The sequence below is a fragment of the Trichomycterus rosablanca genome, chromosome 13 (assembly GCF_030014385.1).
Source record: "Trichomycterus rosablanca isolate fTriRos1 chromosome 13, fTriRos1.hap1, whole genome shotgun sequence".
Lineage (NCBI taxonomy): Eukaryota > Metazoa > Chordata > Actinopteri > Siluriformes > Trichomycteridae > Trichomycterus > Trichomycterus rosablanca.
Genome location: NC_086000.1, coordinates 22,725,742 through 22,869,920, shown reverse-complemented (window position 1 = coordinate 22,869,920; position 144,179 = coordinate 22,725,742). Strand labels below are relative to the sequence as shown.

The following is a 144,179-nucleotide window of genomic DNA, read 5'->3' as shown; positions in this document are numbered from 1 at the left end:
ATTGAAAACCTTTCCAAAGCTTTGTAAGCTTTGGAAAAGCATTGCTTGGTTTTAGGTGTTAAGTTGACATTGCAGCAACTCTGATAGCCCAGACGTGCTGTAAATCAACAGATTCAAAACAAGTAGTAGAAATAAATTAGCGTAACACTGCACTGGAACAGAACATTTAATTTCAGCCTAGACTGGTTAAAAAAAAGACAATGTTTAACACACAATGCTTGAGAGTAAGATGGAAAGTTAACATAGCATCCATAGAGAAATGCTATATATATCAAGTCGACTTGGCGCAGAACAAAAATATCCTTACCAAAGCAAACAATGGTGAATGCCATCTCATACACCCTCAGCACGAATACATCAAATTTTCCACCATAATACGTGGAACCGCCTGGATCCTTTCATGGGTTTCAGCGGACAGCGCTGAAGATTAAATCGGGATCTGACCGATCTATACCCACAATTACCCTGCTGTTTGAAACAGGGACGAACTGAAACATTTGGTATTGTTTAGTGTGTAGGCAATGTCAGTGATGCACAACCATTCCTCAGTAACAAATCCAACAAGATCTCAGAAGATATTACAGTGCTGCACAGTTTAAATCCAGCTCTGTATTAACCTATAATTATATAACTAAAGCAAGAGCTTGTTTTTGAAAACCTTAACTGAAATGCAGGTTCGCTCGATTGAGGACTGACTCGACTGTCCTGAAAGCCTCTGATGTTAAGGGCTTGAGCTTGCTTGTGGTGAGCTAGCATGCCTCGTGCAAGGCCTTTTGGCTCTAGCTGTGGCTTGAGCTCTGCTTTACATTACCATGCATGTGGAATGGGTTTAAAGCTATGAAAACGTAATTGCCACTTCAGTATAAGTTAAATCATGTGGGAAGTGTGAACTGCAAGTCAATGGACTTTTTTTCACACCATTTTTACACCATTCGCATTGGGCAAGAGTTAAACAATGAATGCAGATGTACAGTAGATTGTATCTACTGCACATATAATAATGCACACCAGTATGTTCAGAATACACTACAGTTAGCATGTTTTAGTGTGGACTAGTGGCAGTTGTAGCCTAGTGGTTAAAGGTACTGGACTAGTAATTGAAAGGTTGCTGGTTCAAACCCCACCACTGCCAGGCTGCCACTATTAGGTCCTTAAGCAAGGCCCTTAACATTCAGATGCTTAGATTGTATGCTGTCCCAGTTCTATAAGTCGCTTTGGATAAAAGCATCCGCTAAATGCTGAAAATGTAAATGTACAATGTAGACTTGTGCAATTAATGTTCTTTCAACTGGAAAACACATAATGGAAACCCATTGGAAGTTACTGCATTTTACATTTCTACATATTCTAAAGCCAAAATTATATTATAAAATGCACAGCATCACTGACATTATAAAACACCAGATTCACTTAAACATGCTGTGGCACTAAGTCGTAACACTGGTTTGTAATATGAAGGAAAAAAAGACAACTACAACACAGTACTTATATGTGATTTTGATCAGAGGTGAGTATGAAATGTGTACGGTTCATTTCCTTTGTGGTTTCAGGATAATATTGGAGCTGAAGGACTTGCTCACCGAGGCCCCATGGTTTCCCCATCAGCCATAAAGCACAGAAATCTGTACTGTAGTACTGTGTTTTTTTTCTTGTTTTTGGAGAGGTATGTGCTCAATAATATGTCCAGGTAACATTTGTGGAAGCATATACAATGGCATACAAAGTTTCCACACTCTATTTATTAAGAATTCAAAAAACAAATGACATCACTTTTATACATAGTCACCTACCATGCATTTGTTCCAGCGTCGTACCAACTTTTTAATGCCATCAGCAAAAGATGTTTTTGGTAGAGCGCGTAGCCCCTGATGCACCACTGCTTTCACATCATCATCACTTGAAAATCTTCTTCCCCTTAAAGCTTCTTTGAGCGTCCAAAAAGGTGGAAATCAGATGGCACTAAATCCGGACTATAAGCTCTTTCTCAGTCTCTCAGACACGACCAATTACTACACCGTTTCCGACAAAAATATAAAAGTGCCTTTTGAAGATCCCTAGTATATTTTAATTCCTCTGCTGCTTACTGAGAAAGAGTACTAAAAGGAATGCTGTGCCCACTCAGCTCCAGTTAGACTCCAAATCAGGTGCTTGATCTCTCCAAGGTGGTGGGCTTACATATTAGACCTTTGGGCCAACAAACACTTTGCACTGAGAATAATGACTGTTAAGGTAGACTGGTAGACTCAATATTTATCTATTATTATTGCAAAACAACAGAAAAAGGGTTATCACATGCTTGAACGATAAAGGAAAAAAACTAAAAGAACACAGTTTAATGCCTTGGCTGTATAGTCATGGTATTTACTAAAATCTAAATGGCTGGGGAGTCTCTTAATTAAATCCCAGTGCAAAGCATTTAATACTTTAAACTGCATAGCTTTGCACTGTTGCATTATGTTTTTTTTCATTCAGACTAGTTCAAGACCGAGGAAGGAATGAGGTGCATGTTTGACAGCCTCCTACACCACCAGTGGTAAAAAGAAAAGACTGCAGACATCTATGCAGATGGTTTGAATTTTTGGTAAAAGAAAAATGCTAGCCGGGTCTGAGCTGGTGAAAGGGCTTCCTCCACAGGAAGTTCAGTAATTAAAGCCCAGGAGGCAAAGCAGTCTTGGGTCTGTTCGACTGCAGATGAAGAACATTTCTCCAGTTTCATCCAGAGCTCCACCGGTCTAATCTCCATACACACATTACAAACACATATTCCACTGAAGCTATGTTATTCTGCTGTCAACTCAACCAGACACACAGACTGAATGAGGATTTTTAAACAGGCAGCTTCACTGTGGAGACCTCCTCACTGTCGCTCCCTTTATTTTTCTAATTACACTTTTTTCCACATCTAACTTTTTAACTAAATAGTAAATGGTTCCAGAAGTTAAAATCAATTCCATGTGAATGTTAACATTAATCTAGAAAAAGAAAATATGACAAACTGCTTAATTCCTTAAACTCTTTTCATTATGCTAACTTAAAACTAAATAAACAAATTATTGACAGGTATTAAAAGTATTGTACATGTATGTTTTTTTTGTTTTGTATTTGTGTTAATCACGTCAACTTAGAAACACTGGGCAAAGGGCAACGGCACACCCTGTATAGGTCATTTGTCCATCACTTCAGTTTATCCTATTTACAGTGGACCCTTGACTTACAGATTTAATTGGTTCTGAAGGGCTGTTCTTAAGTCAAAATGTTCGTTAGTTAAACCTATTTTTTCCATAAGAAATAATGTAAATACAATTAATCTGTGCCAGACCTCCCATCCACCCCCTTACCTAACCTTTCTAATGTCTTAAATGGTCTTTTTTGTTATAAATACAAGTATATTTTCCCTTAAATCTTAAATTATAGAATAGACATTACTGTAATGAACAATAATAAACAACAATACACAGTAGTACTGTAAATAAGAAAACACACATCTCAGTACAGTACATGTTCTTTACTATACACCATAATACATTTCCTTCTTTTTTATATAAAATGTATCTACCAGAAACAACAACTCTCATATTTCTCTATTATTTCCTTAGTGTTTCAATAGTGTTGTATTTTGTAGGTGTAATTGCACGAAAGAAAGAATACTTTACCGAGCTAATTCCTTATTCTCTCTTACTCACTGGTACGGTGCTGGGAAAAATGCATCGGAAGGTGACTGTAGAAAAGTGATGTAATTTGTTTTTGAAATTCTTAATAAATAGAGTTTTAAAGAAGTGTGGAAATTTTTTGAAGAACTCGCGTATAAACATATATATCCTGATTAGGATAGTAGCCGGTCCAGTTTCACCAGGAAACATTGGCAAAGCAGGAATACCCTGGGCAGGGTGCCAATCCATTGCAAGGCTTTAGGGTTGAAAAACTCCAGTAGCCCGTAGAGAGCTCTGACCTTAACCCCACTAAACACCTTGCAAATAAATTAGAATCATAATTGCAAGCCAGGCCTTCTTATGCAACATCACTGCCTCACCTCAGAAATGCTCTTTTGACCTAATGAGACAACTTACAACAGACACACTTTAGGACAGCAACTTTATATTAATGCCCACAATTTTGAATGGGATGTCCAACAGGCCCAGTTTAGGTGTCCACATAATTTAGTTTCATTTGATGTACATACCAGATTTTTTTCTACTAATGGAAATTTAAGATGGGCCACTTTTTTAAGTGAATTTTTTATTAAACAATACATGAAAACCTCTGTGCAAAATGATATGTAAATTGACAATAAGTTTAATGAGCTAAGTTAACTGTTATTGCTAAATATTTAAACATTCAGGCAACATATTTTTTGTAAATTTGAGTTCATTACTATTATTACTTGAATGGTAAACCCATGTTTTACATGGACCCAGAACCTGTTCTTCCAAAGCACTCACCACCTAAACCTTTCATTTTTAGGGTATACATTGTATACAAATCTGTAATGGCAATATGTGCACTTGTATGTTCTTGTATATGGGCAAATGCATGTGTATAGGTAGAGCAAGTGGGTAGTTAGCAGAAGGGTTTATTGACAAAGGGTACAGAAATGTAAATAGTTTGGGAACTGCTACACTGATATGTACAGTGGGCAACAACTTGCCACCAGAACACAGATTTTAAGGTGCAAACTTGGAATACTAACCTGAACATGGCACAAATCCATGCGGAACATTACACATTCACATATTTATTTACATCTAGGGGAAATGTATTAATTTATTTATTTTTATGCATTTTTTCCCTTTTTCTCCCGATTTCTTAGTGCATCCAATTTTTTACCCAATTGCGTTATGCTTCCTCTCTACTGGTGCTTACTTCCGCCCCGATTGAGGAGAGCGAACTGACACATGCCCCCTCTGACACGTGAGCAGTAGCTGACCGCATCTTTTCACCTGCACGAGGCGAGTTCATATGCAGATCAGCCTTGTGCACAGGGAGCCACCCCCAGATCAGCATTATTCCTCAACTCTGTGCAGGCACCATCAATCAGCCAGCAGAGGTCGTAATTGCATCAGTTATAAGGTCCCTATCCAGCTTCCTCCCTGTATGAACAACAGCCAATTGCTGTTCATATAGCCGCCCAGCCGCTAGGGGAAATTTATAGCACATGTGGCCTGCTACAAGTAGGCCATCTAAGTGGGTTTTTTTTTTCTTCCACCTAAATTCTAAAGTCAATTTTCTTTATCCTTGCAAGGTGATGCTCAAACACCTTAGAGATAGTGACCACATGTCAGGTTTAAACCCAGTTCCCCATGATTGCGGTGCAGTGTGGCACCCACTTTATCTGCCTTCATGAGGTTTAAATTCAATTGGAAAATAAATAAAACCTTAGTTAAGAAAAGACAGCACACACGGTTACACACAGTTTCAAGTATCTTTAGGAACAAAAATATATTCTCATGTATGAGATACTGTTTACATAAACCTGCAAGAATATGCACGGAAATGCAGGACATGACATGACAATAATTATTACCATTAAATTAATTTTAATTTATTTAATACTGGTAATTGGACTGATAAATTAGAATAATAACATTAGGACATACAGCACAATCTCAAACAAATCTGCATTAAAGAAAAGAACAGCTGCTAAGACAAGAAATACTGAGTGGCACAGTGTTTTCTCAAGCCCATTACAGAGTTGCTGATTAGACAGATTTGTGCCAGTTGCATCCAGGCAGCAAAATGGCAACAACATGCAAAATGTACACAGGCAGCAGCAGACCAGGCAACGGTCTATCTAGGGCATTAAAAGGACAAATCCAATATGGTGTCCTGTAGGCAACACACACTTCAAAGCTCCAAAATTTCATCTGAAAATGCATTCGTTTGACAAAGCAGTCACCTATTATTCCAGTTTGTCTGTGAAAATACAAACCCTATTTTCAGAAAAGCTGGTACATTGTGTAAAATGCAATAAAAAGAAGAATTTGTGATTTGCTGATTTCTTTAAACTGTTTAAATGACAAAAGTAGAAAGAAAAGATTGCTAATGTTTTACTGATTACTGTAGTTCAAATAGTTGGGACAGATGCCAAATAAGAGTGAAAAGTTGATAGAATATTGAAGGTACAGTGTTTTCAAACATTTTACAATAAGCAGGTGAACTGGTAACAACTGAGGGAATCATGATTGAGTATAAAAGAAGGATCAATGGTATACAAGCAATGCTGTACAAGCATCAGTGGGTCATGGCTCACCACTGTTGCCTAGACTTCATGAGAGAATTGTCAGTCAGTTCAAAAAGAACTCTCAATGCAAGACTGCAAATCTACGGTACATAATATTGTGAAAAGATTTAGGAAATCTAGATAAATCTTAGTACATGTACGGCAAGAGCCACTAAGAAACCACTACTGACTTCCAAGCAAAGCAAAAGAAACCATCATGCTACTGTTATAACTACAGCAACATGGGATTGGGAGTACCTCGGAAAACTGTTGTCACTTAACACAGTCCACCACCGCATCAAGAAATGCAACCTTAAATTCTGTTACACAAAGAGAAAGCTGTGCATCAATTCTATTCAGAAATACCATTACAAATTGGAAATCTTTTCTTTCTGCTTTTGTTAGTTAAATACAGATTCAAGAAATTGAAAAATCACAGATTCTTCTTTTTTACTGCATTTTACAACATGTCCCAACTTGTCTAGAAATGGGGTTTGTAAATACATGGGTTTCTGAGTCCTGTTCTCTTTTGCTTTAGGCTTTACTTGCCCAGTCTTCTGGCTACATCCTGGTAGGCCAGCTCAACCTCTTTATCAGCTGCACATGTGTTGATGAACTCATCCCGTGCATAAGCGTTCCGAAGATATCGCCACACTCCAGTGAAATCAGATGGTATTTCAAAGTTACGGTATTTCTTGGAAACAACCTAAAAGCAGATATTTGTTTAGCAGAAACTGCAGGAAATTTCTATATTAAATAATTCCACCTTTCTTACCTTGACCACATGAAGTTTGGGGAGGAGGTTGCAGTCGGCAAGTGTTAGTTCATTGCCGTCGAGATATTTACGAGTAGAGCACTTTTCTTCTTCCATGCTATTTGCATCGATTTCCTCAGGTAAAGGGGAGTTTAGAAAGTCATCTAGTTTCTTTAAAGCCTTCAGTAACCCTTTCTTCAGATCTGCATGTCAAAAAGATTAATAAGTATAGTATGTTCAGCCATCCTGGCGAAAATGTTGAGTCCAAGGATTGCTGTGTGTATGGTTATAATAAACAATACAATTAAACAGGTCTAGGTGCATCCTATAATACAAACATTATAAATGTATTCATGCATGCTTCTAAAATTATTCAATAGCAGTCTTGGATTAAATAAATCCCCTGATCATTGCCCTCCAAATCAGCACCATTATGCTCAAACATTTCATGACAAATTATTTAAGACTTGAGAGCATTCCAAAAACAATTTTAAATGAAGGTTGGCAGTATCCTGGATGAGGGCAGCAGCAGGCTAGCACATGCCTTCGTTGACATGATTCTTTTCCCCGGCCAACAGCTGATTCCTATCAAGACCCCTGCGCATACTGAGAATACACCAGGCTCTCTATATTCATCTGTTGTTTATGCTGGCACATTGACCGACCAGTAGGCTACGTGGCTGCAGTGGCAAAATTCCCAGTCTCTCAATTCGGCCATCCATCACTTAAAAACATTCAACTGCAGAGCATATTCTGGTGATATTGCAGTTCCCTGCTGTGCTACATGACTGCAACAGTATTAAAGCATTGTTGCAGGCTTCTCCTGTCCAACTCCAGTACATTATAATGTCTTCTTAGGTTGATATTTAACAAAAGTGTAGTCGCCTAATTCTAGACAATAATTAAGGTTTAACAATATGAAATTAGATTTGCTGCAGATCTTTTGTAAAATTGTCTTTTAAGACATGCAGTTCTATAGCTTTCCCGACAGATGTCGCCCTTTACATTGTTATGGTACTTCATTGGTCAAAAAACCAAACGTTAGCCAATTAGTGCAAATACATGTTTGCCGTGAAATTCAGCTTTTACTTTCAGTACATTAAAACATACATTTCAATACATTGTTATAAAATACCAGACTGTAATTGTGTAAATGTGTAAGAAAACATTTTGCGTGCAATTCATACGAAAATGTAGCATTGCACTTCGCTATGAGAATAACCCGTTCTAATTTACCTTTATAGCTTTTTAGCTAAACACAGCTATGTAAACATAGACATTGGCAGTAAAATGAGTACAAAAGAGCTTACTGACACTGAACATGGCATTGTCATGGGGTACAATTAATGCAACTATTAATTAATCAGTGTCAAGAAGAAGTGCCAAGAAGTGATAGGCCACACATTAGCTCACAAAACTGTACTGAACATAAACATTTGCAACACAAAAGAAAACATATTTTCTTAATATCAAACTGTCCTTGAATGTAAAATCTGCACAATAATTTTGTTGAAAGCTTTATTGATTGTGTAACCAAGGTAAGCAGTGACAAACAAGCAGTGACTTACAAACTTAACCCTTGTGTGGTGTTTAGGTCTGTGGGACCCGTTTTCAATGTTTACCAAAAGAAAAATGATGCTATTTATTATTATTTTAACCTCAGACTTCTGCCTTTGGCTTGTTGTGTGTGAAGAACATATAAAAGAACACGTTTTTAATGAGTTCACACTGTACACCCCCCCTACACATGTATATTACACATGTGGTGTTCGGGTCCACTGGACCCACAGGTATAAAAGTGTGTTCCTTTACTCTGTCCTACTACAACATGTCCTCCTGTGAGTGTGTTTGAGAGACAGAGTGCCAGACAGAGAGAGAGAGAGAGTCAGACAGACAGACAGACAGAGAGAGAGAGAGAGAGAGAGAGAGAGAGAGAGAGAGAGAGAGAGAGAGAAGACAGACAGACAGAGAGAAACAAAGAGACAGGCAGAGAGACAGTGAGAGAAACAGACAAACAGACAGATAGATAAAAACAGACAGACAAAGACAGATAGAGAGAAAAACAGAAAGACAAAATAAAACAGACAGGCAGAGACAGACAAACATACAGAGAGACATACTGATACAGACAGAGACACAGACAGAGACACAGACAGAGAGACAGACAGACTGAAAAAACTGAGGAAGGTTTTGACGACTCAGTGAGCACAGCCTGGTCATCGAAACCGGGCGGCGCAGACAGAGCTGGACACCCAGAGAGGCCAGGCTGTGCTCTCACTGTGAGCTTGCAGTGGTGGAGACAGAGCTGCACTTCCTAACAGAGTGCCCGAAGTACAACTCTATCAGGAGTCTATACTATGGGAAGATCAGCAGCATCTCCCCTGAATTCCAGCCATATTTTGATAGTGATTTTTCCTTTTTTATATTTTATCAAAACAAACGGATGGCACTGTTATTTATAAATATGATCTAACATAGGTAAATAGTAAATGTTAACCAAATATGCTGTCTTTATTGCCTGTAAACATCTTAAACATCAGATATTTTGTATGTTAAATAAGTTATGGCTGTATTGATTTAAAAAAAACACAATAATGCGGTGGGTCCACCAGACCCGCAAACATTGGCTGAGTAACAAAACTATGAACACCACACAAGGGTTAAATATTCTATGAAATTAAAATGATGTAAAACACATCTCAGTTGGACTCAAGAGAAGTGGAAACACATTTCCTAAAGCGCCACTTTAGCATCTGACAAACTAATTGACAATTTGGATAGGTAAGAATGCCATAAGAATGCTACCTGCCAATGCAAAGTGCCAATTATAAATTTAGTGTAGCGGGGAATAACAGTAATATAAATTTTATATATTTCTTAATTTTATTTTATTTTATTTTTATATGTTAATTTAATGTGGGTAAATCTGCTTGTTCTCCAAACACACATCTTTTTACACCATGCATCAAAAACACTAAAGTTACTCACCTGAATTAGCCTCAGACTTTGTGTTCTTTATATATGCAGAAAACTTAGCAAATATGTCATTGCCAGCTGTGTTTGACTCTCTGTTTTTTGTAGCTAATTTAGGGTACCTTAAATGTAAAAAAATCATACAAAAATAAGCCACCACTGAACTTTCACATGTGCAAAAATACAACATTTCAGCAACAAAGTACATACTTTGGAGGAGCTAACTTCTCCTCTAGGTACTCCTCAATCTTGTTGACATCGGTCTGTACTTCTCCATTGAAGGTAAGGAAAGGCGGATGTGTTCCAGGAGCCAGATTGTGAAGATCTGGTGGTTTTCTTAAAAAAAGCAATGCCAAAAAACATCAGATTTTATACATATGGGTTTTAATCATACTGCAACATGATATGACACAATCTTTTTATGAAACACTCGAATGTCGATTCATTTTAATTCATTTTTACTATCCAATTTCCTAGTTAAAGACACAGTGGGTCCAGCACCCCCTGGAAACACTGGGTACAAGACACCCTACACAGGTTGCCTACATGTTACATTGCAACACACACTACCAAATAACTCAAATGAATCACACCTAGAAGAAAATTCTAACAAAAAGGACCAGTAGTACTAAAATGTACCCCCAAAATGTAAACTTTAAGTTACTTTTGTGTAAATCATGAAATCCATGTGCTAATTTACACATTGATTTAGTCACCAATTTCTTCATTCATTTAATTTCTACAGTAACAACTATATTCCAATCAAGTATGCAGTGGATTAGGAAAGACTGGTCCATTATGATGGCATCACTTATTTTATTTGTCTTTCACATATAGGGGCAGTCAGTTCACCTTCTGCATGCCTGTGTGAGGTGGCAGAAAACCAGAATATCTCGATGAAAACCAACACATGCCTAAAACCCTACAGACCATGACTGGAGGTGAGGTTTGAGCACAAATCCCCAAGACTTCCCAGTGCCAGATTTAAAGAGATTTTAATTTGTTTGTTTGTTCTGTAATTTAATTTCAAATAATGAAATGTATATTGCATTAATATAGAAGTATGAAGTATGGTTATTAGAATGACTATAGACCACAGACAGTATAGCACACCATTTTGTCAATGTTTCTACATTTGCCAATGTCCTTTCTAGCATCCTAGCTTAAAGGAATAAAAAAGCATAAAATTTACAAATATATTATTGAAAAAATATACAATAAGTATTTCAGTGAGTAACATTACAGACTAAAGCAAAGTGTAATGTGTTAGATCTTCTCAATTTTAAAATGAAGCGACATACACAGCAGATGCTTTTATAAATGTACATTTATTGAACAGTACAGCTTTTTACTCCTTGTACATGGGAAGGAGGGACTTGTCTATTGCCCAAATCCCAATTTATTTAAAATAGTAAATTAAAACAAGTAAAACATAAATATCACAGTCCCTCTACCTTTTCAGATCAACTGTTGTGACATTGAATACCACTCCTTTCAGCCAGAGGATCATGAAGAGTCTTTGGGAGAAAGGACAGTTCCCAATGCTCTCTCCATCACTACCTGCCTTGAAAACACCACAGATAGGGATCAATCGTAATTGTAATCAGGTTCACTACTTCATACTATACAACTGTAAACTTATTCATTAACTCTACTCATCAATAAGTGGAAAGGGAACATAAGAGGACCACTGACTAGTTAATATTGGCTGGTGGACTATTCTTTGGACATTCGTGATGATAACTAATTGCATTTGTACCATCAGAACACACACTATTCCAATATCATACCAGATACTTCTGTACTTGGTCTACCATTGGTCTACCTCTCATTCACTGATCGACAGGTTAGAGGAGCCTTAAAAATAACTGATATATTGGCCAGTGGGTGTAAGTACAAAATAGGTGGCCAAACAAACTGACCACTAGATGTAAATATGCTTGCTTGGTTGCTACATTCCATTATAGTGTACAGGACAGAATGTATAATGACATTCCTATATTAGATAAATTATTCATCACATTTGCAAATTCTCATTAAGGTAACAAAAGCCCTGACATTTGTAAAACCTTATGGAAAAAGCCATGAGACTGCATCCCATAAACAAAATTACTTACAGTAGCATATGAGTCAGTGTCACAAGTATTCCACTCATAAATGGTACGTTTCCATGAACCAGACAGAGTCACTTGTTCTAGTACTTTAAGAGTCAATCAAACAAACCAAACAAAGCAGCAATCACAACCCAATTTCCATATCTGAAATTAAGAGATCACACTATCCAATAGCCGAATTAAACTGGGCTGGTAAGCTGAGCCAGTCATTGGATCTCTAGTGGAGCTGAATTATTGATGGAAATTCCATTACCTGCCTCATTAGCCCTCAGCCCAAAGGGTCCAGGTCGAACTTGTCAGCAGAAACTTGACTTCATCCTAACCCCCTTTAGACTAAAGCTGGATTATCACTTTTGAACAGGTCTTATTTCAGGGGTCGTAATGAATTCAAATATGTACTGCAGGGGATTAGAAAACTGGGATAGAAACTGGACTGGAAGTGGTGCATTAAATGAACACTAGAAAACATTACCTATAGTCAGACATTAGTGAAAGATCTCTAATTATACCATTCATTCAATTTATTAACTTTATTGAAAAAACAACCCATACAAAACAACCTTTTTCCAAAGTCTTTTTAAAAGACCTTTGATTGTGGACATAGAGATGATGTCAAACAATTATGGTTGTCATGAGATATGTCATGGTATTTACAGTTATTACACGACCCAATAATTTGAACACATACATACATAAATACATACATACATAAAAGCCCTTGTGAAGTTTTACTTTTGGCTGTTTAGATTATTACTATTTAGATTGTTGTGTCATTTTAACAGTGGCAGGGCCTCCTAATCCCTCATGAGTTATTATGACTGACTACAGCTGGTGACTTCTCTGTGCCCAAATAAATAGGGAATCATAAAAATGGAAAGTCTAGGAAACTCAATACAGACCTAGTAAGTAGATCACATATTTTTTGTTTCATTAAAACTTGCTTCAGTTGGCTGTATTAGGTTTTCAAGTCCTGAATTCAACCCTAGCAAGAATATGTGAAATGTACTTTTGCAACTAATATTTAGCTTTTTGCAGCATTGTGGTTTAATTTTGACCCATTTCTTTTGGCAAAACTCAATATTCTCTATATATATTAAATAGGAAATTGCTTTTGAAAAATTCTTATCCAGTAAAGTACAAACCCAATTTCTAAAATAGCTGGGAGAGTAGGAAAAATTTAAATAAAAACTGTAAACAGTTCAAACGTATTTAAATGAAAACAACAAATATTTCATTTTTTGTAACTCTTCTACTTTGTTTTTTGTACATTTCAAATTTAAAGCCTGCAGCATGTCACTGTGGCAGAGAGAAAGGACAACAATCTAAAGTCATTGTGCCCGTAAAGAGAACAAAGTCTGGAATTTGGTTGTACTTTGATATTATTGTTGTTTTTAATGCATTCAGGTGAACAGATACAAAATGATTAACCAATCTGCAAAATTAGCAGAAAGAAAGCTTCACTTCCTTGTTCTTACCTCCCTGTTTACTGTTTACCTACTTTACTTTGGAAAAAATTACATAGTATGTGTCACCCTGCTATTATTAGCTATGCAGCTAATTAGGAAGTATAAAAGTACATAAGTGAAGTGTAAAAATACATAAAAGATGAATTCCTCACAACATGCTCTCAAACTAATGATAAAGAAGGTAAGAAAGAAACCATCAGTCACTTGCAAAGTTGCAAAACAACAGATTTTGCCATCAGCAAACAATAAGCAATGAGCTGTACAGCAATCATCTCTCTTCTTACACTCAATGCAAAACTCTTTGCACAGACGCACAGAAATAATGCTTAGTGTTTTATGCAATATTTTAGCTTGTCATGTTTGGAGTAAGAATGGTTGATTGGCCTATGGGACCTCATAATTTGAACTGTCAAGCCATAAAGTCCAAGAAACTGTCTGTGGTTCTCCACCATCAAATTGTGGCAAGGCATAGATAAGGACAATGATATAAAACAAAATTAAACGTACTAAGTTGTCCCAGAACGACCGTGGCCTCAATACATTTTAAATGGAGGAAATTTGGACCTTGGGTATTTGGCCAAGAAAGTCCTTTGTGTGTGGTCATGTGGCGTAGCTGTAAAAGATGCTAGCCCACCAGTCTGGAGGTTTTGAGATCTTGAGTTCAAATCTCAGCTCTGCAATCAGTAGATGCCTACACAGACTCACAACTGGCTGTGAGTCTGTAGGGGGGACTATGGCTGAAACAGGGACACTTGTTGCTGGTGCAGGTGCTGCCTCTGCTGTCCAGTTGAGGCGCCTGGCCAAGGGGTGGCTCATCACAGATGGCAGTGTGTGGCTCTCTGCACATTATATTGTGCTTTGTGAGACCCCGCCCCCAATTAGCAATTAGCTGCTTGTGTGTCAAAGGGGCATGTGTCTCAGTTCTCTTGATCGGAGGTGAGGTGGTGGTGGCAGCTCCAATTGGCCTCGACTTAATTAAAGTGCAAAAGGAAGAAAAAGAATGTTCTTTTTAGGAAGGTAAAAAATAACCCAATGGTCGATCTAAATACGCTCCAAAAGTCCTGTGCAGAGATTGAAGAACTTGCTGGATAGACAAGCATCTCTTGTGAGTAAAAGACATACAGTATGACAGTGCTTAAACGGCATGTAAATGACTCATGTAAAGACAATGAGGAAAAAGATTCTTTAATTCAATGAGATGAAAACTGCACTCTTTGGGCATAACAACAAGCACTGTTTCTAACTAAAACAGGCATTGCACATTACCTGGCTAACACTATCCTTACAGTAAAACATGGTGGTGGAGGCATTATGTTATGGGGTTCTTTACCTGGGGCAGGGACAACAGGACTGGTAAGAATTGAAGGAGAGATGTATGCAGCCAATTACATGACTATTACTAAAGAAACGCAAACTTACACTGGGGTGATAGTTCAAATTTAACAGTGAGCCAGCCAAAGCTTAGACTAAGACTTCATCAAACTGTGAAGAAACCTAAAGACACATGCCATCTAATCTGATGAAGAATGAATGTCATTAAGAATGAGATCAAATGCTTGATTACAGCTGTGCAAACCTCCCTCCCTCCCTTGTGCAAAAAACCCCTCAAAAAAAAGCCAAGATAACTCAGGTCATTTAGAAAAAAGAACTTGCATGGTGCTTGCATGGTCTAGTCAATACTTTATTTATTTAATTTTGTATTATTATTTATTAGTAAAAAGTACTATTTACTATTTAATACTTAATTATGTAGACCTGATTTTTAATTGTGCTAATCGCAAGTCTATCAGACAAAAACCCTTGTAACCTTGGTAAATTTAGACAATTTAGACAAAAAGTGAATGATTTCTTACGATCTTGATTGTGGATTGGCAACATAGTGCCAAACCAACATCAATATTATAACATATTTTTGTTATAATTCTGTCCACTCACAAGTGCAAGTTAACTCATGAGAATTACAGCATTTTAGCGGATGTGGATTTTATTTTACTCTTTTTTTTCTATATTATTTTAATTATTATAGTAACCATTACAGAACTATTACATTTGAGAAAGCAAGACACGAAAGTGCAGATCTGATTTAGCTTAGTGTAGCAGTGTAGCACTGGGGAATTAGAGCATGCATTGTTGATAGACAGGCAGAAATAATTCAGGAGGGAGTGTGCCTCCTGGGCAGCAAGACTGCCACTAAGTCACCTGCCCAATTTAAATTAGCACTTCAGCTGCTGAACAAATTCAAACCACAGACCTACAGAACATGGTAAACAGTAATAAATCTGAACCCAAGCACTGCAATGGGCTTTCATATGTCATAATAGCTAACATTAGTGGCTAAGTGGTTAAGGTACTGGGCAAGTAATCAAAAGGTCACAAATTTAAGCCCTATCACAAGCAAGTCCCTAGTGGTGGGCCCTCGATCAATCTCTTGCATTGTATTCAGTCACAATTGTAAATCACTTTTAATAAAATTGCCATAAATATGAATATAAAATTGTACTGTGTACTGTGATTATGCTTACCCTTACAAAAAGCTCAAGGTCAGGATCCTTGTCCTCTTCGTTTCCCGAGACCAAGTCGGTCATTTTTGTTCAGGCTCTCCCACCCCAATCTGGCTTTGAAGATGAGATGTCAGGTTTAGGTTGTAATGAATCCTAAACAGGAGAAAGCTCGAGTGCCAGAGAAGCTCTGTCGCACCTTTCTATACCTTTCCGTACTGTACTGTAGTGATAATCTCTGTCTCTAAACAAGTGCATTAGATGCAGGCGTGTTTTGATTTGGCCCCAGGGGCCAGCTGTCAGGGCTACAGCATGCTCTCAGTCTTACACTCAGGACAAAAATAAACAGTCCAGCAAGGAGGGAGGAGCTTCGAGTGACTGCTCCTTTGTCACCTACTCACTCTACACTCTCCCGGGCCTTTATGTACTGCCAGCTAGCTTTCCTCACCTACTGTAAAAATAATGATTAAAGGAACATTTTCTGTCAGAAAAAGTTAAACAGTACTGAAACTGTTGTGGCAGAAATCAGCAAAAACAGGTGCTTTGCTTAGCTGTCATAGTTTACATGCAGTTTTCCTCCTAATATAGTCGTATCAAAATAGTCAAGTCAAGTCAAATTTATTTGTATAGCTCTTTTTACAATAGACATAGTCTCAAAGCAACTTTAAAGAATCCAGGACCGACAGAGCAAAAACCCCTGTTGATCAAGCCGAGGGCGACAGTGACAAGAAAAATCTCCCTTAAAATTACAGGTAGAAACCCTGAGAGAAACCAGACTCAGCAGGGACCGCCATCCTCCTTGGACGGCCTGGAGATTATTTTGAATCAATACGATTTACACAAATCATACATACACAAAATTAAATTGAACTAAAAGTTATAACTAGCAAAATAAATAAATAAATAATAATGTAAGCAACTGCATTTACAACAATTGCATTTACAATACTAACTTACATTTTGCTTTCTCTACTCCACTCCTGATCAAGGAGGGCCACGACTAACACACAACTCCTCCACTACATGTGCAATAGCCGGCCGCTTCTCTTTACCTGCACAAGGCGAGTTTATGTGAAGTTTGTTTGTTCGTTCGTTTATTAAAGCAATAAGCCACGAGAGGCCATGCATTACTGTGATTTTAGCACGGGGATGACGTTTTTGGCACGACGCGAAGCGGAGTGCCTAAAACTTCTTTCCCCGTGCTAAAATCATAACAGTAATGCACGGTCTCGAGTGGCTTATTGCTTTTATAAAACGGCGGTCAACATAAAATATAATAAATACAACAATGTTTAATTCATAAATGTATTTATTGTGTATAAACTTACAATAAAGCATTCTTCCGCGACGCAAAATAGGTCGATTAACAGTGTTGCTAGGCAACATGAGGGCAAAAATAACATTAACTTTTTCTTTTCAGTGGCGTATTGATATGGAATGATGTGAGGTGGTCCTAGGTGTGAGTTTATCGGGGATTTTACAACGGCTTCGATCGCGGCTCAGCCAATCAGATTTTAGGACCGGAACTATCCGTTTTATCATAGGATTTTAACGTCATGTTTTTCACTTTGGTTACATTCATGACAGAAACGGTAGTTACTCATTACACAAGGTTCATCAGTTCTCAAGGTTATATCAAACACAGTCATGGACAATTTTGTATCACCAATTCACCTCACTTGCATGTCTTTGGACTGTGGGAGGAAACCAGAGCACCCGGAGTAAACCCACGCAGACACGGGGAGAACATGCAAATTCCACACAGAAAGGACGCGGACCGCCCCACCTGGGAATCGAATCCAGACCTTCTTGCTGTGAGGCGACAGTGCTACCCACTTAGTCACCGTGCCGCCCTTGTACGGAGTTACGTATCGCATACAGAGAGTCCCGCACCGATCTCTGTTATACCTGGTCTCTGTGCAGGCGCTATTGATCAGTAGTTGTAGGTCCCAAGGAGCATGGTGCTGTGCAGCACCCACAATTCTTGCTGCAACACTGTGCAATAATGTTTGCATACAGTCTTACATAAGTTGCAAATAACAAAAACATTAAACACAAGAAACACATGGAATAATACAGGTCATACAATAATTTAAACAGGATAAATAATGTCGCCTTTCGTCTTGCATTTCTAGGTGGCACTGGAACTTCTGATCTTGACCAGGGTAAAGTGGTAAATAATGTATTTATTTATTTATTTGGGTTTTTATGTCATGTTTAACACAAGTGGTAAAGAAAAGTCATAGTTATTTTAATGCCATTTTTGAAGCTCTGGTATTATACAACTATTACAATGGGTAGTGTTAATCATGCAGTCCTATTAATATACAGTGTATCACAAAAGTGAGTACACCCCTCACATTTCTGCAGATATTTAAGTATATCTTTTCATGGGACAACACTGACAAAATGACACTTTGACACAATGAAAAGTAGTCTGTGTGCAGCTTATATAACAGTGTAAATTTATTCTTCCCTCAAAATAACTCAAAATACAGCCATTAATGTCTAAACCATCGGCAACAAAAGTGAGTACACCCCTAAGAGACTACACCCCTAAATGTCCAAATTGAGCACTGCTTGTCATTTTCCCTCCAAAATGTCATGTGATTTGTTAGTGTTACTAGGTCTCAGGTGTGCATAGGGAGCAGGTGTGTTCAATTTAGTAGTACAGCTCTCACACTCTCTGATACTGGTCACTGAAAGTTCCAACATGGCACCTCATGGCAAAGAACTCTCTGAGGATCTTAAAAGACGAATTGTTGCGCTACATGAAGATGGCCAAGGCTACAAGAAGATTGCCAACACCCTGAAACTGAGCTGCAGCACAGTGGCCAAGATTATACAGCGTTTTAAAAGAGCAGGGTCCACTCAGAACAGACATCACGTTGGTCGTCCAAAGAAGCTGAGTGCACGTGCTCAGCGTCACATCCAGCTGCTGTCTTTGAAAGATAGGCGCAGGAGTGCTGTCAGCATTGCTGCAGAGATTGAAAAGGTGGGGGGTCAGCCTGTCAGTGCTCAGACCATACGCCGCACACTACATCAAATTGGTCTGCATGGCTGTCACCCCAGAAGGAAGCCTCTTCTGAAGTCTCTACACAAGAAAGCCCGCAAACAGTTTGCTGAAGACATGTAAACAAAGGACATGGATTACTGGAACCATGTCCTATGGTTTGATGAGACCAAGATTAATTTGTTTGGTTCAGATGGTCTCAAGCATGTGTGGCGGCAATCAGGTGAGGAGTACAAAGATAAGTGTGTCATGCCTACAGTCAAGCATGGTGGTGGGAATGCCATGATCTGGGGCTGCATGAGTGCAGCAGGTGTTGGGGAGTTACATTTCATTGAGGGACACATGAACTCCAATATGTACTGTGAAATACTGAAGCAGAGCATGATCCCCTCCCTCCGGAAACTGGTTCGCAGGGCAGTGTTCCAGCATGATAATGACCCCAAACACACCTCTAAGACGACCACTGCTTTATTGAAGAGGCTGAGGGTAAAGGTGATGGACTGGCCAAGCATGTTTCCAGACCTAAACCCAATAGAACATCTTTGGGGCATCCTCAAGCGGAAGGTAGAGGAACGCAAAGTCTCGAATATCCGCCGGCTCCGTGATGTCGTCATGGAGGAGTGGAAAAGCATTCCAGTGGCAACCTGTGAAGCTCTGGTAAACTCCATGCCCAGCAGAGTTAAGGCAGTTCTGGGAAATAATGGTGGCCACACAAAATATTGACACTTCAGGAACTTTCACTAAGGGGTGTACTCACTTTTGTTGCCAGTGGTTTAGACATTAATGGCTGTATATTGAGTTATTTTGAGGGAAGAATAAATTTACACTGTTATATAAGCTGCACACAGACTACTTTTCATTGTGTCAAAGTGTCATTTTGTCAGTGTTGTCCCATGAAAAGATATACTTAAATATCTGCAGAAATGTGAGGGGTGTACTCACTTTTGTGATACACTGTACATATAATTTAGGAGTAAGGACAGTGTAGTTATGCATGTCAGTTAAGCATAGTAGAACTTGTGATTTTCTCAGAATGTGTTACAAGTTCTCACAGTTATCACTTCCCTGTTATACAAGACATAGCAGCCAGTTGGGATCTATACAGCATAGGCTATACATAGTGAGTCAGTGGTGGGCTGGGGCTCGGGTGGAATAGGAACAGGGACATTCCATTTTCTAAATATAGAGACCAAGTCAACTCCAAACTCTCTGCTTCACACCACACACAGTGCTGCTACCAAGAAAAGAAAATGAAAATATTTACTGGTCTAGAAAAACACTACTCTACTGTAAAAAAGATCAGGACCTAAATGTTTTTATTTCATTTTAAGTAATATTGCACAGCATGATGGAGCTATTTTGGCCTATTTCTCTTTCCAAAATTCTTCAATTTTTGGCGGGTTAGCTGGATAATAGTGTTATACAGCGATTTAAGGTTTTGCCACAGATGATTAATGGGGTTGAGATCAGTGCCTCTCAAAAAGCTCAACTTGTGTTACCTTAAACCATTCCAGTGTTGCTTTGCCAGTTTGCTTTGAGTCAAGACAAATATCCTTCCCCATTTGAGGTTTATGGAAGAAAATAGCCAGATGTTCAGCTTTTATCACGGTTAAGGTGGGCTTGAGTTACCCAAAAACACTGAGCACAGGTCAGGATTGGCTCTTCTATGTATTTATTTCAGGCACACACTCCTAACTAATTTGTTGCAGAAGAGCAAGCACTGTAAGTAGAGAAAAGCAGGCACTGCATGTTACCTGGCTAATAGTATGCTTATGGTGAATATGATGGTGGCAGCATCATGCTATGAGAGTGATTTTCAGTGACAGGGACAGGAGGACTCTTTCAGATGAGCCGCATAAATAGACTGGTGCAGAGTTTGAGAGGATCTGCCATTAAGAAAGGGATTAACTACCCAAATTCAGGTGAGAAAAGCTTGTAGAGATTTATTAAAAGGACTTGCAGCTATATAATTAGTGGCAAAAGGTCTGAATCTCTTAAGATATTTTTTTTATATTTAATAAATTGAAAACACCAAAAAGCCAAAATCCACAAATATTGTGGATGATTAAATGTAGATTGTTTGGTAAAAATAGCTAAATCTATATTAAAAAACATATCCACAACACTAAGGGTCTGAATACTTTCTAAACCCACTGTAGTAAAGAAATGAATAAAAATAACTCTCTAGAACCAATTCTAAAGGAAAAAATAACTTAAACATAAAGCCACTTTTTAGCGTGGCTAAACATTTAGCATGCTGAGAGATACTAGATTTCATCCAAGGAGAGCATGTCGCTGTACACACCTCTTCCGACACGTGTACAGCCCTCCTTCTCACCCCAGCATTCTGCACAGATGTCTCTTCCGCCAATCAGGGTCCTTACATAGCGTATGAAGACCCACACACCTACACATAGTCCGGCCCCCACCCTGCAGATAAGGTGGCCAATTAGTATCTGCCGCAGGCACTGCCACCGGTGGCAACACCGAGTTTCGAACTGTGGAGTTCAGAAACTCGGTGCTGGTGTGCTAGCAGAATATCCCAACGTGCCACCTGGACACCCGGCTTGACGATATTTTGACCAATTAATAAATAACAGTTTCAATGATTTTTAAATGCTACCTCATGTCCTTTTTTAATATGACAAAAAACCTTTATACACTCTAAAAAGTAATTCAGATGGCCTTTAACCAGTACTTAAATATATGCACTGCTATATGACAAAAAAATCAAGTTACATTATATTACACAATTTTTTACTTGCAGTTGTTATTTTATTGAGTTCTGATAACGCACAAATTATAAGTGTTGTTTCAACACACTATAATGAATCACCTGAACTTAAGATATTGGGTTGAACAATAAAGAACAAAATTTAGCTTCTAGCAACTTAAAATACATACACTGTAGGACTTAATTTTCTCATTAGTTTGAATTCGCCCCGCCCACACGGACAGAAACGGTCTGTGTTTTCAAGGCGCCCTTTCTTCACTGTGGAGTGAGTCTTTCACAAGCAAGGTGAGCATTCTAACTGTTACAAACATTTTTTTGACCTATGTATCTACAGATTTCACTTTTGTGATTTGAATAATTTGCCCGCTTTGCAGTTGAAGGTCGGCAGGCACAAACTACAAGAGCGAGAGCGGGAAAGAGAGAGTTTGAGTGCTATACAAATTAGCTAGCTAGCTTTTCTTCAGAGTGGCATGGACCAACACACCATTTGGTGATATATACTGAGTAAAACTTGACTTTTTCATGGATTAAAATATTTCCAGTGACATAAAATTTCCCTGGTGAGCTATTAAAAACTTATTTTTTGTCTAGTCTATTTTACGATGTTTGTGTAGCAAAAGTAGCCAACAACTATGCTAAGGTTGGCTAGCTAATTATTACGTGTTTGCATTCTAGGTAAAAATAAACTAAACAATAAACATTACTCATTTGTTTAATGCATATAATTTTTAAAATACTGATTTTACAGACTGATATGTGGAATTTGTTTTTTCATAGTTTTTATTGTTGTCCACTAATGGGATTTGTTAAAAGTAGATGTGTTCTGTAATAAATGATTTTTGGTAATAATTCATGTTCCCTTGTTCTTGTATCATTGTTTAAATTGTTTTACATTCAGCAAATTCAGTGCAATGCTAACAAACATTCAAATTAATGTTTAGAGATATTAGGCTACAGGATGTTGGATCAACGTAATTCTACGAGCAGTTGGCATAACTCAAAAAGACTAATGCAAAATGTTGCCTTGATTTTTTCTGTTGACCCAATGTTATATTTAGTATTAAAACTTTTAAGTTAAATGAATATTAAATAAAACATTGGGTCAACAAAAAAAATCAAGCCAACATTTTGCATTAGTCTTTTTGAGTTATGCCAACTGCTTGTAGAATTACGTTGATCCAACACAATATTTTAGGTTTTCATAATTCAGTAAAAAGCATTTTTAAATAACACTAACTTAAAAATATGTGTTCATGTTGACAGTTATTAAGTTTGTGTAATTTAAAATATTGTGTTGGGTCAACGTAATTCTAGGAGAAGTTGGCATAACTCAAAAAGACTAATGCAAAACGTTGCCTTAATTTTTTTTGTTGACCCAATGTTTTATTTTTTAGAGTGTAGATCAACTAGGAAAAAATTCTACATTTCCTGTATTTGAAACTTGCTATGATTATTAATTGTTCCTAACAGCTCATTATTTCATCTTGGTTATGGTGGATTCTGGGCTACCCATTAACACTGGGTACCACATATGCATACATTCCCTCACTCATACACAATGTGGCCACAAGCCTTTCCACAAGATTTTTAGGAGGATAAAAGAAATCCCTACCATCACATGGGAAGAACATGCAATACTGCTTACATATCATGACTGAATGCAAGGATCCAACCCCGGTCACTAGAACAATGCTACTGTGCGACACCGACCCTTGCAGCTGCACCACCATGTTGCCTTACACGCTAAAATAGAACACAGTTTAGTGCAGTAGTTAAATTTTTTTTAAATCTGGGCCAATAGTAATAATAGAACTACAGTCTAATAATAGAACTACAATCCACTTCACAATTATTGGCACCCTTAATGGCGTAATCTTAGACTGAAAACTGTAGAAAAATCCAACTGTAATTTAAGTACATTTATTCAGAGAAAAAAAAACCATCAAGAAATAACGATTTTTACCAAAACCAAACGTTACAATTATTGGCAATCATAGAAATTCTTAAAAATAAAACTGAACTAAAGCATTTTTCCATTTATATGTTAGTTTGATGTTAAGTTGATCAGATTGTCTAGGAATTTTTAAGCAGTAATCCATGACTTCCTGTTTCACTGTGTTATGTAGAGTGACATATTCTCTTAGACATTTCTTAACATGGGAAAGACAAAAGAACTCACAATTCAAATAAAGGAAGGGTATGTGGACCGTCATGAGTCAGGGAATGGCTATAAAAAATAAAAACAGCTGCAAACCAAAAATGTAAGCACCTGGGACTTGGACTTAAACCATGTTTTATAGTCAAATGAAGCAAAAATATAGTTTTTGGCAACACTTAAAGTGGATTTTGCTTAGAAATCATTGTTTAATCAAAATCTGTTTGACTCTGTCAAAAAACTAAACATAGGTAAACACAGATCTTCCAGTAGGACACTGATCCATATAAGCACATTCATATTAAAACAAAAATGGTTTGAAGGAAGGTTGAACAAAATAAATGACAGTGGGGCAAAACTTTTTTTAACCAAGGGTTCAAGTTGTGGACAGAACAGTTCAGTATAGAGAAATTCAAGCCACACTTCCACGTGTTTACCAGTAGTTTATTACAAGAGATCTCCTTAAAGCTAAAAGAAAACACACCTTAAAATCATATTCAGTAGAGCGACCTCTAGTGGTGAAGTTAAAACATTACAAAACTGTACAGTAATCAGTACACACAGACCTGCCGGTTTAAAAGGAACATCTGCAAAACAGGTGGATTTTATCACATCTGTCTAATGGCCCACCACGGGACATTTACTGAGCAGATATTATCAGGATAGTGGATTACTCTTAGAACAGCAGTGACAGATGTGATGTTGTCTTTGGTTTTAAATGTTCATGTCTTTAGTTGTAATTGTAATGAAACCTATAAGTACCTATATTATGAGTGTACATGATACATTGATTGATAAAATGTTTGCATACCTAATAAACTGGCAGATCAAGATATAATGGTCTTGTCTAGAAACCATATTAAACAAATGAAAAACAAAGCATTTATTCATTCATTGATAAACTGTAGCACTTATTTTAAGAACACCTGTTTGTACGTACATTCATTGGCCATGAGCTACACCAAGCATATACATGTACTTTGTGGGTATAAAATTAATGACTGTAGCCAATCTGTTGCTTTGTATACTTAGGCAACCCTCTCTTGACCATGTAATGGTAATGACAAGGCAGTGTGTGCCTCTTTAGTAGGAAAACATACCCTAGTTTGTATAGGTTAGTTATTGGTATAGTTCTAGGTAACATTAGTTATAGGTTTACAGTTAGAGACAATGGTATTATTTTTAATTGCACAATGAGTGTTAATCTTCCTTTAGTCTTTTGATCACAGGACGTGTTGGAAAGTTGTAGCCTAGCAATTAAGGTACTGGACTAGTGATCAAAAGGTCACTGGTTCAAGCCCCACCACTGCCAGGTTGTCACTGTTGGGCCTGTGAGCAAGGCCCTTAACCCTAAATTGCTTAGACAGTATACTGTCACTGTGCTGTAAGTTACTTTGTATAAAATGTCTGATTAATGATGAAAAATGAAAATGAAATGAAAAAATGTTGGCTTTATATTCGGTTGGACCACTATTTTTCTCCCAGCTTTGACAAAAAAGTGTTCAGGTGTTTATCTCCAAAACACTGCTGCACCTGATACACTCATTTCAGGACAAAGCACACTACCATATTAACACCATGTTAGGCTGAAATTGGTCCATTATCCAAATAACATCTGAAATTTGGGTAAGGGGGTGGCTTCCAATTGATAAATCAGATACAGAGAAGCGACAAAGTGCAAAGATTTAAGGATGGGCTACAGTCAAATTGCATCTACAGTATATGGTAGGTGTAGTTTCTAATCAGTGAGTATGTAGCAGATAGGGGTTCCTAATAAAAAGCTCAGTAACAAACACAAACTAACAATAAATAAAAACATCATTTAAGACTCTTCCCTAGAGAAATAAAAGTATCATATTTACAAATGTACGTGTAACAAGCTTTTCCTTTGCATAGATTCATTTACAAGTATTTTAAAATAAATGAATACATCTCTATTGGAAGACTGAAAGGTAGCCCAGTCCCGAAATCATTGTTTACATTTACAATACAAAACATTACCACATTCCGAGTGTTTGTCTTTGTTATCTGTGCCAGATCAGTCAAGAGTACAGTACAGGACAGTCAGTACTGTAGTCAAGACTGTACTCAAGATCAAATCAAACCGTCCCTACTAAAAAGAATGAAGGTCAATTCTTTTATAAAATTCATTCAAATTGTGTATGTATAAATTTTAAAAGTATAAAAATATAATTTTATTATTTAAATATAATTTTCATATTCTACATTATTATTCACAAATGAAATAAAGCACATCTGACCTACAGTATACAAAACAAAAACTAAAAGAAATGCATAAAATCTGCTTTACTAAAAGCTTGTAGCAGTGCATTGCTTTTGTTTAATGCTAATGATTTAGCAAGCCATAGTATTTCTCGCAAACATCTGGAACAATGCAAAATATAAAAATATTAATGCATTACAAATAGTCAATTTTGTTAAATAATTATGGTAGGGATTACTCTAATGTACCCAGAATAATGCAGTATTATGGTCAAATTTCCCTTTTTCAGTGATAAGTTCTAGAACACAATCCTCTTTTCTACACACTTAAGAAGCCTAACATACAGGTAATAAACCTTAAATGTGCCAAACTTTTACATTTGGTAATTTATAATAAATCCAACAAATAAACAGTAATTGTGCATTAAAATGTGCTGAAGTTTGTTCTCTGTGGAGGATGGAATTAAAACATGGAATTAGGCATATGTATAGTAGTATTGCACCTGGTCATTGCTTAAAGTATAATGCATTTAGTTCAGGGTTTGTGCAATTAACAAGCTGCTCGGAAATGCTAAATTGTTCACTGCCATATTTCTAAATGTTTGTCCTACCATTCAAAATATTTTTATGAATGCTTATTTTCTATTTATTTATGCATTTTCTCCCCTCTTTCTCCCGATTTAGCATAGTTAATTTGTCTTCTGCTGCTGGGGATCCCTGATTGCAGTCGAGGAGGGTATATTGCTGCTCATGCCTCCTCCGACCCGTGCGCAGTCCTAGCAGACCCCTTTTTTCGCCTCTATCTGCTAACCAGGGTTCTTACACAGCATTTGAAGACCCCACCCACATAGTCCGGTCATACCACCCTAGCAGACACAGTGGCCAATTAGTTCTGCTGCAGGCACTACTAATAATGCCTGCTAGATGGCACCCAGCCAAGCGGTGGCAACGGCAACTTTTGAACTGAGTAGTTCAGAATCTCAGCACTGGTGTGCTAGCGGAATATCCCGCTTGCGCCACCTAGGCATCATAAATGTTTTTTAAACTATAAAAGTGTACATTAACACAGTACATTAAGTCAATCTAGAGCTGCATAATAGCCTAACTGGTTTCCTGTTAAAGAAACTCTAGGGCAGAAAGGATTGTGACTAGGCATAACAATATTCACCTGGTAATGCTCCCTTATGTTAAACAAACTCCAGTAAGTGCTAGGTACTTATTCTGGGTAACAAGATGGTAAGTACCAGAACAGTCTAACTTAATTACTCTGAAATGTCTCTCAGGTTTCAGGTATTAACAGGTAAGTAAGAGGTACAATCTTGGGTAACATGATGGTTTTTGTGTTTGTACCTCACACTTACCTGGTTAGAAATTAGAAAGTACTGTAAAAAAAGTTACCATTTACCTTTAGTATCTGGTCTAGCCTGGTCATAAAAAATTACCCATCACTGTTAAAACACCTGCCGCTTTGTGTGAATAAATATAAGTAGGTCATTTTATTTAACATTTGATTAGTTTTGCATGGAACAGCTCAGCACCAATCACTTTTGGTTAGACTATAATGCAACTTTGTAAATAAGCATTTTTCTTAACAAAACAAAATATTTGGCTGAAGAGATTACCACGGTGTAAAGGTTCTTCTTTCTTGTCATTCATTTAAAGCATCAATCTCACTAATGTGTTAAATGCTCTTACATGTGGACAAAAAAAAGTTGCACACCTGCTAATGTTTAGTGAATTAATGAGTAGATGAATACATTTTAAGCCAGGTCTTTAAATCTAAAGACATACAGGGAAGTCACATGGTAACATAAGGGTAACATAGCATTGGTGAAGGAGTGGGCCTTAAGCCTAGTGAGAAAGTGAATCAGTGGGTAAGGTGTGTGTTAGTGTAATGTATTGATACCCTGTTCAGGGTGTATTCCTGCTTTGCTTTGGGTGTTTAAGAGACTCTGAATCTATCTTAACCCTAAACTGGATAAAGTGGTCACAGCTGTGCAGGTGAATAATGCAGGGCAATCTGACAAGTAGTTTTACAATATGGCCAAAAGTATGTGAACACCTGACCATAATGGCCTTATTAGATATCCCATTCTAAATCCATGGGTGTTGATATGGATCTGCCCACCCACCATTTAGAGATATAACAACCCCCAATCTTCTGGGAAAGCTTTTCACAAGACTTCGGAGTGTATCAGAGTCAAATGAGCATTTGTACTTGATGTCAGCCTGCTCAGGGCTGTGGTAGGTTCTGTTTTGGCTGGTTTCAACCAATCAAGTCTGTGTAGATGTCCAGCCCCTTTTATAGCACCGCTGAGATTCAAATCTGGGTCTCAATGGTGAGCTAGCATAATAGACTGCTGCACCACCCAAGCACTTTATTAAATATTATTGATTTCATACACTGGTTAGCAATGGGTGTGGCTGAAACACCTAAACTAATAACTAATAAAATATTTAGCAGGCGTGTCGGCATACTTTTAACAATGAAGCGTATGTATGATTTGGTTTGTCTTTGGGAAGTATGCAATGTGCTTAGAGGAAGTCCTTTAGGAAGTTTACTCAAGCAAAGGATCATCATCATCATCCTCGTCCTGCAGCTCTAACCGGGCAAACGGCCGTGACGCAGAGAACTCTTTGTTCTTAATCAGTCTGAAGAGTAAAGTGATGACACTAAGCACTAGGAGTGCACCGATGACGATGCCTACCACCATTGCTAACTGTGAACAGTTCTCTCTCTGCAGCACACAGCGCACACTGGAAAAGGTACCATTATTTGGCATCTCATGAATGCCCAGGAGATGGCACATCAGTGGATAGAGATCCACATTCTTGATGCTGTTCATGCGATAGCCTTTGCGAAAGGCAGGACCGTTGGCTGCCAGAAAAGGATGCATGCTGCGCAGGGAGTTATCATATCCATGATCGCCCACTGTAACAGTGCAGGATTAGTTAGAATAAGGCATGGTTTCAGAAAACAATGTGGATTGCAAGAATCTGCAAGTTAACAGTCAACAAGTAGCTCAATCAATTTTAGAATACTTACAACGTGGAAGTGTGCCATTCTGGACAATTGTCCAGCCTTCATCAGCCACTAGGACGATGGGCTGAATCCTCCTATTGTTTTTGTAGTGCAGTCGATCAGGGATCTCAGCCTTCCGGTAAGCTTTCATGTGAGCATGGCATTTGCTCAGGTTTTTGAACAAATCTGGGGATTCTGTAAATCAAAAAATAAACAACATGAACAATAATTATTTAATTATACTGGAGGGCAGCACGGTGGCTCGGTGGGTAGCACAGTCGCCTCACAGCAAAAAAGCCCTGGGTTCGATTCACAGATGGAGTGATCCTGGTCCTTTCTGTGTGGAGTTTGCATGTTCTCTCCGTGTCTGCGTGGGTTTCCTCCAGGAGCTCCGGTTTCCTCCCACAGTCCAAAGACATGCAGGTGAGGTGAATTGGAGATACAAAATTGTCCATGACTGTGTTTGACAGTAAAAACTTGAACTAATGAATCTTGTGTAACCAGTGATTACCTGTCCTGTCATGAATGTAACCAAAGTGTGTAAAAACATGACCTTAAAATCCTAATAAATAAATTAAATTGGAAGAACAAATTTCCTATAAAACTGGTTATACACTGGAATAACTAAACAGTAAATACAGATATTTATGTAGCTAGTAAGCGAATACACACGAATTATTTCAACAGCACAAAGAGCTTACAAAGCTTTATCAAGCATATACACATGCATATGGACAGCAAAAATAATTGGAAAAACTGGCCTCATATAACCAACTCCAGTCCAATAAAATATGCCCAGATTGGATCATGGTACATAAAACATTGTATATGCAATGCATCACCGAAACAAAGCAAACAATAAAACATTAATCTTCTGCTAATCTAAGCGTCTTGAGCTATCAACTCTTCGGTATGCTCAGCAAGAAACATTGATATACACGTGCTCTTCAATTTCCAACTAAATCACAAAAGTTTTCTTCTTCCTTTCTATATTAAAAAAACTTGAATAAATTGCAAACAAACACTTTGTTTTTATATCTCCTTTCAACCAGGGCTAGATCATGGGCAGGACAGAACAGGTAATTGCCTCGGGCACCGATGTGCTTACAAAATAGTTCTGAGCAACAGTGCATGACCTTACAACAGCCATGTGCTTTAAAAAAAAAAAAAGCTGGTTTTTTTTACTGGTTCTACAGCCGGGCGGCACAGTGGGTAAGACTGTCGCCTCACAGCAAGAAGGTCCTGGGTTCGATCCCCAGGCGGGGCGGTCTGGGTCCTTTCTGTGTGGTGTTTGCATGTTCTCCCCGTGTCTGTGTGGGTTTCCTCCGGGAGCTCTGGTTTCCTCCCACAGTCCAAAAACATGCAGTCAGGTTAATTGGAGACACTGAATTGTCCTATAGGTGAATGGGTGTGTGTATGTGCGTCTGCCCTGCGATGCACTGGCGCCCCGTCCAGGGTGTTACTGTGTGCCTTGCGCCCATTGAAAAGCTGGGATAGGCTCCAGCACTCCCCCACAACCCTAATTGGATAAACGGTTAAGAAAGTGGGTGGGTGAGTGGTTCTACAACCGAATTTCAGCATTGCTCTGCAGTTACTGTTGTCTCAGTGACCAAGTGTCTCTAGAAGAGGTTCTTCCACTTGTAACATATTAACACCTATTTGTGACCTACATTGTCACACAACAATCTTAATGGGCTGGTCAAAATTGCTACAAAGAATAGCAAAAGGGACTAATGCAATATCAGATTTTTTTTCTGGTAAAAATTAGAAGAGTTTATTTCTAGCACAAGTCACTTGTGCCCCTTTTCCACTGCACGGTACCCTATTGTACAATATTTTCTCAATCCCACAATTAGTGGGGCCAAATGACCTGTAATGTACCTCAGTACCTAAGCTAAGTTTGATTACCTTTCTTGACCAGGGACCAAGCATACTAGGTGGGCCATATGGGCCTCATGATGTAACCATAAACAATTAAATTAAAATAATTAAAGTAAAAGAGCTCTTGTATCTTGTAGTCTATATTGGTATCAGCAGTTGGGAAAAGGAATCGAATCAAAAACAAAAAAATGTGTAATATCACTTAATTAATAGCAACAGGCTTAGTCTGTCACAAGCTCTGTCAAATGGTTTAAATACAACAATAAATAAACACTTAATACGTAATACATATATTTAAAGGTAAATATCAACCTGTGAGAGGGAGGATGGCAGCCACCGGAGTTGTGTCCACCAACGCATAGCTGCTGCGATTTACACAGTCATCAAGCCGAATAAGTTTGTCTTTAGAGCACTGCACCATGCCATGATCACTTGTAATAATGACATTAATGTTTCCCCATAGTCCTGTCTCGTTGAGATGCTCCATCAGAAACCCAATATGATCGTCCACCTCTTTCAGTGCCTTGGCCATTTCAGTGGTGTTTTCTGGCCCAAAGATGTGTCCAGAGTGGTCAGGTTCCTCCCAGTAAAGAACACCAAGCTTAACCAATTTGTCTTCTGTCATCCAGGTTGTGATGTTCTCTAACCTCTGCCTGAAGCTTACTTTTGGATCATACCCCAAAAAATACGTGGAGGTATGGTTTTGAATCATCACATCAGTTCCCGGCCACATAGCAGCTGCAGATTTATAATTCCAGTTCTGCACAGACACCCAAATCGGTGTTGCTTCATTCCACCAAAAAGGGTCACTATTTTGAACAGAGAACTCTTTGTGTGTCACCGAGTCATACATGTGACTGGCCAGAATGCCATGGCTTTCAGCATATAATCCAGTGGCGATGCTGTAATGGTTAGGAAAGGTTTTGGTAGTAAAGACATTACTGAGGTGATCAATTAAAACCCCTTCAGAAAAGAATTTCTTCAGATTGGGGAATTGGTATTTTTCCAGATAGTCTGCACGGAAGCCATCAAACGATACAAGCAGTAGCGGAACCAAGTCTGTCTGGGTTTTATTTTCAGCAGTTTGAGAAATTGCTGATTCATAAAATGCAGCTAGAACACACAAGAGAACCTTGAGATGCATCTTGCTGGCTTGAATAAGGCTTTACCAGCTTCTTACTATAAAGAAAAAGAGAGAAACCGTTGTATTAGGACATCTGTTCAATGTATTTCCTGTCATTTTAAGACCATAGCTAAAGGTCAATTATTTAATTAAGAATATAAATAAGTAAAAAGTTGACTTTTGAGGTACCTCACGATGATGTCAACGCAAAGCCAGCTAGGGCTGCACAACACCAGCTAAAATTATGATCTCAATTAATGAGATACATTTGTTTGTTTGATTCTTAATGCCATGTTTGCTGACATTGCTATTATTACAGCTAAATGATAGATTCTGTGGGGAGGTTGAATTGTTTTATAAGAGACCAATTCAAAGCCGAGTGCTCTTTTCTTTTTCTCCCTCTTTTTTCCTCCCCAATTTTTATCCCCCAGTGTAGTCGTGTCCAATTACCCTGAATGCGTCCTCTATACTGATTCGACCCTTCACCGCTGACTGAGGACGCCTCTCAACTGACATACGCCCCCTCCGGTACGCACAGTCAGTACAGATAGTGCATTTTTCACCTGCACGAGTCGAGTTCATATACTTGACAGGCACTGTGCACGGAGGGCCACACCCCCATCAGCATTATTCCTCAGCCCTGTGCAGGCGCCATCAGCCAGCCAGCAGGGGCCGCAGTTGCACCAGTTATGAGGACCTATGCTCTGACTTTTTACCCCATCCCTGAACTTTTTACCCCTAACCCATACTGCCGCCCAGCCTAGTCGGAAAGGCAGAGCTGAGGTTCGATACGATGTATTCGAAACCCCAACTCTGGTGAGCTAGCGTACTTTACTGCTGCGCCACCTGAGCGACCTATAATCAGGATGCTCTTGTCCTCAGTGCTGTAGCCCGTTTACCTCAGTTTTAAAATGTTGTGCGTTCAAAGATGCTTTCTGCTCACCACACTTATAATAAGTGGTTATTTAGCCACTAGCCCTCTTGACAATTTGAACCAGTCTGGTCATTCTTCCCAGACCTCTCTAAATAACAAAGCATTTACGTCCACTGCACATTATTCTGTCTGAATCAGATGATCGCAACATGTGGTCTGTTCGTCGCCCGCAACTTCTTTATTATAGTTCTATTATTCCTAAAAATTAATGAATATGTGTAACCATCGGACTGGTTATATGGCAACTGCTTTAACATAGGAAATAAAAAGGTTCTACAGTGTAAAGGACTGGTCCCAGAATTGTTGTCTTAAAATCCCAAGAAAAGAGCAGCTTCTGACAAACTTACGCCATTTACTTTAGTTAAAAGCAGGTGTACAGGTGGCATTAATAAATGTAACCAAAACCCCAACAACGAACCCCACCACCATGGTCCTTCCTACACATTTTAGTCATATATTAAACACATAGAATTAATATATAGAAATAAATTACGTCAAATAAGTTTTATGTTTATTTAAGCATAACATTTATAAAATGTAAACAACTATATAAACAATATGGCTCTAAATATACAATACAGTGCCTGCAAAGGCTCAGTGCAACAAATATATCGTGACGCATATCGCGTACAGTAAACAAACGTCATTAAATATCGCGATATCATATTCTATCATATCGCTGACCCTTAAGGAATAAACGTTTAGTAAAGGTCGTCACGTAGGTGGTATATGGCACTGAACCTAAATACAAACACTGACCGAGCTTTAAATTATGCCCACATTAACCTGGCATGATTTAGACAAATTCAAAATATCCAGATAACTTACAAGTGAGACAGAATCCTGTCCAAGCACAGTGACGAACACGACGTAACCTACACCGACTTCCCGCAAACTCACGTCAACAAACAGAAATACCTTCACAAAAAGCAACAAATAGACAAATAAACAAACGACTGACAGCTTCAATTGTATTTCTGTTCCACCCGAATAAACTGACCAGACATAACAATTACAGTGTTCCTTAAAAAACCCCTTTGTATTGTATTACCGGTTTCTCGCTTCCTTAAAAATGCCATGACGCGTTAACAAGATGGACAGTCTGATGAGCCAATAGTATTGGTCATACTTTAAAAGACCCGCCCACCGATGGCAGGCGCTCTCATAGATGTCTCATAAAAACGTAGCAAGCAAGCAGGAGATAAAGCATTTCAATAGTCATTTAATCACTGAACACACATAAATTAATATAGATGCATATAATTAACCTGTGAAACTTTATTTACAGTATTCTGTAAATATAAACTACTTTAAAATTAAATAAACTAATTTCAAATTGAGTGATACATGTTTACCATTGTGTTACTTTACATAGTTTGGGAACTTCATTCATTGTCTGTTTTACCACCACTTTACCTTATTAAGTGTTCTCGGTGGGTGTGATTCACTGGGCGAAAGGAAGAAAACACCCCGGACAGGTCACCAGTCCAGCTTAGGGCAAACACACACACACACACACACACACACTCACAGTGGGTAGCACTGTCGCCTCACAGCAATAAGGTCCTGGGTTCGATCCCCAGGTGGGTTCGCATGAGTTTGCATGTTCTCCCCGTGTCCACGTGGGTTTCCTCTAGGTGCTCCGTTTTCCTCCCGACTGTGTTTGATAAAACCTTGTGTGAACTGATGAATCTTTGTGTAATGAGTAACTACCGTTCCTGTCATGAATGTAACCAAAGTGTAAAAACATCACGTTATAATCCCCACACACACACACACACACACACCTATCTAGGGGGACTGCAGAAGGAACCCGAAGCACCCAAAAGAAAACCCCACACAGACACGAGGAGAACATGTGAGGTGTCTTTGTCTTAACGATGAGGTGCCGACTGTGAAACGACGACTCCGTTGACACAGTTTATTTGCAATTAAGAAGTTTATTACAGAATAATAGCAGTGTCGCTCGGACAGCCTGGCTTTGTCCGGAGAGAGCTTGTGTTCGGATCTGCTGCTCTCTGACTCCAATGAAATTTGCTTCTCCTTAAATACTTGAATATCCATACAAAAAACATATGGAATGTATTGGGTGTGTCATTTTCTTAAAACTCAGTAGAGGTTCCCACAGTCCTACTGACAGTTAGGGCCTCTGTGTGATTAATATATTTTCTATAGAATAACAGAAATGTATGCATTTAAAATGGATCCCAGATGTGGGATTGCAACCGAATACACCCCGGCCTCCTTATGGAATGTAGAGGTCTCATGAGAGGCATCCCAGAAGTGTGGGAAACACTTCTACACAATAACCTATATATGAGATTGTTTTAAAAGGAATATTAAAAAGAGATATCTGACCAAATTATTTTATATGAACCTTCCAGACACCTCATATTCCCCCCTTTGGGACTAATTAGTCTCAAAAATCAAAAGAATAACATAATGAACAATGGTTATAGACATAACATAATCTAGTTCCTCCCACATGTATGTTTCCCCAACTTAAATGTAGCACTTAGCGACTTTTATGGAGTGCAAGGAGCGAAAAACCTATCAGGCAGTGTCATCCTTCTGAAATGTCCATCAATCAATCAATCAATTTAGACAGGAAAAACTCACTCACGACCCCTCTGCCCAGGCGGCCACATATTGTACTCCAGTCCAATTGTCCCCAGAATCTAAAGGAGGAACTATTATATTTGAAAGGATCACATCCAATTTTACCCCAAATTACAAACGAAACTATTATATTTGATAGGATTAAGATTTTAGCAAATACATTCGAAAACCTCAGAAAAGAAAATCAATAAAATGTCCAAAGGTCAACGGGTCAACCCCTCGGATTGATCTATTGGACCTTGTTCCTACCTATCAATCAATCTGTCCCTAACCATCGAGAAACAAACAAAAAACTCTGAGGTCCCCAAATGTACCTACCTCATAACCGAACATTTTTCATTAAAGACTAATACCTCCAAAAACAACATAATATCACATTAAGTACTCCAAAAACAACATAATATCACATTAAGTACTCATAATTACATACTACAATTATAACAGCACACATCTTATTTGCATAGTATAACATAAGAAAGACATAAGAATGTATCACACTGCAGCTCCTCAGCAGCGCTGACTCTCCATGTGACTCCATGAAGTCTTGATGATGTATTGAATCTTGACATTCATCACAGAGTCCTTGTTCAGAGTCTATCAGTCCATTCTTATTGTCCTCATGTGAGCTGTATGAACCCCTTCAGCACATCAGGGTCCTCGACTAATCAATCAACCAAAAAGTGGTCTCCCCCCTTTCATACTAAAAGGAAAGAAAGAACACCAACCAGTATCTTTTGCATAAACAACAGATGCAAATTGAAACATCAATTAACTCCTTATACAAAAATGTAAAATCACAATATCATACTCACTCCATGGTAAAACTACCAAACAAAATAACTAAAATAAACGGTAGGACTACAGCCATATAACGAGATTATAACGAAATTACATATTCAAAATGGATACGTCTCCATCAGTTCACCTTCCACCATCAGTTCTTCGACATCGTCCATGTCAGTCCCTCGTAATAAAGGCATCTGTATCCTATCACCAGGCATCACAACACCTACCCATCTCATTATCATAGCCTTTGCAAAGGTCAATAACAGCGTACAAAAACAAAACATTACACACAATGACAGAAGAACCGCTACCAAAATCTGAACCAACACTGCTCCCAACGGTCCTAATTTCTCTTGCAACCAAGCATTCGCAGACCATCCAGCTCCTGCTGACGCTCCAAACGCATCCCTTATATTCTTCAATGCATCTATAACACTAGTCATATTATCTGAACTATCAGGAATCAAAGTATAACAAGCATCTCCTGTCAAGTTCAAAGCTACACACAGGCCACCCTGTTTGGCCAAAATGTAATCAAGAGCCATATCATGTTTCAGTAACGTCAATCTGTGACTTTTCTGAGTATTTGATAAGTATTCAAACCCTCTCACAGTTTCATTCGCAAAACCCTGTAGGGTGTAGGTAATATTATCAATGTGATCTGCTAAAAATGTCACACCATACCATGGAAATAAGCCTATACCCCACTTTTCTCCTATACTTATTCTCCAATGGTAGGCCTCTAGATTATGAAATTGTGCCATGTCCCTTTTCTTTCTACTTCCAGAAACAGCCTCAGATTGGCTCTCATCCGGTCTTTCACCTCTCTGAACAGTAAAAACCTCATATGGCAGCTTCAATGTTGCCATGTAACAACATCCTATCCATCCATATGGCAGAAATATATAAGCTTTATCACCACAAACCCACCAAATATCTTTAAAATTTCCTATAGTCACATTTCCAGGCAAAATCTGATTCCTCACCATCAAAGTTCTGCTTTGTTTACGGTGTGGCATATAAAAAGTCACCTTAAATAAATCACTCTTAGCCTTCTGCTTACGCTTACCCAAATCCATTATATAATTGTCACAATCTGATATTCCCATAAACATTCTAGTTCCTTTACTAGTTTCATTTGAACAAAAACAATCTTTAGCTCCAACAGATCTTACCTCTATTTCATCAGGAACCGCTGTCAACACATTCTCATGTTGATCAAGTAAATTCACATATGGTAAATCTCTCAACCAAGAACAATTATTCTTAGGTCTAAACAAATGCACTGACAAAGCCATCAATCTATCTCCTCCTGATTGCTGCTGAAATAATAACCATGACAGCACATAGTATTGACATATAGAAAGCAACGGCTCTGGTTCCGTTTCCAAAATTGAAGGCCATGTCCCTGGTGTTGGAACTTTCACTATACATGGACCATTCAGTCGTCTAACTGATCTTACTGAATGAGTTAACTGCTGAAACCACAAATTCCTACTTGCCCATGGGTCTGAGATTTGTAACACTGAAGAATCGAATCCAAATGCTTTCCACTTAGTTTCTCTCTTCTGTAATGAACGGTACTGGTCAGTCATTTCTTCTGATGTCCAGTCAAAATCTAAGAACTGATCTTTAACATCCAAAACAGTCCTCTGAGTTGTCACAGATGAATCTACACCCTTCTCTTCTTCCATCTGCTTCCCAGATTTAGATATCTTACTACTACTATTTACACTAAGCTCTATCTTTAACATAGGCTTCTGAGTTATATTCACCACTTCCTTAAAGTTCAAAGTCGTCATGTCAGGTGTTTGAGTCACCTTTACAAAATTCCTAGGCAACATCGTTGTCACCGTATTATTAACAAAGGTTGCCCTTATATCAACCTTACTTGTAATATTTCCAGAAGTGACAAAAGTAGATGCTTTCACCATCACTGTAGTAGCTTCCATTCCCTTCAAAGTCGAAGCTACAGTAGTAATCTCCACTGATATTTTAACACTCTTAGTTGTTTCCGGAACTAAAGTAATACTCCTCATCTGTGTTCTATTTACCCCTAGAGTAGTCGCTGTAGTAGCTTGCTCCTCAATTCTCTTAGCAACCGTAAACATCTCCACAGGACTCAAATCTACTATCATAACCACCACTTTACGAGTTATATAACCTCCTCTCCAACTATTTACCAAGGGAATGAATTTAAACTCCGGCTCATAATAAGTACATGTATACTCCCCTAGGCCTTCTCTAGTAATATTTCTCACAAAAAGTGTACAATCATCACTGACTGTCAACCACCTTACATCATTCAGCAAAATATATTTCCTCTGATCAAGAGGCACAGTATCAACCTCAGATCCCATTAACAACTCTTCATCACGACTATTCCTCCACACAGGAGGATTACTACCACCAACATTAAACCTCGAGCATTTACAGGGAAGATAAACTGCTCCTCCTAACTTGGCTCTAACTACCTTCTTCTTAAGAGTTGACACCATTGTCACCATCTGAGGCGCTACCGTAGTTAAACATAACACACTCATACTTTCAGAATCATTCAGTGCTGAAAGATTACACTTCTCTGAAGTTCCTACCACTCTAGTCGTCATAACGCTTTGGCCTAACCCTTTTCCTAGCTGGTCTTGGACTCCTTTGTTTACCTGTGTCTCTGCATTCTCCTGCATCAGAATCACTTCCCTTTGTAACCTCTGGCGCTTCACATTCCTCAGGAACAGGCTCTGCTGTTCCTGGGACATATTGAAAATCAACGTCTCCAAATCTCCTTTCCTGCTCACTAACTGCAGAGTCATCTCTGACATCATCAGACACATGCACACTCCCATCAACATCTTCCACATTATCTTCCACATTATCTTCCACAACATTTTCTTCCAACTTTCTTGAACCTTCAACTTCCTGACTTTGTGACTCTAGTCTCTCTTCACTTGGCGCCTTAACACAATGCGACAAATGGTACCACGTTGGAGACCCCTTAACCTGAACCGCAGTTCCCGTACTGCGAACAACTTCAAACGGTCCTTCACGGCGTTCGTTATACCACTTTCTTCTAAATACCTTCACAAACACCTTGTCTCCAGGTTGCACTGAACACTTCCTTTGTTCGTCCAGTCTCTCCTGCACCTCCTCTTTCTTTTGCCTGTCAGAAACGTACGCGGATATTCTTTTATGCAGATTAGCCATATACGCAACATATGCTCTCATTTCATCCTCTAAAAGGGCTAAGCTTGGACCCTTTCCACTTGTACGCAAACAAGGCATCGGCATCAATCTACCTGTAACCAATTCATGAGGTGTCATATGTAACTCACGCAGCTCACTCGAGCGACACACCATTAATGCCAATGGAAGTGCTGCTATCCAATTCAACCCCGTATGCTGGCAAATTTTCACAATGCGATTTTTCAAAACACCATTCATCTTTTCACAAATCCCTTGACTTTGCGGATGATAGACCGCACCAAGACGCTGTTTAATTCCCAGTTTTTGCAAAATCAATTTCACTGTTTTATCCACAAACTCTTTCCCATTATCTGAGGATATCCGATCTGGAAGTCCCCACCTGCTTATGACCTCTCTACACAAAAACTTAGCAACAGACTGGGCATCCTTTCGCTTGGTTGGACAAGCCTCAGGCCATCGTGAAAATCTATCCACAACAACCAACATATACCTCTTTCCTTCAACTGGCTTTATCATATCCACAAAGTCCACAACCAACTCACGCATAGGACCTCTCGGAGTTGGAATATAACCAGGAGGAACCATCACTCCCCTTCGAACATTATTTTTCAGACAGATAGTACATCTACCTATAACATAATCAATCTGCTCAAGCAGACATGGTGCCCAAAAACCATACTCCTTTGTAATCTTACGTTTAACTTCCCCCCTTGCAACATGAGCCAACCCATGTGCTTCCTGAATCATTAGACCTAACAGGTCTGGAGGTGCTACTATTAATCCCTCATGATTTCTCCAAAGACCAGTAGAATCCTTGGTGGCACCTCGGTCTAGCCACAACTGTTTATCCACATCAGGAACAGCTTCCTGAAGTAAAATGACATCCTTAAGTGTAATTTTTTCTTCCAAATTCACTTCATGCGTAACCAGAAACACTTCACCCACTTTGTCTGCTCCTGTAACTGCCTTTGCAGCTTCATCAGCTGCTTTATTTCCTTGTGTGACCCTTGACATATCCTTTTTATGTGCTGCACATTTAGCTATTGCTATTTCCTTGGGCTTCATCATAGCATGCAACAGTTTCATTATTTGAGCATGATGCTGTATTGGGGAACCATCAGTTTTCTTAAACCCTCTGTTCTTCCACACTGATCCAAACAAATGACACACATTGTGCGCATATGCGGAATCAGTATATATTGTCACTCGCTTACCTTCCGCCAACAAACATGCTTCAGTTAGCCCCACAAGTTCAGCAAGCTGCGCAGATGCAGGCTGCAGTATTATTTCAGCCTTCTCAATAACAAATCCAGCTCCTTGGGCTTTCACTACTGCATAACCAGCACTCAACTTATCTTCCACACGATAACAAGAACCATCAGTCCAATATTCTACATCTGCTTCATGCAGTGGGAGAGCTTGCAAATCTGACCTAAGTTTCATATACCTCTCTGCTTCCTTAACACAATCATGTGGTTCACCATCCTCAGGAGTTGGCAAAGTCTCAGCTGGGTTCACTGTAACACACCTCACTAAAGTGACATCTTCCTGCTCTAAGAGTCTATGATAGTCCCTAAGCCTAGGCATAGTCAATGTATACTTGCCATAATTCAAAAGATTTCTAAGGCTATGATGGGTAAGAATTGTTACCGGATATCCCATCGTAACAGATGATGCTTTATCATACATTAAAGAAACTCCCACCATTGCTCTGTAGCACAGGGGTAACCCCAATTCTACTTCTGAATACGCAGTAGAATAATAAGAAACAGGTTGAGGGCTTGTTCCTGTTCCTGTTGGCTGACAAAGAACTGCACATGCATATTTACCCCCAATAGAAGTAGACACATACAACAGAAAATTTCTAGAATAGTCTGGAAGCGCTAGCGCTGGAGCCTCCTGTAACCTTCGTTTGATCGTCTCAAAAGCCAAAAGGCCATCCTGTGTCCACGAAAGATTACAATGCAATTGCGCATTCCCTGTATCTTTAATCATGGCTCTCAAAGGCCCCGTTAAACTAGCATAATCCTCTACCCATGCTGAAGAATAGCCAGCAATGCCAAGAAATGTCATCATTTCTCTGACCGTTCTAGGCTTTGGAGCCTTGCGAATAGCTTCCAACTGACTATCAGCAATACTTCTATGTCCCTGTGTTATTGTTTGTCCCAAATAAACCACTCTCTCCTGACAATACTGCAGCTTTTTCAGAGAGACCTTATGCCCCTTCTCTGCCAGTATCTGTAACAACCTAACTGAGTCCTTGTGACATGTTTGCTCATCTAATGAACAAATAATAATATCATCCACATACTGAATAACCGTGCTTTTTAGCATCTGATCTAACCCTGTCAGATCATCCTTCAATACTTTATTGAATATATGAGGACTATGTTTAAATCCTTGCGGCAACCTCTTATACTCATAAAACTGACCTCTGTATGTGAATCCAAATAAGCCCCAACTTTCTATACCAAGTGGAACACTAAAAAACGCACCACATAAATCTATCACTGTAAAATGTGTCGCATCTGGAGGCATTTGGGCTAACAAAGTATGCGGATCCGGCACTTCTGCTGGAAAATCAGCCACTACTTCATTCACTGCTCTTAAATCATGTACCAGGCGATAAGAATCGTCTGGCTTCTTCACAGGCAACAAAGGCGTATTACTCTGAGGATTCTGTGTTATCTTCAAAACATCTGCTTTCAAAAGTCCTTCAATTTGTGGTCCAATCCCCCTAATTGCCTCTTCTTTCAATGGATACTGGTTCCTCCAAGGAAGTTTAACTCCTGGTCGTAGTTCAACTTTCACTGGTTGAGCTGACTTCACCAGTCCAATATCAGCACTATGCTGAGACCATAAACATTCTGGAACTTGTTGCAACATCTCTTCTCTTATAAAGTTTCCATCCAATTTAGCACTGCAAATGGACTCATGCGTCATCCGCACAGTTTGTGGCTGTCCCTGCCCTTGAGCAGAAATCATAATCTTAATAAAACGCTGGTCCTCACTTCTCCAAATTGCAAGATTCTCCTTCATCGGTAGAAAAACAGCTTCCTCTGCTTGCACCATCATTTCTCCTATGTGCTTCTGCTCATAATCCTCAGACACCAACAAAGTCACATGTGGGACACTCTTTTCAATATCAAACTCCTTGGACAAATAATCATCTCTATCTATCTTCATAGCTGCCCCTTGTGGTCCCAAAACTATGCAGCACGAACGAAGTTGAACTTGCTTCGGTTGACATTTCAACCATTCCTCTGAATTCGATTGGGCAGCATCCTTGAAATACTTAAGCGTACAGTGATATGGATACTCCGGGAGCTTCGCATTAGGCATGTTTGCTACAATAAACTTCTCCCACAACTTGGCGGGCTCCAAAAATTCTGCACCAAGATTTCCAATCCAGAATACTGAAGAGACCTCAGTCTCCACTGACATCAACAATTGGTGCACCACATCATTTGGCACCTCCACCAGACAGCCGTCAGGTGTACACTTTATCGTACAGTTCAATCTACATAAAGCATCTCTTCCCAAAAGTGCAATAGGTGTATGTTCTGATACCAATATAGGTATTGTAGTCTTCAGATTTTTATAACAAAGCTCAATCGGTTTTGTAAGAGGTATCAGCTGTTTTATTCCCTCAAACCCAATTGTCCTAATCCATTGATTAGACATAGGGAGATGTATAGCATCTTCAGGTCGAATACAGGTGAAAGCCGCTCCACTATCCGCCATCATTTCCAAAGGTCTATTATTTACTTTCACCTCTATTGTTGGATCTTTCTCCGACCCTGATGCTACCAGCTGACACCCCCCTTTTGGGTCCTCTGGGCACCTCTAAAATCCTTGCTCCGGGCCCCTGTAAGGGTTCACAGGTCCCTCAAAAGACCTCGGTTGGCCCCTAAATCCTCCTCTTCGGAAATTTCTTCCTCTGAAAATTCCTCCTCTGAAATTTCCTCCTGGCCTGTTGCACTCCCTGGCAAAGTGACCAAACTGTCCACAATTAAAGCACACTTCCGAAGACTGTTGAAAATACGGATTAAATCTTCCTCCTCTTCCTATGTTTCCACGACCTCTTCCTCTCCAGGTCTGCACTTGACCAAACAATGGCTGTGGGTAAGAAACAACTGGAACCACTGATGATGACTGAGATGGTTGAGGCTGAGCCTGGCTCGGCTGTACTTGTGGCAATGGTGGATTTTGCTGAGACTGACTCTGTATAACCACAGCCTGCTTCTTCTCCTTCTTCTTATTATCCACCAATTGTATTTGGTTAAGTTTTCTAAGGGTTTCTTGGTCCTGCTCTTTTTGATCATGCTCCTTCTTCCTATACAGCTCCACCTGGTGGGCTATATGATCTGTATAGACACCCTTTTCCATGCTTCCAAGACCAACCACCTCTGCTAGCTTACTCCTCACCGGCAAAGGCAGCCCCTTCTGTATTTTAGCTCTCAAAATTGACTGCTCCATTCGATTCAAGTCCGGATCATTTCCTGTGACATTTCTCCACACTTGATGGGCTCTCGAGACATATGCCCTCGGGTTTTCTCCCTGGCCCAATGGCTCAATGAGAATATTATCTGGATGCACATTTGTCGGAAACGTATCTCTTAGCGCTCTCCACACTCGACCTCTATTCGCAGAAAACAGCTCCGGGTCATTCACAGCAGTCCCCACATATCGATTAAGCCCTGCTTTCTGTAGAAGCTCCTCCATGGCTGGAACCCCAAGGAGATTAGCTAGAAGTCTCTTAATATCTCCTACAGCCGATTGTGTCCCCACCATAATCTCTTCCAGCTTTGAAATCCAAGGATGGGCTCCATCCTGAAGAGTAGGCAACTTCTCAAGTATATCTGACATATCTGTATTCTGCCAAGGCTTGTACTCCAAACTCTGTCCTCGGATGACCACTGGACACATCTTCTCCAGTGACTTCCCTTTTCTTGAACGCAACACATACTTTCTGTCCACTTGTTTGGAGTCTTCTTTCTGCAACTCTTTCTTCTGTATCTGCAATTCCCTTAATTGCTCCTCCAGCTCTTTCCGGCCTTCCGGACTAGTAGATTCTTCCAGGCGTGAAAGACATTGATCTATACTTTTTCCTACCTTTCTTAAAGCCTTCTGTTTGTTCTCAATTCTGGTGCTGGATGTTGCAGGAAAAAACCCTCTTGAATACATAGGACCATCTGAATCACTATCGCTACCTCCATTTTCACTCTCCTTAGAGCTTTCATCTCCTGAGTCTTCTCTCCTCCTTGTTTTATCTCCTCTCTTTTCCGCTTTAGCCAATATCTTCCTGACTGCAGGGTCATATCCTCCCATGACCTCCTCCAGATCACTTCGATCTTCATCATCTTCAAATTCCATCCTCCTGATCCTCAGCTCACCCTTAGTTTTCAAAGATGTCGTCTTCTTCTTACTTTTAGAACTTGGGTACATCTTTATGGTCGTTTCCGCTTGTCCCATTTCTATTATTCGATCATCCTCATTTCTGATTTGATAATTGCCCTCCTGACTGATCACTGGGAGCTGGGGATAAACCTCCTCAAATTTCACATTCGTCTGATAGGGAGGGGGTTTTTTCACTGAGTCCACATGTGAAAAAGGCACATTGACTTCCGCCATTCGTTTTTCTATTTCTTTTGTGCTTTTTTCTATTTCTTCTGCACCTCTATCTCTCTTCTCTTTTGCAGCTCTCATCCGCTTCTGCCCTTCATTCTCAAACAACTGGAGAATGCCAAGCTCCTCTTGTCTTTTTTCTTTACGTTTTTCACCTTTTTTACCCTTCTTTTGATCAGCTTTATATGTAGACACAAGCACCTGCATTGTATTAATTACATCTGGATTAAACGTTCCCTCCAATGGCCAAGGTTGGTTAATCTCAGGCCAACGCTTATTCCACTTCTCCATCATCTTTGGGATGCCTTTAACTAAAGAATTATTCTTCTGTATCACATCAACAGGAGTAATAACCTTCGCAATTTTAGCGTCCTTCTCTGACATTGTAATGACTTCCTTATGTACCCTTATTGCAAAGAATGAGACTAATCACTATAACTACTTAAAACTATTTCAATTACCACTCCTTTATTTCCCTAAGCAACCGATTTGACACAATCAATAAAACCTAAAATGAATTTGCCAACTCCAAAAGTGACAACCATCCACAACACTAAGCATCTCCTATTATAATAACCAAACACCCAAAGAATCTATCAAATTGTAAGCAAAAGCTCACTCAATTAATCCCCCAAATAAAAGAAAGTCCTATCCCATATGAAACTCAAACTCACACACTCCCACAAGGGACCAACTATCATCAAATAAAGTCCAATTCGCATATTCATTCACCTTAAACCAACAAATAGTCTCAATATCAAACCCCAACACAGCTTAGATCAGAAATCATGCACAGACAATAAAACTCACATTAGCCATCAAAGTTTAGTATATTCCTATAGACGATCAGTCTGTTGCCAAGCCTTTTCTCTCTAAAACTATATCATATAGTGTAAACAAATACACATACTCTTGTATACCCAAATAGATGAATAATAATCATAAAATACACTTAAAATGCAGGTATTGGATAGCAGAGTTTGTGATAATAAACAGGAACACTGGCCTGATTAGATGAATGATGTCATCACACTTCAGTCCTTATTGAACAGCAGCACCTCCACTCCGCGCTGCGCACACAAGGGGAGAATCACCCCTCCTTCTCCTCTGCTCACAGAAACCCACTTTGTAGTCGTCTCATATGAACACACAGGAATCAGAAGACAGGGCAAAGTTTATAAAGTCTTTTACTAAACAGCACTCTATTAATTCACAACTTTGCTCAGGTTTTTTTTCCTTCACTTCAACAAACTTTTATACACATGCAAGCATTTGCAGTCAGGCTAAACATTACACCTACAAAGGTTAGGCACGTCAACTACACACACACACATACATTAATGTACATGGACCTACTTAGTTCAGTTCCTTCAGTTCCTCTGACTACTTTTCAGTCCTTAAATCCTTACATATTCCTTATTTCTGTTTACATTAAACTCCTTTATATTGTCTATTCCTTAAACTCCTTTTAATAAATTTTTACGTCCTCGGATCTCTGCAAATCTGAATTACATGCATTCTATTCTTCTGCTATCTTAACTATTTGCTATCTGCTCCTCATCCTTCAAACCTCCTGAGGCTGGCTCTCCAATGTCTGTGGTGTCAAAAACTCAACTTTAAACATACTTTAACTTAAAACCAAACCACAGCCAGCAGCAGCAAAAATCACATAGATTCATGGCATATTACACACACTCACACATAACTTTACAATTTATTGGTTTACTTATCCTAATTCTTCATAAAAGTGGGCTTAGGGGTCTTTTTTTCTCCTTTTTTTTTTTTAAAGCCTGCCCTTACCACACTTCGCATCATCTGGTTTCCATCATTACTCACATTACACTCAACCTCACACTAGACGGATACCCTCCAATCACTATGATTGACAGCTCTCCATACCATTTGATTTCCTTACTCCCTAGGCCAAAAACTCCCCCTAAACGTGGGATACTGTCTCTCTCTCCCATACGCACATAGAAGCAGCACCTCTGACGTCACCTTACACAGCTCTCTAAGTCTGGGCAGCCCCCACTTTTTCTCCCCCTCTCACACACACACACAAAGGGATCAGGGAGCAAAAAACAGGACTTTGTTACTTATAAGAATTCAATGCAACTTAGCTGTCAGCACTTCATCTAAACACTAAGCCATGATTCACACTATACTTCTCACCTTAATACTATATCCATTCTTTAAAAATCTTTCTTGGGAGTTTATTGCTTACATTTCAAATGTCCTCATCATTTCTGAGGCTCATAAATTTTTAATTAATTAACCTCCCAAAGAAAGCTCATTAATTATCATTAATTACTTAATTAGCATTAAGCTGTCCTCTTGAAGAAGCTTATTATTTTTATTTATTAATTATTACTCAATAAAAATCAAACAAAAGTCTTCTTCAAGGGCTCATTTTATTTCTAACTAAATATCCTATTGACCACTACAGCAATCTATTACAATAATCACCCACTGACAATTAAGACAGGCGCCACACATTACACATATGCACACATACTTCTGTATCTCTCTCATGCAAAGGGGCTTCTCTCATGGGAGCTCTCTCCTGCACACACACACCCCAACCTAAAGCTCTGCCTCTCAAACAAACACAAACACACACACAGAATCCAAAGAGCCCAGCTCTTTGCACGCACACACATAGTCTTAGACACACAAACTCAATCCTAACACACACAAATATACATTACATAGAGCACACACACATAGACTTAACGCCCTTATGCACTCACTTTTTCCTGCTCTTCCATCTGACATACACACACACACACTTAGAGCTCTCACATACATTCCTAAAAACATTTAATGCTGCAAAGTCGACTAATTCATATTTTCCTTAATGCATGCTTCTTCCTTTACTCTCATTTAATCTTCTTAATTCTTTTTAACTCTTCTCTTTTTCCTTAAAACACTTCACTTTCCTCTTATTTACCTTTGTATTCTCTATTCTTTTCTGTTTCCTTTTAACCTTAAATTTCTCTTAATCCTTAACTTTAATTAATTAGCACCTTATTAATTGCTAACGAGAGAGGATAATTGCTCATGTCTTACAGTCAACAAAGTTAATAGGCCTATACTAAGTCACTCGCATGGCGCTAATTAACACTCTTACTCGTTAATAATCAAGGCTATTCCACATACTTCAACTTTTTTTTCCCTACTTAAACTTTTTCCTTTTCCATCCCATATTGTCTCTATTTTCACTTTACCCCCCTATTGTGATGTCCATATCACAATAAACCTTGAATTTGGACGGAGCATCATTCCACCGTCCACACCTCACAGTACACACAAGAACGTTGCAGTGCAGCCAAACACCACAGATTACAACACACAGGCTCACGCCCTATCATCATAAAAAATAGAACGCTCACCTGATGTCGTTCTGACAGTGTAGCAGCTACATCAGCATCCCATCCTCGTCGCCATCTGAGGTGTCTTTGTCTTAACGATGAGGTGCCGACTGTGAAACGACGACTCCGTTGACACAGTTTATTTGCAATTAAGAAGTTTATTACAGAATAATAGCAGTGTCGCTCGGACAGCCTGGCTTTGTCCGGAGAGAGCTTGTGTTCGGATCTGCTGCTCTCTGACTCCAATGAAATTTGCTTCTCCTTAAATACTTGAATATCCATACAAAAAACATATGGAATGTATTGGGTGTGTCATTTTCTTAAAACTCAGTAGAGGTTCCCACAGTCCTACTGACAGTTAGGGCCTCTGTGTGATTAATATATTTTCTATAGAATAACAGAAATGTATGCATTTAAAATGGATCCCAGATGTGGGATTGCAACCGAATACACCCCGGCCTCCTTATGGAATGTAGAGGTCTCATGAGAGGCATCCCAGAAGTGTGGGAAACACTTCTACACAATAACCTATATATGAGATTGTTTTAAAAGGAATATTAAAAAGAGATATCTGACCAAATTATTTTATATGAACCTTCCAGACACCTCACATGCAAACTCCAACCAGAACCGCTCTACTTGGGAATCAAACCCAGTACCTTCTTGCTATGAAGCAACAGTACTACCCACCAAGCCACTGTGCCACCCTAGTTGTTGCATTTTTGCAAGTGAATTTTTTTGCCTATGCCTGCTTGATACAAGACATAAGTTGCTGAACAGTTCAGTGGCTGTTCACTAATTCTCCTCATGATGAGCCACACATTTTAATAGGCAACAGACTGTCAAGCACATGCACCCTGTCTACAATGCCACACTCACTGTTCAGCATTGTCCTGCTAAAATAACCACGAACTCTATATGATGGCAGCATACGTGTCTTTAAAATCCCACTACATGCCTCTGCATCAGGTACTTTCACATATATGCAAGTCACCCATGCTGTGAGTACTGATGCACCCCATACTATGACAGATTTTGGCTTTTGCTAAAACTCTGAATGGTCTTTTTTTGGCAAGGAAAACTTGACATCCATTTCTTCAGAAAAAAATGAAAAGTGGACTCCTGACAACAGAATATTTCCTTTGTATTTTGGTCAATCTGTGATGAGCCTGAGAACTCAGTGGCTTTTCTGCACAGTACTGATGTATGGCTTTTTCGATGAATAATATAGTTCAAGGTAACATTTCTTAATGTATCAGTAGACCCTTGACTGTTTATTCTTGAATGTTTCTCCATGGCCACATGCAAAACCTCTATCAGAGTGCATGCAAAGTCAGACAGGGCTGTTGAAGCATACAGTGGTGTTCAAAAAAATAGCAGTCCAACACCATTAACCTGATAAATCACTGTTTTTAGTAGAAGTGATATTTCTACATAGCAAAAAATGTACTTGAAAGTGTAGTAGAGTAATGAAAACAAAACAAACCCAACAATTAGAACATGCATGCCGCTCATTATGAGTAATCGAAGCATTGATTGAAAGGGGCTTGTTCAAAATAATAGCAGTGAGGAGTTCAATTGGTGAAGTCATTAATTATGCAGAAGAACGGGTGTCAATTTTGGCCCTTATTTAAGGTAGGAGGGTGGCAAATGTTGCACAGGTTGGTCATAGCGCATTTCCTTCTGAAATACTGGGTAAAATGGGTTGTTCCAGACATTGTTCTGATGAACAGCGTACTTTGATAAAAAAGTTGATTGTAGAGGGAAAAAACATACAGAAAAGTGCAGCAAACTTTAGGCTGCTCAGCTAAAATGATCTCAAATGCCTTGAAGTGACAACTAAAATCTGAAAGATGCGGAAGGACGTGTGGAACTACTGTTCAAAAGGATCGAAGAATAGCCAGAATGGCAAAGGTTCAGCCAATGATCACCTCCAGAAAGATCAAGGAACATCTGAAGTTACCAGTAAGTACAGAAGATGATTAAGTGAAGCCAATTTACCAGCAAGAACTCCTTGCAAAGTCCCGTTGTTAAGAAACAGACGTGTCCTGAATGGGTTAACATTTGCCAAGGAACACATTGACTGGTCCAAAGAGAAATGGCTCAACATTTTGTGGACTGGTGAAAGCAAAATTGTTCTTTTTGGGTCTAGTGGCTGTAGACAGTATGTCACACGACCCCTGAGCACTGAATTCAAGCCCAAGTTCACTGTGAAGACAGTAAAGCATGGTAATACAAAATGATGATATGTGGATGTTTTTTATACCATGGTGTTATGCTTATTTATCTCATACGAGGGATCATGGATCAGTTTAAATATATCAGAACACTTGAGGAGATCATGTTGCCCTATGTCGAAGAAGAAATGTCCTTAAAATGGGTGTTTTAACATGACAATGACCCAAAACATCTTGATTATAGACAAACAAGATTGAGGTAATAGAGTGGCCAGCCCAATCCCCTGACTTCAATCCCATAGAGAACTTGTCTTCTGACATCTGAAACATGTTTTTTTTTTTAGGCAAAACCCAAAAATGCAGAAGAACTGTGGAACGTAGTCTGATCATCCTGGACTGGAATACCTGTTCAGAGGTGCCAGAAGTTGGTCGACTCCATGCAACACAGATCTTAGAAACAATTGTTATATTAAATATTAGTTCAGTAATTTAAAGTAAAGTGAAACCTCAAACATTTTTTCATGTTATAGATAATTTTTTTTAGTTTTTTTAAGAAAAATGCTGGCACTGCTATTTTTTTGAACAACCTAATATTCATTTTTCTTAATTTGCTGTAAAGGATGAACGCAAACTGGCTAAATTTTAATAATGTTTTGATTTAGAATTAAAAGTGTAGTATTTTCAATGCATTTGCATTTATGGAAATAAAAGTTATTATAATGATTTTGTGCTTTATTCGGTTTTTTGAAATCACTGCTATTTTTTTGAACACTACTGTATAATCAAAACAAAACCAGAGTGGCCTTAGGGCAAGTCTCTAATCAAACATCTGTGGAGGGACCAGAAGATGGCAGATTACACACACACTAACATGAACAAAAATGCCAATGAAGCTGATATTTAAAGATCTTTCCCAGCTTAACCAGATAAAAAAATGTCAATGTCGGTCATCCGTGCCTCCATAATGATATGAAAGCTGGGCATGATTCTGTATCAACTTTGTTACATTGCATCTTGGTGCCATTTCTTCTGTGGGCAAAATGTACACATACCTAGCCATACACAAAATCTTCTAGAAAACAGCATGTCAGACCAGTCAACTTTGTTATATTGCTCTAATGTCTAGTTATAATGCCTGCATGCCCATTGTAGATGCTTTTGATGGTGGACCTCAAAAAAGTACTCTCTGCACAGTAACTCCAAGGTTGGGTTATCTCTGGATAAAGTTTTGGAAATAGGAGTCTCGTTTGTTTGTTTATTAGGATTTTAACGTCATGTTTTACACCTTGGTTACATTCATGACAGGAAATGGTAGTTATTCATTACACAAGATTCATCAGTTCACAAGGTTATATCAAACACAGTCATGGCCAATTTAGTGTCTCCAATTCACCTCACTTGCATGTTTTTGGACTGTGGGAGGAAACCGGAGCACCCGGAGGAAACCCACGCAGACACGGGGAGAAGATGCAAACTCCACACAGAAAGGACCCGGACCGCCCCACCTGGGGATAGGAGTCTCGTAAATCTAAGCGGCATAGAAGTAAATGTTTTCTTTAAGGATGTTTCTGTATTTGGCTGCATTCATCCATCCCTTCTTACCAGTCTCTCTGTCCCTGCCAGTAGCACTCCTATAGCAGGATGCTGCAACCACCATGTTTTAATGCAGAGATGGTATTACCCAGATGATGTGCAGTGCAGTGCCTGTTTTTGCCAGACATAGTGCTTGCTGCTCTGTTTAAAAAAAAGTTACATTTTTATCTCCGTTATAAAAAATAAAAGTAACATGGCACCACCTAAAGGGTACACTGGATAAAAGTTGTTTTACTATTTTTTTTTAGTCTAGAATCAGAAATAATACCGATTAAAATAAAAGTTCTTTACAGACAAACGCCAGTCAGCATTGTAGAAAAATTGAATCTTTATTTTTTTCCTCTTTTGCAACATTTTTTTATGTATTAAAATGACAAAGATACAAAATTATTGTATGGTTGTATGCTGTTAGTGGAATATGTACATTAAGCAGTCGTATGCAAAAGTTTAGACACCAGTTGTCAAATTCCATATTCTATTGATTTAGTGAAAATGGCATTTCTCTGCGACTAGTATACAATTTTGAAATATTCGCTGAATTTAACAAACGAAAAGCCAAAATATAAAATAATAAGTATTACATTCAGCAAATTGACAGTAATTGTATGTGGAAATGTGTAACAACATGGAATTGAACTATGACTGTGCAAGCTTTTGCCTGACTACATTTTAACAAGTATTAGGAAGAATTTAATTGCACATCTCTTTAAACTTCCATTTATCTTTCATTCAAACCAGAACACAATACACTAAGAAAACAGGACAAGCATATATGCTAAACTTTATACTTTAATACTTAAGTATTTAAGTAAGTCAGGGGTTACACTTTAAAAGAAGATCCCTACAAAGGCATCCGTATAATGAGTTGGCTTACAAATATATATTTATACATTAATTCTTTTTACTAAATACATGAGCTTTTAGAAACGCTTAGACATAATAGGATCGTATTACTGGCTGGTGATTCAGCTCTATACACTGACCTCATCCATTAAAAAAATATCAAGGCTAAAGTATCTGCATTCTGAGTCAAGATTTTATATAACTGTTCACAATCAACCTGCTGATAAATCTGTATTTCTTTACCAGTGGTTGATTTCTATACCGTTAAGTACAGTGGTAGTTTGAGGAATTGTGCAAAAATACTGTTGTGCTGTAAGAAAAATATAGAAAGAACATATAATATTCACCCATAAAGAAAACTCTTTCAAAATACAATAAAATGCTGGAATTCAAAACAGAAATCAATAACTGAAGCTCTTGCTGACGAGCAGTCCAGAAACACAACCTAATAATTCACAGCTACACTCATGCATTTTACATTTTTGCCTTTAGGAATCAGAACAAGAGTCACAGTTAAAGGTAACAGCCATAAAACCCTAATATGACACAAAGTCACACAGAACCGACTGACACATTCCAAGATATAAAAACTTTAACAAAACCCCTGAATCTTTAACATTACTTTTCTTCAATGCACCAAGTATGCTACATACCCATGCAAAATAACACAGAGCATATTTTCTTACTCTTTTGAGAAGATCATGAACGATACAAAAACATACAATTCATTAATAACCAACGTACAACTCAACTGTGTCTGTCAGACACCTAATACAGGATATACACTCAGATTCTAAACAGGTACTGGGATAAACAGCCAATACCACCCTAAAAGATTACATGTATTTGGTATTTACTTAAATTATACAGTGTTAATTAAAAACAGGTCATATAGTTAAGGTTAAATAATTTTCAGATAAAAAAAAAAAAAAACACCACAAATATTGCCAGATGTTTGTAAGAGCAATCAGAATTACACAACACAAGTACTGTGCTTTTTAAGTAAAAACATCCTGACTGAAACAAAGAACTCACTGATAAATACATTGACCCTGCTCATACATCATTTAATTTTAGGTGTAAAAAAAGTATATCATTTTCCCACACCCTTTTTCTAAGGTTCAGCATTAAAATCAATTCAGATCAAAGCCAAACTTATATACTATTCATTTGGACCATCCTAAATGCCTTTTTTCGTAATTTGGCTTCAAACACTTTAAATGAGACGTAGAAGAAAGGAGAAGGAGAAGGACTTTAGTGCTTTAACTCTTTTAGGACATGTTGTGCCTGATTTAATATACAGCATATATACACACATATATACTGGCCACTTCATTGGGAACACCATACTAGTACTAGGTAGTGACCCCTTAACTCTCAGAGCAGCCTTAATTCTTTGTGGTATTAATTCTATACTGTGAGTCAAAAAGGAACCTTTGTACTTTTGCCCATAACTTTGGCAAATGTTGATCAACTGTTGGACACAACATCATTTTACCACTGAGAACAGAATTTTAATTAATCTGTTTGGGCAGCTGTAGCCTAGCGGTTAAGGTACTGGACTAGTAATCGAAATGTCACTGGTTCAAGCTCCACCACTGCCAGGTTGCCACTGTTGGGCCCTTGAGCAAGGCCCTTAACCCTTAATTGACTATACAAAATAGTCACAGTCCTGTTAGTTGCTTTGGATAAAAGCACCTGCTAAATGCCAAAAATGTAAATGTTTAAAGGTCATAAATGATATGAGACTTACTGAATTTCCAGAGAAAAAGTGGAGAACTTAAAAATTGCTATGCAAGATCTGTGAAACTGAGTGAAGAGCATACCTATGACACCAACAACTGGTGCTCAGCCATAGCACAAACCTCGACCATCAGTCAACACATCAAATTTCTCGGGAAACTGGACTTATTCAATCATCAGTCTGAATTGTACATTGTGACCTGGCACTACAACCGTGAAAAACTGATCAACATTTACCAAAGTTATGGGCAAAAATACAGAGGTCCATTTTTAACTCACAGTGTAGCTGGTGTTAAAAATTCTTTAAAAATCTTGGTCTACGTTGACATGATTGCATCATGTTGTATACGTTTGTAAGCTTTGCATTCATGCTGCTAAACATCCCAAATGTGCTTAATTGGATTTGCCGGACACAGAGAAAACCCTTGAGCTTATTGTATAGATAAATAAAACCATTTTAAGATGACTTGATATGGCACATGATTATGTTGTAAGTAATCATTATATAATGACAAATCGTTGTCACATAGGAATGCAAGCTAAGCAAAGGCGCTCAAGTGGTAAATTGTGCTAGCCCACTACAACTGAGATTCAGGGTTTAAATCCCCAGCAGTATTATCGGCCTGTTTGTTTATTAGGATGTTAACGTCATGTTTTACACTTTGGTTACATTCATGACAGGAACGGTAGTTACTCATTACACACAAGGTTCATCAGTTCACAAGTTTATATCGAACACAGTCATGGACAATTTTCTATCTCCAATTCACCTCACTTGTATGTCTTTGGACTGTGGGAGAAAACCCGGAGCACCCGGAAGAAACCCATGCGGACACGGGGAGAACATGCAAACCACACAGAAAGGACCCGAACCGCCCCACCTGGGGATCGAACCCAGGACCTTCTTGTTGTGAGGCGGCAGTGCTACCCTCTTAGCCACCGTGCCACCCTATAGGCCTTTTGGGCACCTACATACTAATATGATTGACTATATCTGAGGGGTGTGGCCAGGGCCCGGTGATGGATTGCTGCAATATCTGGGGTGTGTTACTGCATTGCATGCAGTGATTCTGGGGGAGCTGGACCCACCGCAACCCTGACCACAAAGTGGTGTAAAAACCTGAATTTGACTGAAACAAGATAAGCAACAATACTGTAAAAATTTAAGTAATTATGGCTTGGTATAGATTGGTATTTCCTGTTACACAGTAACAAAACCACCCTGACGTGATAACACAATGCAGGATGGTTTCATAGATTTATCATTTATGCTGAATTCTGACAAGTATATTTTTTTATATATTTTATCTGTTCCTGTTCTTGACAAAAGGGACATGTGTGTAATCAATTTTGAGATTTTTTGTTGTTGTTGTTTATCAACAATTATTTTTGTCACTAATTTAATTAGTGATCTATAAAAATAAACAAGAAATATTTTAATAAAAAAGCAGCCAAACTACTTCAATGGTTGTAGAATCAAAGGACCAACACTGCACATGAAATAGAAGGAATCAAAATAATGAACATAAAAGCAAGCAATATATAATTTAAAATATTCAAAGTTCTGTTTAACACAGACAGAAGACCATAACCGCACAATTAATACAATATTTCTTTTCAATAATTACAATATGAACATTAAAGATGCAAGGGGCAATCACCTTGTTCTGCAACTACTTTTGTGTTGCTCCACAAGAGCAAATGTAAGCATTTCTGAATATAACGTTTTTGACAGTGTTAAAAAATATTAACATGTAGTTACCCGAGAGCCCTTTAAGACCAAAATCTTGGTCTTTTATTGTTTTTATGTTATTACGTTAGATCGCTGAGTGTTACAACCATGACAAATTATCACCTAGAATGTGCTTTGTATTCAACTAAAAAATAACAGCCCGTACCTTCTCTGCTCTTTGAAAAAGTAACCATCACACAATCCAAGCAAGAGTTCTGTTCACAATCACAATGCAAGATGCTGAGTAACAGTGATGAAGTTCAACTTTACAGTATATCATAAATAAATTCTAGAGTATACAATGTTACATATCAAAAGTACTGTATTACTGCATTACTGGCAAAATATAGTCTTAATATTTCAGAAAAACAAAATGTACATTTTGTACATAATTAGACGTCTACATGCAAAAAGGTTACATTCTATAACAAAGCAATGGATTGAAGAACTGTAGACTATATGCTTGTGCTTTAATAGAGAAATCAATCATAACCAACAAGGTGATGTCCCCTACTGCAAAACACACAGACCAATCAAGGAACAAACCGCATTTAAGACACTGTTAGTAAATATAATATACAAATCATTCAGAGTGGGTTTATAACTTTGGTTTTCATTTTGGATATACTGGCCAACAGAAGTAGTACAAATAATTATTCATATATATTTCTGTGGTTTATCTTCATGATTAACACATTCCAAACCTGACATGTTTTTATGAAATTAAAGGTTAAATACTTCCTTAAAATCACATAATAATGAAAAAAATTATTATAATTGCTAATGCTAAAAACCAGAAAGCAACATATAGTGCAGACATATGCTGAAAACAAGGGGGGCACAGAAAAACAAATACATAGAAAACCCAGTAAAACCATGTTGGGACAAATAAAACACAAAAAACACTTTCACAAGAAAGCATTACATATTGTTCCATTTCATTTAAGACATGTCATTAAATTATACATTTATTAAAATTAATGTGTAGTTTGTAACCCCCTGTACCCTATTTCACAATTAAAATGGACCCCAACAGAAACCCTACTGACTAGATGTTATTTGAGTAGTGGAATATTCTCAGTACTGCAATGACACTACCTTGGTAATCACATGGTACTGTGTTGTAAATGTAGTCGGTGCAGCAGTGATGCTGGGAATGTCAATTCTGGGAGGAGAATAGTGCTTCAACCAAAAATATCAAGTCAACAGCATTCTTTGATCATCTTGTTAGGTCACTGAAATGACGGACTAGGGGCAACGTAGGGGCATTGTGCTTTAGAAAAGAAAGGAGCTCTAATGTCAGTACACCTACAACCACTGCTAAAAGGATATATGTTCCTAATAAAACTGGCAGTACATTTAAACTGTATCTTTAAATCCTAACAACACTGCTGCATCTGATAGACTCCTACAAGAACAGCACAGACTATCATCTCATTACCATGTAGTGTAACTGCAGTGCAGAGAATGGCCCACAACCCAACCATTATTTGGACTTTTAATTGATAAATAGGGTGTAAAGGGGTGATAAAGTGTATTGAACAAGAGATGGGCTACAGTTAGTAACTGTATACCCACAAAGTTTATCTGTTTGGTGGGTGTAGCTTAGAAAAAAAACTTATTTTTACCTGTTATTATTCCCTGTTTTAGTTGTTTCATGTTCAGTGTGAATTTCAATGTGAAATTGAACTCATTTGGAGTGATCTACTTTAACTCTATAAAATGTATTTACTTCTGCATTATTTAGATACTTTTTCTACAGATTTAAATGACCAAGAAATTCCCAAATGTAGATGTAAAATACAAGCAGAAATTAAAAAGCAAATCCATCGGCATTCAGTACATCAACAACAATCATGTGTCCCTAATCATGGCAATAGTCTATCCATCCAATTACAGAGGACTGTTTTAAAAATACATAAAAAGACTACTATTGTACTTCAATATTTACAAGATCATTTTGTTCATTGTATTTCTGAATAAACAGATCAGTTAATATACAGTAAGGCTTTACAGAAAATGTTATTTACATTTGTATAAACCATTAAATACAATTGTGTTTAGTAGCACCGTTGTAATCATTTTCCAAAATGATATTAGTACAGCAATACTGGACACTAAGTGATGCAATTTGTGCTCTAAAAACATATTTAAGTAAACATTTTAACTAAATAACCTGTGCCACTGTTCAATGTTTGAGGTTCTGTGCTTATAGATAGTAAGACTAAATTGAAACAGATGCAAATGCATTCCACCTGTCTTCAACTACACAATTCCTCAGAATGACTCAGAAGTCATTTCGTGGTAAATTTACAGGTCCCTTTTTATTATGGACATATCAGCATTTGTTGATTCAATGATAATTCTGCAGGGCCAGTCATAAGATTTAATGAGATTAAATGTCAGTAAAGTCCAAAAGTAAAAAAAAAAATCTATGAAATATGAAATCTATGCCAAAAACCCCCCCCACTAATTTAATAGATTTATTTATGACTCAAAAGAAATAAAATGTAAAAGCATAGCAAGAAATTTAAACCTTAAAATTTAATTTATACTAAACAACACTTTCCTTGCTATTTGATTAAGTCTTGAGATATTTTAAATAGTAGAATCATTAAAATATTATATTTATGTAATTATACAATTACATTTGTATCTATACCATCACTAATGTGCTAATTAGACACTTTATTTATCACAGTATAGTTTGAAACGCAGCACATTTTCTGTCTTTCCTTTCAGCACTACCATTAGGTGACAGGGATTTTATTTTATTTTTGTTAACCTCTTTATCCTGTTCAGAGCAATGTGAGCATGTTTTCACTGGGAAACAGTAGGCACAGAGCAGGAATACCCTGGACAGGGCGTCAATCCATTGGAAAGCTTCAGTCAACTGCCTTCTCTCAAGGTTCTCCAGACTTGGCCAATGGAAATTATTATTGAGAGTTGAAACAGATCTTGTGATGTTACTGATCAGCTTTTGTACACCATTTTTCATATAAGTGGGTTTGACCATACTCCCCTCTTCACCAAAAAGTTAGTTCTTTACAGCTTTACATACCATTAAAAATAGCCAAATGTAACCTTCATGTGCTCATCATATTGCTTGACTTGTATTCTACCATACCATATACCTGGTATTACTTCACTAGTAATGTAGTATTGCTGTACTAATTTTGGAACAGTTATGGTGGGTTGCATATAGGAGCTTATTGTCCTGTATACCTGCACCATAAAACCTTCCCACTCCTGCAGTAATACTGGAATGTATGTTGTTCTTTTAAACTTCAACTATTTGCGGCAATAGTATATAACACTTGTATATACTACATATTCTGCACCGGTACAGAGAATAAAAAAAAAAGAGAATAAAAAAAAAAAAAGAAAAAACGTGTACACTGGCATTATTTTAATTTAAATTTACTTGTGGTAGTATTAAGCACCAGCAATATAAAAGCACCACTGAATAAAATAAAACATAACGTACATTATGTGTTAAGCAGCAACTCATGTCAAATGATTTAAGCCTTTAAAGTATTTAATATTTGCCACAAGACTGTGTGTTGCTCTTACAGCCTGTGAGAAAATATCACCCAAAAATTAACATTTTTAACGTTTTTCAGAGGTCAGTTATATGTGTTTTGTAGGTACTTGGTCATATTCGTTGCACATTTTAAAAATATATAAATATGTTAAAGAAGAAATGGTATCTGGATGCATTTTACTAGTCTTTTCTTAAAAGCATTTGTAAATGCAGTACAAAAACATTTTGAACCAGATTTTTACTTTACTCGGTCAACAATGGAAGCATATAAGAAAGTTGGATTTTTTCTGTGCTTTAATAAAGTCAATTCCAATCAGCATAGTGAATTCAAATTAATTTAACATTAAAATATTCAAGTGGTGCTGCTGATGGATCACCAATCACAGTGTATGAGCACCTGAAGGAGGACAATACTCCACTGAACATTATTAAGCAGCAACTATTCATATACATCAACTCTATGGAATTACTAAAAAGCAAACTGAGCAAGTACATTTGCAATAAAGAAAAAACAAAAACTAGAATCTCTGCACCAGAATATACCTGAGCCATACATTAATATATAGGAAGGGCTAGCAGCAACCAGGGAGGAAGCTACATGAAGAGACACAGCATATAAGTCTTTCATTACAACACCACATCGTCTTCAGTTTTATCCACCCAACAGTAATCTCAAATATTATAACATCAGTGCCCTGTACGTAATGTTAATGCTTATATACTGGTCCTCAAGCTCATTTCCAACCCTGGCAAGAACCCCTTTTCCTTGCTGCGGCACCTGCATGGCATCTAGGTTTTAGGATCTTAGCAGGCACAGTGGAGCCGAAGAAGCAAGTGCGCTCTGAGCGGACCCCAAAGGGTGTTCATTGAAATAAATTGCTAGGGTAAATTGCTGCATAAATGTCCTAGACAAGACCTTTGTATTTATTTATGGAGGCACAAAACCACTTGGAAGTAAATTCAAGTGTTACAAATGCTTCTAAGCATTCCCATAAACATACAAGATTTATGTAATTATGTAGCACCATACCAACAAATGTACTGTTTACTTAGGTACAACAGAGAAATGACTTAACTGTAAGCACCTATCCATAGTAAGAAGTTGCTGACAGATGGCCAGATGCACCATTGACCATTGGTATTATAACTGTAATAAATTACAGCAGAGGATGTCTTTTGGCTTTGTATGGTTCGGCTGGGAGCCATGAGAAGGCATCCACTTCTTCCTAGCTGTTTAGGAGTGTAACACTGTCATGTCGTCTTACTCTGTGAAAGTAAAGTTTCAATCAGGTATATTCAGGCAAAGAATCTCCATGTAATCTGATTTTTACAACATCCTTGAGAAGATGATACATATATATGGCAAGCATCTGCACCTTATTTTGCACCTTATATGATTTTATTACATGGTAGTATTCCAGAAACGAGGAATTGACTATAAACCAGAGAATAAGCACCAACAAATAAATGAGTCATGAGAGCTGAGAAGAATGGAGGAGAAATACCAAACCATTCTCACAACACTGCCTTTATTGTTCTGTTTTGTAGGGTAGCACATCCAACGCACGTACGTAAATGCAAATTGCAATGCAATGCTGATGCAGTGCGAGCATGCAATCCTGTTAAACATTAATTCTTGAAAACATGAGTGCTGAGAGTGTGTTGGACACACCCACTAATCAGACCCACTACTGTCATCCCCACCACTACGCTGAATTAGCAAATTATTGAGGGTTAAATGTGGAAAGTTAACCTCTATATAAGTTCTGGCATAAGCTCTGCATCTGGCATTAGTGGATAACTGACTAAAATTGGGGCCTATCGTGTGGATTATGCCTGGACCGCACTGTTTGTTTATTGTTTGTTTATTAGGATTTTAACATCATGTTTTACACTTTGGTTACATTCATGACAGGAACGATAGTTACTCATTACACAAGGTTCATCATTTTACAAGGTTATATCAAACAGTCATGGACAATTTAGTATCTCCAATTTAGTATCTCCAATTCACCTCACTTGCATGTCTTTTGACTGTGAGAGAAAACCGGATCTCCCGGAGGAAACCCACGTGGACACGGGGAGAACATGCAAACACACAGAAAGGACCCGGACCGCCCCACCTGGGGATCGAACCCAGGACCTTCTTGCTGTGAGGCGACAGTGCTACCCACTTTACCACCGTGCCACCCCGGACCGCACTGTAACTGGGGAGAAAAGTTAACCAAAAAGCACAAAAAATTTATTTTTCAGGAACATACAGAGCTAAAGCTGAAAGCTGCATAAATTAGGCTCATGCAGATGTATACAATTAAAGCTCAACATATTCATAACCCAAGCCCAAGATATCCAAATTCAGCAGAAATATTGGTCATATAATGACAATAATGACAATAACACAGATGATGATTTGCAATCTGGTTTGAGAAGGCATAAAATCTTATGCCAAAAACCCACTGCTGTTAGCAGCCCAATGCTTATGGAACTAGCCTGTCCAATTTTTTGCACCAGCTTTAGACAGACAGACAGACAGACAGATACATTCACACACAACTACATGTTAAGACTTGTGCAGCACAGAATGCAACCAACTTGGGCCTAAAAAATAGGTGCTCTGGCATTATAAAGTGTAAAATAACCCATTCTCAGCTTGTATTGCAGTATAAATTGCTGACACATTCTGGAACACTGAAATTGATCTTGCATAGCTGGAACTGTTTGCATTTACATAACTGCGTTGAGTATAATCTTAGCCCTTCTGGCTTATAACGGCTTATAATGTGAAAAAGCAGCAACTAAAAATGTACACTGCTAGGAAGTATGGCAGCTGTGTACAGCTGGCATGTAATGCACTGCAGAGACGTCCATGGCTTACTTATGACACATAATGTGCAAAATGTAGCCAACTTAATCTATCAATGAGGTATTTCAGGAGCAAGATTTCTACATGTTGGGCAGTGATAGCTCAGCAGTTAAGTTACTGAACTAATAATCAGAAGGTTGCCGGTTCAAGGCCAATAGCTGCCAAGTTGCCACAGTTGCTTAGAGCAAGGTGCTTAACCCTCATTTGCTGAAACTGTATTCAGTCATAATTGGAAATCACTTTGGATAAAAGCATCTGCTAAATGCCCCAACTGTAAATGAATTAAGATATTTCTAAGGCCATCAGTCAATAAACTCCACTGTTATGGTTTTGCCTTCAGAGGTCACTTTCAGAGTCAATCAAAAGCTGAAACCCTTAATTATTTAATTATTAGATTAACAAATAATTTTCCTCAGGATTAATAAAGTTCTGTCATTCTATCTACCTACCTACCTACCTAAAAAAGACTAAAGATAATAGGAACCCATGTTATAAGCTTAGATGTATACACATATAACAAGATGGTACACAATGCACACATAAATAAAGATACGGCGCCAACAGTTTATACACCTTGGACGGTCTGGAAGTAACTTTTTTGGAAGGTTTTTATATGATAGATACGTAACACATAGTTTCTCATTGTTGGTTTGTCTGCTTAAATTAAGTGTAAATAAAAAGCCAGTCTTACTATCTGCAGCCAAACATATTCAGATCTGTAAGTACTTTATATATCCCTGTTCAAACATACGTTTTATTTCTCAGTTAATTTATTTCAATCTGTTTTGGACATACCATAGGTGGTGGTGCATATTTTTGAAACAACAAAGGCTTTGTTTTTGGAATAAAAAGCATCCAAGACGACTCCGTCATGGTCAGTACTAAAAATGATTAGGATAACTAAGTAAATACGATAATTAACTTAAAATGATCTTACATTTGAATGCTTTGATTCAGTGTATAGAAATGTTACTATGAAGACTAAAGGCAGCGCTGGTTTGGTTGATCTACCTCCATTTTTCCAATGCAAAAGGTTCAGCTAACTATAAACATGATAGAGGACATTGTTTCAAAAGAATCAACATTTTAGATAATGTTTGAAAAGTAAACATCCTATTAAATATACACCAAGTGCAAACAATTTAGAATAATTAGGATCAAGTTTAGATATTCCCATTTTATACTGATAAATAAAGCCATGAAAACATTTCATCAAAGAAAATCTAGACATTTTTAAATAAATAAAATGCAAAATAAAAAATAAAACATGAGACAGAAGAGACCTAGGTGTAGAGAAGCAGAGGCCGGGGTCACAGAGAAGACTCGTACTGTAGGAGCTCGTACAGCAGTGGCCCGTCCCTATACCTGATCCCTACAGCCGAGGGACTGATGAACTGCAAGATGTTTATAGTTCTCCTCAGGCGGCGGTCCACAAAGTGGGCGTCCCAAGCTGGGTAACGCTTCCGGGGCATGTCGATTTTGATAAGCGGCCCCTCTAAACGATGGCGGCCTGGTGGGGTTGGCTCAGGGGAGCGCACCTGGAAAACGGGTAGGCATGTTTCTTCTTCCACAGAGTCATCCTGTTGCTGATAACCCAACGTAGATGCCCGGCTAGGGGTTGTCTGCGTGGCTCGAGGAACAGGGGTCGGCGTCATGGGCTCAGCCTCGGCAGGTAAAGGGAGGCCCCAGAGAAGATCGGCACAGCAGGAGCTGGCTAGCACCCTTATTCTAGGACCCATGGGGTGAAGAACTCCATAGTAAATGCCCATAAAGACGACACCTGAGGCAAAACTTAGGTAGACGCCACATAGGACTGGCACAGCATAGGAATCCGTTGTGGCTGGGTCTCTGTAGGTATACCAGAGGCAGGTAAGCACCGTGTTCTCGGCCAGCACCACGAAGTAGTAGATCATCATCCGGTAGCGGGTCCGGCCTTCCTTCACGTTAAACCAGCAGAATATGTAGACAATTCCCACTACCATGTTGAAAAGCACCTCCTCCCACTTGGACATGCAGAAGTCAGTGCCTCCATGTATGATCCAGAAGGCCATGGCACACCAGTGCATAACTACAAAAATGCCAAAGTATATGTGGAATATGGAAGCAAAAAGAGCAAAAGAGAGCACCCGGGAAGAAATAGTAAAAAGCCTCCAGATGATGTGGATCAGTGCACCTCGGTAACTCATGCTCTTTTTGTCATCTCTGGAGTCCCGCAGAAGCTTATGGTATGAGGCTAACACCCAGGACAGAGACAGCAGTGAAGCCAACAAGGAGACGCCTGAAAGGAATTTCAGCAGAAACAAGTTGGCCAAGATTTACTACAGATGTGTGTGTAAAAAAAGTGCAAAACTGAATAATAAAAAAAGCAAAAATGTACAAGCTACCATGCTCAACAGAGCACTGCATCTTTAAAATAAACACTGCAAAAAGTAACTGCCTATTTTGGAAATTTGCAGTAATAAATATGCAATGTAGGGCATTACACAAAGTGAAATTAATGTGAACGTAGGGATTTTTGCACCCAAGCTTTATTACTTAAAAATAATTTTTAAAAAAACGTCATTTGCATGGTAAAAATTTGATGCTCAATTTGCACAATGACTGAAAACAGACAGTGAAATACAAGAATCTATTTTTAAGAAATCTTTAAACATTTTTAAAAGAACATAAGCTACACTGATTAGCCATAACATTAAAACCCACTTTTCACATTTAAAAACTCACTGTCCATTTTATCAGCACCACTTACCATATAGTTTACTGACTGTAGTCCATCTGTTTCCCTACATACTGTTTTAGCCCCCTTTCATGCTGTTCTTCAATGGTCAGGACCCCCACAGGACCACCACAGAGCAGGTATTATTTAGGTGGTGGATCATTCTCAGCACTGCAGTGACAATGACATGGTGGTGGTGTGTTAGTGTGTGTTTTGCTGGTATGAGTGGATCAGACACAGCAGCGCTGCTGGAGTTTTTTAATACCGTGTCCACTCACTGTCCACTCTATTAGTCACTCCTACCTAGTTGGTTTACCTTGCAGATTTAAAGTCAGAGACGATCACTCATCTATTGCTGCTGTTTGAGCTGGTCATCTTCGAGACCTTCATGAGTAGTCTCAGGACGCTGCCCACAGGGTGCTGTTGGCTGGATATTTTTGGTTGGTGGACTATTCTCAGTCCAGCAGTGACAGTGAGGTGTTTAAAAACTCCATCAGCACTGCTGTGTCTTATCCACTCATACCAGCACAACACACACTAACACACCACCACCATGTCAGTATCACTGCAGTGCTGAGAATGATCCACCACCCAAATAATACCTACTCTGTAGTGGTCCTGGGAGAGTCCTGACCAGTGAAGAACAGCATGAAAGGGGGCTAACAAAGCATGCAGAGTAATTGTAGAATTACAAAGTGCTTCTACATAGTAAGTGGAGCTGATAAAATGGACAGTGAGTGTAGAAACAAGGAGGTGGTTTTAATGTTATGGCTGATGGATATATAATGGATATTTATTGCACATCCTGCCCACACTCAAAACTTTTATGTTACTTCTGTCTGCTGAAACACATTTCATACCAATTAGAAAATCTGAATGCGGTTTCTTTGAACATTTAAAATCTGATTTGGATGGCTTGCTGTCTCCACACTGTGCCATAGCAGCAAATGTGCTGGTCCATTAAAGTGGAGTTATTTCTATAGTTATTTCACCCAATGACAAAATGGAAAATCATGAATGAAATAGGATTATGGAATTTTACCTGGGCTTCAAAAACTGTCCAAAAAAATATATAAATAAAATAAACAGACTGATCCCTTACACTGCAAGGTCTCTGCACGGTTCTTCTGGATCATAATGCAGAGTTGTAGCACCAGTTGGGGAGCACTCTCCAGGAAGGTCTCCAGCAACCGAAGCATGTTGACGTCAGCGTACTCGTACATCATGGCCCAGTAGAATCGCCTTCTGTGCTTGGTTTGACGCCGACTCTGGATGCCCAAGTACATAGTGCGAATGTACCTGTTTGAAAAAAGAAATAAACAATAACAAAGAAAATTTTCTAACATAATAAGTTTACATGTGTGCAAAAAAAGAAAACTAGTACTAATCTACCATATTCACTTGTAAAGGTACAACAACCTTAAACTACCAGTTAATATTTGCTCATTTAAGTTAAGTCAGTGGTTTCAGGTTAAATTAGTTTTAAAGTTGGACAATTTCACCTTTAGAAGCATATGAAAATAGAACAAAACAAACAAAAAAAACTAGAACAGCAGCATTTTAAAATCTAGCCAGTTTTCAGCTGCTGTTGTTCCAGATTTTTTTGTGTAAAATGTAAAAAGGTAGGTAAGGCAGTCAAAAGATTTAGATCCCACCAACATCCAGAAACTCCAGACTGGGCCTAGGCTAATCTGAAACAGACTGATGCAAAATGGAGCAGCCACCAAAACTAAAATTCATGAAGATATCTTACTAAATTGACAGTATAATATGGAGAGAACTTAAATAATGGAGGTTAAAGACATTAAAAAATATAGTCAAAAGAAGCAACCTACACTTCTCATTGTAACATTTACAAGAACAAAGACTAAAAATAATGTGCTAAAATAAATTTATTACCCAAACATTTGGCTAATATAATTAAAGAAAGGCCCAGGTGACTAACCAACTCTGTTGCATCTTAAACAACTGCTTAAGAAACTGCAGTATATCAGTTTCATATACTGTGATGTCATATACATAAAAGCCCTATAGCGGTTATTTAAGCAATAGAACACACGAGAGGGAGTGTGTAGGCTCGCAGACACGAGCCGAAGGCGAGTGCCGTAGATCATCACAGCCATGTTATTCGAGATAACACACGAGCTCAAGTGTTCTATTGATTTTATACAACAGTTTTTACAAAATAAAGAAAGAAAATAAATCAAAGAAGCCCTGAATTTCATATTAAATATGCTTTAATATTGACAATACCTTCCGCCAAAAAGTAGTTCCACAACGAATATAAAGTTTAACACTACAAAGCAGACATCCCAAGTTGCAAAAACTCATTTCAGGGAGGTAAGAACAAGAAGAAGAAGAAAGCAAGAACCTCCGAAGGGAAAAAAAAGAAATAAAAAACCTCTCGCACACACCAAAGGATATGGGTGATAACAGAACTTTTATGAGCTGCTAACTGGCCTATTAAGCTAACTGTTCGTGTTACAAACACATTAATGTTCCCTACACAGTGCACTAGATTGTATATCAGATAACGCATTCATGTTCACTACATAGTGCACTAGATAGTGAATTAGACAATTGATTTATCTTCCCTACACAGTGCGCTAGATTGTATATCAGACAACGGATTTAAAACGCGATCAGGAAAAATGTCTGTGTCGCCTGCGCGCGCGTTTGTGTTCATGAAGCTTGTCGTTAATGGCAACGCGTCAGCGGAGTAATACAGTTATGGTGTGAAAAGACCGTGCTGATATTCGTGATAACAACACAGTCTTTTCACACCATAACTGTATTACTCCGCTGACGCGTTGCCATTAACGACAAGCTTCATGCACACAAACGCGCACGCAGGCGACACAGACTTTATTCCTGATCGCGTTTTAAATCAGTTAGAACGCTTCTCAACCAATCAAGTTGTAAGGTCGGAACCAACTGTTTTATAATAAAGCAATAAGCCACGAGGGACCGTGCGTTACTGCGATTTCATCACGGGGAAGGACGTTTTGGCACGACGCGAAGCGAAGTATATCGGGGATTTTACAACGGCTTTGAACGCGGCTCAGCCAATCAGATTTTAGGACCGGAACTATCCGTTTTATAAATCTTATTTAAAAATCTATGTGAGTATGAGGTTAGTGAAAATATTGTAGAGCTAGCATATCGTTCCATGGTTGAATGTAACATTATGACATTTGTAAGAGGTCTTTTTTTTACCAGATGCTGTAGATATAAAAGATTACCTTGGAATTACATGATAAATTTATGATGTGTTTTTTTTCACGTGATACTTGTAATAAATGTTATGAATACTTTTAATGTCATGATAATAAATGATTGTTATTCTGTTCCTCTATACTTTTGTTGTATTCAGTAAATACAAATTGTGCACACATTTGAGGAGAATTGGTTTCTTATGGTACCTAAATTTAAACATATTTCAGTGTGAGTTTTGCACTCATACTGAAACAGTTAGCTTTCATTTAGCAACATATTTTAGAGAATCACGCGGCCCTAAAAACACACAGGAATGACGGCTGCATGTTCCCAAAGCCTGTAGAGCAGCTACCGCTAGATGGGAGTATTGTTCCAAAGTAATGATGATAAACTTTCTGTGACTCGGAACAACGATCATCTCTACCAAGCTTTTAACTTGAGTGTTTAGCAAGTGAGCTATTCAGCCTAAATAACTAAATACTAGAGATGTACCGATCGGGGTTTTTGGCACCGATTCCGATCTCTGATCTCCTCGCCGATAGCCGATTCCGATCGGGTTTATTTAAGTTTAAATAAACTTAAAACTTATTTAAAGTTTATAAAATAAATAAACTTAAAACTTATTTTAAGTTTATAAAATAAATAAACTTAAAAAGAGCCTCACAGTAAAGATAAACCGGAGCAGTGTGTGTGTGTGTGTGCCTTTAGAAGATACGCTTTGTTCACAGTATCGCTATAAGTGATTCATTGATTCACGTGTCGATTCATTTTTCGCGAAGCGTAAGTTTCTCTTCTCAGTTATCTCTCCGTGTTTACTGTTATTAATTAAATGTCGTGGTTTTAAATAAACACCAGCTACTACAGAACATTCTGTGTGACTCTCTTACATTAAAAAGCTTCATTAAAAAGCTTCATTAAACTGCTATTACCACAGATCTGTAACCGACCGTCAGACTCGTTCCGTCTAAGGAGCTAAAAGTTCAGCAGATGATCCTGAACTAACGAATTTGGTAATGAATAAACTTTTGCCTCTGATTGGCTCTGTAACGTTTTCTGTTCTCATCTACATCACAAGTAAGAACCGCTTACGATTTACCAAAGTGAACCACGAGTTTATATAACGTGCTGATAGAATCGACTCAGATGTGACCGGGTTGAATTATCTTTTTAAAGTAAATATTACAATCAGCAAAATTACATCGTATGTATGATGCACAACGTTAATGATGTTATTTTAGGTCATGAAGAGCTTTCACGATGGTTTCTGTACGATGGTTGATGAATGGTGATGTGATGGTTGGCGCTTCGTAGCTCAAAGTCTGGATCAATCCACTGAGCTGTTAACTTAACATGGACTTTATATATCACACGATCGGATCGGCTACTTTTAGGAAATATCGCCGATCGCCGATAGCATATTTTGATTAAAAATCGGCCGATACCGATTCATAGCCGATCGATCGTCCCATCTCTACTAAATACCAAGTGTCATGTAATTTTACTGAGAAAATATAATAAAGAAAATATACATAAACACATTACATACAATAGTTTATTAATTGCAGACAACAGTATTAAAACAAGAAATTGCTCATATTATTACACCCAAACTATCAACCACCAGCATTAGGGCTATAACGATAAAGTTAACTCTTTAAAACGATACAAAACAATGTTATTTTCTCTAAATGTCTGTAAACAAAATAATAATTAAATACAAAGTATGAGGAGAGAATTGTACATATATTTTTCCCCACAATAAATTATTTATACCTTGCTGTGTCAGGCTATTCACTAAATTGAGTTAACATTATTTGATGCACAGCCCTTCTTGCTTGTCAGCTAAAGTTGCACTTTTCATTCATTCATGTGTAGCCTATACAGCAACTTTTACATATTATACCCAAATATTTCATAGTGAATTACTAAATATACCCTGAAAAAAGTCTTGAGGCATGTTGATTATGTGACTGCCACAAAGGATGTTACCAAACAATCTAGGCTGTTTTTTTTTTTTACAGAAATTGCTTTTTGTTGGGCTAAGAATGCACTTGTTTTAATCACATTAAAAACCACATTTTCTAAATATGTTACATTACTTGCTATAGTAAGAAAAATTCATTATATACAGTAAAGTTTTAAAAGAACCAGGTTGCGTCCGAAATCGCATACTGAACAGCACACGAAAGCAGTATGCGAGAGTGGTTAGTATGTCGGAACACGTAGTATACTGTACATTAAACAGTACGCGAAAAATAACCGAATAACCTACTGCCTGGGCAGCTATTTTTGAGTATGCAAGCGATGCACACTTACGGTCCAATAATCTATCCCAAAATTCAACTGGAGCTGCAAAGGTGTTCGTAGTGAAGAAGAAAAATGGCGGAAAGCAGAGTAAGACAAACATTACAAATTATTAAGTACAACTCTGAATAACATTATGAGTACCTTTGTGGAGATGACAAAATTAATTTTGTCCGATTTTAAAATTGTTATAACTGTGGCGATGAGACGTCATCCATCACGTGACGTTGGTAAAATGGCGGACGTAGTACATGCGAGATTGCGTGCATATTGCACACTTGCCTACAGAAAGAGCATACTGCTTTACTGGCCGAGCAGTGCATACTGCCTCAAATCTAGTACGTACTGTTTAAGTATGTGATTTCAGACACAGCACCAGTCTGTCCTGCTCACTATGTCTCCCAATGCTATGTTGAGATTTGTAAAATGTATACTTATAATGCAGACAGTATGCAAAATTTTTCAGCAAACAGGTTTTTATGCTGTTTTCATGAACATATAAAAGGAAGATAACCCATTCTAACCTAGCACAATGTATGTGGTAAGATTTAGGATCACATAAATAAGTAAAACTTTTAACAGTTTTTATTCTATTCCAGCTCCCAGTCCAACTGAATTCCTGGTAATTATAATTCCTGGTTCAGGTGTGCTGGCAGCTCTCGACTGTGTTGAGAACAGCTGGAGCAGATATTTTTTTTACGTAAACACAGACACGTATGAATTATGTACAACAAATTACTTTAGGCAGATGGTGATAGGATTTTCATCCCGAGCTAAGCTTAAGTCTTAGCTAATTAAAAATCAGAGCTAAGTACAATACCAAAATAAAGCAGGGGTTAAGTACATTTGTTAAATATCAGTTAGCTAGTTATAGTAGACCCTCTATGAGGATCACGGAGCAGTTTCTCTGGCCCCACATTGTTAAATCACGTCTTTAAGGATGTTGCATTGTGCACAGGGGCACGTCATGCTGGTACTGGGAAGAGCTAGATCTTTTAGCTTTCATTTCTTATGTTTGTGTGGTTTTTTGGCCTTGGTGAAGCCTCCTGCAACTGATTTTATCCCTTACATGTATAAGGTGCAGGGTTACATCTGGCACCTCAGTCACAAGGCACTCACCAAGTTGTGACAAGTTATGCTAATAAGAATAATAAGGATAATCTAGGGACAGATAGAACGCCTTCATTTGTCATATATACATATTTACAATCCAATAAAATTCTTTACTCGCACATCAGAGCTTCTTTGGAAGTTGGGGTCAGAGTGCAGGGGCAGCCATTGTATGACGCCCCTGGAGTTGGGAGGGTTAAGGGTCTTGCCCAAGGGCCCAACAGTGGCTGCATGGCAGAGCTGGGATTCATACCTACAACCTTCTAGTTGGTAACCAACAGCTCTACCCACTAGGTTACAACTGTCCCCAGTTAGAGGAAAGGTATTATGCAATTAATCGCACAAAATCACACATTTATACTTTAAATCATAAAAACAGAAATATGTAATGCATTGATTATGCCAGTAACTGGTAAAAAAATCACTGGTGTACAGAATGTTTATAGTAATTATATTAAACTATTAACTAAGCTGGTAGTTCAGCAGCATGACAGGTTGATTTGATTAATGCACACCAAAGAGGAAGACAATTTTTTGAGATGTGTTACACTTACCCTCTGGGATAAATTCACACCTCAGAATTGCTTATTACATTTATTGAATTTGGTTTAACATTAAATACAATCTCCTGTGAAAAACCTGGATCATGTTACAAAACTGAAATGGCACAAATCCAATTTTATCCACAAATGTGACGCAGATCAAATTTTCATAAGGCTGTGTGCACACAAAAATCTTTTTAAATTAAATTTAAGGCACTTTAATATGTGGTCCAATATCAGATTCATATTTAAAATGTGGTCATGTGACCATAATAATAAGTACAGGCAGATTTACTGCACGTCTATCACTTCCACCCACTCACCAGCACAAAATTGTATGAATTTTTATTAGTCTCACCAGAACAGGAGTGATTTGAGGGAACAACTACTAATTTTATGGTAGTAAAATCTTACTACAATATACTGGGCTTTAAATATTTGTCCAGTTAAACACAGGTTGTTTCAGTAAGAAATTGAGTTACAACAATGATCAGAGGATACATGAGCTTAGACCTAATCAAACTAAATTCACTTCAAATCTTATTTTATACTAAGAAATATGGAATAAAGATTATGTATGTTTAAATCTGCAAAGTTACCCACGTTCTCTACGCTGCGTAAATCACAGAGTCACCCTCTCCCATCATTCAAATTGAAAAAATATAGTGTATAGTGCAAAGTCCTTTCGCCCATGTATTCTGCACAGGTGCCTCTATCTGCTAACCAGGGTCCTTACACTGCATTTGAAGACTCCACCCACTTATTCCGGTCATCCCACCCACTTATTCCGGTCATCCCACCCAGCAGACATGGTGGCCAATTTGTGTTTGCTGCAGGCACTGCCAATTGTGTTCGCCAGATGGCAACCAGCCGACCGGTGACAGAGCCGAGATTTGAACAGAGGTGTTCGGCGCTGGTTAATTATTTTTCTTGGCTATATGACCACATAAAACATGCATGGATACTGGCGCTACTATGCTATAGCGTTTATACACACAAACTCATTTTTACGAGGCTGCTCATGTATTTAGAGGTCACCACAGCGTATCATACCTGACACAACCCTCTTATTTTTATCCAGGCTTGGGACCAGCACTGAAAAAACACTGACAAGTGCACCTTCCAATGGCTATGTTGTTTGGGCCATTCCCTCCCAAGGACATTAGCCAACCATGTCCATGTAGATGCCCATATAAACATATCTTTTTCCGAAAGAATAGTTTGAATATTTGCACTTAATTTACACCATAAAATCCCAACAAGATCAGATAAAGTTGATTGAGTGTAAAAATCTTGATTGTACATTTACGGCATTTAGCAGACGCTTTTCTCCAAAGCGGCTTACAGTACTGTGACGGTATACAGTCTGAGCAATTTAGGGTTAAGGGCCTTGCTCAAGGGCCCAACAGTGACAACCTGGCAGTGGTGGGGCTTGAATCAGCGACCTTTTGATTACTAGTTTAGTACCTTAACCACTAGGCTACAACTGCCCATGATTGTACCATGGCTTCCATCTACATCGGCTCATTAATAATCTACAGATCATTCTAGATCACTGAAATCCACACTATCTAGGACTAGGTACATTTGCTTTGCCATTAACATCCCAAAAACAATGACGATTACAAAAAAAAAAAAAAAAAGATTATACCTAACCATTAACCTGGTTAGTTGTATGTGCTGGATAGTTTCCCATCCCCCTCAGTAAAACTTGGAAGCAAGATCAGCAAGTCTTCGTTCTCAAGAATGAAGCAACTCAGAACTCAAGTGCAATTTTGGCTCACCAACACGATCCCACACACTTAAACCCACAGACTCCCACTCTAACAGCTTAGCAGGGCTTATCATTTATCAGCCATCTGCAGTGATGACTCTTTAACTCTGATAATTTAGCACTATGACTTCACGCTCTATGATTATGTAGGTGGGCATTTTCACGAGTGAAGAAAAAGAAAAAGCAAGGTGGGGGGGGGTGACTAAATGTACAGGCGTGGGGTGGAGTTCTGCCATTGTAAAACAGTCCTGCCACTGAACACTGACAGATAAAAACATTATGCAAAACTATGAAGTGGATTACAATTACTTATAATTAGAGATGGGAAGATCGATCGGCTACGAATCGGTATCGGCCGATTTTTAATCAAAATATGCTATCGGCGATCGGCGATATTTCCTAAAAGTAGCCGATCCGATCGTGTGATATACTGTATAAAGACCATGTTAAGTTAACAGCTCAGTGGATTGATCCAGACTTTGAGCTACGAAGCACCAACCATCACATCACCATTCATCAACCATCGTACAGAAACCATCGTGAAAGCTCTTACGATGTAATTTTGCTGATTGTAATATTTACTTTAAAAAGATAATTCAACCCGGTCACATCTGAGTCGATTCTATCAGCACGTTATATAAACTCCTGGTTCACTTTGGTAAATCGTAAGCGGTTCTTACTTGTGATGTAGATGAGAACAGAAGACATTACAGAGCCAATCCGAGGCAAAAGTTTATTCATTACCAAATTCGTTAGTTCAGGATCATCTGCTGAACTTTTAGAAAACTTTTAGCTCCTTAGACGGAACGAGTCTGACTCGGTTACAGATCTGTGGTAATAGCAGTTTAATGAAGCTTTTTAATGTAAGAGAGTCACACAAAATGTTCTGTAGTAGCTGGTGTTTATTTAAAACCACGACATTTAATTAATAACAGTAAACACGGAGAGATAACTGAGAAGAGAAACTTACGCTTCACATAAAAACGAATCAACTCATGAATGAATGAATCACTTATAGCGATACTGTGAACAAAGCGTCTCTTCTAAAGGCACAAACACACGCACGCGCGCGCGCTGCTCCGGTTTATCTTTACTGTGAGGCTCTTTTTAAGTTTATTTACTGCTAATCCCCCCCCCCCGATCGGAATCGGCTATCGGCCGATGTCTCTGAAAGGAGATCGGAGATCGGAATTGGTGCCAAAAACCCCGATCGGTCCATCTCTACTTATAATCTTTACAACAGAATGGGGGGCATTTGAGCATATCTAAATACTCTATATACAAGCAGCAAACTATGCCACAGTAAAATGGAAAAGATGATAAAAAGTTTAAGATAGTTGGGAGAGTCTGGAAAGAGTGAAAAAGCCAGTTTTAAGGCTTTCCCCAGAGGTGGTCAGCCTCTCCAAAAGTACATCAACAAATCATCCAGGAAATCATAAAAACTGGGCAAAATTTGCATTCAATCTAGAGATGCAAAGCAAATAGCACCTGCTAACTAATGCTAAGTTCACACTACATGACTTTCAAGTAGTTCAAATCGCTGTACAGTTCACACTACACAGCTGGATCTCTTGCACTCGGGAGTCTTTTAAGTCGTTGTGGTTTTCACACTACACAACTGATCGGCGATAGGGGGTTTCACACTACATGATCTACCATCAGGAGGAATCTCAGGCAAGTCTATCTGGCATCCCAAGCTATGTTTTGTCACAAACACAAGCAAAAAGTGACGTCCAAAAATGCACGTCAACAATAAGCAAGGGATCAAAGTTGTTTGTGCGCTGATGTGCAGCGTAAAAGCAAAGAGAAGAGATAAATTTGGCAACACAACCAGCAGGGATTGTCTGTTCTGTAGTAAGTTGGAGGTAAATAAATATTTTTTGCAATGCAGCACTGATGAGGTTCGGTGTAGACAATAAGGTTACAAATACTGAAATACTTGTGTATGCCGATGTATTCTGATAGAAACTATATTGTCCCACGTATTTACGTCTCCTCCCCCGGGTTTCCAAACACCGTATCTTGCGTTCTCATTGGCTGTAGTTCGACACCACACTCGCTGCCAGTTGGCCGACTGATTCAGATATTTAACATGCTAGATATTTTACTTCAGTCTGCGAGCGCTCAGCGAGTGATCGGCGAGTCGCTGGGATCGACCACATAGCGATCAGGGCAAAAATCCTGTAGTGTGAACTAGGCATAACTCATCAAGCCTTAATACACCATGTCATTATCTACCAGTTTCCATTTTCTGTCTCTTTGACAATGACCAGCCACATTTTTGTGAGAAAACAAATGCTTTGATTGGTTGACTTAAACCTGAAGTGAATTAAATAGCACGCACAACTAACCAAATTAATAAAATCATGCACTGGGAGTATAGCTGCAGTTGTAGCCTAGCAATTAAGGTACAGGAATTATAATCAAAAGGTTGATGGTTCAAGCCCCACCACTGCCAGGTTGTCACTTTTGGGTTCTTGAGCAAGGCCCTTAACCCTCAGTTGCTTAGACAGTCACAGTACTGTAAGCTGCTTTTTTAAAAGCGTCTGCTAAATGCTGAAAATGTAAATTAATATTTGGTCAGTTAAAGTTCTTACAGATACCAAAATTATCATCAGTCTGAATGTGACAAATCGCAGGTTGCTAATTAAAAATAAAGAATTTTCCAATTGACTACTATTAACAAAATACAAAAAAAAAAAAAAAATTAATAAAAATGAATACCCACCAATAAGCATTTTTATTTTTATAATACCATTTACGTTTCCTTACTCACAAGAGATACATAAAAAGACACAAGACTGTTAGCCTGCAGTGTCAGTACTTTTTGAACTGCAAGTCAAACAAATGAGAAGCCTAGCTATGATCTGCTATGCTGGAGACATGTCTGTGTTAGAGCTCAGATAAAAGTCTTGTAAGAACGTGAAAGCCCATGAGAGGCTTCCGAGCTTTCCAACAAAGAGCTTCCTGGGGAGAGGAATCTAATGGGCTCTTTTTTCAACTGACATCACTGAACAAATACAAGGAGAGGAAAAGACTGGCTGGGGAAATTCTCTTCAGTGTTTAAGAAACATGAGATTCAAACGAACCCCCAATTACTTTGACAGAATTATTAAAACAGACATAGAATCTGTTTAATCTGTATAAAAAGTACATGTTCTGCATAAATAAAATAAACGAGTTTATACATCAGACCAAACGGTTCAGTTCTGCCACTGTCAGAAAGCAGATGTGAGATGTACAGTATCTATAATGAAAACAAAGAAAAGAAGAACAGAAAACTAAAATAAATGTGGAGAAATGAAGTTGAATGAACTTACGAGGACCTTGCTCCATGGGTTACTTTTTCTTTCTGCCTTCTGCTGAGAGAACAAGTGTAACCCCCCCCAATCTCAAACCCAACAGCTTCTCTCTAGGAGTAGCAGTCCATCTGGGCAACTAAAGCAAAACAAACAGAAAAGAATGGATTTATGAAATGAGAATGGGGTGAGGGCAGAAAAACAAAAGTGACAAAATAATAATATAAACTCAAATGAAATGGGTATAATGACAGTGGAAGAAATGTCATTGGAGGTAACCTTGCACTTACTAATCCGCCAGTCCTCATAAAGAAATAAATTCTGTTTTTCTACATTTACTCTTGTTTTAACACAGTTTCCACAGATTTTAGTTCTTAAACTTTTTTTTTGTTTGTTAGAGTGAGGAATTATTTGCTGAGGAAGCATTTCTGTAAGTTACTCTGAATAAGAGCTTTTGCTAAATATTGTAAATGTCATTAAATCGCAGCCTCGATTTTTTACTTGTCAATTTTTAATTTGTTTGTCCCTAACCCTATGAACTACAGCCAATCGTTGTTCATGCAGCCACCCAGTCGGAAGGCAGAGCTGAGATTCGATACGATGTATTCGAAACCCCAACTCTGGTGTGCTAGCGTACTTTACCGCTGCGCCACCTGAGCGGGATTGTATGGTTTTAAAAAGATGTTTAAATAGGGGACTAATAATGCTAATATCACACATACGCACCATAGAGAAAGCATAAAGCTGATGTTATGCCAAATGTTTAATCCCATCATTATCTGATTCTTACTCTTTTGCACACATAATTAAACATAACACCAGGTAATAAAAGAGCGTCACATTTCAACTGGTCTAACAGTGACTGCAATGTTTCTTAGCCACCAGGATGTCAACTGTACTTCTCTATAAATATCTATGAATATCAATGCTTGTAAAAGTGGGATCAATAAATGTCTTTACAGCAAACACATTAGCATTGCAACTTATCAATGGGTAAGAAGATAAATACAAGAATATAAAAATCAAGGAAAAGTGTATGTTTTGTTTAAAAAATTGGGTATTTCAAAGCTATTTTGTCACATGGTCAGCAGTGGTGCACCAACGTGCATTAAGACAAGGCTAAACATGCTAAGAATTATTGTTAAAAAAAGTTACATCCGCCGCTCAGGTGGCGCAGCGGTAAAGTACGCTAGCGCACCACAGTTGGGGTTTCGAATACATCGTATTGATGTAAAATGCAGTCTGTACTGACTGTACGTGCCGGAGGGGGCGTATGTCAGTTGAGAGGCGTCCTCAGTCACTGGTGAAGGGTCGAATCAGTATAGAGGATGCATTCAGGGTAATCGGACACGACTAGATTAGATGAGAAAATTGGGGGAAAAAAGTGGGAAAAATGATTACAATTATTTAAAAAAAAAAAAAAGTTACATCCACATTTACTACACATATTTCTTGCTGTGTTTATTAGCACCTCAATACTGATGCATCATAGATTTCCTGTTTACAATTCGTTGATTCAGTTAGTATATTTTTCATTCATGATTATCATGTATTATCTGCAGCTCCACTCTTAAATCAAATATCAACTGTTAGCTAACTGTTTCTCTCCGAGTCAGTAAATCAGCCTGAAGTATGTTACCATTTAATTTAAGGTACTAACAGCATAGCAGAACAGGTGACTGTTGAGCATAATACTGTAGACTTTTTTTTAATGCATTTTTCTCCCCATTTTTCCTCCCGATTTAGCACATCCAATTTGTCTTCCGCTGCTGACAGACTCCAGATTTGCATCCAAGGAGAGCACGCCGCTGCCCATGCCTTCTTTACACGTGTACAGCCCTCCTCTTCTCGTCCTGCAAGGGCGTCTCTTCTGCCAATCAGGGTCCTTACACAGCGTATGAAGATCCTCCCACCCACATATAGTCCGGTCCCCACCCTGCAGATACGGTGGCCAATTAGTATCTGCTGCAGGCACTGCCAATTATGCCCGCCAGATGGCACCCAGCTGACCGGTGGCAACACCAAGCCTTGAACCCGGGAGTTCAGAAACTCGGTGCTGGTGCGTCAGCGGAATATCCTGCTGCAGTTGTAGCCTAGCGGTTAAGGTACTGGACTAGTACGCAGAAGGTTGCTGGTTCAAACTCCACCACTGCCAGGTTGCCATTGTTGGGCCCTTAAGGAAGGCCCTCAACCCTCAATTGCTTAGACTGCAAGTTGCATTGGATAAAAGCGTCTGCTAAATGCCGAAAATGTAAATGTAGTGAAATGAACTCAGTTGTAATATGGTATGCTATGCTACACGATGTACTCTGCAGCTCTTCTTTATTTATGCTACACGGTAGCTAATAACTCTCACTTCACATGACTGGCAAGAGTAACTCATAAATTTAATAAAGATCAATGGTTACAATCTTATCTGGAAAAAAATCACATTTTATATACTTCTTTTACTCAACTGTAAACCCTGGTATTAGTGTTAACTACCAACTCTTCCGACTAAAGGCATTATTCAACAAAATAAAATTATTTAACTGCACATGTCTGAAGCCTCGCCACAGAAATCTCTCCATCATGTGGAATCATTAAAGCAAGCCATTAATATTGATTGTCCAACTGCTGTCAGATAGTAGCAGCACTACATCAACTGCCCGACCCTCTAAATAAGAAGGCGGCTGAAACTGCAGTCTGCTTCTCCTTTTTCTGGAATCTGAACCAAGTGTCCTTGAATAGGTTGCTTGCCTTTTTACAGGCACAAACATATTCATTGGACCCATACTGCCACTTCAATCCTGTTACGTTGCTTTGTGCCGCCTGGATATTATATAGAGACGTTAATATACTCAGGAGGATCCAACGGCATGATCTAGTGTGAAATACTGCACCACAGCTCTTAGCCAGCTCACATTTCAAATCTCAGTCTCAAGGTGTAGTTTATTTGTAACCCAAAGCTATTGAATCAGTACCATCAAATCAATAAATCTTTCTAACATGAGGGATGAAAAGTGAATGTGATTATTGGGTCATGGCATTAATACATTTAAAACTGGTGAAGGAAGAACACTGTGTATTAGACAAAATGATAGCAGAACAGTGTGTGCAGTGGCAGCTGTGTTACACTAAACCTGAGAGGAAAATGTAAAACTTATGTGCTTAGGGAGTGTGGGGTAATAATGAGGTGCAGAAGTGCACTGAGCACACCGTGGAATTTAGGTCAGTGTGTCAGGATCATCTGGGTATGAACCAGCTTTTACAGCTTGTTGTGTTTATTGTGATGTGCCATATGTGAAGCAGCCAATACATAAGCATGGTAGGACAGAATATTTACAGCTTGATTGATCATGTTACAGTCACAAAAGTATCCAGTATGTCATTACAACACATAAATCACCTTGTCTTTAACCTGGACGCATTCAGATCACATCATCTGATGATGCAAGTGTCGTGGGGCAGTTGTGCCCTAGCGGTTAATGTACTGGACTAGTAATCCAAAGGTTGCTGGTTCAAGCTTCACCATTGCCAGGTTACCACTGTTGGGCCCTTGAGCAAGACCCTTAACCCTTAATTGCTTAGACAATATACTGTCACTGTACTGTAAGTCGCTTTGGATAAAAGCGTCTGCTAAATGCTGAAAATGTAAATGTGAATGTGGAAAAATAACGTCAGATCAAAGAAAACTAAGATTACAGTTGACTGGATTGGAGAATTTATTGGCACGATCGTGGGTTCTTACAGCAGTGTATTAGCTGAAAAACAAAGAACAGAACTGTGGGCCTCACTTTAATATGACTAGAGCAGTATACAGTTTCAGCACTTCCTCTAAAGCTTGAATGTAAAACATTCTGTGGCAACTGTTGTTTCTTATCTGCTTACAATATCTTGCAACAGCTTAACGACACACGTCGGTTATCTCTGTACTTTCCACTCCAGCCGCGCTTCCTCAAGCAACAATATGACTATTTAATGCTCAAGCAGCATAATACTAATATTCAGATTATACTAAGCATAAAATCTAACCTTTCCACTACACAAGAAACATTAAAGTAGTCAAGCATGAGATTTTTTCTATGACACCAGAAGGATTTGACCATTTCTATCCACAGAACTCACTTTAAGTCTTTCGTCATCTTACAGGACTACTGCATTTCCCACTTGGCTGGCCATCCCTCATCCACAATCAGTCCTATGAAACTGATTTCAGCATTTGTAAATACTGTTAGCTACTTTGTTTCTTCGATTCCTAACGCCATTCCAGCTGCTATCGTTATTACCATGGCTTATAGAAACGTTCCTATACATTCCTATGTGCAGTCCAGATTTAACAGCTAGTAGTAGAGCTATACTTTGGAAAGGTTTACTCCTTTAGTTTGCTGTCCAAATACTATGCCTGCTTTTAGATCTATTGTAAATTCTGTAAATGTATAAATACTAAAGCCCAACCAATACATGTTACCTGCATATTGCATATAGGCAGAATTGACTGACAGTGTCTCCTTAAATGTTTTATAGGACATCTGCTTTCAACAATGCTACAATTCAACAAGCTTATGCTAATACAACACACAGCACCACAATACTTTCATGTTAGTTTTACTAAAGTGCTAATAATAGTTATATAAGTAATATCTGTTCAACGGGGGTCCTATAGAACTCTCTATTTAGTGATGAACAAAATCTGCAAAATCACTGAACATGCTCAAATCTTATTGTTATTAACCAAGAACTGTTTTCCAGCTAACTAAACTCAGCAGCAAGCCTGCACTCCAGTCAAGCTTCACTGTGAACGCTGCCAAAAACAGCATATGTGCAAATCCAGTGAACCTAAATGATGCTAATAGGGACCAAATGTACTGCTCGAGTGTGCCAGCTTTATGCTAGCCATGTGTTTGATAGGACAGCCGTGAAGTGACAATGCTATAGAAAATTTGCTATTTCAAATATTCTGTTCATTCTGTCAACTTGGTTGCTAAGGATTAGTATTGGCAGCAACCCATTGCTGTATTGCCTGATAGTCAGGTCTTTAAAATAAAGCAAACACTGATTAAATACTATATATACATATATATATACAGTGTATCACAAAAGTGAGTACACCCCTCACATTTCTGCAGATATTTAAGTATATCTTTTCATGGGACAACACTGACAAAATGACACTTTGACACAATGAAAAGTAGTCTGTGTGCAGCTTATATAACAGTGTAAATTTATTCTTCCCTCAAAATAACTCAATATACAGCCATTAATGTCTAAACCACCGGCAACAAAAGTGAGTACACCCCTAAGAGACTACACCCCTAAATGTCCAAATTGAGCACTGCTTGTCATTTTCCCTCCAAAATGTCATGTGACTCGTTAGTGTTACTAGGTCTCAGGTGTGCATAGGGAGCAGTTGTGTTCAATTTAGTAGTACAGCTCTCACACTCTCTCATACTGGTCACTGAAAGTTCCAACATGGCACCTCATGGCAAAGAACTCTCTGAGGATCTTAAAAGACGAATTGTTGCGCTACATGAAGATGGCCAAGGCTACAAGAAGATTGCCAACACCCTGAAACTGAGCTGCAGCACAGTGGCCAAGATCATCCAGCGTTTTAAAAGAGCAGGGTCCACTCAGAACAGACCTCGCATTATTCGTCCAAAGAAGCTGAGTGCACGTGCTCAGCGTCACATCCAACTGCTGTCTTTGTGGGGGGTCAGCCTGTCAGTGCTCAGACCATACGCCGCACACTACATCAAATTGGTCTGCATGGCTGTCACCCCAGAAGGAAGCCTCTTCTGAAGTCTCTACACAAGAAAGCCCGCAAACAGTTTGCTGAAGACATGTCAACAAAGGACATGGATTACTGGAACCATGTCCTATGGTCTGATGAGACCAAGATTAATTTGTTTGGTTCGGATGGTCTCAAGCATGTGTGGCGGCAATCAGGTGAGGAGTACAAAGATAAGTGTGTCATGCCTACAGTCAAGCATGGTGGTGGGAATGCCATGGTCTGGGGCTGCATGAGTGCAGCAGGTGTTGGGGAGTTACATTTCATTGAGGGACACATGAACTCCAATATGTACTGTGAAATACTGAAGCAGAGCATGATCCCCTCCCTCCGGAAACTGGGTCGCAGGGCAGTGTTCCAGCATGATAATGAACCCAAACACACCTCTAAGACGACCACTGCTTTATTGAAGAGGCTGAGGGTAAAGGTGATGGACTGGCCAAGCATGTCTCCAGACCTAAACCCAATAGAACATCTTTGGGGCATCCTCAAGCGGAAGGTGGAGGAGCGCAAAGTCTCGAATATCCGCCAGCTCCGTGATGTCGTCATGGAGGAGTGGAAAAGCATTCCAGTGGCAACCTGTGAAGCTCTGGTAAACTCCATGCCCAGGAGAGTTAAGGCAGTTCTGGGAAATAATGGTGGCCACACAAAATATTGACACTTCAGGAACTTTCACTAAGGGGTGTACTCACTTTTGTTGCCGGTGGTTTAGACATTAACGGCTGTATATTGAGTTATTTTGAGGGAAGAATAAATTTACACTGTTATATAAGCTGCACACAGACTCATTGTGTCAAAGTGTCATTTTGTCAGTGTTGTCCCATGAAAAGATATACTTAAATATCTGCAGAAATGTGAGGGGTGTACTCACTTTTGTGATACACTGTATATACACATCCCCATCCCCATCTGTTTAGTGTTTTGGCTGGGTTGTGAAATGTCTGGATTTAGGTGCACATAGGTGCATGTTTTATTATATATATATATATATATATATATATATATATATATATACAGTATATATACATAATAAAACGTGCACCTGAATCACCTAAATTTCACAACCCCGCCAAAACACTAAACAGATACTGAAAGCAACAAGCCTTTAACCTTACGTAAGGATGATCTACTTTCAAAAAGAGAAGCAACACAATCAAGCAAGATGTCTATAAATATTGTGATCAACAGCAAATTTCTTCATTTTGCTTATACAACCAATCCCTTATGAATGGCAAACATATTGAATCAGATGCTAATCCAGCCTTAATACAAATCTACAGGAAAGATTACTGGAATTATATGAATTGAGATAATTTCCATTAACTTAAACTAAAAAAAATTAAAAGGCAATACATATTGGTAGAACCACAATGCAATTTGTCAAAACACTGTGCTTTTAGTCTGACATTGTAATGTCTGATTTATAAATCTATTTTTATATTTATCTTACTATAATAATTATTCAGGTAACCCTCTGTCTGTATATTGATTAAAAAGATATTACATTTATTGTGCTCTAGTGAAATGAGTTCGAGCAGGAAAATCCTACAAGACCATACATTTATAATTATACTCAAATGTCCAGCTTTCAGTAATGTTGTTCATGTTTATATCAAATTCCGCTGACCTTTAAAAAAGCTTTAATGGCTTTATTTTGGTGCTTATGATGCAGAACCGGCAGTCTCCAAAGAATGCACACCAAGGAGCTAAATGCTGAATAAAGTAAAAGAAATCTGATATTATGGTGTTTTAATTCAAAGAAGACACTAAAGTTAGTAAGAACTGATTATCGGTTGTGTGGACCATGGGAAATCAGTACGTACACCACACAAGTAGTAGTAGTGTAGACAATCACAGATAGTCTTGAGCACATAGTTTTTTTAGTAAGCTTTTCTGTCTTCAAGAAATCCTGTGGCTTCTCGGTATCTGTTCTTCATTGTTCTGAACACATCTGCACACTAGTTCATTCATTCATTAACAAAATAAAATAAATAATAATATAACAAGCTAAATTTACTTGGTATTAATTAGCTCAGTATATCACTACTATGAACTGTTTAATTTAGCTGCTTAGTAAAAACACCAAGGGCCAAAGATGGATTGGTGTCCTGTCCATGGTGTGTTACTGCATTGCGCTCAATGATTCCAGAAAAGTCGGACCTACCACCACCCTGACCAGGATAAAGTAGTGGTAAACAAATAAAGATAATATGAAATAATTTACATACTGAATGACATAACTATTCCACATTAAGCTGTTTAGTGTCAGAATGGAGTCTAACTGCATTTAAACTCTGCACATACAGATCGATGAGTAACTTTTTTATTTATTATTATTTATTATATTTCGGTCCCTCAAATGATGCAGCAGTAAAATACACTAACCCACTAACCTTATGATTTGAATCCAGGGTTGGAATCTCAGCGGTGGAAGTCTGCACAGATATGACTGACCAATGTCAGAAGGATGGGGCGAAAAAGCCTAGACATTGGGCAGCGCATGTGTCAGTGCATTCCAGTGCGCTCTCAGTGCCAGTCCAAAAATAGGAGGGTTGGGTCATCAGGTGTAAAAACTGTGCCAAGTCTAGTATGCAGACCAGATCTACTGTGTCAACCTCTAAATACGCGAGCAGCCAAAAAAATCCATTGATTATTTATTAGTTTGCATCATCTTTTAGCATAAATGGAGAACTCAGCTCATCATCTTATAATAACTCCATTAATGTTGTCAGGAAAAACTTTAAAATACAGACTTTATCTTAATCATGATTAGCTTGTTTAGTTATTGCTCATAATGAACTGTACTAGTGTAAATTCTACAGTCTTGGTGTAAAATCTTCATTCTACATTTACATTCCTCTTACTGTTCTATTTTATTAACATGCTAACTAACACTTTTTTTTATTTATTTAAAAAAGCAAATATTCTTCTACAACTCAATAAATTAAAATAATACCAGCTATATCAATTTAAAAGGCTACTGTAAAAATGTCAACTTATTGACTGTAAGCTGAAATTTAATACACATAAAATTTATCAGTGCATATTAGAAATGCATGAGTACTGATACTGGTATCGGGCATTTGCCCGATACCGCGCTCATTAACTTGTACTCATACTCGCAAACGAGGCTCCGATACTAAACATCCGACACCATGTGCCTAGTGCACGTTGCTGCGTTATGCCTAGTTCACACTACACGATTTTTGACCTGATTTTCGCTCGGCGACTGGTCGGCGCTAGATTTGCCAACTCGGGAGCAACTCGGCGTTCGCTCGGCGATCGAAACTCGGCTCTCGATCGCCAAGTGTGAACTATCCAACAACTCGATCCGACCGGCTCACCGAGCGCTCGAGTTTTCTAGAACGTCAGATATCTGATCTCGGATGTGCGACTGGGAATGAGTGACATGTCGAACAGCCAATGAGAACGTAAGATACGGTGTGAGGGGAAACGCAGGAGAGGAGTGTAAACAGGTGGGACAGGGGGATAATATAGTTTATATCAGAATACACCGGCACACACACACACGTTTTACAGTATTTCTGACCTGATCGTTCTCTACAAAACATAACAACAAAACTATTTATTAACCTCCAACTCACTACAGAACAATCCATGCTATTCGTGTTGCCAAATCCACTCAGATTCATTTATTTTTCCTCCTCGATTTCATCACGTCAGCGCACAAACACTTTGATCACTCGCTACTTGTTTACGTGCATTTTTGGACGTGGTATCATTAAACTTCTCACGTGTGTTTTTGTTTAAAAAAAAACGGTATTCTAAATAGGTATTGGTATCGGCAAGTACAAAAATACATGTACTTGTACTCGTACTCAGTTGGGAAAAAATTGTATTGATGCATCCCTAGTGCATATCAAAAGTAATGATTAAATATTATTGATTGTGTGACATATATGAAGGCCTTGTGATGAGTGAAAAAATGTCTGAAAGATAAAAACGCAAAACCAGTTTGATTTTTCGACTACAATGAACATAGGCTGGCTGAATAAGATTTTTATCGTTTACATCCCAGGTTTACAGAGTTCTGTAATACAGAGTTATGCAGATGCTGAGGGTGTGTGCAGGCAGTAATTAAGGCATACAGAACAGATGTGCTGGTATAGTCTATTGACTCCATGTACCAGCAGAACTGAGAGGCTTTCAAACAGCATTGAAGTGCCACTGATGATGGTGTACCAATGCACAGCAAAATTAATTGTTTTCACATTTACATATGAATGGAAATGCAGTTTAACTAAAAAGAAAGAAAAAGCCTTTGCATATTGCTGACTTTTCTGTGACAGTACAGGGAGGTCTCTTAAATATTTCTAGTGTGTGTAAGTGTGTGTGTCTACAACAGACTTTATGAATAAATTAATATACCAGCATTTTTGTCTGAATTTTAACTGTGTGTAATTATTATTACTGTATTACTAAGTACAATCAAGTTTTATTTATCTTCTGTGTAGCAATGGGCAAAAATCACTACATAGGTACACACATGACATAATAGTAATTGGTCTTTGCTTATAAGCATGTTCTTGAAAGAGAAAAGCATAGAAGTTAGGGGAGGACCCTTATTCAGGGTCATGGTGGGTCCAATCCACTGAGCGAAAGGTAGGAAACACCCTAGACAGGTCACCACTCCATCACATGGCAAACACCCATACCGACACTTAGGGCAACTTTGTATCTCCAATTAACCTGCCTGTATGTCTTTGGACTATAGGAGGAAACTGAAGCACCCGGAGGAAACACACACAGACACTGGGAGAACATGCGAACTCCACACAGAAAGGATCTGGGCCACTCCGCCTGGGAATCGAACACAGGATCTTCTTGCTGTAAGACAACAGTGCTACCCACCAAGCCACCATGCTGCCCTGATCAGAAATATGTGTTCAAATGATTGTCTATGAATCAGATAAAGATGACCAGTTTAGTGTGGTTTTATTTAAATGCAGGAGAATGTATTGTTTTATGTATTGTTTACAAACGGTGTCTGATAGTGCCAGTCTGGGGTAAAGTCAGGGTTATCTTGGATACCAGAAGTACTCGTGTGTAAGCCAGTGAGATGAGGGCACACGCACCATCATTAACACTGGCATGTGAAGCCCCTGGTTTAGCGGCACGGTGGCTCAGTGGGTAGCACTGTCGCCTGGGTTCGATCCCCAGGTGGGGCAGCCTGGGTCCTTTACATTTACATTTTCATTTTCAGCATTCAGCAGACGCTAAAGTCCAAAGCGACTTACAGCACAGTGACAGTATGCAGTCTAAGCAATTGAGGGTTGAGGGCCTTGCTCAAGGGCCCAACAGTGGCAACCTGGCAGTGGTAAGGCTTGAACCGGCAACCTTCTGATTACTGGACCAGTACCTTTTTTTTTTTTCCTCCCACTTGATTGCATCCGATTTCTGCCCTTCAATCATCCTCTCACTAATGCTGGTCCCTGCTCCTGATTGGGGAGGACGAGGCTGCTCCACGCTCCCTCCGACACGTACACAGCAAACGAACATCTTATCACCTACACTACACTTGACGAGCGCAGTGCAGTACAGCGCTGTGTACGGAGAGCCACACCCTCTACCGCACTCCTTTCCCATCTCCGTGCAGGTGCCACCAACGCACTAGTCTGAGAGAGAGTCCCCATCCGGCTTAATCCCACCCCTGTCTGAACAACAGGCCATGCAGAGCTGAGATTCGATATGATGTATTCGAGATCTCAGCTCTGGTGAACAGCGCGTGTTTTTTTTTTATCGCTGCGCCACCTGAGCGGCATTGGACCAGTACCTTAACCACACCACCAAGAAGTTGTACTGCCCTCTAGTGGAAGAGAATGTAATTGTTCTGCCTGTCACTACACACCGTGAAATTGGATAATCTTCCACGGCACACTTATGTGCCGCGGCACAGTGGTTGGGAAACACTGCACTTGGCTACAACTGCCTCCTTTCTGTGTGGAGTTTGCATGGTGTCCCCGTGTCTGTGGGGTTTCCACCAGGAGCTCCGGTTTCCTCCAACAGTCCAAAGACATGCAAGTGAGGTGAACTGGAGATTCAAAATTGTCCAAGCCTGTGTTCGACATTAAACTTGTGAACTGATGAATCTTGTGTAATCAATGACTACCTGTCCTGTCATGAATGTATCCAAAGTGTGTAAAACGTGACGTTAAAATCCTAATAAATACATAAACCCCTGGCTTACCTCCACACTTGGCCCAACTGCAGCAGGTGCAGCAGGACTTGCCAGCTCCAGATGGAGATGTGGCAGCACGCATCCCTGCCGTATCTGCTGGCGCTCAGTCCGGCGGTGGCTCTCCGGCTGAGCCCCTGCACCGGCACCGGCCCCAGGCCTCCGCCCGTGTAGTCCTGCACGAACCACCTGAAGCTCAGGATCTGCACCAGCACGGACGGTGCGAGCACGAAGAACAGCGTGAGCCCGAACCACGCGTAGTCCCGCTTGGCGTAGTAGTCCACGGCCAGCCACACGTCCGTGCCCACGTCCCAGAAAAACACGAGCATGGCCAGAACGATCCATAAACAGTCCAGCCATAAGCGTTCCCCAGCTCCCCTCCGGATCCGCTTCCCCTTCAGCGAGCGGAGGCACGAGCTCCGGCAGCCCCAGTAGCACGAGGACGTCTTGCAGCAGTGGCAGATGTGGATAGCCGCGCTGTCCAGTTCGTCCTCGTCCGCCGCGCCCGCCGCCTCATCCCGCTCGACCAGCTGCGAGAACCCGGTAACGACCCCCAAGCCATCGGATTTCGCTGCCATCTTGCTCTCTAAAACGCTTCGTCCCCCTCCCCGCTGCGCGCCTGGTGACGTCACTTCCCAAATACATACCTGTACTCTGCAGCCACGCGCATGAATGGATAAAACGATTCTGCTAATTGATGGATTAAAGCCAATGTACCTAATGCATGCAACTGATACTGCCACATATGCGTTATTACTCTCATTTCCTTTATATCTCTACAAAAAAGTTTGAAACTTGCTTGTTGTAAATATACACTGCCCGGCCAAAAAAAAAGGATTTAACTAAGCAAATAGGTAAGAGCCTCCCATTGGATAATTACTGCATGGGTGATTGTGTTTCAGCTGGCAACAAGTTATTTAACCCTAACTGATGCAGTGAGTAGCTTCTCATTTGTTAAACGACCATGTCGAAAGACACATCCTGTGGTCAAGGACGGATTAAGGATAGTCTGGGCCCCTGGGCAAAGAGTTGCCCAGGCCCCCCCCCCCCCCCTTCCTCTCCAAACACATAAATAAATCAATACAGTAAACCAGTGTTTCTCAACCTTTGTTCAGTCACGGCACCCTTTGTAAGTGTTCGAAATCTTGAGTTGCCCCAAGCAACAATATATTTAAAGGCACTTGCAGTCTGCATCCCCCCTCGCGCCACGCCACCCTCCCCTTGGTGAACCAATTCTCGATTGCGTATGACAGGTGCGGCCTCTGCCACGCCTCCTCCCCCTTGGTTGAAAGGCACTCGATCGACACGCCCCCCTCCCCTTGGCGGGTCAGCATGTACTGTGGCTTGCTTGAAAGATTGTAGGTCCCCAGAGGGTCGAGGATCCATGGTGAACTGCTTCTGTGCGAGTCTAGAGACCCCAAGAACATGGCTGGGGCCCCCGGGAGTCCTTGGGGTCATAGTCCCTGGTAGTCAGGGGTTCCTTAAAATTGAGGGCCCTAGGAAGTAAGAATATATTGTGTCATAAATGTTGATAGGCATAGCACAATGTTTTGGGCCAGGGCCCCCCCGGGGGGACCCCTGCCCTCGAGGGACCCTGGGCGCTGGCCCCACTGGCCCGGTCAGTAATCCAGCCATGCCTGTGGTCGTGGAAAAGATGTTAATCTGTTTCAGAAGGGTCAAATTATTGGCATGCATCAAGCAGAGAAAACATCTAAGGAGATTGCTGAAACTACTAAAATCGGGTTAAGAACTGTCCAACGCATTATTCAAAAGTGGAAGGACAGTGTGGAAACATCATCTTCCAGGAAGGAATGTGGTCGAAAAAAATTTTTGAATGATCGTGATCGGCGATCACTTAAACGTTTGGTGAAATCAGATCGTAGAAAAACTACAGTAGAACTCAGGGATATGTTTAATAGTGAAAGTAAGAGCATTTCCACACGCACAATGCGAAGGGAACTCAAGAGATTGGGACTAAACAGCTGTGTAGCCTTAAGAAAACCACTTGTCAGTGAGGCTAACTGGCAAAAACAGCTTCAATTTGCTAGGGAGCATAAAGATTGGACTCTGGAGCAATGGAAGAAGGTCATGTGGTCTGATGAGTCCAGATTTACCCTGTTCCAGAGTGATGGGCGCATCAGGGTAAGAAGAGAGGCGGCTGAAGTGATGCACCCATCATGCCTAGTGCCTACCGTACAAGCCTGTGGGGGCAGTGCTGTGATCTGGGGTTGCTGCAGTTGGTCAGGTCTAGGTTCAGCAATGTTATGTGCCCAAAGAATGAGGTCAGCTGACTACCTGAATATACTGAACGACCAGGTTATTCCATCAATGGATTTTTTCTTCCCTGATGGCACGGGCATATTTCAAGATGACAATGCCAGGATTCATCGGGCTCAAATTGTGAAAGAGTGGTTCAGGGAGACATCATTTTCACACATGGATTGGCCACCACAGAGTCCAGACCTGAACCCCATTGAGAATCTTTGGGATGTGCTGGAGAAGACTTTGCGCAGTGGTCCAAATCTCCCATCATCAATACAAGATCTTGGGGAAAAATTAATGCAACTCTGGACAGAAATAAATGTTGTGACATTGCAGAAGCTTGTGGAAACTATGCCACAGCGAATGCGTGCCATAATCAAAGCTAAAGGCGGTCCAACGGAATATTAGGAGGTGTGACCTTTTTTTTTTTGGCCGGGCAGTGTATTTGGTCGCTGTTTATGAAAGGAGCCTAATCCACCAATCATAACCATCACACAACATTGTATTTAAGTTGTGAATATGTTGGTGCCAGCATTAGGCTATATAACATCTACCTATTTACAACAAATATATTACATTCAGGTTGGTTACTACAGAACATTGTGATTACTTAATATTGACCTGTAAAGAAAAGGGTCAGGTTTCTAGTAAAAGTAAGACGATATGTTAACATATACAGTGTATCACAAAAGTGAGTACACCCCTCACATTTCTGCAGATATTTAAGTATATCTTTTCATGGGACAACACTGACAAAATGACACTTTGACACAATGAAAAGTAGTCTGTGTGCAGCTTATATAACAGTGTAAATTTATTCTTCCCTCAAAATAACTCAATATACAGCCATTAATGTCTAAACCACCGGCAACAAAAGTGAGTACACCCCTAAGAGACTACACCCCTAAATGTCCAAATTGAGCACTGCTTTTCATTTTCCCTCCAAAATGTCATGTGATTTGTTAGTGTTACTAGGTCTCAGGTGTGCATAGGGAGCAGGTGTGTTCAATTTAGTAGTACAGCTCTCACACTCTCTCATACTGGTCACTGAAAGTTCCAACATGGCACCTCATGGCAAAGAACTCTCTGAGGATCTTAAAAGACGAATTGTTGCGCTACATGAAGATGGCCAAGGCTACAAGAAGATTGCCAACACCCTGAAACTGAGCTGCAGCACAGTCGCCAAGATCATCCAGCGTTTTAAAAGAGCAGGGTCCACTCAGAACAGACCTCGCGTTGGTCGTCCAAAGAAGCTGAGTGCACGTGCTCAGCGTCACATCCAACTGCTGTCTTTGAAAGATAGGTGCAGGAGTGCTGTCAGCATTGCTGCAGAGATTGAAAAGGTGGGGGGTCAGCCTGTCAGTGCTCGGACCATACGCCGCACACTACATCAAATTGGTCTGCATGGCCGTCACCCCAGAAGGAAGCCTCTTCTGAAGTCTCTACACAAGAAAGCCCGCAAACAGTTTGCTGAAGACATGTCAACAAAGGACGTGGATTACTGGAACCATGTCCTATGGTCTGATGAGACCAAGATTAATTTGTTTGGTTCAGATGGTCTCAAGCATGTGTGGCGGCAATCAGGTGAGGAGTACAAAGATAAGTGTGTCATGCCTACAGTCAAGCATGGTGGTGGGAATGCCATGGTCTGGGGCTGCATGGGTGCAGCAGGTGTTGGGGAGTTACATTTCATTGAGGGACACATGAACTCCAATATGTACTGTGAAATACTGAAGCAGAGCATGATCCCCTCCCTCCGGAAACTGGGTCGCAGGGCAGTGTTCCAGCATGATAATGACCCCAAACACACCTCTAAGACGACCACTGCTTTATTGAAGAGGCTGAGGGTAAAGGTGATGGACTGGCCAAGCATGTCTCCAGACCTAAACCCAATAGAACATCTTTGGGGCATCCTCAAGCGGAAGGTGGAGGAGCGCAAAGTCTCGAATATCCGCCAGCTCCGTGATGTCGTCATGGAGGAGTGGAAAAGCATTCCAGTGGCAACCTGTGAAGCTCTGGTAAACTCCATGCCCAGGAGAGTTAAGGCAGTTCTGGGAAATAATGGTGGCCACACAAAATATTGACACTTCAGGAACTTTCACTAAGGGGTGTACTCACTTTTGTTGCCGGTGGTTTAGACATTAATGGCTGTATATTGAGTTATTTTGAGGGAAGAATAAATTTACACTGTTATATAAGCTGCACACAGACTACTTTTCATTGTGTCAAAGTGTCATTTTGTCAGTGTTGTCCCATGAAAAGATATACTTAAATATCTGCAGAAATGTGAGGGGTGTACTCACTTTTGTGATACACTGTAGCTACTAAGAGATGGTGATTGCCTCGCACACTTTCCAAGTGGTAGATAGATAGATAGATAGATAGATAGATAGATAGATAGATAGATAGATAGATAGATAGATAGATAGATAGATAGATAGATAGATAGATAGATAGATAGATAAAGTATCTATCAATGACCCCCTTCCACTGTTGTTTTTACATGGGGTTTAAATAACAATTAGCCGGTCAGACCCCCCCCCCCCCAATCCCCCCTTATCTGAACCATGTTTCTAGGTACATACAGAGTTGAACTGGCTGCAGGTCGGTGAATGTTTTTCATGGTGTATTTCTGTTTTCCCCCAGTGTTTCCACAACAAAGTGGTCACGACGTTGTTGCAACCACTAATTTGAACGTTAAAAGATCAAAATGAATCACGTATAGGTGTTGTAACTCAAACATCCACATAACCGAACTGTATTGAAACGTTCCAGTCCCGAACCTTAACACTGGTCATTCATTATGTGTCATTTATTGTTTTATTGGACGGCAAACAAATGTATCGTCGACCAAATGAAACCCATTTCATTCAAAGCCCTGATAACCAAACAGAAGCTCATTTTGGACACCAGTTTATTGAAAAAGACAATTATGCTTAAAAGAGTTAAAGGTCCTAAAAGAGGAAAAGGATGACCAGTAGCAAGATACATAGGTACAATACAATGATCGAAACGTTAAGAAGTCTGAAGACTCAAACTGAAGACAGGGTGTTCTGAAGAAACACTATCTACATGGTCTCCAGGATATGTGTGAAGATTGTGTGTTTGCTTGGCCATGCAACATGATAAACAAGTAACTCTAAATCCAAATCATGTGTATAATATTTTTGTAACTTCAGAGACCTCTGGTGGAAACATGCTTTGTTAGCACATTCTGTAACATAATTTGTTGATTTATCAGTGGTTATTAAGTAAGAACATTGAATTATGGTGCAAGCAGGATTGAGCAAAATAATGAATTTAAAATATTTAACTATGTGTACTGTTCACATTGACTTTACTGTCTTGTTCTTTGGGGTCACAGAGACTCCATTATTGTGTGGCTAAAATAAAATTATATTGAGTTCCAAATTAACCAAATTAAGAGAGAGAGAGAGGTGGGAGATTTTATTAAGGTAAAAAAAAGCTAAGGATACTTTGTGTGCTATTCAGAAGGCTCTGGGGTTTTGAAAACCTCAAACAGAACAGCAATTAACAACTAAATTAGACTAAGATGAACATTTTTTGCTTCAAAAGGTAACTTGTAACAAAACAAAACAGAGTGTTTTGCATTATTAGTGAGTGAGTAAGTAAATGTGTTGCCCTGAGACTCTGTAAATGTGTTGCCCTGGCTCTTTCCAGGGAGCAGGGGATCCACTGCAACCCTAATTATAAATACAATTTAAACACTGTAAAAGATACACAACCTCAAGTTGGTGTGCATGTGTGTTCCTTCAGTTCTTCTAAAGAGCATGCAATTTTAATGCTAGATAATCTTCTAACAATTTTCCCTAGAGAAAGAGAACCAATTTCTCATAAGTGTAGGGTACAAATGTAAGGAAGATTAATGCAGAGAGATCCCTGGAGACGAGGATAGCTTTCATGTGCCTGTAACAAAAGCAGACACACGTGAATATATCCATGTATTAACTGCATCACCAAATCACATCAAAGCTGCAGTTTAGTCACTAGTTTAATGAACTGCAGGGGGTTGACTGCTCACAGAAGATATTCTGTCTTCACTGTGGTGTTGCATTTTTACTGTAAATGACATAATAAAAACCAGTTTAATAATAGTTTAATAATAACATTATTATTAAGTCCCATGGAATATTTAATTATTTCAATTTCTCAGACTGCACATTTTAATATTGTAAAGCTGAAGTGGAATGATGGAACAGCAGGTACTAAAGGTACTACAGTGCACCCACATCTTAGGGAACTGGGATCAAACCTTGCCTTTGGCCATTGCCTGTGAGCAATTAAAGATGTCTGTGCCATGTAGATTCCCCTTGGGTACCTGTCTACTATGATTGCCCCTGGGTTTCAGTGGCTAAGTAAAGAGCTTAGTGTAAGCTGCCCTACAATTCGCACCCTGTTTGGGGTGTTTAATTGATTTAACAAAGATAAACAGGATAAATAGCTTTATCTTTTTGTGAAGTCTTTTAAAACAAGTCAAAGATCCAGAGAAGCACTAATATGAAGAAGGATACAGGACCTCAAAGGCATTAAACATATCTCATAGTTCAGTGTAGACTATCATAAAACTACAGCCACACTGCCCCTAAACCTATACGGCCCACTCCTTTAAAGTTTTTGAACAATGGAAATGACATAAATACAGAATGACTTTCATTAAAATAAATTTTTAACAACAATCATTCAGTGAATTGCAGTTTCTGCACAGCAGGTCCTGTTCATGGGTCTTTATTTAAGGTGTAGAAAAAGAGTCTCTACAGAAGAGTTGCAAGAAAAAGGCCCTTACTAAGGACATCATTGCTTGAATTCTAAGCTGTAAATACATGTAACAAATCTGCAATTCTGCAATTCATTTTGGCTATGCTTGCATTAGTGTTTCAACATTAGTGTTTCAACTAATCAACTATTATTTTTGGTGTATAAAGTTAATTCTTAATTTGATGATAAATGTAATACCATGGGCATGAACACACCCCTATACAAAGACAGATGCTTGTAAATTTTGCATTCATAGCAACAGTGTAACGAAGAAGGAAGTGCCTCGCTAAAAAGAGTGAAGTGAATTAACATATCCATTCCATTTTGGTTGTATGAATGTTTTATTAGAACATTCCTTTAATGTTATTTTGTCAGTTTTTTTGTCAGTTTTCTTAATATTCTCAAGACATTTAATACAAGTTAAAGAACATACCCAAAAATATTTTTAAATGTTACTTTAACATACTTTTAACATAACTACAGATAATGTTAATCCAAGACAATGTTAATCCCTCTGTCTTTGTGATATATTGGATGAAGGAGATTGCAGGCACAGAGAGAATCTGTTTAACTATGCACATTTATTTCCAACATACACACACATTCATGCTTCCAACCCGTTACATGTGCATTCACTTTGTAATTCTACCCTCATTATCTTATATAGTCATTAAGTATTTACTGCCACCTTCTAACCATTAACTAACTTAGTTATATATCACCAAATACAATTCTAATATACTACAGTCTTGAACCCCCCCAACCCCCTCAGACATTACCATTAATTAATAAAATATCTGAATCCCTCTGATAACATTTGCTATGATGGTCTAATTCAAACAATTCATGTGATAATACTGACATAAACAGAGGCAAAATCAATGCAAACATAATTATTTTAAAACATGTTTTATCATCATCAATCAAATTCAATTGAATGCACGAAAAAAAAAAAAAAAACAATCCCTCAATTTTTCTATCCATTATAAACTGAGGTAAAATCAGTTATATTGTATTTATTATGTTATTATTATCAAGCAATTAATTTAAATTAATCAATGGAAAATTGAAAAAATATATATTAATTCTAATGTAAATGAATGAATGGAAAATGGGGGAAAAAACAAATAAAGTCAGGTAGTAATTCAGGGTGTCTCTGCATTATCCAGGTTTTTTAAGTATTTCTGCATATTTATCAGTACATGTAAAACATTTCACACTGTAACCAAGTCATTCTGGGCAGCTAAAATACAAAGCTTCCTTGAAGTTATGTTGCAGTCTTTAATTTAATTTAAGTCTTCAATGTGCAAGAGTTGTCTGTGGCTCTTTTTTAATGGTTGAATTACTCGTATGTGTGATTTTACAGTGAAAATCATGAAATAGCATTATTTCATGAGGTACATGGCGTTATTTATTATGCCATAAAATAATTAAACAGCCAGCTTGATTAAACAAAATTAAGAAGGGAAAGCATACTAGTGTTGTGGATGTTTTAATATTTATTTAAATATTGTTTTATTGTGAATATTAATTCTGTTTTTGTATTTCAAATAATCCAATTAAGCAATTAATTGTAGTATGTGGGTTACACTTGATAAAATACAACTTCTTTTAGAGCAATTTGATGAATATTTTAAAAGCTATTGAATTTATTAATATGCTGAATACTTTAAATGCAATTGAAGTTATGAATAAAATCAGTTTTTTTTATTATGTAATACAGTGTAAAAGTGTCAGTTTAAGCGTATGTAGTATGCAATGTGGGATACACTTGATAAAATCCAACTTGTTTTGGAGCAATTTGATGAATATTTTGAAAGCTATTGAAGTTATTAATATGCGGAATACTTTAAATGCTATTGAAGTTATAGATTAAAATCTGTTTTTTATTATGTAATAAAGGATAAAAGTGTCAGTTTAAGAGTTGTAGTATGTAATGTTGGTTACGCTTGAAAAAATACAACTTGTTTTGGAGCAATTTGATGAATGTTTTAAAAGATATTGAAGTTATTAATATGCTAAATACTTTAAATGCTATTAAAGTTATGAATAAAAAAGTTTTTTATTATGTAATAAAGGGTAAAAGTGTCAGTATAAGAGTTGTAGTATGTAATGTGGGTTACACTTGAAATTTGATGAATATTTTAAAAGCTATTGAAGTTATAAATATGCTGAATATGTTGAATGCTATTGAAATTATGAAAAAAACCAGTTTTTTATTATGTAATACAAGATAAAAGTGTCAGTAGAAAATTTGTATTACGTAATGTGGGTTACACTTGATATAATACAACTTGTTTTGGAGCAATTTGAAGGGTATTTTAAAAGCTTTTTAATATGCTGAATACTTTAAATGCTATTGAAGTTATGAATAAAAATCAGTTTTTTTTATTTTGTAATACAAGGTAAAAATGTCAGTATAAGAGTTGTAGTATGTAATGTGGGTTACACTTGATAAAATACAACTTGTTTTGGAGCAATTTGATGAATATTTTATAAGCTTTTGAAGTTTTTAATATGCTGAATATTTTAAATGCTATTGAAGTTGTGAATAAAAATAAATTTTTATTATGCAATTAAGGGTAAAAGTCTCAGTAAAAGAATTGTAGTATGTAATGTGGGTTAAACTTGATAAAATACAACTTGTTTTGGAGCAATTTGATGCATATTTTAAAAGCTAATTAAGTTATAAATATGCTGAATATTTTGAATGCTATTGAAATAATGACAAAAAAATCAGTTTTTCACTATGCAATACAGGGTAAAAGAGTCAGTAAAAGAGTTGTAGTATGTAATGTGGGTTACACTTGATAAAAAAACAACTTGTTTTGGAGCAATTTGATGGATATTTTAAAAGCTATTGAAGTTATTAATATGCCGAATACTTTCAATGCTATTGAAGTTAAGAATAAAATCAGTTTTTCACTATGCAATACAGGGTAAAAGAGTCAGTAAAAGAGTAGTAGTATGTAATGTGGGTTAAATTTGATAAAATACAACTTGTTTTGGATCAATTTGATGCATACTTTAAATACTATTGAAGTTATGAATAAAAATAAATTTTTATTATGTAATAAAGGGTAAAAGTCTCAGTATAAGAGTTGTAGTATGTAATGTGGGTTACACTTGATAAAATACAACTTGATTTGGAGCAATTTGATGAATATTTTAAAAGCTAATTAAGTTATAAATATGCTGAATATTTTGAATGCTATTGAAATTATGAAAAAAATCAGTTTTTTATTATGTAAAAAAGGGTAAAAGTGTCAGTAGAAGAATTGTAGTATGTAATGTGTAGTATGTAATGTATTAATATGCCGAATACTTTCAATGCTTTTGAAGTTATGAGTAAAAATCTGTTTTTTTAATGTAATAAAAAGTAAGTGTCAGTATAAGAGTTGTAGTATGTAATGTGGGTTACACTTCATAAAATACAACTTGTTTTGGAGCAATTTGATGCATAATTTAAAAGCTATTAAAGTTATTAATATGCTGAATTCTTTAAATACTATTGAAGTTATGAATAAAAATCAGTTTTTTATTATGTAAAAAAGGGTAAAAGTGTCAGTAGAAGAATTGTAGTATGTAATGTGGGTTACAATTGATAAAATATAATTTGTTTTGGAGCAATTTGATGAATATTTTAAAAGCTATTGAAGTTATTAATATGCTGAATACTTTTAATGCTTTTGAAGTTATGAATAAAAATCAGTTTTTGCACCAATGAAGGACTATAGGATGACTAACACAAACTGCGCAGCAACAGATCAGCTATTGGTTGCTTCCTCAATCTGTGCTCTTCTCTGTACTTGCATTCTTATGGACTTGAGAAACGTCATCATTCGCAGCCCAAGTACTGTTCCATTTAAATGTTCACATCTAGCAGAGTACAGTCCATATATCCAGATGTTGTTCTTGCTCACCCATATTATTAAGAATGTATCACCACTCTCACTTGTGCCATATTGCTTAAACATTCTAATGTGAGGCACTATAAACTTACCTCTTATGGCTCTGGTTGTGAGTCAGCAGCTGGTTTGACTGGTCAGATTAAATCTTTCACTTGGGAAGAGCACTTTTCTTACAGTCTCTTGGTACAACTCTCTTGGCTGCAATATGGTATTAAACTCTATGAATGTTTTTTTTAATAGTAGCAGCAACTGAAAAAAGATCTTTAAAAAGAAAAGAAAAACTTTTATGGTCACAACATTGATTGAGCCTAAGCAGGAGTTAAAGTTAAATTTTTATAGTGCACAAAATATTTATTGCTGAAAAACATGACTTACCTTCACCTGCACTAATGCACTGCCTCAGACAGATGTTCTCTCTCTGTAACTTCTTTATTTTACACACACCCAACAAAATTTGATAACAGTCAGGGCTTTAAGCATACGGAGATGGGCGAGTGGGCACAAAGGTGGATGAATGAATAGATATTGTCAGCACCAGAACTGAAAAAAGCGAGTTGTTCCACAATAAATTTTTACACAAATATATTTTCAACACAATATATTTTAATAAAAAAAGTCAACTAGCACTTACTTCAATTGATTTAGGATATGGGCTACAAAAACATTGACGTAAAGCAAAACTGTTCAGTAGAAAGCAATGAATTCAGTCTTACAGTGGTGCATCTTATGACCTCTTTAAATCAATGTAAATCAGTTGACGAAATATATATATATATACAGATGTGTTCTTAGGCCTTTAATAAATTCTTTTTTTTTTTAAATAATATAGGACAACAATGCAAAAAAAGAGAACAATCCAACCTTTATCTGTTGATGCATGCTCAATAATCCAGGTACACACATCCACAAAGTTGAATCAGTTCATCTGGACACAAGTTTGAGATTCCACCAGATGAACTGATTCAACTTTGTGGAATCCAACCTTTAATTCAAGTGCATTTACTCAGTTGGAAAAAAATCCCACATTAAAAAATAATTATTTTACATGAAATCATGTGTGCCACAATTATTGGCACCCCTGATGTTAATACTTTGTACAACCCCCTTTTGCCAACAAGATAGCACTTAATCTTCTCCTATAACATTTCACAAGATGGGAGAATACAGAGAGAGGGATCTTCAACCATTCCTCTTTGCACAATCTCTCTAAATCGTCCAGAGTCCTGGGTCCTCTCCTATGCACTCTCCTCTTCCCACAGGTTTTCAATTGGGTTGAGGTCTGGGGACTGAGATGGCCATGGGAGGAGCTTGATTTTGTGTCTGGTGAACCATTTGTGTAGATTTGGCCACATGTTTAGGCTCATTATCTTGCTGAAAGACCCAGTGACGACCCATCTTCAGCTTTCGGGCAGAGGCCACCAGATTTTGATATAAAATGTCCTGGTATTTCAAAGAGTTCATGATACCATGCACCCTAACAAGGTTCCCGGGGCCTTTGGAAGAGAAACAAGCCCACAGCATCACCGATCCTCCCCCATACTTCACAGTGGGCATGAGGTGCTTTTCCGCATACTCATTTTTTGTGTTACGCCAGACCCACTTAGTGTATTTGTTGCCAAAAAGCTCTATCTTGGTCTCATCTGACCAAAGAACACGGTCCCAGTTGAAGTCCCAGTACCGCTTATGCCAAGTTCACACTACACGATTTTTGGCCAGATTTCGCTCTGCGACTAGTCGGCGCTAGATTTGCCGGCTCGGGAGCAACTCGGCGTTCACTCTGCGATCGAAACTCGGCACTCAGTCGCTATGTGTGAACTATCCAACAACTCGATCCGACCGGCTCGCCGAGCGCTCGGCGACCGGATTGAGATATCTAGCATGTCAGATATCTGATATCAGTTGCATGTCTGGTAATGAGTGCTATGTCGAACAGCCAATGAGAACGCAGGATACGGCGTGAGGGGAAACGCAGGAGAGGAGTATAAACAGGTGGTACAGGGGGATAATATAGTTTATATCAGAATACACCGGCACACACACGTTATACAGTATTTCTGACCTGATCGTTCCCTACAAAACACCAACGTTGCATTGCAAAAATATTAATTAACCTCCAACTTACTATACTGTAGAACAATCCATACTGTTCGTGTTGCCAAATCCACTCAGATTCATTTATTTTTCCTCCTTGATTTTACGCTGCACATCAGCGCACAAACACTTTGATCACTCGCTACTTGTTGACGTGCATTTTTGGACGTGGTACCATTATGAAGGTCCTGACTTATGAAGGTCGACACACATCTGCCTTACTTGAATGGTGTGTTCTCTTGCCTCTGTGTCACGTCATATTTATACCCCAGGGAAACAGGAAGTGATGAATTAATAATTAAAGGTATAGATACTGTGATCAACTTTATGAACTACAGTAGAAATGACAGAAATGCTTCAATTACATTTATTTTCTAGGAATTGTTAGGGGTGCCAATAATTGTGGAACAGGTGATTTTATGAAAAATAATTATTTCTTAGTCAGGAATTTTTTTTATTTTTTTTATTCACTTGAGTTAAGGGTTACATTTTTCTACAATTTTCCGTGTGAGATTATGCTTCTGCAATAAATACTTTAAGGCTTTTAACACATCTTAACCAGGGGTGCCAATAATTGTGGATGGCGCTGTATATATAATTTTTCCTAATATGTGTCTGAAGAATATCACACACATACTCCTTTAAAATTTTGTTTAAAAAAAAAAACGTTAAAAGATCGTTCATATAACATTACCCATTAAACAGAATATTTATCAAGGTCACGTAACGTTTATAGAACGTTCTATTAACGTTATTGTGAGAACGTTTGCTCATAACATTAGGAGAACTTTCACGTAACGTAAGTGAAAGTTGTGGGAACGTTCCCTGTTTAGCTGGGTGGACAGTGGCTCCATTCTGAGCCGCTCCTCTGTTCCGTACACATCAGGTGCTTTTGGAGTAGGCTCCTATTTACTGAGCCAATAGTTGTAAAGGACTGGCCGCTGTCAGGTCACGCCTCTTTTTGGTCAGCCAATAGGAGTACAGACCGGCATGCGTCCCACACTGGAGTCTGAAGGGTGTGTTCGAAAACCTAGGGAGCTGCCTTGCTGTCTTACTGTCTACATAGGCAGCTGACTTAGTAGAGAGGATTCTAATAAGTTAGTGACTTATAAGTCAGGTTATTCGAACGCACTACTTAGATAGCGATAACATCGGGTTTAGCATTTCGCGTTTAGCATTTAGCATCTCGCCATTAAAACCAATAAACTGAGGTAGCATAGCACGCTAACGTCAATAACATCTCCCTTCATGTACCGATAACGGTTAAATTTCCTGACAAGCCCGAACTTGCAAATAAAAACTCTCGGTACAAGTTTATACAAGTTAAAAATCAGTAATATTTTATTTACGTTTGAAAATAACTCGTTTCTCCGCCCCGTCAGCCATGAATGCCGGGATTGTCTTGATCACTAAGGCAGCGTTCGATGCTCACTCGTTCTTGAGCCAAAATAACATTGAAATAATAAGATGCCTCAGAAGTGTGGATTTTAAGGCATCTAGGATTTCGAACAGCCTCCTTCTCGGGAGCGCGCACAGGATGACGTAAAATGCTGCCAATGTAGACAGCACAGTAGCTTTTCGAACACACCCTGAGTTGAATCTGATGCAATCCTGTTGCAGAGTGACAGCTTGAGCTGGAGTAATTGACGCTACTGTATATTCTTACCCATCAGTTTCTGCATTACCTTATAATATCGTGTATTCATCAACAACGCGCTAAACCAGAGGGACATTTATACCTGCAACAATATTAAACAGTAAGTAAGTGCGGTGCATATATTAGCTACTGTTTACTGTTTTAAGATCAGGGTGGTATCGGTTCTTAATTCACGTGAAGTCATTATTGGGTGAGTAACGAAGTTTTATTTAAAGTGATTTAGCTGTAAAGACTGATCTGTCAGGATCTAGACACCCATCTAGTGCACTTAAGTCTAGTGACACCTCCCAGGTCAGGTCAGGACACCCCCTTAAACTTGCAATAATCAAAATCAGAGTTTAATTACATCCATACTGTAAAATGTAGTAGTGGTTGCAATTATGAGGGATGCTTTTCAGCAACAGAGACCAGTGATCTAGTCTGGATAAAGAATTGGTGCACAATAGAAAAAAAAAAGATCTTGAATCACTCTGCTTTGAAAAAATTATATTAAACTGGAAAGAAAGTCGTTCAGCAAGACATTATCTAAAATGACTCTAATAATAGTGCACTACCAGAACACTGGAGTGGTTTAAAAGGATGAACATGTATGTCATTGGCTGGACCTTTTATAGCCCTAATCTTAATCCCTCTGAATATCTCTGGTGAAACCTTAGAATTGCTTTATACAGACACTGCTTTAGTCATACTCATACACTGGCATAACTTAAACACTGGCATACCTTTAGATTTCTTTTGTCTAAGGAATGGGCAAATGGCTCCATCCAGTCATGCAATTTTACAAATCCTGTTGTCCCAAAAAAGTTGGGACACTTTCTAAAAATGCAATACAAACTAAACAAGTACAAAAAACATTTTCATTGTTTCACTATCAAACCGAATTGTATTTTGTAAATATAAACAACAGTAGATTGTGACGCCTGCAACACACTTAAAAACTAAATAAGACTACGGTTAAGTTCTAGAAGGTTCCACAATTAGCCTCTTAACTTGTAACAGATGAGATCATCAAGATTGAGTATTAAAGGAGTCTTAACCAAAGGCTTGGTCTTTGCAAGCGAAAATGTGCTGTGGGTCACCACTTTGTGCCAGACTTCATGAGAGGATTGTTAGCCAGTTTAAAGATGATGTTTCACAGCGCAAGACTACAATGAATTCAGGTCTTTCACCATGTACAATTTATAATATCAGATTCAGGGAGTCACTGGTGGTTGCTTGTGACTTGTCTTCAAGATCCAGGTGTAGTTGACTGCTGTTCTCTTCAGTAGTAAAACTTGACAATTTATTCCAATAATTCAAAAACTTTTGCACTATGGGTAACCAAATATGGCCTAAAGTATGAGTGTGTTTGACATCCCATTTCAAAACCATGATTGTTAAAATGGAGTTAACCTCCACTCTTCTGGTAAGGCTTTCCACAAGATTTAGTGTTGTGTGTAAGGGGATTTGCACTAACTCTGTCATAAAATAATTGGTGAGGTCGGGCACTAATTTTGGGAGGACTTGGCTCACAGGGCTCTGTGCAGACCACTGGAGTTTCTCCACACTAAACTGGTCAAACCATATCTTGGACTGTATCTCACTTCTAGGACATAGCAAGAACAAAAAAAGTGTGTTTACCCTTTGCTTTAAAGGTTTTTAAACTAATTTTACATGGTTTTTTTTTTACACATTGGCAGTGGGTGTCACTGAAACACAAAAACTCTATACTTTTGCCTGTATGGTTAACTTCTATAAATAAAGTTTTTTGTCTTCAGTCAATGACAGAACTTGGCTATTTATCAGCTAGCAGTATAGACTGTATAACATTGCTGTTTGGTATTTGTTCATCAGGGACAGTGGTAGGCTAGTAATTTCCTTCGGGATCAATAAAGTATCCATCCATCCATCCATCCATCCATCCATCCATCCATCCATCCATCCATCTAAAGCTTTGGGCTATCAATCTGAAGGTTAAGAGTTTGAATCCTGGCTCTGCCCTGCTGCCACTGTCGGGCCCTTGAGCAAGGCCCTTAACCCTCTCTGCTCTAGGTGTGCCATACAATGGCTGACCCTGCGCTCTGACCCCAGCTTTCAAACAAGCTGGGATATGCAAAGAAAGAATTTCGTTGCACTGTACACCTGTATATGTATATGACAAATAAAGGCATTCTATTCTATTCTATCTACTAATGTCTTTTTAGTAAATGTAAGTAAATTAGAGGAAGCAACAGCTCCTTACCCACTAGATGGCAGCATATTCACACACCTGCAGCATGGCTTTAAGCAGCATTTGCAATAGTTGAATTGAATCCTGACTCAAATCCTGTTAACATGGTCACCACGAGAATTTAAAGTCACTGTGCCCCTTTACTAATTTATGTTTTTTTTTCTTTGTTGGCAGAATAGATAATGCCTGTTGTCAGATCAGTCCATACAGCGGCGCAGCTCTTTCTAACTCCAGCATTGGGATGTAAACCTATGTCTCTCATCACAAGGTGCATCAGCTTCTCACCTCGCCAAGTCACCTCCGATGCCAATTTTCACTCCGTCTCCTTCTCTGAGACTGACCATCCTAGGGTCCTCATCACAGGTGTGAATACATTACACTCCAGTCTTCTATTATTACTATTTTCTGCTTCATGCTTCTAAACCCATGATCGTACCAGCAAGTTTAAGTCTACAGAGAGCTGGTAAACACACATGGCTGGAAAATAATTTAGGAATAAACACATTGTAGACTGGATATAGGTTACCTTGGTTACTATATTCTCCCAAGCAAAATGTGTAGTCTCCATGGCAACAGCGGACCCAAATTGGTGATGACTTCTAATATCTGTTTATCCTGTATGTCCTTCAGGTGGACTGGGACAGCTGGGAGTGGGCCTCGCCAACCTACTCAGGTATGAATGGTTTTAAAACCCTGAATTACATGCACACTTTTTGAGTAATTTAATTTATTGTTGTGAAATTTTGTGTGTATTTATTACAGATAAAGCATGACCTTTAAACACAATCTAACTTTGTTAATCTCTTGTGTAGAAAACAATTTGGAAACAGCAATGTAATTCTTTCTGATATTAGAAAGCCCCCGAATCATGTTTACCACAGTGGTAAGTGTGCAGTATTTTTAATGCAACATGATCATTGCCAGGTACTATACATTATTTAAGAAAGTAGCCATTAAAACAAGGATCAATCTTGCTCTGTTCTTGTCTGTCCACCTTGACGTTTGACATGTGCAACATTAGATATTTGGAGACCTTCCTTTCAGCCAAACCATTCTGGCCATTTTCTTTTGACCCCTTATATAAATAAGGGCTTTTAATCTGCAATGTGAACATCTGAAGCTTTTTACCCAAGCCTCTATGATTTTATTTACTACACTTCTGCCACATGACTTGGTGAACAGATGTTTAGTAAGAAAGTGAGCAGTGTGTTTGTGTGTACATGTGTGTATTTATATATTGCATTAGCATTACCAGAACTCGGGCATCATGGTGGCTTGGTGGGTAGCACTGTCGCCTCACAGCAAGAAGGTCATGGGTTTGTATTCCAGGTGTAGCGGTCTGGGTCCTTTCTATATTGTGTGTGCATGTTTTTCCAGTGACTGTGTGGGTTTCTTCCGGATTCTCTGGTTTCCTTACTCAGTCCTGAGACATGCAGTCAGGTTAATTGGAGATACAAAGTTGCCTTGTGTGTAAGTGTGTGTTTGCCCTGTGATGGACTGGCGACCTCTTTTGGGTGTTTCCTACCTTTCGCCCAGTGGATTAGACCCACTGCGACCCTGAATAGGATAAAGAGGTGGTAAAACAGACAATGAATGAATGAATAACCGGAACTCTCAATAATGTAATGTATTTCATTTAACCCAACCCCCTTTTTTATACCATGTTAGGAATATCTGCACAATATTTTAGCTTTATTACAATATAGAGCCTTTAGATATATTATGATTCCTAATTCCCAGGTCCGTTTATCTATGCTGATGTATTGGACTACAAGAATTTACGAGAGATTGTCGTGAACAATCGGATTACCTGGCTGGTGCATTACAGTGCTCTTTTGAGTGCAGTGGGTGAGGCTAACGTGACTCTTGCTCGAGATGTCAACATCACTGGTAAGTGACTTTACTTTACATTGTCTTTGCTAACATTTAAAAAAAGCTTTTAACCAAATAATAATTTTGTGTTCTGTGCATCCCCTCTTTAAGGATTGCACAATATCCTTGACATTGCTGCAGAGCATGGGGTTCGGCTGTTTGTTCCTAGCACGAACGGAGCCTTTGGATCCACGTCGCCTCGCAACCCCACTCCAGACCTTTGCATCCAGCGGCCAAGAACAATTCACGGGGTGTCCAAAGTTCACGCTGAGCTGATGGGAGAGGTACGCGCTTGGTGTGCTAAAGATCGCATTGCGAAAGCCACAGCTTAATCTTTGAAGTTTGAGGCTTGTGACCTGTCTGCGCAATGACATGTCGGGTTCCTAATTGATGCTCATCTTTCTTAACAGTATTATCACCACAAATATGGTCTTGACTTCCGTTGTTTGAGGTATCCGGCCATCATCTCGGCTGACTCTCAGCCAGGAGGTGGAACAACAGGTTATTATTTTTTTTTTATTCTGGCATTTTGGTGACATGTGACTTGTATGAGCTGCTATACTAAGATCCTTTCCTGTACACAGACTATGCTGTCCAGATCTTTCACGATGCTATAAAAACAGGTACGTTTGTGTGCAACCTGAAGCCAGACACACGCCTTCCTATGATGTTTATCGACGACTGTCTGAGAGCAACGCTGGAGGTAATGGAGACCCCTGCTAAGAAGCTCAGCATGCGCACCTATAACATCAACGCAATGAGCTTTACTCCTGAAGAGCTTGCTCAGGAGGTGCGGAAACATCTGCCTGACCTGCGTGTCATTTATGACATTGACCCGGTTCGACAGTCAATTGGTAAGAATTTATAGTAAATGCCAGTGAGTATTTTTTGTAACAAATTATGCTAGTGTTTTTAAACACACCACATCTGTAACATATTAATGTTTACAAAGAATGTCCACCTGTTTTTGTATAGAGAATTAAACAGAAAACCTACTGATGCAAAACGTGTAATAGTCAAAGCTGTTGCAAAAAAAATTATTGTACATTTACATTTTACATTTTCAGCATTCAGCGGACACTTTTATCCAAAGCGACTTACAGTTGTGACAGTATACAGTCTAAGCAATTTAGGGTTAAGGGCCTTGCTCAAGGGCCCAACAGTGGCAACCTGGCAGTGGTGAGGCTTGAACCAGCAACCTTCTGATTACTAGACCATTACCTTAACCACTAGGTTACAGCTACATTGTACACAACTATATAACATCTATTCAAAACTACAGTTTCTTATTAACAAAGAACTGTGGCTGTGACCAATGTTCCTTTTCACTTATATTGTTTGTGTTTGACATTCACTGCCATGACTTAAAACTGTGTTCCTTAAAAATGGTCTGTTTTTATTACTAATGCATCTGCCGTTTAGGTCCCTCAGTACTCCCCCTCTTTTGAGCGTTGCTTTGAAATCTTACACACCAAGATGCTTATTGTCAGAGCACTTATCTAATACAGTGGTATCTTGAAACTCAACGTCAGTTGGTTCTGAGACTGGCGTTGAGTTTAAAACGGCGTTGAGTTTCAAGGTATTTTTTCCCCATAAGGATGTAAAATAAAGGGGTTGGTTTTGACACTTATACACTGAAAATAACACAAATATAATATAAAAACACTAAAATAAAAAGCTGATTCTTACAATTTCTTAGAATCCCAAACTGTAACACAAGTTTAAAAGTTAAACAGTGAGGAAAATCCAGCTAAACACAGATACATGTGGGGCTTTCAGAGTGAATCTGACGGTTATTTCACACAAATGCAGTTTCGTCTCATATGCGCACTTTGATGACGTATTAGCGCACTGCTCAAGCCGAGCGCTCAACAAAGCAACTGTTCATTGTTAATGTAAAATTAAATTAATACATTTAAAAAAAAAAAAACTGAACATGTTCAGTTTAAGGGAAACGTTGAGTTTAAGGGTACAAATTTCTTGGCGAAGGGCGTTGAGTTTCAAGGTACCACTGTACATGCTGTTGATTGTAATGAACCCAACAGATCTCACCTGTGCAGCTGCATTTGTAATTGGAATTTAAACTTTTCAAAATTTTAATCTAGTGTTTCTATTATTTTTTCCACCACCTGTACCTAATTTGCTGGTAATTTATTTCCTCTTAGGTGAAATCAAAGCATGATCAAACCCACACAACTGCAATGAAGATGCAAAGCCCTAACTGTGACAAAATAAATTAGAACAAATTAAGAGGCTGATTTACAAATACATTATATTGCAAAACGTATGTGAACACCTGACATTAACCCATTAGGACTAATATGGGGTTAGTCCTCAAATCCAACTCCAGGCTTTGCACAGACTTTTTGATTGTGTCAGTCAGGGATTTATGCCAATTAAATAAGATAGATAGATAGATAGATAGATAGATAGATAGATAGATAGATAGATAGATAGATAGATAGATAGATAGATTAGATAGATACAGTGTATCACAAAAGTGAGTACACCCCTCACATTTCTGCAGATATTTAAGTATATCTTTTCATGGGACAACACTGACAAAATGACACTTTGACACAATGAAAAGTAGTCTGTGTGCAGCTTATATAACAGTGTAAATTTATTCTTCCCTCAAAATAACTCAATATACAGCCATTAATGTCTAAACCACCGGCAACAAAAGTGAGTACACCCCTAAGAGACTACACCCCTAAATGTCCAAATTGAGCACTGCTTGTCATTTTCCCTCCAAAATGTCATGTGATTTGTTAGTGTTACTAGGTCTCAGGTGTGCATAGGGAGCAGGTGTGTTTAATTTAGTAGTACAGCTCTCACACTCTCTCATACTGGTCACTGAAAGTTCCAACATGGCACCTCATGGCAAAGAACTCTCTGAGGATCCTAAAAGACGAATTGTTGCTCTACATGAAGATGGCCAAGGCTACAAGAAGATTGCCAACACCCTGAAACTGGGCTGCAGCACAGTGGCCAAGATCATCCAGCGTTTTAAAAGAGCCGGGTCCACTCAGAACAGACCTCGAGTTGGTCGTCCAAAGAAGCTGAGTGCACGTGCTCAGCGTCACATCCAACTGCTGTCTTTGAAAGATAGGCGCAGGAGTGCTGTCAGCATTGCTGCAGAGATTGAAAAGGTGGGGGGTCAGCCTGTCAGTGCTCAGACCATACGCCGCACACTACATCAAATTGGTCTGCATGGCTGTCACCCCAGAAGGAAGCCTCTTCTGAAGTCTCTACACAAGAAAGCCCGCAAACAGTTTGCTGAAGACATGTCAACAAAGGACATGGATTACTGGAACCATGTCCTATGGTCTGACGAGACCAAGATTAATTTGTTTGGTTCAGATGGTCTCAAGCATGTGTGGCGGCAATCAGGTGAGAAGTACAAAGATAAGTGTGTCATGCCTACAGTCAAGCATGGTGGTGGGAATGCCATGGTCTGGGGCTGCATGAGTGCAGCAGGTGTTGGGGAGTTACATTTCATTGAGGGACACATGAACTCCAATATGTACTGTGAAATACTGAAGCAGAGCATGATCCCCTCCCTCCGGAAACTGGGTCGCAGGGCAGTGTTCCAGCATGATAATGACCCCAAACACACCTCTAAGACGACCACTGCTTTATTGAAGAGGCTGAGGGTAAAGGTGATGGACTGGCCAAGCATGTCTCCAAACCTAAACCCAATAGAACATCTTTGGGGCATCCTCAAGCGGAAGGTGGAGGAGCGCAAAGTCTCGAATATCCGCCAGCTCCGTGATGTCGTCATGGAGGAGTGGAAAAGCATTCCAGTGGCAACCTGTGAAGCTCTGTTAAACTCCATGCCCAGGAGAGTTAAGGCAGTTCTGGGAAATAATGGTGGCCACACAAAATATTGACACTTCAGGAACTTTCACTAAGGGGTGTACTCACTTTTGTTGCCGGTGGTTTAGACATTAATGGCTGTATATTGAGTTATTTTGAGGGAAGAATAAATTTACACTGTTATATAAGCTGCACACAGACTACTTTTCATTGTGTCAAAGTGTCATTTTGTCAGTGTTGTCCCATGAAAAGATATACTTAAATATCTGCAGAAATGTGAGGGGTGTACTCACTTTTGTGATACACTGTAGATAGATAGATAGATAGATAGATAGATAGATAGATAGATAGATTGATTGATTGATTGATTGATTGATTGATTGATTGATTGATTGATTGATTGATTCCAGAGGAAAAGTCAAGTATTACAACAGCTCAAGGTCCAATAGCAAAACGTATTAAGTAAATAAAAGACTCAGTTACAAACTATTACTTAAATAGGCTTAAGGTGCATAAGAAATAATAAGTAAGCATTGCAGTACAATGTTGGTAGAAATAAATACAGTATATATGCAATATGTAATATAATAGAACAATTACATAAGTGTCTTGTCATTAAATGTCCAGATGTGTAATGAAATAAACAGAGTGACAGATCATGTTCCATGAGTCTGTCCTGATAGTCCTGGTATTAACTCAGTGAGCGATGGTGTCCCGGCACAGTGGGGATGAGTTATACAGTGAGATCGCTCCTTCTTACAGCGGAGCAGGATGAGTCTGTTACTGAAGGTGCTCCGCTGTCTGATTAGGAGGTCATGGGGGGGATGTGATGGATTGTCCAGTATGGAAATGAGTTTGTTTACAGACCTCTTTTCGACCACCAACTCGAAGCCATCCAGTGAGCAGCCCAAGACTGAGCCAGCCTTCCTGATCAGTTTATTAAGTTTTTTTGCATCTCCTGCTCTGATGCTGCCTCCCTAGCACACTGCTGCAAAGAACACAGCCCCCGCAACAACAGACTGGTAGAAAATGGTCAGCATCTTGTTGCACACATTAAAGAGAGTCTGCTCATCCCCTTCCTGTACACAGCCTCTGTGTTGGCCACAGACTGGACTGGAAGCAGTAAAAGCAGTGGTGAACTCAGGCACTGATTCTGGATTATGGACATTCCAATATTTCTCAAATGCATTCATTGGGTTGACGTCCAGCCACAGTTATTACTTCACATCTCCAAATATCTGTATGGGCCTTAGTTCATGCTAAAATAGTATAGTGTATTTTGCAAACATGTACTGTATTTTCCCCATGTATTTGGTAAAGAACATGCAATACAAGCTTCTAATAATTACACATATTTCTCTTAGGCTGCAAAATGGTCTGTTAGATTGTGAACTACATCTGCAAATTACCTGTTATTTTCTGAAAAAATGTACATTTTTAGCAAAATAACTGATCATTTGTACAAACATCAATAATAATGTTTTTTTTTTTTTTTTTTTTTTTACCGTAGCTGACAGCTGGCCCATGAACTTTGATGACACCAATGCGAGAAAAGATTGGGGCTGGAAGCAGGAATACGACCTACCAAAGCTTGTCCAAACCATGCTAAACTCCATCATCTCAGAGTCAAGAGTTAAGAATGCTAACTGAATACCACCACCTAGTCGGTTTATAACAATTACAGCCCAGGCAGGTTTCCCCATTGTAGATTATTAGTAAAATCTCTGCAGTACACTAGATTCCGACCAAAGAAACAGTGCAGCTGTGTGATGCCTGGCTTGCTCTTTTGTTTATATGTCTGTCAAACTTCCTGAAGCTTTGTGTGCTTAGATTGGCTTTGCTAAGTAGAACAGTTAAATGAGGAAAAGACATGCTAAATTCATTAGTATTCTGGCCCTCCAAGTCTGGCGTCTGTAACCCCTGGTTAAAGATTTGTATGCAATTTTCCTTTATTTACTCCCAATCAAATCTTTTGCTACCTTTACTGCTGCTGACCTCCACTCCTGACCGAGGGGGTTCACATCACTATGACACGTGTGCAGCAGTAGACTGCTTCTTTTTCACCTGCACGAGGAGACTTCATATGAAGATCTGTATCATACACAGAGAGCCACACATACTGTATCTGTGCAGGTGCTGTTGATCCGCCAGCAGAGATCATAACTGCAGCAGTCATGAAGAATCCCCTCAGGCCTTCCCACTCTCAAACCAGCCAATCATTGTCCGTACAGGCTCCCGGCCTGCTGGTAGCTGAGATTCAAACTCACGAGTGTCAGCTCTAGTGTGCTAGTGTGTTTTACCACTGTGCCACCTAAGTGCCCAGTTTCAGTAAAATATTACCAAAAGGCTTTATACTATGGGGGAGATGATACATGACCTTTTGAATGTGGACTGGCAGGGTATGTTACATAGTTTCATGCTACAAACATAGTTTGTTTTAGGATTTTACCTAGATCTGCAACTAGTGCTTCATAAATCGGCGAACTGAACAAATTAGATAAACAATATTTTCCATTCCAAACTATAAAATATAGTGAGCTTGTACTGTATATGTGGAAAATTGTTGTGCTTTAATATACATCAGTTAGATACAGGGTCAGATGTTTTAATTCTGCACACATTCCAATTGCCATTTTTTTTATAGTGGCATTGACACCAATAAAATGAAATTTCAAACAATAAAAAATTCCTAGCATGGATTTGCAAAGTTTTAATACCTCAACTTTTTTTGTGACATACTGTCACCTTTATCCTTGAAATAAACTTGAATATTTGAAAAAAAAATTTACTTTAAAACTTTTAGCTGTCAGTTTGCTTTACTATGTACATTAGAAACAGTGTACTTGTGGAGCCAGCTTTAATCTTGCTACTGTAACCACAATTTTCCATTCATTGCTATTTATTTGATCATGTGTGCATTCCAGGACAAAATATGCAGTGTTAGACTGTATAGTAGGAATAACCTTATAAAATCTGGTGCTATTGCTAGAAAAGCTATATAGTTTTGCACAGCTCTTTGACCTACCACATTTGGAATTTGAATATATTTTTGTAAACAATATGTGTGTTTTTGAAGGATATTTTCATTAAAGATCTGTACTCTGATTGTCTCTTGTTTAATGTTCTCAAAACAAGCAGATCAGATTATATAATATGAATGTCTTAACATTTAGTGATTACATTTCAGAGCTTTGTTTAGTACTGGTTAACCAACACGACATGGCCAAAACTATGTGAACCCTAACCATGAGTATGTTGGACAGATTGTTCCAATAGCATGGGGTGACATGGGTAGCACTGTCGCCTCACAGCAAGAAGGTCCTGGGTTCGATCCCCAGGTGGGGCGGTCCGGGTACTTTCTGTGTGGAGTTTGCATGTTCTCCCCGTGTCTGCGTGGGTTGACCGGGTGCTCTGGTTTCCACCCACAGTCCAAAGACATGCAAGTGAGGTGAATTGGAGATACTAAAATCGTCCATGACTGTGTTTGATATAACCTTGTGAACTGATGAATCTTGTGTTATGAGTAACTACCGTTTCCTGTCATGAATGTAACCAAAAGTGTAAAACATGACGTTAAAATCCTAATAAGCAAACAAACAAACAAATCCAATAGCATGATCCATAACAGCCTTCACTCTTCTTAAAATACTTTTCACAAGATTTTGTAGTGTGTCTTTGAGGATTTGTGCCCATTCAGTCATAAGAGCATTTTTGAAGCAAGGTCTGGCTCAGTAGTGACATTCCAGGTTAAGGTCAGGGCTTACACATACTGTATCTGTGCAGGTGCTGTTGATCCACCAGCAGAGATCATAACTGCAGCAGTCATGAAGAATCCCCTCAACAATTTGGAAACACATCACAGGTTCTTGTTTCTATTGTACTAGTCCCAAAAATGTCCCAAATGGGGGTTGTATTTTATATACCACTATAAAACAATTATCTTAATCAGAAGCCGTATTCACATACCTTAGGCTATAAAGTGGGCAGTATTACATTTGGGCATTATAAAGCACTGTATAAGAAATATACTGGGTAATTCAAGTGAGAATATACATCAGAAATTTGTATTTTATGTCTACAGTATTTTAAATGCTTTTACTTTAAGCTTTATTTCTTTTTTGTTTTTGTGGAGCTTGACATGGAGCTTTTTTCAGAGAAACCAGATGTGTTGGATGAACGCTCCTTTAATACTCCTTTTAGAGTTATGTGTTTCAGTCTTCGTTCCAACAGCTCTTCCACAGCTCTGAGTGTACCATGCTTTTCACAGCCTAGAGTCAAAGCAGAAAAAGCAACAATTTGTTCTCAGAGTTATACAGTTCAAATCAAATTTCACTTGTTTATAAAGCCCGAATCATAAAAAAAATGTTAAACTGTGTATAGCAATTTTTTAAAAATACAAATCCGGTTAATAAAGGTAATGGTTTAAGTAAGCCATAAGTGTAAGGATCAATTTTAGTTTAACAAGTTTCAAAGATAACCAGCTTTCTTATAAACTTATAATAAATGTGTGTGCCAAATTGTTATAGTAATACAACTAGAAAGAGACAAGCAGTATTCATTATTAGGGTATGTGTTCCCAGTTCACTGCTGAACTTTAACCAGTGTATTTAAACAAAGAATATGTGTTTTTTTTTTTTTTTTTTTTTTTTTTTTTAATTTTCATCAACTGCTTTATCCTGATCAGGGTCGCAGTGGGTCTGGTTTCATTGGGAAACACTGGGTGCAGAGCAGGAATTCTTTTGGTATGGCTGGACAGGGCGTCAATCCATCTCAGGACTTCAGCCACCCCTCAAACACAACCAATTATGTCTGTGTAGACGTCTGGTTGGCCGATAGTGGTGGGCTATTGTAATAGAGTGCTGCACCACCTGAGCGCCCACCTCTGAAAATGTAAAGTAAACTTTGACTGATGCTGTAAACTTGGCAGTTCAATATGATGCATATTTTCTAACTTGTGTGAACTGTGTGAATTCAGCTAGAGCATAATTATTTAATGTAGTTCATGAAAATTGCTAATAAATTATGGTGCTTTACTGCATTACACATTTTTTGTGTTTTAATGTAAATAAAAAAATCTATATTTTTTCCCTTGTATACCATTCACTAAAACCAAACAATCGTACTATTAGATATGAATTGGGGAATGTTTGTACCTTTCTGTCTGGTCTGGCTTCCAGTGAAAGCTCATTAAGACTGTTTTTCAGCTGTACCATAAGCTTTGCTTCAGCCCGCTGTCTGAGTTTACAGATTTCTGCATATTTATCTGCCTCAGCTGTCATCAGCTCCTTCAACGTCTCTTGTTTCTGCCACTCGGCTTCATCTGTTCCCTCACACAGTGGTATTGGATGTAAAGGCACATCGATCACATAATGGGACTGCAAGCACTTTAGGTTCGCTTCTCCCTTTAAAAAAGCTTGATAAAGGCGCTGATGGTGGATTTAAGTCACCACCATTAAGTCAAGGACAGAGGCATAATGGGCTGGAGACAGTTGTGGCCTACATTGTCTCAGCTGTGCCTGGATAAGAGAGATGGCTTCAGATTGGTCCAAATCTGATAAAAACATGAGACACTGATTAGAAAATCCTAGGCTGTTTCCGGCCAAAACATTTCATTGTAGCTAAGGTGACAATGTGGTAAAGTAAGTGGCCAAATGCATGAACATATCAGGGTAGGGCCACTTTAATGAAAAATATTTTTTTAAGTTTCAATTTTGAAAATTAAATGTATAAGTTTCGATTTCGAGATTAAAGTCGAAATAATTACAAGAATAAATTCGTATAAGTTTCGATTCCGAGATTTAAGTCAAAATTATTACGAGATTAATTTCGAGATTAAAGTCAAAATGATTTCGAGATTGAAGTCAAAATGATTACGAGATTAAAGTCGAAATGATTTCGAGATTAAAGTCGAAATGATTTCAAGGTTAAAGTCGAAATGATTTCGAGATTAAAGTCGAAATGATTTCAAGGTTAAAGTCGAAATGATTTCAAGATTAAAGTCGAAATGATTTCAAGGTTAAAGTCGAAATGATTTCGAGATTAAAGTCGAAATGATTTCGAGATTAAAGTCGAAATGATTTCAAGGTTAAAGTCGAAATGATTACGAGATTAAAGTCGAAATGATTTCGAGATTAAAGTCGAAATGATTACGAGATTAAAGTCGAAATGATTTCAAGGTTAAAGTCGAAATGATTACGAAATTAAAGTCGAAATGATTTCAAGGTTAAAGTCGAAATGATTATGAGATTAAAGTCGAAATGATTTCAAGGTTAAAGTCGAAATGATTACGAGATTAAAGTCGAAATGATTACGAGATTAAAGTCGAAATGATTTCGAGATTGAAGTCGAAATTATTTCGAGATTGAAGTCGAAATGATTTCAAGATTAAAGTCGAAATGATTTCAAGATTAAAGTCGAAATGATTTCAAGGTTAAAGTCGAAATGATTTCAAGGTTAAAGTCGAAATGATTACGAGATTAAAGTCGAAATTATAATGAGATTAAAGTTGAAATATTATGGCCATAGCAACCTCCTTGTGTTAAAATGAGGGATGTTCATGATTTGGTAAAGTTATACTTTTGTATCGGTTTCACAAATAAAGAAATCCTCAATCTCCTGCACATCAGCACCAGTTTGTTAGTAGCATGAGGACAATGAAACCGCTTTGTAATAAACTGGGTTTATTTAGAAGAACGTGAGCCACTGGTGCGCTCGACATCTGCGTACTATAAACTAAAGCCATATGGCATCGCTATAAACGGTTGCATTGACGGGTTTAGTCATCATGTCATGTGAATGGAAGCGTACAATACAAACAACCACCCCAAAATAATTGCGGGTTATTGGATAACCACAGTAAATAACATTGGAGTCTGCCCGTCCAGGTACTGAGACCCGTGCTTCTCTGAACTGACAAGACTACGACGACTGCACATATGGCTCTTTGGCCATAATAATTCGACTTTATTCTCATAATCATTTCGACTTTAATCTCGAAATTATTTTGACTTTATTCTCATAATATTTCGGCTTTATTCTCATAATATTTCGACTTCTATCTCGAAATCTAAACTTATACAACTTTATACTCGAAATCAAAACTTACTACAGTAATATTTTTACTGTAATACGCCGTCGTAGGCTTAGAACAACTATTGGCACCCCTAAATGACTGAAACATGAGGGCTTCGGTCATGACTCACCTGTAAGCTCAGGGAGGAGCTCTTTACTCAGCTTTGCTATTTGGGCCACTGCAGTCCATGGATGCCCACGGTTTAAACAGGTCATCACATTCTCATACACAAACTCCTGATGTATAAAACGTCTTTGATCGTCGTATTGAAACTCTCTCCACTGAAAGAAGCTGCTCAAGCGCTGAAGGCCTTCATCTCTCTATCACAATGACAAAATTAACGTAAAGGCTGTGTAAGTATTTTTATAATGGAACGCACGTATATGAATGCATACACACACACACACACACACACACACACACACACACACACACACACACACACACACACACACACACACACAGTGATGTTCATGAGCTAGAACTATAGCTACACTTAATGAATGCTTATTCTGTACCAGTGCGTGCAGGAAACCTGTTGCAGCAGCAATGCAGCCACTGAAGTCTGAACACAGCACGCTAACCCAAACGAAAATATTACAAACGACAAAAACTGCATGTAGCATATTTATTTATTAAGGTATGTTAATGAATTACCTTGAGCTTTGCTAGCTGGGGCATCACAGTGGACAGGGAAGAAGACATTAGCGGCGGCTACAGAAAAGTGCTTGTTTCCAGGGAGAAGCGACCCACAGCTAGCCTGTCACGTGATACTCGCAGGTAGTGAAAAATAAACAAGACATAACAGTGAAAGAAAACCTTGCTGTTATTGTTGTTGTTATTTATCCTGGTCAGGGTCGCTGCTTTTTACCTGAAGAAAACGTCCTCAGCCATATTTTTCATTGTTATTTAGAACGCTTTCAGGGTCTATATACACCGACTAGGCATAACATTATGACCACTGACAGGTGAAGTGAATAACACTGATTATGTCATCACATAGCCAAATTGTGATGGCTAGACGACTGGGTCAGAGCATCTCCAAAACTGCAGCTCTTGTGGGGTGTTCCCGGTGGTTCTGCAGTGGTCAGTATCTATCAAAAGTTGTCCAAGGAAGGAACAGTGGTAAACCGGCGACAGGGTCATGGGCGGCCAAGGCTCATCGATGCACGTGGGGTCGATGAGCGAAGGCTGGCTCGTGTGGTCCGATCCAACAGGCAAGCTAGTGTAGCTCAAATTGCTGAAGAAGTTAATGCTGGTTCTGATAGAAAGGTGTCAGAATACACAGTGCATCTCAGTTTGTTGTGTATGGGGCAGCAAAAGGGGGACCAATACAATATTAGGAAGTTTAGGAAGTCATAATGTTATGCTTGATCGGTGTATATCTCACATTTACACATATAACTGTGAATGATATTGTCATATAAATATGGCATAAACAAAAATATGTTTAAAGCCGTAACTGAGTTGTGTGAAAGTATTCAGACACAACTGACTAACGTTAGTTTTAGTTCAAAAACCCTTGATGGCGATTAAAACATGGGGCGCATCACAGGTAGGATATAATTATTTTTGCAGCATTCAGGGCTGACTCTACGGGCAATAATTAATGTACCCCGGATTGACTAACTTTTAACTGTGTGATCCTTTGGGAACCAATCCCAGTGAAAGGTGACCAATGTAAAGTTACTTATTTACTTCTTTCTGATTGACTATACAAGTCACTTAAAACTGAAGGATCACAATATGCAGCCTGGCAGACAGATTCTATTGACTTTGTACATGAGAGTAATAATTTTGACCATTAAAACAGCTGTACTGTTTTTAAAAAAAACAAAAAATTGACTGAAAAATAGTTCCTATTTTTAGGAAAGGAGGGATTACAGACTCTAAGGGCAGATAGGGTAGTTAACGTCCCCCGGATTGACCCCCCCTCCCAGAACAAAGCAATGTATTATTTTTTAAACTATGTGATCCTTTGGTAACCAATCCCAGTAAAAAGTGACCAATGTAAAGAAAGTTACTTATTTACTCGTTTCTGATCAACTGTGTGAGTCATATAAAACTGAGGGATCAGAACTTTGTACAGGAGAGTTATAGACCACTGAAAGAGCTGTAGTGGTTTAAAAAAAGTTATATCCGTGTATTACTAAAACTAGTCATTTTACTAAGGACAGCAGGGGTAGTTAACGTCCCCCTCCCAGAACAAAGCAATCTATTATGTTTTAAAACTCTATGATCCTTGGGGAACTAATCCCTGTAAAAAGTGACCAATGTAAAGTTACTTATTTACTTGTTTCTGATCGACTATTTGAGTCATATAAAACTGAATGATCACAATATGCAGCCTGGCAGACAGATTCTACCAACTTTGTACAGGAGAGTAATCATTTTGACCACTGAAAGAGCTGTAGTGGTTTAAAAGAAGTTATTCAGTGTATCAGTAAAACTGTGTGATCCTTTATGAACCAATCCCAGTAAAAAGTGACCAATGTAAAGTTCCTTATTTACTTGTTTCTGATTGACTGTGTGAGTCATATACAACTGAGGAATCACAATATGCAGCCTGGCAGACAGATTTTATTCAACCATCCAGCCCGGCTCAGATCAGCGTGCTGAGGATTATGTAGTTTTGTCCGGCGCTCATGTCTGTCTACAGGATGGTTGACTTTGTGCAGGAGAGTAATAATTTTGACCATTGAAACAGCTGTACTGGTTTAAACTCACATCCACACTGTAGCTTCACATTTGTGCTTTGTTGCTTAATAGTCTATTCCTTTCACATTTCTAAGTACAGTCACTTTTTATATTTTGGTTGCTTAGCTTATAAACCTGTTTTATTAGGTTGGCGCTGCTATTGGCGGCTAATCTCTGTAAGCTTTGCATGTTACTACAACATTCATCTTTTAGCATGTTTTTGTGCATTTTAGATTTATAAACCTGTTGCTAAGAAAACCTATACATTTATAATGCGTCATTTTCTGACTAAAAAAATGTCTGTACTTGCCACTGCTGCCTCTATAGCATATCCACACCACTCAAACCAGGTTTAAAGGTTTACTAAAGCGTATTTTTTATTTATTAACTTTTTATATTAGCTTAATTTTACCTTTAATTTAATTAAATATTAAGACAATCCTTGGAACAGATTCAGTTTTATTAACTTGAAATGCTTTATAATGCTGTTTAGTGTAGGCCTACATGTTTTGCTTTTTAGAGAAAGTCCACAGATCTTGTTGTATTTGTAGCATTATCCAAGGCAGGTGTGCGTGTTGTACCACACTATCTGCATTTTACATAACCACATCATCTCTTTTTTCACTCATAGCAGTTTGACATGAAGAATTCCTAATATGCCCTGGGCACTTTGGTGTTATTCATGCATATGGGTAGAGTTAAAATATTCAGACATCTTAAATGATATTACTTTCGTCCAAATGGGTTGAACTGTACTGTAACCCTGTGCCCCTTTAATGTTAGTTTAATATTAGCAGTTTTATATATGTTTACATTCAGTAACATCTACATTTTTAGCACCTGCCTTTTATAAGCCTCGGCCATCTAAGAGTTAATATATACTGGCACAGATGGTGGATCTGTATAATCCTCTTTAATATGAGTCACTCCTCCCTGCGTGGGGGTCTGCATGCATCTGAAAATTAGCTTAATGAAATGAATGGGGACAGAACGAGGAGAATTTACAGCTGTGATGTCTCTTCAATTTAACTGTGTGGGTGTTGAGTGACACTTCTCATCGGAGGTGACGCCATGCTGAAATTGCTGCTTTTTCATCTTTACCTGCTTGTGTATGAGAGAGAAAGCAGACATTTTCAGTGTTACTGTACGTACTGAATTGCTTTACAGGATTTTTCAGTAATCAACAACAACATGGAAGGTGTTTGGCACAATGCTACAATTATGAATCTATCTTCAAAGGGTAAGCTGCTAATGGGTTCATGTTTAAATAGATTGAAAAATACAGAATGGCTATAGAGAGCTAGGCTGATGGCCAGTAAGGCCTAACTAAACAAATGTAAGGGCAATGTGACAGAATTTGTGGAAAGCAAATTAATGTTTGGACATTGTAAACACAGGGAAAGCTAAACATTTCAATAAGCATAGCAGATTTTGTAAGCATAGCATAGCTTACCACCACAGCAGATTTTAAAGGAGCTCATTTTGGAAATATATGATCTGCTTTTTTAAATTTGTACAGTGCTTTCAATATTATAGTTGTAATGCATATTGTCCTGATTGATAGGTGCAGTTAAAAAAGCCTTAATAATTTGGGCACAAAGAACTCAACAGCTGTAGTCAATCAAAATCATGAAGATTTGGAAGCAGTGCCACACAGGTAAATGACATTATAAATCTCCACAATCAAATTATTATGATTATGATTATTATTGTCATGTAAAAAATACAACTAACAAAAGAAATCATAATTGTAAAAATGAAAGAAATTGCATTGAAATCCCAAGACACTTATGACCTTTACAAATGTATGTAAGCATTTGATGTAATTTGCATACGCAATACAGGAATATTGTGGTCTAGAGGCATTTTAGTGGCCTAACTCAAGCTCAGTGGTTAAAGCCATGCTGTAACAGGTGTTTTAAATAAATAACTCAACTGTGCTTTGTTCAAATCCTGGAAGCTAAATAGTCTGAGAGATTCCAAAGACTAAACAGGTTGTTGTGGACTAAAGAGGCACACTATTATGATACAGGGGAGTTTGGAGGTGTTATTATTTATATATGGGATATGAATATTGTAGTGTTGGTTATACAGTAGTGTTCAAAAAAATAGCAGTGATTTTAAAAAAGTGAATAAAGCACAAAATCATTATAATAACTTTTATTTCCATAAATGCAAATGCACTGAAAATACTACACTTTCAATTCTAAATCAAAACATTAACAAATGTTGCCAGTTTGTGTTAATCCTTTACAGAAAGTTAAGAAAAATGAATATTAGGCTGTTCAAAAAAATAGCAGTGCCAGCATTTTTCATTAAAAACTCAAAAAATTTATCTATAACATGTAAAAATGTTTGAGGTTTTACTTTACTTTAAATTACTGAACTAATATTTAGTGGCAAAACAATTGTTTCTGAGATCTGTGTTGCATGGAGTCGATCAACTTCTGGCACCTCTGAACAGGTATTCCAGTCCAGGATGATTAGACTACATTCCACAGTTCTTCTGCAATTTTGGGTTTTGCCTCAAAAAAACACGTTTCAGACGTTAGCCCACAAGTTCTCTATGGGATTGAAGTCAGGGGATTGGGCTGGTCACTCTATTACCTCAATCTTGTTTGTCTGTAACCAAGATGTTTTGGGTCATTGTCATGTTGAAACACCCATTTTAAGGACATTTCTTCTTCGACATAGGGCAACATGATCTCCTCAAGTATTCTGATATATTTACATTGATCCATGATCCCTCGTATGCGATAAATAGGCATAACACCGTGGTATGAGAAACATCCCATATCATCATTTTGTACCACCATGCTTTACTGTCTTCACAGTGAACTTTGGATTGAATTCAGTGCTCGATGGTCGTCTGACATACTGTCTACAGCCACTAGACCCAAAAAGAACAATTTTGCTTTCACCTGTCCACAAAATGTTAAGCCATTTCTCTTTGGACCAGTCAATGTGTTCTTGGCAAATGTTAACCCATTCAGGACTTGTCTTTTTCTTAACAACGGGACTTTGCAAGGAGTTCTTGCTGGTAAATTGGCTTCACTTAATCATCTTCTGTACTTACTGGTAACTTCAGATGTTCCTAATTCTTTCTGGAGGTGATCACTGGCTGAGTATTTGCCATTTTGGCTATTCTTCGATCCATTGGAACAGTAGTTCCACGCTTCCTTCTGCGTCTTTCAGGTGTTGGTTGTCAAGGCATTTGAGATCATTTTAGATGAGCAGACGATAATTTGCTGCACTTCTCTGTATGTTTTTCCCTCTACTATCAACTTTTTAATCAAAGTATGCTGTTCATCAGAACAATGTCTGGAACAACCCATTTTACCCAGTATTTCAGAAGGAAACGTGCTATGACCAAGCTGTGCAACATTTGCCACCCTCCTAAATTAAATAAGGGCCAAAATTGACACACGTTCTTCTGCAGAATGAATGACTTCACCAATTGAACTCCTCACTGCTATTATTTTGAACAAGCCCCTTTCAATCAATGCTTCAATTACTCAGAATGAGTGGCATGCATGTCCTAATTGTTGGGTTTGTTTTGTTTTCATTACTAATGAATGCATATAATGCAAATAATGCATTTCTACTAAAAACAGTGATTTATCAGGTTAATGGTGTTGGACTGCTATTTTTTTGAACACCACTGTAGTTCTTTATGATAATTTTGCTCACAAGCATTCATGGGTGAAAGATAGGTAGACAGACAGACAGACAGACAGACAGACAGACAGACAGACAGACAGACAGACAGACAGACAGACAGACAGACAGACAGATAGATAGATAGATAGATAGATAGATAGATAGATAGATAGATAGATAGATAGAAATTAAGGATTGAGTGGTTGAGTAGAAACTACTTCTTAAGTCAGTCTGTGTCTCAAAATATCACCTTCAATTTGCTTTACAAAAGCAATTATATGGTAAATCATTCCCTGGCTGTACCCAATATATTTGCAATATTTGTAATCTTTCGTGATGTTTACTTTTAAATTATACATTAAAACTGCTGAATACCACTTATTTTTTGCATAGGATTACAAACTCACAGATGACTGAATAGAACAGTAAAAACTAATTTAAAATTACAGATAGAAACATTTTAATTTACTCTAATTGAGAGCGCAGGTTGTAAGATAAGATAAAAGTAAAAAAGCCAAAATTTGCATCTTTAGTTACAAGATGCACTACAACAGCAGAGTTTCATTAGATGCTAGCCAAGGGATTCTGAATTTTTTTTCATGTTTGTTTGTTTATTGGGATTTTAACGTCATGTTTTACACTTTTGGTTACATTCATGACAGAAACGGTAGTTACTCGTGGACAATGGACAATTTTGGACAATTTTGTATCTCCAATTCACCTCACTTGTATGTCTTTGGACTGTGGGAGGAAACCAGAGCTCCTGGAGGAAACCCACACGGACACGGGGAGAACATGCAAACTCCACACTGAAGGACACGGACCGCCCACCTGGGGATCGAACCCAGGACCTTTTTGCTGTGAGGCGACAGTGCTACCCACTGAGCCACCGTGCTCCGTTTTTTTTTTTATCGTAAGTAGTAAAGTATATTATAGAGAGAAGGCAGGTTTTTGATGTGACTAACAGAAGAACTATTGTTTCGTTTGCTGAAATGTATGTAACTATCCACTTAGTTTAATTACATTGTTTCAACAATTCGGATTCACAGTCTTTTCCAAGTACTTTCACTATATGTGTGCACATTTAATTCATTAATGCATTTAAGTATTGGCTATTTGTGTAATAACATTTTTTCAAAAATGAAAGTGTCAATTATTGCTTCAGAAAATTGGTAATTATAACTAACTATGTCTATAGTTAGGAACATTACATGCAGCAGTTCAGTTATTTGTAATGTACATTATCTATTAAATTGAACAAGTTTTTTAATAGTTGCTTTTATGAGTGTAAAAAAAAGGATCTAAGCTGGCATCTGTACTTACTTTGAGTGTTCGTTATGCCAAATCCCTGCTACTGTTTTTAAAGTTACAAAGTGAATCTGCAGCTGTATAACAGACTGTAAAATAATCATTTTACATAATAATAATCAATTTTTCTCTCCTTTGCCCTCAGTTTTTATTTTTTTTATTTTTTTTATTTTTACCCCTTTTTCTCCCCTTTTAGCGCATCCAATTTTCTCAATTAGCATCGTGCTTCCTCTCTGTCTATGCCAAACCCTGCCCTGACGGAGGTGATTGAAGCTAACCCGTATCCCCTCTGAAACACGAGCAGCAGCCAGATGCATCTTTGCCACCCACACATTGACGAGTTTGGCGCCACCTAGCGTTGCATGCGGAGAGACACACCCTAAGGGCACCCTCTCCCATCTCTGTGTAAGTGCCTCCAATCAGCCGGCAGAGAACGCAATCGCATTCTGACCCCACCCCCCACATGAGCAACCGGCCAATCGTTGCTCATATAGCCACTCAGCTTCGAACCGGTAAAGCAAGGCTGGATTCGATACCACGCTTCTCAGAATCCAGCCCTGGTTGCAGCGCGTTTCTTTTTACCGCTGCGCCACCTGAGCGGCCTTCCTTTGCCCTCAGTCTTGACTTAAACTTAATTAAGACTTGAGCAATTTGTGGTCTTGAATTTATTTTTGAACTTGAAAGTAGTGGTCCTAACTCCAGCCCTTGTACAGATGGACTTATTGTTTCTTACTGACTATCTTGCCCCTTTTTGTTTAATTACTGTCCACTGCTCATCTAATACAATAACTAGGTCACTATTTCATTTTTATTCTGACAGGTGGATTCTAAAGTAAGACTAAGATCAGCATGCTCCTTTTGTAGAAAACACTTTTCAATAAAGGTAACAAAGGGTCACTGTACTTAGGAGTGCAGAGGTTGTGCTGGCATTACTAGAGATTAGAGTAAGCCATTTTCTTGGCTGTGCAGGAGTGACTTAACAGTAGGACAGCTTAGACACAGTGAGTAGCTTTCCAAAGCTAAAGCTACAACTTATTACAATTCCAAAACTACATATATACATGGGTAGTATTGTATTATCATACTAAGGTTCATAAAATGACTTACAGCATTAGTTAACATCACTTACCTACTTAGCATAAGTTAATTATATTAATACACAAATAACTTAAATAAACTTAAATAAATCATGTGTAATGTTGACAGTGCAACACATTACCAGTTTTTGTCCTCCTGCATGACTTGTATATGCTGTGGGCTACAAAAACTCATAGGTCATGCAGCAGTTCTAAGATCTAACAATGTAGGGGTTTTGTAAACATTTTGTATGGTTGTATTGATGCTATTTTAAGTAATGAGAACATTTAAAAAATAAGGAATAATTATGTAAAGCTTTTCTGAAAATAATAGTTACAAACCACAACCAATGCACCCCACCTAAAATCTACTAGTAATTCTATTCCATTCTAATGTAATACCTGAGAATGTTTATTTAACATTACATGCTTAAACTGGATCTCATTTACATGAATCTCTTAATGCCACATGACATTCATTTTAAATGCATTTCCATATTTTAAAACCATCTGTGAATGTGCAGCCTGAAGTTGAATTTAATTTCAGCTTAATATTGATGCATTAACATCACAGTGTGTTGTGACTGTATACGTGCATGTGTGTAAGTGCTTTAGTGTGTTTTTATGCGTCTGAACTAGCCAGTGTTTGTCCTTTCAACTATATTTTAACACCGAACCCCCAACCACAGAACATGCTGTTTCAGCCACTTGTACTTATTTCTGACAGCTCACTTCACTGTTTGTCTTACTTTATGCAATCTGGGCTTCCTGTCAGGTGTCTAATGCTCTTTCAGACTCCAGATAATTAAAGGAGCTTTGCACTCTATCCTTAGCATTTGAAGGCCACAAGTAATGGCTACACTTGTTGTGGGAGGGATTTTTAACATACAGTACTGCATTAGTTGTTGCTGTTCAAATAGTTCAGATCGTGTAGGTTAGAGAATTGCTGTTACCCTCGATGATATACATTTTTAATTTATTTTTTAAGCATTTGTTAGGATAAACTTGGATCATGTCACCCATCAGTGTGAGTATATGTTCCATTTCTTTGCTAATAGTAGCTTATGATTTCATGCCGTTTAGAATTATAAGGCATACAGTAATTAAAATTTAGGAGAAATTTCTTAGTAATACACACATTTAAACACATACATACATACATACACACCTGCGCTTAAGTAGTGCAGCAATAAATCACGGTAGCCAACTACCACTGGGATCCAGGGTTTAAATCTCCAGCAGGCAGACATGGGCAATTGATAGTAATACTAGTAATATTAATGAGAAATAAGTAGTTGGGCGGCACGGTGGCTCAGTGGGTAGCACTGTTGCCTCACAGCAAGAAGGTCTTGGGTTAGATCCCCAGGTGGAGCGGTCCGGGTCCTTTCTGTGTGGAGTTTGCATGTTCTCCCAGTGTGTGCATGGGTTCCCTGCGGGAGCTCCCGTTTCCTCCTACAGTCCAAAGACATGAAAGTGAGGTGAATTAGAAATTGTCCATGACTGTGTTTGCCATTAAACTTGTGAACTGATGAATCTTGTGTAATGAGTAACTACCGTTTCTGTCATGAATGTAACCAAAGTGTGTAAAACATGACGTTAAAATCCTACTAAATAAATAAATAAATAAGTAGTTAGTAGTAATAAGTAGTAGTTATTGCCTTGTAAGTTATAAGACCTGGAAAAGCCATTTAAATCAGAAAACTAAACAATGTCAGATCACATTATCCAGTTAAGTGATTTTGTCCACTTAATTATTCAGTTCATTTTAAATAATCTGTGTAGAATGATACATTATGGCCTAGAAATACCAAAAATAGCCGACTATGTAGTAAACTGCATTTGTCAAAGCTAAAACTGAGTTAGATTTTAATACTAAAATCACAATTTACATGGTTTTTCAGAAATTATGCCAAATTTGTTTAGATTATTTAGTATTTTTAAGTATTTTGCAAAAATTCACATGCAAAAGCTCAAACCTTGTTGTACACAGTATGGAATTTGGGACACGAGCTTTGTTTATAAGATTCAAGTTAACAAACCAGCTATCGAGTTGCTATTAAAGTAGCTTTCATGGGTCACATGTTAAAATGTGGGATTTCTGTATAAAAGTTTCAGTTAGATTATTATGTTCTTTGTGATTTACGTAATAATAATAATGATTACAGGAAACACTAACACAACTAAAAGCCAACTTGATTCATAGGGAGTCTTGATTTAAATAATTATTGTTTGTGTCTATTTAAAAATAGTCAAATGTCAAACTAGTGTAAGAACTGCATTTTATGTAGACAGTGTTGTCAAAAAACAGGCTGGCAGCTAGCGCAAACTCTAGGTTGCTAGCTTAGCAAGTGTTTGGAGAAGTGAATCTTATATATTTGGCTAAAATTTGTGTAGCAATCTTGATCATACTTCAGAGTTAAAGACATTTTACCTGTATGTCCATTTAGATTTGTACATATTATTTACTTCTGTCATTAATATTGGAAGTTTTAAAGCCACATCTCTTCCTTACAGTGTGAAGTGATTAAGAAGAATGCACCAAGTTGGTTCCTTCAACACAAGCTGCCAGATTAGAACTGATTCCCATCGTCCAGTTTCCCACATCTTCAGTGTGACTGCTGCCACCCCAGCCAAGAGAATCACCTTCTTTAAGAGCGGAGACCCCCAGTTCAGCGGTGTCAGGATGGCCATCCACAAGCGAAGCTTCAAATGCTTTGATGCCTTGCTGGATGACCTCTCACAAAAGGTGCCTTTACCATTTGGTGTTCGGACGATTACTACGCCGAGAGGAACTCACTCTATTCAGCATTTGGATCAGCTCAAGGATGGAGGCTGCTACCTGTGTTCTGATCGCCAGTATGTTAAGCCAATCAACATGGAGGCTGCAGGGAGACAGCCTGTTGTCTGGAACTACAAACACCCACATAACACCCGGAAAAAGCCCTCCCGACCTGAGGAGCCCCCTATAAGACAATCTGGGCAACATTACAGTCGTCACTTAAAAAGAATCGTACTGGTAAAAAACAGTGACCCAGCAGTGAGGAGGTCCATCATTCTGAGCAGGAGGATGGCTCGCAGTCTCAGAGTTTTCATGGATGAGATTTCAGAGCTTATGCAGTGTCATGTCAGGAAGCTGTATACCCTTGAAGGACGGAAGGTCAGCCCTGATTGCATCCCTTATGACTATTTGAAACATAGTGTTTTATAACATCATCAGATATTACATCAGCTATGATAGTACAGCCAAAAGTAATGAAAAGAAATATAACATATTATATTTTGCATATATTTTTAGGGGACTAAGCGCTGTAGGATGCATTACCAATTAATGAAACTAATTTATCCTATTTAATCATTTTCTTCCAAATGCTGTTTTTCTTAGCTGCATGTATGTAGATACTGTGGACATAAATGTATTGTATATGTATTTTTGATCACAGCTCATTTGTAACATTTACTCCATAACCCCCACCCATACAGATCGACAGTATTCAGAGTCTGCTGCAGTCCCCCAGTGTGCTTGTGTGTGTTGGGCGGGAAGCCTTTAAGCCTTTACTGCTGGAGAACCTGTGGAAACATTCCGAGGAAAAGCTGCCTGGGTTACGCACAAGATCACACTCCAGCACCTGCAGTGATGGCCATGAAAGTAAGAAAAATGGTGATTAAATTTACTTCCTATAAAGTATGTAAAAATGCCCAAAAGTATGTGAATACCTTTCCTAATTACTAAGTTCAGGTGTTTCAGTCACACCCATTTCTAACAGGTGTTATATGCTTCTAACGCTGTCGCTTTTGTGTGTTTGGGTGAGGAATTTTGCTTGAATGTGCGCCTGTGCACAAATCGAGGTCTATTAAAGCATAATGTGATAAGTCTGGTATAGAGGATGTCCAGTGGCCTGTACAGGGCCCTGACCTCAACATATTGAATACCTTTGGGATGAATTGGATTGTGGATTGTGAGCCAAGCCTTTTAGTCCAACATGACATTTACATTTTACATTTTCAGCATTTAGCAGATGCCTTTATCAGAAGTGACTTACAATTGAGACCATATAAATTGCAAGCGATTAAGGGTTAAGGGCCTTGCTCAAGGGCCCAACAGCAGCAACTTGGCAGTTGTGGGTTTTGAACCAGTGACTTTCCAGTTACTAGTCCTGTACCTTAACCGCTGAGCTACCACAACCTATTACCTTACAAATGCTCATTTGAGTAATCATTCTGATTTGAACTAGAAAAAAAAAATCTGCATTATAATTTTCTTCATAATTACTGAACTTGCCAAAACTCAATTGTGTTTAATTTATTACAACAATTTCATTTTATTTATTTGTCTATATTGTTATGTGCTCAATATGGATACTAGGGGATGTAGGGCCAGTAACAGTAGTGGTTATAGAGGTGGTGCAATAGGAAATAAAACTGTAGACTGGGGACATAGAAAAAAACACAAACTAGATAGTAGGTGAGGTAGCAGTAAGTAGTAGCAGTAGGTGAAGCCAGAGTTTACTTTGGCCAGTACACATGCAGTGGGTCATTTACAATATACAAAAAATATTTACATCAACGGAAGACAAAAGGTCCTGGACGAAAGTGGTACTAAAGGAAAGAAAAGAATAAAACAAAACCCATACTTCCTATTCTCAAATTCACACAATTCTATGAACTACAAACAAAATGCTAAACAAAAGAACTAACTACACTAAACTTTCCTACCAAACATACAGTGTATCACAAAAGTGAGTACACCCCTCACATTTCTGCAGATATTTAAGTATATCTTTTCATGGGACAACACTGACAAAATGACACTTTGACACAATGAAAAGTAGTCTGTGTGCAGCTTATATAACAGTGTAAATTTATTCTTCCCTCAAAATAACTCAATATACAGCCATTAATGTCTAAACCACCGGCAACAAAAGTGAGTACACCCCTAAGAGACTACACCCCTAAATGTCCAAATTGAGCACTGCTTGTCATTTTCCCTCCAAAATGTCATGTGATTTGTTAGTGTTACTAGGTCTCAGGTGTGCATAGGGAGCAGGTGTGTTCCATTTAGTAGTACAGCGCTCACACTCTCTCATACTGGTCACTGAAAGTTCCAACATGGCACCTCATGGCAAAGAACTCTCTGAGGATCTTAAAAGACGAATTGTTGCGCTACATGAAGATGGCCAAGGCTACAAGAAGATTGCCAACACCCTGAAACTGAGCTGCAGCACAGTGGCCAAGATCATCCAGCGTTTTAAAAGAGCAGGGTCCACTCAGAACAGACCTCGCATTATTCGTCCAAAGAAGCTGAGTGCACGTGCTCAGCGTCACATCCAACTGCTGTCTTTGAAAGATAGGCGCAGGAGTGCTGTCAGCATTGCTGCAGAGATTGAAAAGGTGGGGGGTCAGCCTGTCAGTGCTCAGACCATACGCCGCACACTACATCAAATTGGTCTGCATGGCTGTCACCCCAGAAGGAAGCCTCTTCTGAAGTCTCTACACAAGAAAGCCCGCAAACAGTTTGCTGAAGACATGTCAACAAAGGACATGGATTACTGGAACCATGTCCTATGGTCTGATGAGACCAAGATTAATTTGTTTGGTTCAGATGGTCTCAAGCATGTGTGGCGGCAATCAGGTGAGGAGTACAAAGATAAGTGTGTCATGCCTACAGTCAAGCATGGTGGTGGGAATGCCATGGTCTGGGGCTGCATGAGTGCAGCAGGTGTTGGGGAGTTACATTTCATTGAGGGACACATGAACTCCAATATGTACTGTGAAATACTGAAGCAGAGCATGATCCCCTCCCTCCGGAAACTGGGTCGCAGGGCAGTGTTCCAGCATGATAATGACCCCAAACACACCTCTAAGACGACCACTGCTTTATTGAAGAGGCTGAGGGTAAAGGTGATGGACTGGCCAAGCATGTCTCCAGACCTAAACCCAATAGAACATCTTTGGGGCATCCTTAAGCGGAAGGTGGAGGAGCGCAAAGTCTCGAATATCCGCCAGCTCCGTGATGTCATCATGGAGGAGTGGAAAAGCATTCCAGTGGCAACCTGTGAAGCTCTGGTAAACTCCATGCCCAGGAAAGTTAAGGCAGTTCTGGGAAATAATGGTGGCCACACAAAATATTGACACTTCAGGAACTTTCACTAAGGGGTGTACTCACTTTTGTTGCCGGTGTTTTAGACATTAATGGCTGTATATTGAGTTATTTTGAGGGAAGAATAAATTTACACTGTTATATAAGCTGCACACAGACTACTTTTCATTGTGTCAAAGTGTCATTTTGTCAGTGTTGTCCCATGAAAAGATATACTTAAATATCTGCAGAAATGTGAGGGGTGTACTCACTTTTGTGATACACTGTAAATACAGTGGATTGCACATGCTTCTTACCTAGTGTGTCTATACATAGGTTTGCTACGTGATGGAAATGTATGAGCGCGCCCTTTTTTACCTGTCCAGGCCCCAACCAACAAACTGTAACAACTGGTCACAAGGACTATACACAAAGAGACAAGTCTCAGAATTCAAAGCGCATGCCACTGAGCCAAACACCAGCAAGTCACACCAAACAAACTAGCCCAACATGCTAGGTCGCTAAATTCACAGAAAAAATGTGCTGGTGCGTTGTCATGGTGATGGTGGACGCTGGCGCATCTGGCTGCCGCTACCGTTATCGTATTTTATCATATTTTATTGTATTTTTATCGTATTTTTCTTTTCATTTTTATCTTTGTACACACTCATGTTATTGCTACCGCTCCTGTTGCTTTATTTCTTTTTCATCGGATAATCTTAGCGCCTGTTGGATACTAAAAGACTATGGTGTGTGTGTTGGATCATTTTAAAAGATGCGGACGCTGGTACGTTTTCTTCACATCCTGAAACGGTCTGGATTACAATTTACAGCTACGTGGTGAACGGTGGGTGAGTTTTCCTGCGATCGGCACAATGTTGAACTATTCTGCTGACCAGCTGATGAAGTTCAACAATTACACTACTCCATCGTGTATTCTAGTCATCAAACAGCTTGGACTCCTTCGCCGGCCTCGTTATATTCACAGGGGCTCCCGGAGAAAGCTTGTCCCAGTGAGAGTAAGGAACTGCTCGGATGGTAAAGTGGGGTTTTCTAGGCATGCGCCGTATACTCCCAATGGCCAGAACTCCCGAGCAGTATCTCCGTGTAGTCTCGAACCGCGTTACACCTGGCTGGTACCTGTGGTTCCTGATCAGCCCGCTACACACCTCCAGCCACGGCAGAGACTCCGAGTCAGAAACAGAGGAGTTAACACTGTCAATCTCAGAGCACTGGGGAACGCACACCGTTACCCCAGTCTCATTCTGTGTCAGTCCATATGGCACTGATAAATGCGCGCTCTGTCCACAATAAGACGTTTATTTTAAATGACTTTTTCACTTCTCATGGTTTGGACCTGTTGTTTTTAACTGAGACATTGGCTACAGGTGGTGAATCGGCTAGCGACTCCGCCCCCTTCTTGGAACTTTGCCCAGTAGACTGCGGTTTCTTCAGTTTACCTCGGAATACGGGTAGAGGCGGAGGAGTTGCGGTGGTTTTTAAACAGCGTCTGAGATGCCAAATGCTAAATATTGGGACTTTTAAAAGTTTTGAAGCACTGGTTTTTAAATCTCACTCTGTTCTTCCATTACTCTGTGCAGTAGTATACAGATCTCCAAAACCAAACAGCGACTTTATCACTGAGTTTGCTGAATTCCTTGCTATGATTGTACCTATGTCTGACAGCATTCTGCTTCTTGGTGATTTTAATATTCATGTCTGCTGCCCTGATAAATATCAGGTGAATGATTTTAATCAGCTACTGGACTCTTTTGGTTTTATTCAACATATTCATAAGCCCACCCATATGCAAGGTCACACACTTGATTTGGTGTTTTCATCTGGTTTTGATATTGACAAACTAGATATTGAGGAGGCTAGTTTCTCTGATCATATGCCAGTAGTTTTTAGCTCAACTTTAACTGCACATTTCCCTGCTCCTGTTTTAGGGCACTGGTCAAGGATTATCACTTCGTCTACATCTAACGATTTTTCCAGAGCCTTTTCTGACATGTTAAAATTGCCCAACTATGGTCAGACTCATGCTAATGTGGATGAGTTAGTTACTTTTTTTAATTATAACTGTTCAACTGTTCTGGATTCTCTTGCCCCTATGAAATTTAAACGCTTAAAACCAAAAGTTCAGCCCTGGTTAAATGCATCCACACAGGAAATTAGACAGGCTTGTAGAAGAGCGGAACGGAAATGGAGAAAGGACAGATTGCAAGTAAGTTTGGATATTTTTAAAGGTTGTCTGGAAGACTATCAGCTAGCTGTTAAGTCTGCTAGAGAGGCATACTTTTCAAGCATAATTGCCAAAAATTACAACAGACCTAAAGTACTGTTCAGTACAATAAATTCTTTACTTAAATCATCACCTGAAGTTGGAAATGTTCCTTCTCCTAGAGTATGTGAAGAGTTTTTAAACTTTTTTGTGGAAAAAACTGAAACAATTAGGTCTGGCATTACTTACTTGGGTATAGATTCTCCACTTCCACCGCCGTGCCCAGGTGTGTTTGAAAAGTTTGAGGCTGTTTCAATCTCCGAATTAACAGATTTGGTGCTGAAAACAAAGCCAACAACCTCCCCACTTGATGTGATGCCCCCACAGATAGTTAGGGAGACATTTGATATATTAGGACCTTTTGTCCTGGATATCATTAATACTTCCCTTGCCACTGGTACTGTTCCAGCATGCTTTAAACATGCTGTAGTTACACCTCTGCTCAAAAAGCATAATCTTGATGCTACAGTGGTTAGTAACTATAGGCCGATTTCTAAATTACCATTCTTGGCTAAATTGCTGGAAAAGGTTGTATATTCTCAGCTTTTACCATTTTTGAGTAGAGATGGTATTTTTGAGATTTTTCAATCTGGCTTTAAGTCTATGCACAGCACTGAATCTGCTCTTCTGAAGGTGACAAATGACTTGCTACTTACTGTTGATGAGGGAAATTGTGCCATCCTCATTTTATTGGACCTTAGTTCTGCTTTTGATACTGTTGACCATGACATACTTGTTGGTCGCCTGGAAAAGTGGGTGGGGTTACAGGGAGAGGCCCTGAATTGGTTCATATCTTATTTTAAGAATAGAACCTTTTCAGTGAATATTAGCAGCTATTTCTCTTCTTCTGCTGATGTCTCTTGTGGTGTTCCACAAGGGTCCATACTAGGGCCCCTCTTTTTTTCTCTCTATATGCTGCCATTGGGTCAAATAATTAGGAAGCACAATGTCAGCTTTCACCTGTATGCTGATGACATACAGCTTTATCTTCCCATTAGACCGAATGACAATGGCTCGTTAACATCTCTTAGCAGTTGTCTTGAGGACATAAAGAGGTGGATGGCTGACAATTTTCTTCAGCTGAATGAAAGCAAGTCAGAGGTTATCGTTTTTGGGGGTCCTCATCACATCAATAGTGTCTCCAATAACCTTGGTCACTTGTCTACATGTGTCAAAACATCTGTGAGAAATCTTGGTGTTATCTTTGACTCTGACCTCCAATTTGATAAACAAATCAACTCTGTGGTAAGGAATAGCTTCTTCCAGCTCAGAAATATTGCGAAGATTAAGCCTTTTCTCTGCTATTCTGACCTGGAAAAAGTTATTCATGCATTCATTTCTGCAAGAATTGACTACTGTAATTCTCTGTATATTGGGATTAATCAGTCTCTGTTGCGGCGCTTGCAGGTAGTCCAGAATGCAGCAGCAAGGTTACTGACTAATACCAAGAAAAGAAACCATATTACACCAGTCCTTGCCTCACTACATTGGCTGCCTGTTCAGCACAGGATTCAGTTTAAAGTGCTTTTATTTGTTTTTAAAGCGCTTAATGGTCAAGCCCCGGCTTATCTCAGTGGTATGCTTTCTCCCGCAACCGCACAGCGATCTTTAAGATCAGCCACTCAGAATTTGTTGACTGTTCCTAGGGCTCGTTTGAAGCTAAAAGGTGATCGTGCATTTGCAGTTTATGCTCCGAGGCTATGGAACACTCTACCTCCTAATATTCGACAAGCACCTTCGGCCGCTGTTTTTAAATCACTCCTAAAAACATACCTTTATAAGCTGGCATTTGAACAGTGAGGAGCCGTGTTAATTTTAATTGTTTAGTCTATTTGTATCTGTTTTATTTTGTCTCTTACTCTGTATTTTTATTTGGTTCTTACTTTTTTAATATAATGTTGTGTTATGTAAGCTTATTCGATGTACAGCACTTTGGTCTACGTAAGTTGTTTTAAGAGTGCTTTATAAATAAAATTTACTTACTTACTTACTTAATTTCATGGACCTCATTTTTCAAAAATCACAGATTTCACAAATTTTTAAAGAGAAGTGCTACTGCACGGCAGTCATTCAAAACACTCTTAACATGAATGATAGAATGAATGGACATTACAATACACAGCACAGCCTACCTTAATGGCTAAATGTACACCTAGAGCATACAGTGATGGTGCAAGGCTTCATGTTTTGTCTCAAATACGAAAATACTAGTCCATGTTTTGACACAGCCCTCTCTGCATCTTCAGAATTGGTTGGGACTTTTCCAAACTTAGATACCTGAGTAGTGTTTTTAGCCATCTTGGACTTTTTGACTAATCGATTGCTAATTGAATTGCCATAGGATTGCAAGGATTGTCTCATAGAGACCATAGAAACCTTACATTTTAAATTTCACAGCAAATTGCATATTACACAGGAAAAGGCTCATTTCACTGTTTGTGATGCGATTTTCACGGCCGTTAATTAGGTAGGGAATATATATATTATGAATAACAGAAAAGAATCTTGGGCTCATTGTCTGATTTTGGCATATTTTATTAACAACCTTAATACAGTATAAGCAAGACTAAATATTCTAAAGGACTAACTAAATTTGTTGTTAGGTATTAGCAGTAATACTTAGAATTAAATCTAACTTTATGTGGTTTATAATTATTCAGTGTATATTGTTGACAAGAATTTAATAGTGCATGATATAATTAATAATACTGCTTAGAGAACTGCTGGGGACGCAATAACAAATAATTATTTGTATTTTATTTTTCTCTTTTAATTTATTGTAAAACTGTTTAATTTGTTTGTTATTGGTTTCCACAGTGAACTTTGGACTTGAGACCAAGAAAAGCATCATCCATCCAAGGTCAGACTCTAGTAACAAATCTGCAAGGTTCTCCCTTTCCTCCGAAAAATCTTACCCAAATGGATCAGGCATGACGAGGCAGCCGGGTGGCATCCCAAAGGAAGTCATAATGAATGATGACATTGAAAAAAGAGTATTTGTTAACAAAGATGGCAGCCTGGCTGTAGAGATGAAAGTTCGCTTCCGACTTGTTGATGATGAAACTCTTCAGTGGTCCACTGAAATTAAGAAGTTGCCAGCAAATACAAATGAAATAAGTTTTTTACAGGGTCGAAATTCCCAGTATCTTCAGGACAAGGTTGAATACTCTGATCCAGAGTACAACTCTGCATGTGAAGCTGAGGAGGCATGTGCATCGAATGCTCATCCAAAGCACCTTAATGAATCCTGCTGTCAAAACTGCTGCAGCCACAGTCAGGGGTATGACATCTGGAAAAACCCTGCACATAAGGACAATGGAACTAAGAGTTCTTCTCGTTCTACTGGATCATCACACAAAATCATGCACAACAAGACATCTGTGGATAGTGTGTGCACCAGTTCTAGGTCCAGTGAGGAATACACTGAGCATGTTGTAGAAAAGGCATCTTGCTTTCAACAGACTGTTGAGGAAGGCAAGACAAAGATTAAATATTGTTCAGTAAGTCGCTGTTGTAGCCGGAGCGAGGTAACGGCCACTGCCACAACATTAAATTGTAATATACCCACTGATGACTCCTGTGAGAGTAATACTGGAAATATATGCCAGTGCCAAATCAGGACACCAAATTTCACAGAATTTAATCAAAAAGACCAGGATTATTATGTATCTAATTGGTCCCAGAGTAACCCTGAACAACATACCCAGTGTATAGACTGCTATAACAGTCATGCTCCAGGAAATGTCTATTTATCTCCTGTGCCATCTGCTGTTTCAAGTTGCTCTACTCATGCATCAAAACCTACAAAAAACAGATGTATGCACATGGCATTAGATGTTCAACATCTGCAGAAGGCATATCCAGATATAAATGGATCAGACAGTACCAGGTCTTTAGAAGCATCAAGGTATAACTGTTACCACTGCACCAGCCAGGGAGAAACAACACCAACTATGGTGACATCTGATAGACAAACCAGTCTGGGGAAAAACAGTCAAATTACAGAGTCTTGCAATGTTTCAGAGAAATCAAGAACTAAAGAAAATGCCATTAGCACTGCAGTAATAGATGTGAATGATGCTCAGATGAACGATGGCAAATACGTCAGCAGATGTGCCAATACCAATGTCTTAGGCAAAAGTTCAAAGTCCACTGTATGCACTAGTAGTGGAGGTAAGAAATCATCAACACAATCAGAAAATGTTGAAGTTAAGTCATGCAAATGTTCTTATTGTAACTTACAAACAGATTTTTCTAGTTTAATACCAAAGAACTTTAAACCTGTGCAAAATCATAGAGCAGAGGTAGAAGTCATACATAACGGCTGTGAATGTGCAATTTCTGATTTATCAGATGTTTCCACTACTTTAAAACAATCTGATGCATCAAATCCGACTGCATGTGAAAGGTCACTGCCGGCAGATTTTACAGATATAAAGGAAATATCTAAAGGGATTATGTCAGTACAGTCAAATGCCCAGGAAAATGTAAAAAGCACAGAAATTGTTGTCCAAGCTTTGGATATAAACTCTCAAGAACCCAGCACCATGCCAGCCAAAGCGTACTCTTCCAAAGAATCTCAGAGGTCTTACGAATTGACCAACAACATTGAAGAACATGCAACTACTTCACCAACCACTTCAAGCCCTGGTCTGGACACATTTCAGGAAAATAAACATTCAGAAAAATCAAGTGCAATGTCCAGAAGCTCTAAAGTTTCTGATAAGTCAAATGCATGCTCAGAGAGAGATTCAAAATCAGTGCTGAAGCACAAAAATACATCTGCAGACGAGAAGACTAGACAAGAAACGCATAAAAGTGCCCATTTCTTACCAGTGAGTTCTCCATCTCCTAAAATAAAAACTCGATTTTCAACACCAAGTACACCAAAATCACTCATTTCCATTGGAGCTAATAATCGGGCACAAAGCACAATATCTGTAAATTCTAAAGCATCTCCAATATCAGGACACTTCAGCAAATGTCATTGTTTACCGTCAAATAACAACGTCCAGGAAGGAAATGATCAATGTGGACAGAGAGTGGCAAATAGTCTTTTTAAAAAATCTCCCACTCCATCCTCACTTGGCCAGTCAAACAAACCCTTAAGCCCAACCTCAACTGCCTCAGTCTCTCTTGTATTTGGTGAGGAAGAGAATGAAGGCTCTATGAGCAGCAAATCAGAAATCTTAAATAAGAATAGATGTCCATCCAAGAAATATGCACCGGAACCAGCTCCAGAAAGTTCAACGATAGTAAAAACTAAACACAGGGACAAAACAGCTACATCCGCAAGTTCTACAATTTCAGTGGTTTCAAAATTATCTCATGTTTTGGAAGACCAATGCAAAAATCCTGAACAAGCTACTGAAACTCATAGCATGATGTCAACAACAGCAAAGCAAGAAGAGAATGCAGAAAACTTGTTAAATGATGAAGATGAAAGAGTGCCTTCTGGTTTGTCTGAGAATTCTTGCCCAAAATCACATTGTAGTGGTTCACAACTCAATGAAATCAATTCAGACGCAAACGAGAATGAAAGTGGTCAAGCAGTCAATGAAACTTCATCTAAAAGTTCCTCAATATCTGGTCAAATTGAACTAACATCTGGGAAAACTACACCTGCTGGAGCATCCAAAGATAGAGTTCACTGCACTACTAAGAGTAACAGATCTTCCTCAAACCTGGGAAATAAACAATCCAATAAAACAGCTTGTTACAGCAATGATGGAAGTTTTAAGTCAGACAAAAAAACTTGTGAACAAGAGGAACGTTATTCTGTTGTCAAAGTGGATGTATCACAAAACTGTGCTACTCCAGTAGATGAAACAGCAAACAAAAGCGTACCTCCAACAATTCACCTTAATCTGTCAGGTGCAGATCTCCTCAATAAGAAGCCTGTAAAAGGAAGAACAGAAAGTCGAGGATCAAGATCTAATTCATCAAGTACCACAAATAAACACAGGAAAATTAGCACCATATTACAGCACAAGGCTGAGAAGGATCAACTGATGCCATCTAGCTTACCTAGTGCATCTCCTACAGAAGTCATAAATAATTGGCTTAAAACTATACCAAATAATGGTCCTACATATAAAATGGAGGAGGAATTTATTGACAAACATGATGAAGCAGTCCATCAGATTCCTGCTGTAAAGGAAAAAGAACATTTGCAAAATGAAATAGGAAAAACGGAAAAACTGTTGGAAATTAAACCACAAATGAAGGATTTTCAAATAACAGAAGGTATATGTGAGGATCCTTTTCACCAAAAAGAAAGTATTTTCTATGGTAAATCAAAACTACGTAATGAGACTCAAATTATTGCAGCCAACGCTGATCTCATTCTTGCTCCAAAATTAAGCAAAAAAAAGGGTTTAACAAATCACTGCCAGTCCTCCATCCATGTCATGAAAGTCCTCCTAAACCCCAAACTGGATCGATGTAATAGTTTACCCGACGTTTCCTCAACACACGGCAGAAAATTAAGCACATCCGCCAAAGAACTACTAGACTGCCTTGCTAATTTACAAGTAATAGACTCAGATCTCAGACAAGACAAAGGTGACCGATATAATGAAATATTAAGCATCCTCCAGTCTCTGTGGCTCTGTGAACATTCTAAAACAGAACATGACAAACCTGAATTAAATGATCAGCGTAAGGCAGAAGATGAGTGTAATCCGAAGTCTTCCTCAGGGGTAGATTTAAGCATCAGCTCTATAGGATCTGCTAAAGGCAGCACTAATGGTGGGACTATTCAATCAAAAACAGCACAAAGTACAATAACACCAATTGCTGAACAAACGGTATGTCTGCAGACTCAAGAGGACACTGTTGTGGAGAGTAAAGATGACTATTTAACTGCTACACCAAAGACTGTTGATATCTCACATGCCCCATATGATCCTTTAACTCCAGACATTGCTGAGAGGGTGCGATGCAGTCCGGAGGATAATAAACCTGGTAAAGATTCACAAAAAGAGGCCACAGAGGGGGTTATTAATGGTAACAAAAATACAGAATTTGCAGAAATATTCTCCAATACAACTTCTGACAATGATAGTAATGCTTTCAAATCACTGGCTAATAAAAAACACGATTCACCAGAAGATACCAGATCAGGAACATCATCTTCAGGCCAGACAGGTGAATTAACTAAAAGAGTTTCTCAGGACCCGGATCCAGTTTGGGTTTTGGGCCTATTAAAGAAAATAGAAAATCAATTTATGTCTCACTATGCTAACTCAATAGCAGAGTTCAAAGTAAAGTGGGATT

The 144,179-nt window shown here is 38.7% G+C and overlaps 5 protein-coding genes across 7 annotated transcripts in view; 1 reads left to right on the top strand and 4 right to left on the bottom strand.

Annotated features, from left to right (window-relative positions):
- Positions 1–16,257, bottom strand: part of clic5a (chloride intracellular channel 5a) — a 21,366-nt gene extending 5,109 nt beyond the window's left edge. Inside the window, exons 1-6 of one of the 2 annotated variants that reach the window (XM_063006989.1) lie at positions 16,047–16,257; positions 11,399–11,508; positions 10,155–10,280; positions 9,960–10,066; positions 6,993–7,174; positions 6,476–6,537 (exon numbers count right to left, since the gene is read on the bottom strand). In XM_063006989.1, the coding sequence (XP_062863059.1) occupies positions 6,476–6,537; positions 6,993–7,174; positions 9,960–10,066; positions 10,155–10,280; positions 11,399–11,508; positions 16,047–16,109 (650 nt within the window). In that variant the 5' untranslated portion in view covers positions 16,110–16,257. Of the gene's footprint in view, positions 1–6,475; positions 6,538–6,607; positions 6,924–6,992; positions 7,175–9,959; positions 10,067–10,154; positions 10,281–11,398; positions 11,509–16,046 lie in introns of those variants that run through there. The other variant, XM_063006988.1, reaches the window with a different exon arrangement.
- Positions 16,258–27,643: 11,386 nt separating this feature from the next.
- Positions 27,644–32,194, bottom strand: enpp4 (ectonucleotide pyrophosphatase/phosphodiesterase 4). The gene is made up of 3 exons (XM_063007684.1): positions 31,363–32,194; positions 29,194–29,364; positions 27,644–29,079 (listed from the first exon to the last, which is right to left on the bottom strand). The coding sequence occupies exons 1-3, from the start codon at positions 32,192–32,194 to the stop codon at positions 28,706–28,708; spliced, it is 1,377 nt and encodes a 458-aa protein (XP_062863754.1). The 3' UTR covers positions 27,644–28,705.
- Positions 32,195–64,416: 32,222 nt separating this feature from the next.
- Positions 64,417–90,709, bottom strand: xkr6a (XK, Kell blood group complex subunit-related family, member 6a). The gene is made up of 3 exons (XM_063007335.1): positions 90,144–90,709; positions 67,026–67,222; positions 64,417–65,485 (listed from the first exon to the last, which is right to left on the bottom strand). The coding sequence occupies exons 1-3, from the start codon at positions 90,707–90,709 to the stop codon at positions 64,518–64,520; spliced, it is 1,731 nt and encodes a 576-aa protein (XP_062863405.1). The 3' UTR covers positions 64,417–64,517.
- A 16,510-nt stretch (positions 90,710–107,219) lies between these two features.
- LOC134325639 (L-threonine 3-dehydrogenase, mitochondrial-like) lies at positions 107,220–115,833 on the top strand. 2 transcript variants are annotated; one of them, XM_063007885.1, is made up of 8 exons: positions 107,220–107,400; positions 107,668–107,710; positions 107,850–107,920; positions 108,778–108,927; positions 109,021–109,193; positions 109,320–109,410; positions 109,494–109,763; positions 114,239–115,833. In XM_063007885.1, exons 1-8 carry the CDS (start codon positions 107,220–107,222, stop codon positions 114,376–114,378), a joined length of 1,119 nt encoding a protein of 372 aa, XP_062863955.1. In that variant the 3' UTR covers positions 114,379–115,833. The 2 variants fall into 2 exon arrangements, with proteins under 2 accessions (XP_062863955.1, XP_062863956.1); XM_063007886.1 differs by lacking the exon at positions 107,850–107,920 and having other exon boundaries at positions 107,281–107,400.
- A 934-nt stretch (positions 115,834–116,767) lies between these two features.
- Positions 116,768–120,694, bottom strand: c13h8orf74 (chromosome 13 C8orf74 homolog). The gene is given in 5 exon segments (XM_063007954.1): positions 116,768–116,996; positions 117,882–118,279; positions 119,931–120,120; positions 120,319–120,379; positions 120,672–120,694. Coding segments are annotated over 5 exon segments (729 nt in total). The 3' UTR covers positions 116,768–116,939.
- Between the last annotated feature and the right edge of the window lie 23,485 nt (positions 120,695–144,179).

Excerpts from the sequence above, each read along its gene's own strand:
- enpp4 (XM_063007684.1), bottom strand. The coding sequence starts at position 32,194 with ATGCATCTCAAGGTTCTCTTGTGTGTTCTAGCTGCATTTTATGAATCA. Across the intron at positions 29,365-31,362 it reads TGCCATCCTCCCTCTCACAG|AATCCCCAGATTTGTTCAAA; the intron begins GTTGATATTTAC and ends TTTGATTTACAG. Across the intron at positions 29,080-29,193 it reads GAATGGCACACTTCCACGTT|TGGGCGATCATGGATATGAT; the intron begins GTAAGTATTCTA and ends GCACTGTTACAG.
- LOC134325639 (XM_063007885.1), top strand. The coding sequence starts at position 107,220 with ATGCCTGTTGTCAGATCAGTCCATACAGCGGCGCAGCTCTTTCTAACT. Across the intron at positions 107,921-108,777 it reads GAATCATGTTTACCACAGTG|GTCCGTTTATCTATGCTGAT; the intron begins GTAAGTGTGCAG and ends CCTAATTCCCAG. Across the intron at positions 109,411-109,493 it reads GCCAGGAGGTGGAACAACAG|ACTATGCTGTCCAGATCTTT; the intron begins GTTATTATTTTT and ends TCCTGTACACAG.
- xkr6a (XM_063007335.1), bottom strand. The coding sequence starts at position 90,709 with ATGGCAGCGAAATCCGATGGCTTGGGGGTCGTTACCGGGTTCTCGCAG. Across the intron at positions 67,223-90,143 it reads CAGTTGGGCCAAGTGTGGAG|GTACATTCGCACTATGTACT; the intron begins GTAAGCCAGGGG and ends TTTTTCAAACAG. Across the intron at positions 65,486-67,025 it reads CCGTGCAGAGACCTTGCAGT|GCGTCTCCTTGTTGGCTTCA; the intron begins GTAAGGGATCAG and ends AATTCCTTTCAG.